The 144,179-nt window shown below is 36.9% G+C and overlaps 7 protein-coding genes across 7 annotated transcripts; 3 read left to right on the plus strand and 4 right to left on the minus strand.

Annotated features, from left to right (window-relative positions):
- Positions 1 to 2,444: 2,444 nt before the first annotated feature.
- On the minus strand, positions 2,445 to 11,071 carry LOC131151996 (uncharacterized). Its single transcript, XM_058103539.1, has 3 exons — positions 10,877 to 11,071; positions 10,410 to 10,680; positions 2,445 to 3,152 (listed from the first exon to the last, which is right to left on the minus strand). The coding sequence occupies exons 1-3, from the start codon at positions 10,976 to 10,978 to the stop codon at positions 2,755 to 2,757; spliced, it is 771 nt and encodes a 256-aa protein (XP_057959522.1). The 5' UTR covers positions 10,979 to 11,071; the 3' UTR covers positions 2,445 to 2,754.
- An 11,358-nt stretch (positions 11,072 to 22,429) lies between these two features.
- Positions 22,430 to 23,950, plus strand: LOC131151997 (leucine-rich repeat receptor-like serine/threonine-protein kinase BAM2). The gene has a single exon (XM_058103540.1). The coding sequence runs from the start codon at positions 22,602 to 22,604 to the stop codon at positions 23,832 to 23,834; it is 1,233 nt and encodes a 410-aa protein (XP_057959523.1). The 5' UTR covers positions 22,430 to 22,601; the 3' UTR covers positions 23,835 to 23,950.
- A 9,965-nt stretch (positions 23,951 to 33,915) lies between these two features.
- Positions 33,916 to 35,033, minus strand: LOC131150675 (glycosyltransferase family protein 64 C3). The gene has a single exon (XM_058101541.1). The coding sequence runs from the start codon at positions 35,031 to 35,033 to the stop codon at positions 34,005 to 34,007; it is 1,029 nt and encodes a 342-aa protein (XP_057957524.1). The 3' UTR covers positions 33,916 to 34,004.
- Positions 34,347 to 43,286, plus strand: LOC131150677 (uncharacterized). Its single transcript, XM_058101542.1, has 3 exons — positions 34,347 to 35,474; positions 40,386 to 40,517; positions 42,774 to 43,286. The coding sequence occupies exons 1-3, from the start codon at positions 35,352 to 35,354 to the stop codon at positions 42,858 to 42,860; spliced, it is 342 nt and encodes a 113-aa protein (XP_057957525.1). The 5' UTR covers positions 34,347 to 35,351; the 3' UTR covers positions 42,861 to 43,286.
- Positions 43,287 to 43,727: 441 nt separating this feature from the next.
- LOC131150678 (uncharacterized) lies at positions 43,728 to 77,143 on the minus strand. The gene is made up of 6 exons (XM_058101543.1): positions 76,441 to 77,143; positions 53,289 to 53,387; positions 52,045 to 52,222; positions 51,277 to 51,374; positions 44,344 to 44,405; positions 43,728 to 44,261 (listed from the first exon to the last, which is right to left on the minus strand). Exons 1-6 carry the CDS (start codon positions 76,993 to 76,995, stop codon positions 44,153 to 44,155), a joined length of 1,101 nt encoding a protein of 366 aa, XP_057957526.1. The 5' UTR covers positions 76,996 to 77,143; the 3' UTR covers positions 43,728 to 44,152.
- Positions 77,144 to 83,672: 6,529 nt separating this feature from the next.
- On the plus strand, positions 83,673 to 84,089 carry LOC131151469 (uncharacterized). The gene has a single exon (XM_058102712.1). The coding sequence runs from the start codon at positions 83,673 to 83,675 to the stop codon at positions 84,087 to 84,089; it is 417 nt and encodes a 138-aa protein (XP_057958695.1).
- Positions 84,090 to 86,950: 2,861 nt separating this feature from the next.
- On the minus strand, positions 86,951 to 111,272 carry LOC131150679 (mitochondrial intermembrane space import and assembly protein 40 homolog). The gene is made up of 5 exons (XM_058101544.1): positions 111,004 to 111,272; positions 100,704 to 100,918; positions 88,255 to 88,286; positions 88,030 to 88,155; positions 86,951 to 87,479 (listed from the first exon to the last, which is right to left on the minus strand). The coding sequence occupies exons 2-5, from the start codon at positions 100,810 to 100,812 to the stop codon at positions 87,297 to 87,299; spliced, it is 450 nt and encodes a 149-aa protein (XP_057957527.1). The 5' UTR covers positions 100,813 to 100,918; positions 111,004 to 111,272; the 3' UTR covers positions 86,951 to 87,296.
- Positions 111,273 to 144,179: the final 32,907 nt, after the last annotated feature.

A 144,179-nucleotide genomic window follows, 5' to 3' on the forward strand; every position in this document is an offset into this window, starting at 1 on the left:
GTTTTGACAAACTCCAATGAAGGTTCCTAGAATTTTTAAAATCTTAGGTGAGGTTTCTATTTTTTTACCAAACTTCAAAGGAGGTGAGTCTCTTTTACGTTAAAAAGTAGTACTAAAACTAATAATTGTGCTATCAAACTTAAGAAAATAGTCACAAACAATGATATTAAAATCATAAGTTTGATTCACTTGTGAAAAATAATTTTATTTGAATCTTCACTAATAATTAGTAAAAAATTTATTATTGAAAAGAAACCTAAAAAAAAAACGAGTGAATTTGTTTTTCATTAAAATACTGAGTTAAAATTTATTATTATAATATTTTTTGAAATTTAAACCTAACCTTTAGAAAGTTTTTTTAAAAAAGAAAAAAATTAAGCAGAGCCATGGCAAGTGTATTGCAAAAAAAAAACACCACAAAAAAAAAAACATAAAAAATTCTTTTATTTAATTTACCAATAAATCATAAAAGTCTAAAGTCACGAACATTTTTAACTCGTACATATTCACAAGGGTAAATGATGAAACTTCTCCTTTGTAAAAAAAAATTGTGAATAGCACCATATACTCGACGATCACGAGCCCACCCATGTTGCTAGTAGAGAGGAGACTTTCTATTTCCTCATTATATTTACCACATGGACTGCTAGTCATCACAACTTGTAATGAAAAGTATTACTCAACAATAAAGGGCAAAAGATATTCACCTTCCCTAAGATTTATTAAAAAGACTTTTCTTTTAAGGTTTTTAAAATCTCACAAACCTCTCTTCAAGTTTGAATCAATGACCACTCATATCCCCTCATGTATACTTTTTGTTTGTATTCAAACGGAAGTTTAAAATTTTTTTCTTTCAATTATGATCTTAATCAAGAGCTACTAGCTTTCTAAACATGATGTGTCTAACTTTTTTCCCCTTATTAATATAATACCTTCTAAATTTTTTTTTTTTTTCAATTATGGTCTCAAACAAGACTTGCTAGCTTCCTACACGTGTTAATTCCCCCCCCCCCCTCTTTTGTTCTTATTTACATAATGTTTTTTTAAATAAATTCTCCACATTTTGCCTTTAATTATATATTACCAACGTAGTATAATTTACCTTTAAAAATGTCTTCTCCTTTTTGTCTTTAATTACAAACTACAACATGATCCATTTGCTATTTAATTTTTCCCCCTTCTTTACCCTTATTAAGTTCATTTCACGTTGTGTACCTTTAAAGTAAAAGAGACTCTCTATCAAATGCAAATCAACTTTTAATTTTACATTCCTATTTAATTGAAAAAACAATTGACTTTCATTGCTACAATATTTAGGTACTTGCAAACTCATTTGTTTGAAGGGGTATAAGTGTCCATAGATTTAAATTTGAGGGGAGGTATGTGAGATTTGAAAAACCTCAAAGGAGGTCCTTATGTTTTTGGGAAACCTCCGGGAATCATTCAATATTTTCCATTATAAAAAATTGGGCAAAAGACACTAAGTTTTCCTGAAATTTGATAAAAGGACAATCACCTCTCCTGAAATTTTAAAAATGTCAAGGACCTCCTCCAAGATTTCAATAATCTCAAAGACCTTTCTTGAGGTTTGTTAAAAAGATATGTACGTCCTCATATATTTTACAAAAAGACAAGATTTTCAAGGGAAAGTTTAGACAAACTTCAAAGAAGGTTTATTACATTTTTGAAACTTAAAGAGAAATATGATGAAAAATAATGTTATTGACTCTTCACCGATAAATCACTTTTAAGTCTAAAATTATGAGCATTTTTAACCGTACATATTTTCACTTCAGTTAAACCAAAAGGAGAGGGAATCATATTGCAAAGGTAGAAGAAAAGAACGTGCTCTAGTCTTAACTGCCGATCCTCACAACTTGAAATGAAAATAATTATTAAATAATAAAATAATAATGCCAAACAGTATGGGCTCGTGACAGGAACTACTTGGATGAAACAGTGTTGAGCTCATCCAACCAATGGCCCAATCAAACCTAAGAAAATAGTATCAAACTACCATAGGCCCTGTTCACTTGCACAATTAATTTTATTAAATCTTTAAATAATTACAAAAAATTAAAAAAAAAATATTGCATTATTCTCTAATAATTAAAACTTATATATATATATATATATAAACAAAAGTTAGAAAGCATGTTTTTATTATTTTCCAAGTTCCCTCCATAAAAATAGGGTACAAAAAGAACTCTGCTTCACAACAAGACGGGCCCATAGCGTCTCTCTGCATAATATAACCAGTTCACCAGAGCTCTTGCGGAGCCCTCAAAACGGTCCTAACATTTCTCTCTCTCTTCCAAATTAAGTAACATCCCACTTAAAAAAAAACGAAAAAAAGTCATTCTGCCCAGAGGCAACGACTAGAGAGAGAGAGAGAGAGAGAGAGAGAGACTTAATTGTTAAACAAAAAATAGTAGCTGCAGAATGAATAAATCAGAGCTTGATGTTGAAATAGCAAATGCAGGATCTAAAAGTGCTCAGCTTTAATGCTGAGATTACAAGCCATTTCTAAACAAACAAAAAGGATTCCAACTGAATGAGGGCTGCAAGAAATCAACTTTGAAAACAGAAGAACCATGTCTACCCAAAAAATTTTTTAAAAAAATAAATGAGAGGAGTCACAAAAGATACGGGTAAATCTACAGAAAACACACAAGTTGTCGTCACACAGCTAAGTTGCTAATTGGATCAGGATGACGACAAGTCAGTCCGCTAATACTTCTCCTAAAATTTGGGCTAACAGATGACATTTTTTACCATTAAGAAAGTGAGCTGTACCGAATTGTTACGAGACCATGTGACAGAACTAAATGTACTTCCGAAAAACTGTGGAGTCCTACGCTGCAGCTGTTGCTGACAGTATTGTAAACCTTCGCCGCCGCCACCTCCCACCATTCCATTAAAATCCTCTGACTGCTCATTGCAACCATCCCTACTCATGTCCTCAATTTCCATCATTTCAACTTCTGTTGCTTCTGCTTCCTTCATCTCTGATGGACTGGTCGTAAGTTGCTCTACTCCAGCAGCTTCGGATGCAACCCATGGAATGATAGCCATGCTGTCGTTCATTTCTTCAGTTTTTTTGTCCTTCATTAAATTCATGGAATTCTGACTGCCAAGCCCAAAGATATGATCTATTGAGTGACAGAAGAGAAAGGAAATCCATAAGTTAATTGTCCAATTTCCATATTGAAAGAAGCTCAAATAAGCTAACTGATTTGACTAGACAAAATGAGGTATACAATGTTGAAAAGGTGGAAACATGTCACAGAAAGAATTCACAATGACAAAATTGAAACCAATAATAATAACAATAACAATAGTTTAGAAAACTAAAAGAGTTGAGAATGTGTGTACTTGACAATCAGAGCCATGTTAAACAGTCATATACCCATTCTGGTGAAAAAATTATTAATGTTGGCAGTTTTTGCTGCTTCAGGCTTCCTCACTTGACTAAAACCTCCGCCTCTTCCTTCTTCAATCATTCACTTCCCAATAAGCCAGTATGATTTTATCCTCATATTTTTACCAGCAGTTTATCCCATGTACTGAAAACAAGTAATCATGGATTAGTGACCATTCCATCAAATCCATAATGCTCATAGTTATCAAAATCATGATCTGGATTGGATTGATCCTACAATTGAGATGTACCCACGTGATCCAGAACTACACAGACTCAGGATCAAGTAAAATCAGAGAATTGCAAGTAGATCTTACTTGCAATTCAACTGATTCTGCTTAGTGAGTTGGACTGCCCCTTTCATTGTTCCTGGGCTTTAAATATGAGGCCAACGATGCATTTTTCTTGACCCAATTGATTTATGTTGCAGATGTGTTAGTGCATATGGCCCAAATCCTCTACAATAACGACAAAAGAGCTCCTGAATTTATTCACTTTACTCTGTATACAACCAACAGCAGCAGCTTGCTAAGAACTCTCATCTCTCTCAACAACACGAACAGAAAAAGGCCCAGCTTGCACTCTCGACAGCAGCAGTAGTTTTATTTTTCAGTTGTTGATTGATAAGCATAGTTGTTCTTGCTTATTCAGCTCTGGTCCTCTTGGGTCAACTTCTTGCAGAGTTCTTCATGTTCTATCAGCTTGGAGTCTTGGGTTCTTCTCATCTTTGATCAGTTCTGCTCTTGAGTTCGATCAGCTTGCAAATTTATCGTTCCCTAATGCAATCTTGCAAATGCAGAGAGCTCAAAATCAGACCTTCAACAACCAGAGAGAAGCTTTTGAGTCTGACTTTCTCTGATACTCTCTTGATTTCAACAAACAGCAGTACAGACTGCTCTGCTGATTACTGATTATCCGATTCTCTTCTTGTCTTTCCTGCTTCTTCTTATGGTCAGAGACTTGGAATTTGAGTTCTAGTATTTTGATGAGTGATGACTGATGAGTGATCATTCTAATATTACAGTGGCAGAGCAGAGAAGCTTTTTAGAACATTCCTAAAATGTGTTTTTAACTTCTCATACTTAGGGACCAAATATTTAGTCTTAAGAATCGTCATAAATTCCACATACATAAATTTTTAATATCTATTTTACATAGCAAGTAGAATCTTATGATCCGATCCTGCAGACCCCTCCAACAATCCTATCTCAGATCCTTATCTGACAACCTTGACCCTGCCACATGATTCTTCTCAAAGATCACCACTGACACAATTAAACTTTTGTTCACAAGATGATGATACTAAAAAGGAAAATATCAGTCACATCAATCTCATTTCGACAAACCGAACCTTTCCTGCATGGCAGCATCTCCACTCACAACCCTTTCCTTTCTGTTATCCACATCCTTATTCTCCCAAAATTCCCCCCCCTCTATATGAGAATCAAACACTTCTATCAACCGTCTCAAAGTCAACTCCCTGATCTCCATTCAAACCATCAGTGTCCCACCTCGAAAGATTTTTTTTTTGGGGGGGGGGGGGGGGGGGCGGCGGAGTGGTTGGTTTTTAAATAGCTGATCCAGATCCCAGAAGAGATTTCTGAATGGATCTCAAAAGCCATTTCTGATCTAACCTTAAAATTTACAGTCAAAAGCGAATTAATAACATTAACCTTCTATTGAAAAAACCTCACAAAATTCTTCCATAAAAGGATGCCAGATACCCAACACTTAGAAACAGTGCAACCACACACTAACAGTTAGAATCTATATACCAGCACTCCATAATTTCCTTAGTAAGGTCAAATAACATGATGTGCTCCATGCTAATGCCAATGTGAAGTTCAGTTGGCTCCTAAGGGAACCTTACCACACATCTAAAATAAATTCATACAAGACATCACAATTCGATCAAGGCATGTAAATGAAACCAGGTGGACAGATATGCTGTAATCATCTGTCCCCATGGGGGCAGATTTGGTTGGGATGGATTTTGTGATCCAGGGCAGATTCAGGCAACAAGTGGGGATTGTATTTTCCTGCCCTGGACCCACCCTGGCTCAAATGCTGCCATGCTTAACCTAGAACTCACCCCCAAATCCAGTAGATAAACACACACACACACACACACATATGAGTATGGGTGTAATATGCAACGCGCATGATGTATTCATGTATGCATTTTTATTTCAGATGTTGTACCTTCATGTATTTTTTTTCATTTTTATTTTATATTGTTCAATAAGTAAGGTTTATTTTACCAACACTAGAGGAAAATGAGGCACTTCTCAACCTGCAATTTTCCCACATTGTTCCTTTAGCGCCCTTCCACAACTTTAAAATTAAAATAAAATTATCAATTAATGGGTAATTAGTAAATTTATATTCCTTTAAAAAAAAAACCCACAACTCCCTATTATCCCCATAGCTCCCTAAAAACTCTGAATTTGTGTGCCAGCAGCTGGTACTACAGTAAGATTAATTAAATTATAAAAATATAACTTAGGTATTTTTTTCCCCCAAATATTATGTATTTTTAATACTTCTGGGGTGGTTGGCCCAGCAAGAGGCAAATTCCCTAATGAGCCGGGGATGGAGATAATATCTAAAATGCCCTCAGGTGAATTTGAGTTATGCCCCTCCTGCTCCAAATTAATGTCGTTTACATTCCTAACTCTCCAATCCAATCATGGTAGAATCTAGAAGGCTAGAACAGAAAGAACATTTTTGTACAAGCGGGATGTTGCAGGACAGCATTATGGAATTGCTGTCAAATGCCAGAAGAGAATGAATGTGAGAGACAGATAAAGAGAGAAGAGAGGAAGAAGAAGGAAGAAGGAAGAAGGAAGAAGGAAGAAGGAAGAGTGAGAGAGAGAGAGAGAGAGAGAGAGAGGCATTGGGACCTGCTTTAGATTAAAGGAAGAGAAAAGTAAAGTTGAGAGGGAGATAGGGAGGGTAAAAGGCATTGGGGCCCAATTTTAGCACTAGGCTATTGTATAGAAATGTTGAGTTTTTTTTTTGGTTTATAGAGTGTCCTTTACAATTGGAAATAAGCACATATTTATACCCTCCCCAAGTTAAACTCGGTTACAATAAGTCCCTTGGAAGTAGCCCCTTAACGCATAAATACTTAAGGTGCCTACGGTTTGACACTAAACCTAACATAAATATTCACTCCTTGAGTGTTGGTTTTTTAATGTGGTTGACTCTTGCATCCTTCATTATTTGTGCAATCCTTATTTGGGGATGTTCTTGGTCAATTCTTTGTGCAATCCATCATGAGGCGAAACATTTTTCCACGCACTTGAAATCTATACTAATCGCCTCAAAATCCCATAGCCCTTATCAGTCTAAATTACTGAACAAGGTGTATTTGCTAGTGAAGGAGGATTAGGCAATATATGCTTCTTTCGCACCCCACTATGGCAATTTTCCTCTAGTCGAATGAAGCTTGAACTTAGCCTCCCGAAGCCTAGCTAGGGAAGAAAGGGTATCTCACCGAAGATGCGTGCCTGAGGTCTGGCCTAGAATTCCTTCAAGACCAATACTATCAAGTAGGGATGTTCAAGAACTAGCAAGGTTGGAGTCTGTGGCTAATGCCATTGGTGTAAGGATGAACTCTTCATCCTTGCTTATTGCCCAATAGTACAATGTTGCACAGGAAAATAAGGTCAAACAATTAGAGATCCAAAATCACCTCAAGGCTTTGAGATGCAATAATTTTGAGTCCTCAGCTTAACACTATGATGCTGCACTGGAAAAAATGACGAAGGGATTAGAGATCTAGAATCACCTTGATTTTCAATCAAACATGAGGGAAAAAGCTCTTGGTTGGTTTCATGATAGCTTTTTTTCAAGAGAATCAAGAGATGTTGCAACAAGATGTAATAAAGTTTCTTAAAGAATTCCATAGAAACGCAGTGGTGGTAATAGTGTGAACTCCATTTTCTTAACTCTTATTAAAAAAAAAAAGGAGAGACCATCAAAGGTGAGGGATTTTCACGCCCATTAGCTTGGTCTCCAGCCATTAAAAGATCCTGTCTAAAGACTTATCTAAGAGGCTGAGAGGTTTCGGGAGAGACGGTGACCACAACTTGATCTGCCTTCATTGAAGATTAACAAATCTTGGACCATTGGATACTATTTTGGTGGCCAATAAGGTAGTAAAGGATGTGACAAGAGGCTGAGAGGTTTCGAGAGAGACGGTGACCACAACTTGATCTGCCTTCATTGAAGATTAACAAATCTTGGACCATTGGATACTATTTTGGTGGCCAATAAGGTAGTAAAGGATGTGACAACAAGGGGCAAAGGGGGGCTAATATTTAAGCTGGACTTCAAGAAAGCTTATGATATGGTGAACTAGGTTTTATGGGTAACGTGATTATTAGGAAAGGATTTGGGGTTTGTAGAGGAGATGGATACGAGCGTGTCCTCCGTTGCTGTCAATGGGTAGCCCGGAGAGTGGTTTAGACTTTAGAGCTTCTCAAGGGCTTCAGTAGGGGAGGACATTATCTCCACTTTTGTTCACCCTAGTGGCAGATGCCCTCGAGTAGGATGCTCTCACATGACAGGACTTGGGGGTGATTATGGGCCTACTTGTTGGCAGGGAGAGGTGGACATGTGTCATCTCCAATTTGCCTATGATGTTTTGAAAGGCAATTATCTTGTAAAATATCTTTGAAATGGTTTTGCAATTAAAGGCCAATATGCCCAAGAGTGTGGTGCATGAACGTTGGTAACAAGGAGTACGAAGGGTGGAGGCCATGGAGGGTTGCACTATTGTGGAATGCTAGTGATGCCCCTATCCCATCTATCAATGCCCATTTTGACTAGGCTTACTTAGAACTCTCTCCTCCTATTTTGCAAATTGTGGGTTTCGTTTCTATATTTTGGTGGCCTGAGGGCCTTTTTGTCATTGGGTGGTAAAATTGCAAAATATCCCTAGTCTCCAACAGAGTCACCAAGTTTTCGATTCCAGTTTTCATCCGAATGCGACATGGTGAGGATTAGGATGAAAGAATGAGATTAAGATAAAAGCGTAGTCGCACTTCATCTTTGGGGAAGAGAGAAAACGAAGAAAATCCTAATGTTAATCTACTAGCAAAGAGAGGGGTTCAAGAGTCTACTTATGCATAAGGAAGGTGTCAAGCACCTTATGACATCCAAATCCGTTCTAGGAGCAGTTGCCGTCATTAATTGGATGTTTACCTAAACAAAAAAGAAAATCAAAAGGAGATCAAAGAAAAATGGAAAGAAGGAAGGTTTAACTTGTATGCCCAAACCAAACACTAATAATGGCGTGATTTCAAGTTGGAAGGGACAGCCCTTAGGCTATACTATAAAGCCATAAGGCCTTGAAAAGGAAATAAAATTGAGAGGAGGGAAAGAGGGGGTGTTTCTCTTGAACTCCCAAACTAGACACCAATAATGGTGTGGTTTTGGGATAGAGGAGATTGCTCATAAGGCGTTTATTTTAAAGTCGTAAGACGTTTAAAAGGGAAAAAATTTTTAAAAAAAATGAGGCCTTAGAATCCCTAATTTCAAATTTTGAAATAACAAAGAGTGAAAGTCATCAATTGATTTTTTGGAAAAAGGATGGGTTTGGAAAGAATCGAGTTTGAATATCAACATTCAAAAAGGAAAGTTTTTGAAAATATTGGATTTGCTTACTGATTTGAACAAGGCTATGATTTTGAAAGAACAATGAAGCTTTTGGAAAAGAACAAAAGGCATCATCATCGGTCAAAAAATAAAAGGCAAATTGGAAAAAAACACACACACACACACACACACAATTGCTTAAAAATTAATTTTTTTTTAAAAAAAAACAACTTTGATTTTCCAAGCATGTTTTGGAACTTTTTAATTTCTAGAGATATTGGGGTTTTGGCAAGAGCAAGACGGGAGAAGTGTTCTGGTATAGTGCAGTTTTTGCTACTTTGTGGGCCTTATGGATTGAAAAGAATTCGAAAGCCTTTAATGGTTGCATAAGCTCTGCAGGTATGTTGAGGGATAGAGTAGTGCTTTTGACTCCTCTTTGGGCCCATTCCTTCAGGTTTTTTGGGAGTTTGCCACTGCCCATCTTGTTAGGGAATGACATGCAACACCTTTGTAATTTTTTGGTTCTTTGCATTTTGTTCTTCCGCAGACATGTTGGTCTCCCTTTACTATACTTTGGTTTGTCATTTCTATAATCTTCATTCTTATTAAGAAAGATTTTCAAAGACAGTATTTATGCTAATTTAAGAAAATATTTAATTTTTTTAGCAGCTATGTTTTTCTTCTACTAAACTATCTTGTTTTCAATCATTTTATGAGGTTAAAATGGAAAAATCAAACAAATCTAGAGGTCAATTTCCAAAAGACTGCAAATAATTGAACATTCAAATTCAAAGATAGGTTCAAGTTATCTGTAGTTCACAGCATCTAAAAGTACATTTGAGCTTTCAGAACTTAACACTTAATTTTGTCAACCTACCCACTAAAACAACAACATGAAAGCCCATCCCTCCTTTCCATTTTTTCCCTTAAAAAGTGCGGAAAATGATCAAGGAAATTAAAAGGCAATATTGATGACCATTGAAAGTCCAACGTTAATTTTTAGCAAACACTCTAAATGTGAAAAGAATACCATCAAAACTCAAACTTTTAAATAGAAAACACTAAAGAAAAAAAGATAGAGAACATTCAAATTTGAGAAAGCAATTTGAAATGATTAATTAATATGATATAGCTACTAAAATTGTGGGAAGAAAGTGCACATGATCCTGTGCATTGGCAGAAAAGGATTCAGGTAGTGGACTCCGCCTAATGGGTAAGGCTTGGTTTGATATTGTTATACAGCTACTAAAATTCACATTAAAAATGCAAGGAGGTAAAACAATCATGTGTTAACTGCATCAACGTATCAGAATACTGACGACATAACCAAAACCCCGAATGCAATCAATGCATAAAACCAGATCACGTGTTATTTCAATCTTACCTTTTAAACCTGGAATCAAGTCGGACCTCAGTACAACAGAAAAAGGTGGCGAACTTGGATTTTTAAATAATGGAGTGCTCGCAGGATTATAGAGAACAAGAGCCGTCTCCTCCGTATTATAACATGAAGGCAATGCATCTGCCGCCGATGCATTTGGTTGCACCACACTACTAGAAAGGAGTTCTTCCCGTGGCAACACCGGTCCTTTCTGATATACGAGAGGATCTCCAGCTTCCCGCTCTCCTTGGGTAATTGGAGGGAAGTGACCATCCTTGAATTCAAAAAACCCTATATGTTAAAAAAAAATTCAGAAGAGGTGATAACGAACATCACCTAGTCTGAAAAAAAAAAATTGCATATAGTTGATCAACCGAGAGAGAGAGAGAGAGGTGTGGAATGGTCGATGAACTATAGAGAAATAGATTATAAATAAAAGAGCAGATTGAGACACCGACGAATTCACATACCAGTATCCTGATTTTTGCAGGAGGAGAAGACAAAGAAAAATCTGAGATGTCCTCGTGAATTTGATCAACTGGAATTTCATCTTCCTTGCGCTTCATTCTCATTCAATCACTCTCTTCTCTCTAGGGATTCGGTAGTTCCCTCGCTTTCCTTTCGGCTCCTTTTCACTTAAATTTTTCACCTGATCTTTGAGGGTTGGATTTTTTTTTTAATCAAAAAAGTTATTACAAAGAATTAATTAAATTTAATAAGTTTAAATGCTATATAACATTATCATATTTCAAGATATAGTTAATATATTATAATAAAACTTATAAATAATCATTCTACATTAAAATTTTTAATTAATATTTTATGAACATTTTTTAGAAATTAATTAATACTTGTGTTCATAGCATTTTAATTGAAAATTTTTTATAAATAGAAATTAATTGAGATTTTTAATTGACAATTTAATTAATGATTTTTGATTACCATGTTAAATATTATCTAATTAAGCAACATTTTTTAATTAATATTTACTAATAATATTTGTACTTTAAATTTTCAATTAACATTTAAAATTAAAATTATAAATATTACCTATTTATCAAATTTAAATTATTTGATTAAATTTTTGTGATTGGTATTTGTAATTAACATCTAAGCATCTTATAATTAGCAAATTGGTTAATGATTAAGTTAATTAATATTTTTAATTGACTTTTAAAAATGTTTTCTATTAAAAAAGAATTAATTTGTTAATTTTTTATTAAATTATTAATTAAAATTTCTAATTAATACTTATAATTAATATTTAGTGCTTTATAATTCACAAATTTATTAATTTTATGTGAACTTAACATTTTTGTATTTACATTTTTAATGTTTTACATTAAATAAAACAATACATGATTATTATCTTCTAGTACTATTAATTTATATTTATAATATTGTTAGTTTAATATAATTTTAATTAGTTATTAATTCTTAATTAATAAAATACATGTCATGTCCATAAGTTGTTTAAATTCATAAGTTGATAATTGCATATGAATAATAGTTAAAGTTGTGGGAAGTAATTGTTGATTGCTTCTAAAAAAATTAATTATTTTTTAAAAAAATAAATATGAAAAATTATTTTTTAAATTAGTTATTAGGGTACAAGATAAGCGTTATTAGGATGCAAGTCATGCGTTTTTTTTTTTCTATTATTACATAGGAACTCCAGCCACCAAGGGGTCCTTTGGACCCCTTGGTGCGGCACCAAACCTATGGATCGGCGTCCTTCGCCCTCAAGTCTCACTAATCAAGGCAAAGTCTGGATGCGGACACTACTTACGTGCATCAGTTGGACATTCGGCCAACCCGACCCCCGGAACACATCTCCATTACCATCTACGGTCTCCGCTGGTTCACATTCACAGAGAAGGCAAGTCATGTGTTTTCTTTATATGTTAATTGTTCCAAACAAGAGTAAACCCCCATATGATAGCACTTAAAAAAAAATGATTATAACACTTATCACTTAAAATAAATACTCTTACAAAAGAAAAAAAGTGATAAACATTTATTGCAAATAATGTTTTTCCAAGGAATTTTTTTCAAAACTGTTTAAGTGAATTTTAGAAACAATTTAAGATAACTTTTTCATTACTTATAAGTGACACAATTTATAAATGGGACCAATTTTGTAAATATAAGAAAATTTAGTAACTATTTTATAATTTTAAAAAATACATTATAAGGTAATCATATACTGTGTTATTATGTATTACAATATATAAATTATTAATGAAACATAATTCAATTTTAGAATAAATAAGAAAAATAATCTATTAACTTAAATTAATATTAAAAATTAAAACTATTAAACTAATTAATAATGTTATTTCAACATAAATTAATAAGATAATCATGTTATAAATATAAATTAACAAGATTATTGTTAATCAAAAAAATAATAATTACATTATTTTTACTTAATAAAATATTCAAATATTAATTTCAAATAACAATTAGCATAATTATTAATTATTATTTTTCAATTAAAAGTCAACCATATATTATTTTATTATGAATTATAACCTATTAATTATAGTTTTGATTTTACTTTATACAGCGTAGGGTAATATATGTATAAATTGTATTTTAAGTTATAGGATATAGTGGGTTTTGAGAGAATTTTGATTAGTTATTGTAATCTCCCATAATCGTATGTGTAATCACGATATTCCTCCATCTTAAGTGAGGGTCATTAATAAAAGTACAATGATTTTTTTTTTTTTTTCCTTTTGGAGGTTAGTACATGTATAATCAGCAAATTTTGAAGACGAAATTTTTAAAAGGAGGGGAGAATATAGAGACTCAGAAAAATAATAGCAATAAAATAATAAAGAAAAATGGGAGAATAAAGGAAAAGAAAAGAAAGAAAATGAATTATATTAAGGAGCATCAGCAGGAATTCGTTGACTAACCCAAGTTTCTCATCGACCAACAAATTTTGAGACACGTAAGGTGCGGCGATAAGACTCACTTGAGCAACTATTGGAGAATTAGTCTTATGAGGGAAAAGATGACTTTTATTCAAGGGGAGCAGTTGGAACTCATAAGTGGGGGAGTTTCCGTTCAAGGGGGAGCAGTTAGAATTCACAAGTAAGAGGGAGATTATTGAAAATTCCATTTGTGAGTTTGTTCCTCATTGAAAAAATTGAGGGGATAATGAGTTTTTATATACATGGTTGGGTCCAAGATCCAATAAGCTTAAAATTTTGGATTAAGTTGGTATTTACAAGATGTGTGTCAAAAACACTTATGGTGTTGATGACATTTACATTGTGTAACTGCATGATAAGTAGGGTTGTTCACGATTTGAGCATTTAACCTCTATTTACTAAACGGAACCAATTCATTAGTTCAAAATTTTTTAACCAAAATCAAACTAAATACCTTATTAATGGACAGTATAGTTAATCGGCAGATTAAATTGGATATTAGATCGAAACCGAGTAAGATTTCGCAACTAGATTTTAACATCAATAAAATTGATTTAATAAGATTCTTGTAGATTTTGTAGTAGATCTAGCAAGATTTTTCCAAAACAATTATAAAAACAGAGTTTTAAGAATCCATTAGAGAAGTGAAATAAAAGAATGGATTTGCATTTTATTCAAAGCTGTCAGATTTTTTTGCGAGACAGCAAAGGAGGCCAGGATGGGCAGGGTGGTGACAAATGTGACATCAAGCCTGTTGGGGTTTTACAGATCAAGTAATTGATGGATAAAATAAATAGAGCAAACACATACCAATATTGACACCAGAGTTACGTGGCTCGGCCAAATTCCGGCCTACGTCCACGGGAGCGAGAGATTACTATTTATTGGGAAAGAAACAGAGGAGGAGGAGGATACAATCACTCAAGTCTCACTCAACTCTCTTATGCACGCTGCAACACACCACACTCACTTCTCACTACTCACATATCACATATACAACTCCACACACACACATATATATATACACATAAGCGAGAGCAAAAAACTTCAACGGGCGGTGGCAAATGTCAACATGTCCGGTAGAGTAGGTGGAGCAGCAAAGGTTGACGGAGAAGCAGCCGGCGCCGTAGATGTTGAAGGAGCAGCAACCGTCTGCTTTGACTGGGTATGGATCCATCAATTCTCCCCCTCCATACCCATAGGAGGAGAATAATATGTTAATCTTCAATTGACATCCATCCCAGCTATATCCCTACATAGCTGGAGCTTCTCATAGGTTACCCCTTTTGTTAACATGTCTGCCGGATTCTCTTTAGTATGAATTTTAACTAGCTTCAACAGTTGTTGTTCCATCACTTCGCGTATCCAATGATAGCGAATGTCAATATGTTTTGTTCGGGAATGGTACATTGAATTCTTGCTCAAGTCCAGTGCACTCTGACTATCACAATGTACCTTGTATTCTTCCTGTTTGACTCCTAACTCTTGAAGGAACCATTTTAACCACAACATCTCCTTCCCAGCTTCCGCTGCGGCAATATATTCTGCTTTTGTTGTGGATAGGGCAACACACTTTTGCAATTTTGACTGCCATGATACAGCTCCCCCTACAAAGGTGAACAAAAAACCTGATGTGGACTTTCTTCCATCAAGATCACCAGCCATGTCTGCATCAGTGTAACCCTCCAAGATTGGTTCAGCTTCCCCGAAACATAAGCATAATCCCGATGTACCTTTCAAGTACTTGAGAATCCATTTCACAGCTTCCCAATGGTCTTTCCCTGGATTGGAAAGAAACCTGCTCACAACACCTACAGCGTGGGCAATGTCTGGTCTCGTACATACCATTGCGTATATCAAGCTTCCAACTGCTGATGAGTATGGGACTATTGACATTTCTTCCCTTGATGAGTGAGCCAACTTCTTGCTTAGCTTGAAATGATTGGCCAGTGGAGTACTTACTGGCTTGGCACTTTCCATGTTGAACTTTTTGATTACTCGTTCAATATACTTCTCCTGTGATAACCATAACTTTCTGGCTTTCCTGTCACGACTGATCCTGATGCCTAGGATCTGCTGAGCTGGGCCTAAGTCCTTCATTTCAAAAGACTTAGACAACTCCATCTTTAGCTTGTTGATCTTGCTTGCATCCTGACCAATGATCAACATGTCATCAACATAGAGTAGTAGCATGACAAGACTACCATCCGGAAATATCTGAACATATGCACACTGATCTGCTGCAGTTCTTTTATATCCGTGACTCACCATGAAAGAGTCAAATTTTCTATACCACTGTCTCGGTGCTTGCTTAAGACCGTAGAGACTTTTCTTCAACCTGCAGACTAGATGTTCTTTCCCTGGAACTTCAAATCCTTCTGGTTGCTCCATGTAGATGTCTTCTTCCAAGTCTCCATGTAGGAAGGCTGTCTTTACATCCATTTGTTCAAGCTCTAGATTTAACTTGGCTACTAATCCGAGTATGACTCGAATTGTTGTCATTTTCACTACTGGCGAAAATATCTCGTCAAAGTCAACACCTTTCTTCTGTTCGAAACCTTTAACGACTAATCTGGCTTTGTGCGTCACAATTTGTCCACTGCCATCTTTCTTAAGCTTGAACACCCACTTGTTCCTTAATGCTCTCTTCCCTTTGGGAAGTCTTACCAGCTCATACGTTTGATTCTTATGTAAAGAATTCACCTCTGCTTTCATAGCTTCTATCCATTTGGCTTTGTCGGTATGAGACTGGACCTCTTGGAAACTTTCTGGCTCCCCCTCATCAGTGAGTAAAAGATATTCTGATTCTGGATATCTTCTCGACGAAATCAGAATACGACCTCTTTCAGATCTTCTGGGCTCAGCTTCTTCTGGAGGAGGATATACCTCATCATCTGACTGATGTGATGATTCTGCAATTTCTGGTGAAGGGGGTTGTTGCTCCCTCTGCTCAACACCTTCTACATTTGTTTCCAAAGGATCATCCTGCAATTCTCCATGGTTTGTGGGAGAATATGATGGTGTAGGATCTGTTACAATGACTGGATCATTGGAACTAGGCTGGTTAGACTTTGTTTGTGGTTCAAAGTCCTCAAACACCTGGTTTTCATGGAAAACCACATCTCTCGATCTGATGACCTGCTTCCTCTCTGGATCCCATAATCTGTAGCCGAATTCACCATCTCCATAGCCAATAAAGATACATGGAATGGACTTCGCGTCGAGCTTTTGCCTCTGCTCATTAGATATATATGCAAAAGCTTTGCACCCAAACACTCTTAGATGAGTGTAAGAAACTTTTCTTCTGGTCCATTCTTTCTCTGGAATTCCAAAGTTAAGTGGTGCTGGCGGTGATCTGTTAATAAGGTAACATGCGGCACGAATAGCTTCCCCCCAGAATGGCTTAGGTAATTTAGTCATACTGAGCATGCTTCTAACTCTCTCCATAATGGTCCGATTCATTCTCTCAGCTACACCATTATGTTGTGGGGTACGTGGGACCGTCTTTTCATGCCTAATACCACGTTCAGTACAGTATGCTCTGAACTCGTTGGAAGTATACTCGCCTCCATTGTCTGTCTGGAGGCACTTCAATTTCTTCCCTGTTTGCCTCTCCACCATAGCATGAAATTCCTTGAAATATTTAAAAACCTGGTCTTTTGTTTTCAGAAAATATATCCACACTTTCCTTGAAGCGTCATCAATAAAGGTAACAAAATACCTGTTGCCGCCGATTGATTCTACTTCAATGGGTCCACATACATCAGAATGTACCAAACTCAATGGCTTTGACCTTCTCTTCATAGAGGAACTAAATGAAACTCTATGCTGTTTCCCAAATAAGCAATGATCACATGGGTTTAAGGCAATACCTTTTGTGATTTTGATAAATGCCTTCTTCGCCAGTGTAAGGAGCCCTTTTTCTCCCACGTGTCCGAGTCTCTTATGCCATAGGTTTGGTGATGCTTCATCTTCCACTGCATTGATGGCATCAGTACATATCTTCATCTGCGTTTTGTACAATGTGCAGCAAATGCGTCCTCGTGCTATTGTCAAATTACCTTTTGATAATTTCCAAGCACCTTTCCCAAAGTAGCTTTCGTAGCCCTGTTTATCAAGGGCTGCCCTAGAAATAAGGTTTAGCAGAAGGTCTGGGACATGTCGCACATCCTTTAGTGTTATGGTGCAACCAATATTGGTCACAATCTGCACATCTCCGATTCCCACGATCTGAGAAGAACTAGTGTTCCCCATCTTTACTGTACCAAAATCTCCAGATTTATACATCGTGAAGAATTCTTTGTGGGGAGTGGCATGGTAGGAGGCTGCTGTGTCTACCACCCATTCAGTGTCGTGGTTCCCAATATGACAACATGCATCTTCATCAATTGAGAAAACTGATATATCTTGAGTTAAGGTGACCGAGTTCTCACCTTCCTCCTTCTTTTGTTGCTGGCGGCTTTGACCATGATCCCGTCGAAATTTTCGACAATCTTTCTTCATGTGGCCTTCAATGCCACAATAGTAGCAAGAGATTTTCCCTCTCTGCCAATTTTTACCATCACTGAATCTGCTGCGATCCTGGGATCTTCCTCTAGATTTGCTTCTACCTCTGCCTCTACCTCGACTTCTGGTACTGGTACTTTCTTGAGGTTGGCCTCTGGTTTCAGTAACAAAGGCTTGTGACTGATCTGCACCTGTTTCTTTTCTCCTGGCCTCTTCGTTGAATAAGGCATCTTTTACCATCGCCATGGTAAGTTTGCCGTCAGGAGCTGAATTGCTGAGAGTGATGACCAATGTCTCCCAGCTATCTGGTAAGGAGCTAAGAAGCAACAATGCTTCTGCTTCATCGCCAAGATCCATCTTTACTGATGAAAGCTGATTTACTAGATTTTGGAACTCACTAGTATGTTCAGCTATAGAGGTCCCACTTTTTAACTTCAGATTAACAAGCCGTCTCATTAACATGGCTTTGTTGCGGGCAGTCTTGGCTTGGTACATGTTTTCCAGCTTCTCCCAAAGACTATAAGCATCAGTCTCTTGTGCGACGTGATGATATACCTTGTGGTCAATCCATTGTCTGATTTGACCAATGGTCTTCCTATTCATTCTTCTCCAATCGTCATCTTTGATGGAATCTGGTTTCATACCTTTATAATCCAAAGGATCTGCCAGATCCTTACAATTAAGGAGATCCTCCATCCGAGACCTCCACAGAGTGTAATTGGAGGCTGTGAGCTTGATCATAGTACCCGAGTCTGATTCCTCCATTGATTTTTAAGCACTAACTTGTTGTACAGAAAAATTGAGGCAGAATCTCAAGAAATCGAATATACGGTTGCGTCTGGAAAGGTCAAAAACCCTGGAAATGGCTTAAGTTGTTCGAAAAACGGACCTGAGATGGCCTTGAAAGGCCTGGTCAAACTTCGGTCAAAATTAGTCAACTCGGTCAACTATGCTGACGTGGCAGCGATGACGTGTCAGCTGACGCGGCGCTAACTCAGCTGCTGACGTGGCGCTGACCAGGATGCTGACTGGGCGCCACGTGTCGCTGACTGGCGAGGGTCCCGGATGACGTGGCCGCTGACGCGTCAAGCTGACTGGACGCTGACGCTGCGCGGGTCCCTGCTGACGTGGCGTCGTCTTCAACCTTCCGCCGTCCGGCCGTGCTCTCACCGGCGCGTGGATTGTTCTGCCGAGGCGTTGCCGGCGCGTGGAGGCGCGTGAGACTACCTCCCGAGCTTCAGCCGGCGTGTGGAGGCGCGTGTGGGCGCATGGAAACGTCCCCTGGACGTTGGAGGCGCGTGTAGGCGCGTGCGGCCTACTCTGATGCTCTTTGGAGCTCCGGTTGACGCCGTTTGCTTCGTCTCAACGAGTGGAGTTTGATGGTAGCCTCAAAATTAAATTTTGAGCTACTGGGCAGAGGCTCAAAAACTGGGAATTTTCTCCGATCTGAAATTCTACTCCAACAATACTCTCTGATACCACTTTGTTGGGGTTTTACAGATCAAGTAATTGATGGATAAAATAAATAGAGCAAACACATACCAAAATAAATAGAGCAAACACATACCAATATTGACACCAGAGTTACGTGGATCGGCCAAATTCCGGCCTACGTCCACGGGAGCGAGAGATTACTATTTACTGGGAAAGAAACAGAGGAGGAGGAGGATACAATCACTCAACTCTCACTCAACTCTCTTATGCACGCTGCAACACACCACACTCACTTCTCACTACTCACATATCACATATACAACTCCACACACACACATATATATATACACATAAGCGGGAGCAAAAAACTTCAACGGGCGGTGGCAAATGTCAACATGTCCGGCAGAGTAGGTGGAGCAGCAAAGGTTGACGGAGAAGCAGCCGGCGCCGTAGATGTTGAAGGAGCAGTAGCCGTCTGCTTTGACTGGGTATGGATCCATCAAAGCCGTCAACTCGATAAGCAGATTTGGAAAGGAAATGACCGGTTGTGGCAACTACTCGATGCATGGCTGCGATGCGAGGACACTGGCAGCAAGCTGCGACAGGTGGTGGGAGTGCTTAGGGTGGCGGCTGGTGCGATGGCCTCCGACGATTGGTGAGGACATGACTGGGCAGCAAGCTGTGTGGCCGAAGGACAGCAAGGCTCGTTGGCGGCTGTGGTTGCTGGCTTGTTGGGTGTGGCTATATGGGCGGAGCTTGGAGTGAAGTTCAGAGAATGAGAAGTTGAGAATGGGAATTGTAGCTGCGGTTTCTTTAATTTTTTTTTGTTTGAATGTTGGATTTTGATTTACTGCGGTTAGCCACACATTTTAATTACAAAAATCCCTTATTTTTTAATTAATTGAAGCATTATATACTTATATTAATGTAATTAAATATTCATATAATATTATAAACATATATAGTTTGATTTGGGTAACCGTGTATTAAGGACTAGTACAAATTAAAATTGCACCAACATTCAAAATATAAAAAAAATTAAACCAAAATCAAATTGATCAAATTGATTAACTAAATTTTCGATTTGATTCAATTCAATTTTTCAGATTCAACCTTAGGAATTTGTGTGATTGGATATAAAAGTAAAAAAAATACATAAAATAGAGATATTTAAAGTTTAAGGTTTCCCTCTCAAAATTATTTCCCAAGCACTTTTGATCCAATTTTGATTAAATTTTTAAAAAGACAAAAATAAGATAAAATTTGAAAGTGTATTTTGATCATTGGGTGTGAAAAGTATTAGGGTACAATCAAATAGTGTCACCTAAGCATAATTATATATGGGTCACATTTTTTATGAGACTCAATTTTATTGGGTAGAGGTACACGTACATCTAGGGCCATGTAAGTCCTTTTCAAAAGAAATTATTGTGTAGGCTGAGCCTACCATGCAGGCTATAGACTAAACTAATCAAAATTTTCCAACACATTAAAATTGCCACATAGGCCTATTTTTAATTTTTAATTTTTAATACTTTTAATTTCTGACACCCGATTTCACTTTCTAGTTTCTACCTTCTCCCCCTTTTTCCGATCTCATCCACCGTAGGCGCTGTGCAGTTCCCTCTTTCCTCTCTCGTCCATAGCAGCCGCAGCCACCACCCCGCTGGCAGCCACCATACCCAATGCTCACCAACGCCACCACCCCGTCGGCAGCCACCATATATACCCAGCGCCCACCAACGTCACCACCCCGCCGAAAGCCACCACACTCAGTGCCACCCCACTGTGGGCAGCCAATAGATCGACGCTGGCGCCAGCCCCTCCCTCCCTCCGTGAGGGCATAGCTGAGCCTCACTGTTATGAATTCACCAGTTTATATTTGTGTTTTTGTGGTATAAATATGTTAATTAATTTGCAACTGATCAAACTCTGAATCCATTCATTTATTCATAGGATGATTTAGACTTTACGACTTATATAATTTTATTAAACGAGACCTAAGTATAGTAAGCAATCAATAGGTTGAATTGCTAATCAATATATGGGAATATTGTATTGTAAGCTGAATCAATATATATATTGGCTGGACATGTGCTTCCTAGCTCTGGGGAGGATTGTAGTTTTAAAATTTAAATCTTGGGTTTTAGCAACAAATTAGTTTTTTAATTTTCTAAAAAAATAAAGTAAAACCATGTTATATAGTTTTCAGAAAGCACTTGTGAATGTAATCCTTTTTATTTTTCCCATTTTGATGGATGGAGATGGTAAAGATGTTGAGAAAAAGAAGTGAAAGGTAGAGGGCATAATTAAAGAGAGAAAAACCAAAAATAGAACAAGAAAAACTTACTAGCTAGGAGAATGGCGCGATGGGTAGGAGAGAGGGAGGGGCTGACACCAGCGTCTAGTGGTTGCTGGCAGTGGGGTGGCGCTAGGTATGGTGGCTGCCGGCACGTGGTGGTTGCCAGCGAGGTAGAGGGATAAAGAGAAAATCAAAAAACAAAACAAGAAAAACTTAATTAGAGGAGGATGGCACAATGGAGAGGAGAGATGGAGGGGCTGGCGCTGGTGTTTAGTGGCTGTCGGCCGCGGGGTGGAGTTGGGTATGGTGGCTGCCGACGGGGTGGTGGCGTTGGTGGGCGCTGCTACGGCTGCTGTGGACGAGGGAGGAAAGAGGTAGGGAAGGTAGAAAGTGAAATAGAGTTCCAAAAAATAAAAGTATTAAATAAAAAAAAAGTGTTTATTTTGACTTGTATTTTTGATCAAATTCACAACTGAAAAAATTTATTTAGAATTTATTTTTTCTCTCAAAATAAAGATATTTCTTTGCAATCAGACACACAATGTGCGTGAAAGAAATTTTCATTCATTTATTTTGTTTTATAAAGTTAATATTTTTATTTACAAGTTATTAAAAGAAGTTACTATAAATTAATTAATTATCACACGCCTAATACATGTTATATCACATTTATTTAATTATTTTTAGCCAATTGAAAATTTACGAGGCTGAGTTAAATAAATCACGTGCCCTTTCATACTCCAAGTGTAATAAATATGGACGTGAATGAATTTAATAAATTGATATAAAAATATATATATAAGCCTAAATTATGAGTAGCTTGAAGACAAAACTGACAGAGGTCGACGGAGCAGCGGTAAGCTTTGCTTCATTCACTCTCTGACAAAATACATTTTCCTTCTCCTTTTCCCTTCTTTCACTTTCACGCCACCCAAACAAGCGTAGATCCCATCTATTATATTCCCCTCCACCCATCTGCCCAGAACCAGTACCACTTCTCTCGCGTCACTCATGGCGGCTCTGCCCCACCCCCTCCTTCTCCTCCTCCCACTTCTCCACCTCCTACTCCCTCACTCCGCCTCACTTCAGCAGCAACAACAAATCAGCGCCGTCGATCTCGCCGCCCTGCTCGCCATCAGGAGCAGCCTCACCGACATCCACGGCACCAGTTTCTTCTCCTCCTGGGACTTCGCTTCTCCTGACCCTTGCTCCTCCTTCTCCGGCGTCGTCTGCTCTCTCCGCCGCGTCACCTCTCTCTCCCTCGGCACCGGCCTGTCCGACTCCGCCGGCCTGGCCGGCTCTCTCTCTCCTTCCATCGCGAATCTCACCGAGCTAACCCAGCTCCTCCTCTTCCCTGGCATCGTCACCGGCCCCATCCCTCCCCAAGTCGGCTCCCTCGCGAACCTCCGAGTCATTTCCCTGACTCGGAACCGCTTAAACGGCCCTTTCCCCGCCTCCCTCTCGTCCCTTCCCAACCTGCACACTCTCGATCTCAGCTACAACCAGCTCACCGGCTCAGTCCCTCCGGATCTTCCCCGGTCGCCCATGCTCAAAGTCCTCGTCCTCGCCGGGAACCGGTTCTCTGGCGAGTTCCCCGACGTCGAGACCCAGCTCCTGCACCTGGATTTGAAAACGAACGGGTTCACGGGCAGGCTGCCCGGGCTACCCCCGTCAATCCGTTATCTGTCGGTTTCGAAGAACTACATGTGGGGCCCACTCAACGGCCTCCGATCGCTGTCAGAATTAGTGTACCTCGACTTAAGCGTGAACCGGTTCGGTGGGCCCATCCCTCCCTCGCTCTTCTCTCCTCGCCTCTCATCAATGCTCTTGCAACGGAACAATTTATCCGGCGGACTCCCGAACGTCGACGGCGGGTCGGCCTACGGCGAGGGATCCGTGGTCGACCTGAGCCACAACTTCCTGACGGGCGAATTGACGTCGGTTCTGGCCGGCGTGGAGAGCCTGTTCCTGAACAGCAACCGGCTGACGGGGACGGTGCCGGAGGAGTACGTTAAGAGCGTGTACGGCGGGAGCACCAGAACGCTGTACTTGCAGCACAATTACTTGACCGGGTTTCGGGTCGAATCGGGGCGGGCATTGCCCGACTCGGCGTCGCTGTGCTTGTCGTACAATTGTATGGTGCCGCCGGCGGGAGTGATGACGTGTCCTGCCAGCGCCGGGAGAGAGGTATCGAGACCGGTGGACCAATGCTCGTCCTTCAAGAACGTGAGCTTGGTTGGTTAATTTTAGTTTTATTAATATATAAATCTGAATTTGTTTATGTATATGTTTTTAAAGCTATGCATCTAATATTATATTCAATAGGATCGAATAATATATATATAAAGTAACTTTCAATACTTCGATCCAATCTATTTTTCTCAACTTGTTTATACAATCAAAGGTTTTAAATGCTTGTCTTTTTTATTGAAGAATTAGCGCATTTTGTGAATTTGTGTTGTATAATTTCATTTGGAATTCATTTTTTGGTTTTAAATGATGGACTTAGGATTGGACCCTCTAAATTTAAATTTAAGTCTTTAAAAATTTATTGTCCCAAAAATATTCTTGATATTACATTTGGAAGCACCAAATTGGAATGTGTGTCATTAGATCAAATATAATATAAAATTATTAAACTTCTTTCAATTGCATATAAATTACCCAAAATTTAAGCTCCCAAATACTAAGAAATTGAGAGAATTATGTAAATATTTGTTTTGTGCAAAAAATATATATTTAATTTTTATATTTTTGATAGTATCATATAATTTTTCATTTCATTCCTAATCTATGTCGAGTGTACCAAATATTGGGTAATTTAAAGATATAATTTTAAAAAGACATCCAAAGGACAGTGTGCATTGGGATGATTTTTGCATTGAGATTGACTAATAATTAGCCAGAAAACCTTTCATATTTGTGCATTTTTTCTTTTTACTTTTTTTTGGGAAATGCACCGCCCAAGTTGTCTCGAGTCTAAGCTCGTTAAAAATTAAGATACGTGATCGTAATGTGTGGTTATTGGACTCTTTCATGTCTATTTTACAGAAAATTATAGAGGAAACCTCCTCCACGTGTCTTTTTTTTTTTGGTGTTTTATATGTTAAATATGTGAAAAATTGGTCCTAGATTTATTAACATTAGACATGAAAAAGGGTGATTTATTTTCAATATATATATAATTTAAAAAACAGACACACAATGTGATGACCCAAAAAAAAATATATATATATATATATATATATGTATGTATACAATTAAAATACAATAGCAATAAAATAATAAAAATGGTCATTAAGTTAATATCAATATAAAAGTATTTTTCTGTATGACCCTTGATTCCATTTTTTATGCATAAGAAAGACCTTATCTTAGCAAGTGCTCAGAGACCATTGTGACTTAGTCGCTCCCTGGAGGTCGGTCTGGTCAAAATGAAATTTCATAAGATAAACAGGATAGATAATATTTGTACACATAAATAAGTACATATACATAAAATAGTGTTTTGACAGACATAACTTGTAGAAATATATAATAAGATAATAATAATAATAATAATAATAATATGGGTATCATATGTGGGGCCCACAAGACTATATGGGGCCTACATGAGTTCGAAGTCGTGTGGGATTCACATGAGTTCCGAAGTTATGTAGGACTCATAAAATCGTATAAGAACTATTAAAGTTACGTAGGACCCACTTGGGTCTCGAAGTTATGTGGGGCCCATATGATCATGTCGGTCCCACATGAGTTTTTAAAATTCAAATTTGATTTTTTTTCAAAAATAAATAATAAAAAAATAAATACTAAAAATAGTTTAAAAGTAATATTAAAGATAATAATGATTAAAAAATAATTAAATAATTAATTAACTAATTAATTAAGTAAATAATTAATTAAAAATGTATTTAATGGGAATGGTGGCAAGCACTCCCACATGACATCCATCCTCATCCCATACTCAATTCATACCTTACTCATTCTTTAATTTAAAAAAAAAAATTATAATTTCACCTATCTCCCCACACTTTTATAAATTTCATTTCTTCCCCAAAATATTCTTATAAATAGGAAGATCTCAACCTTCATTTTTCACAACAATTTTTTCAAGGAAGTGAATGATTAGTGACTAAAAGAATTTGATGTGGAGAGAGAATTTTTGTGTAAGTTCTCACTCATCTACTCTTTCTGATCTCATTTCTTAGAGATAGTTATTATGTTCGTAACACAAGGTAAAAGAAGAAGTTAAGTAAATTTGATTATGTTAGTTCCTTTTTTTATTGTAAATTCATACCCGAATTTATTTTGTAAGTAAATTTTAATTATTTTCCTTAGTTTCATAAAATTTTCATAAGTTTATTTTTACGTATATTTAATTATACCAATTCTATCTTTAATATACTTGCATTTATTTTTGGGTTAAAAAATGTTCTAATCCACTCGGGTAAATTTTTAATATTTATTTTTATTAAAAAAAATTATATATATTTTTAATACAAAAATTGTGTGGCATGAGTTTATTTTTACGTTGCATTATTCATGAAAATATGAATAAATATGAGATTTTCACGAGATTATTTTATTATATAAATTATAATAAGATGATTTTAAAATCCCTTATAATAAAGTAAATTCAAAGTTACAGATGTTCAGTACCGCAACTTAAAGTTTAAACGGATCATAGTATACCCACACTGTTTACAGAGTGGTTATTTATGTTAGTGGATTTCTCCTAAGTGCACACTTGGTTCCGGATCAGGACTTAATAAGAAAAATCTCACTTAATGTTTACGTATGTTAATTTAGTTTAGTCGGCCGGCCAGTTAAATCTATTTTTCGAACCGCACGACCCAATCATGGGGATAAACATGACTTACGATAAACAGACCTAAGGGTGGTTTTTATAATATATGTTTATACATTTTTAATTACGTGTACAAAGTTATTGATGATTTGAAGGAAAATTATAAGTTTACATGAAAAGAATCATTTTTGTATTTAAATGACGATCTAAAGAAAACATATAAAAAAAAGTATATGTATGTTTATCATTAAATATTTTTTACAGTTTTAAAGTTAAAAGTTTAATTTAACAGTTACAATATATGATTATAAAATTTTACTGTTGTAATTAATGACAAAAGTTTTATACAGAAATTTTTAAATTTATAGTTATTCTAGAAACAGGTGTGAAGTTATAGTATTAAATATATTGTTTTATAAAATTTTTAAAAAACTCATTTTGATCACACACTAATAATAATCTTATTTATTTACCGAGTGTCGTCTCACTCCAATCATATTTTTATTTCAGATAACTCTGAAGGACATGTTGGAAATCAAACTTTGCAAACATGTAGGTGGGGATAGAAAAATAAAGATTGATTAGAAATATTAGTATGATGTCAAATATTTATACTTGTGTAATTTTTCTTCTTTTAAAATAAATGATTGTAATATGAATAATTAATGCTTTGATTTAATAATAATTGAGTTTATTTGCTTCCACTGTAAATAAATAGTAAAAAGTAAATATCTCAGACTCTTTGGGGTTGGGGTTTTTCATTTAGTATCAGAGTAATAGATTATAAGTTCTGTAAACTTTAAGAAATAATTTTACCAGAGCATAGGTATAAAACATGATCTGGGTAGGATTGAGTAGTTTAGAATATTTATTTTAATTTGTTATATTATTATATGTTAATAATAGATTTATGATTTTAAAATAACATTTGATCATTATTTAAGAATGAATCCTAAAGATAGTAGTATTGAAAGAAATGAGATTAACATGAAGGCTCCAAGGACAGGTAATAATCATAAATTCTCTAAGAAAAATGGTAGTATTATTGAAGACACATTAATTAATTTAAATATGTTATTTATGTTTGTAAAAACACGTACCCATATTGATGATTCATAATTAATTGTCAGATGCATTAATAATTTAAAATTTATATATATAAATATAATAATATAATAATATAATAATATCTGAGATTTATTTATTTTTACTATTATTATTTTCACTAAATATATAAGAAATAACACATTAGACCCTACTAAGTTTAGAAGTGCTACACATACAAATAGATATAAACAAACGATCTATTATGAAATCTGAATTTACCCAAAATTTCTTTGCATGTATAAGTTGAATATGAATATGTATTTTTACATTGCATATTCAGTTATCAACAAAACATTCAAACTTAATTTAGGAATACATATTTTGACAAAATCTTTAAATTTAATTTTGTATTAGTTTATAAGGAATTAAACATAATTTAAATATTACTTATTATATTTAAATTTTAAAAAATAATAATAATAATCCCTTAGCATGTGCAAGTTAAATATGTATATCTATTTTTTTATTTTTTTCCCATTGCATATTCAATTTCTATCAAGTATTCAAGTTTGATTTAAGAGTACAAATTTTGACGAAATCTTTAATTTTATTTAAATTTATAAAAGTTAATACAACTTAAATTTTTCTATATTAAAAAAAAAAAAAAAAAAAAAACTTCATTTAGTAAAAAAATTCATTAATGAAAGAAATATAAAAATTAACTAATTTCCTTCAAATAACTAACCAATGTCAAATCATCAATCGACCAAATATGTCCAACATATATTTAATCTAATAATAATAATAATAATAATAATAATAAAAGAATATATATATATATATAAGGGGTACTCTTGCAGTTAAAAAAAAAAAAAAAAACTCATGGATGGAAATCATCGGCTTTAGCTCACTTACCCCCGAAGTAAGGTCAGGGCATAAGACCACTTGGACATAGTGAGGATTCGAACCCGTGATCACATGGATGCATGACCAGTTCCTTACCACTAGGCCACCCACCCAAGTGGTGACATAATGATGAAATTAATTATAGTTAAAACATTAATAAAGATGTAAAAACATAAAAAGAACCTTGAGTCCACAAATTTTGCAATACGTGTCGCTTGCTCGATTTCCGCGACACATATCACTCTCCCTCAATTTTTGAAAAAAAATGTGTCACTCGAGACACGTGTCGCTCTCTCTCGATTTTTGCAACACACATCGTTCTCCCTCGATTTTTGCAAAACGCGTGCTCGATATCCGTGACACGTGTCGCTCTCTCTCGATTCTCGCGACACACGTCGTTTCTCCCTCAATTTGAGCAAAACGCGTTGCTCAATATTCTTGACACACATCGCTCTCCTTCGATTCTCGCAACATACGTCGCTCTCTCTCGATTTCCACAACACGCGACCATTCCCTTATAAAAAGGGTCTACCCTTCTCAAATTCTAAGCATCACAGTTTTCTATCATCTTGAACAATTACATTTCGATTTGCAATGATTAGCTCTTCCCAACTTGTCTCTTAGTTGTCTTATTACTCGAAAATGTTGCCAAATCACCCAACTCCCCAAGTTGCTAAAAGCAGTACTAGATCGTCAATCCAAAGATGCAAACCCAGTAAGGCACAGTTGAAGATTTTAGAGGAGGCCTTCCACAGTAGTCAAGGAGAACTCCTTTCTGTGGAGCAGACTATCTTGCTTGCGGCACAATTCTGACGGTATGGTCCAATCGAGCCAAGAAACATACGCTTTTGGTTTGAGAACCGTAGGCGTAGGCGGGGATCAGTTGGAGAAGCCACTATCTCAACTACTGCCTCATCAATTTTCCATCTTACCTCCTCCACCACTATCGCCCCGAGCAGTGCCCCTGCCATTCTCCCAACCCTTATCCCTATCGAGAATATTTCGTCTATAAAACTTACAACTAATATCACACCAATGAGTCATACCCCTTACAATGACAATATCGTAGTCACCACACTAAGAGTTTCGGATAATGCTGGCCTACTCCACCATTGCAAGGAGATCCAATGCGCGTTGAGAATCATATACGAGCCACCAATGACTCATTATGATCATCCCCACCAAATGCCATAAAGGGATGAGGGCAACTCTTCCTCCATCGCTGAACAAATGAGTGTTCTCTCCCTTTTTTCGACCCAAGCCGGCGACATTATAAGAGGTCAACTCTGTCAAGAAAGAACCCAGGCGGTTAGCAGTGATACCGCTAGCACTTCAATAGATGTTGACGTTGATCTAAGGCTCTAAAGGCCAGATTTCATTTCATTTTTATACATATATTTTTAATTTATAGGATATGTATAATATAAATATAAATATATATAATTATCCTTTTCCACATTTTCTCAATTTCTTTTCCATTTTAACTACTATTAGACTGACGATTCACACTTCAATTCCCCAAATAAAATACTTCGCCAAATTTACCTCAATCTATTATAAGACTTAGTTAAATCGTTAATCAATTTACTCTTTCAAATAGCGCAACCAATTATATAGTACTCATTTTAAATTAACAAATTTCGAGGACGAAATTTTTATAAGGAGGGGAGAATGTGATGACCAAAAATATATATACGATTAAAGTATAATAATAATAAAATAATAAAAATAGCCATTAAGTTAATATCAATATAAAAGTGTTTTTCTGTATGATCTTTGATTCCATGTTTGATGCTTAAGAAAGACATTGTCTTACCAAGTGCTTAGAGACCATTGTGACTTAGTCGCTCCATAGAAGTCGGTCTGGTCAAAATGAAATTTCATAGGATAAATATGATAAACACTGTTTGTACACGTAAATAAGTACAAATACATAAAATAGTGTTTTGACAGACATAATTTGTAAAAATACATAGTAAGATAATAATAATAATATAGGTATCATATGTCCACAAGACTATGTGGGGCCCACATGATTCCCGAAGTCGTGTGGGATTCGCATAAGTTCCGGAGTTATGTAAGGCTCATAAAACCGTATAAGGACTATTGGAGTTACGTAGGACTCACTTGGGTTTCGAAGTTATGTGGGGCCCATATGAGTTTTTAAAATTTAAATTTAATTCTTTTTTAAAATAAATAATATAATAAATAAATACTAAAAATAGTTTAAAAGTAATAACAATGATAATAATGATTAAAAAAAATAAAATAATTAAATAATTAATTAACTAATTAATTAAGTAATAATTAATTAAAATTTTATTTAATTAGAATGGTGGCAAGCACTCTCACATGGCATCCATCCCCATCCCATACTTAATCCATACCTTGCTCATTCTTTAATTTAAAAAAAAAAAAATTATAATTTCATCTATCTCCCCACACTTTTATAAATTCCATTTCTTCCCCAAAATTTTCCTATAAATGGAAGCTCTCAACCTTCATTTTTCATAACAATTTTTTTAAGGAAGAAAAGAATTAGTGAGTGAAAGAATTTGTGGTGAAAAGGAAAATTTTGAGTAAGTTTTCACTTACCCACTCTTTTTGATCTCATTTCTTAGTAATAATTATTGTGTTCGTAGCATAAGGTAAAAGAAGAAGGTAAGTAAATTTGATTATGTTAGTTTCTTTTTTATTTTAAATTCATACCCGAATTTATTTTGTAAGTAAATTCCAATTATGTTACTTAGTTTCATAAAATTTTCATGAGTTTATTTTTATGTACATTTAATTATACCATTTCTATCTTTAATATACTTGCATTTATTTTTGAGTTAAGAAATGTTCTAATATCCTCGGGTAAATTTTTAGCATTTATTTCTATTTAAAAAAATTATATATATTTTTAATATAAAAATTGTGTGGCATGAGTTTATTTTTATGTTGCATTATTCATGAAAATATGAGTAAAAATGATATTTTCACGAGATTATTTTAAATTATATAAATTATAATAAGATGATTTTAAAACCCCTTATGGCAAAGTAAGTTCAAAGTTACTAATGTTCGGTACCGTAACTTAAAGTTTAAATGGATCAGAGTGCACACACACTGTTTACAGAGTGATTATTTATGTTAGATTGCACACCTGGTTTCGGACCAGAATTTAATAAGGAAAATCTCACTTAATGTTTACGTATGTTGATTTAGTTTGATCGGCCAGCCAGTTAAGTCCAGTCTTCAGACCGCACAACCCAGTCATAGGGGTAAACATGACTTACGACAAACAGGCTTAGGAGTGATTTTTATAATATATTTTTATACATATTTAATTACGTGTACAAAATTATTGATGATTTGAAGGAAAAGTGTAAGTTTACATGAAAAGAATCATTTTTGTGCTTAAATGACAATTTAAAGAAAACGTATAAGGAAAAGTATATGTATGTTTATCATTAAATATTTTTTACAATTTTAAAGTTAAAAGTTTAATTTAATAGTTACAGTATATGATTATAAAATTTTACTATTGTTATTAATGACAAAAGTTTTATGTAGAAAATTTTAAATTTATAGTAATTCTAGAAGTAGTTTTGAAGTTATAGTATTAAATATATTGTTTTATGAAATTTTTAAAAAGCTTATTTTGACCACACACTAATAATAATCTTATTTACTTACTGAGCGTCGTCTTACTCCAATCATATTTTTATTTCAGATAACTCTAAAGGGCATGTCGGAAATCAGACTTAGCAAGCATGCGGGTGAGGATAGAAAAATAAAGATTGATTAGAAATATTAGTATGATGCCAAATATTTATGCTTGTGTAATTTTTCTTCTTTTGAAATAAATGATTGTAATATGGATAATTAGCGTTCTAGTTTAATAATAATTGAGTTTATTTACTTCCGCTGTAAATCAATAGTAAAAAGTAAATATCCTAGACCCTTCGACGTTGGGGTATTACACACCAACATATAGAAGGAGAGGTCTTCTGTGTAATTTCTATTATTTTAGCCTATTGCCTCCTCTTTATGCATGACGGCGTGTTAATAAATTTACGAACTTTAGCATTATTTTTCAAATCAACAAGGAGCATAGTTTTGTTTTTAAAATTTTAATGGTAATAATAGATTTTACCTAAAATATAATTCAATTTATGGCAATGGCTCTTCCTTCACAATATGGTTGTGCTTGGCATAATACTATTGTGTGGCTTTAGAATAAAATCATATATTAAGCACTACAGTTGCCTCTTAAAAAGAACGTTATTTACTGTTAATTTAGTCTTCAGTAATTTTTGTTGGTTATATGTCCATCTTGTCTCAATAAATAAAGACTTTGAAGACAACCTCGTGCCCTTTCTTACATTTATTAAATGACTTTACTGATCATAAATTTGATTTGATTGCACCATGCCTAGTCCACGATCAACTTCCTCTCTCTCTCTCTCTCTCTCTCTCTCACACACACACACACACACACACACATGTATATTTGCTAGTATTGAAATTGAATCTACATAATTTGATTCTATAAAAATTGGAACCCAACATTACTCTATGGAACTTATAGCTACAAATGAGGTAACCTACTCGTGAACTATTCAACATTTGACTCAATAATGGTTTGTTCAAACTCATTTATTAAGTTAAATGAGTCGAGTTCGAGTTAAGTCATACTCAACTTTCTAAACTCATGAGTTGTATTGTTTATAAGCTCGTTGATTCAACTCAATAATGATTTGTTCAAATTCATTTATTAAGTTAAATGAGTCAAGTTCGAGTAAAGTCATACTCAACCTTCTAGACTCATAAACTGTATTGTTTATGAGTTTGTTGAGCCAGCTTGCAAGCTAGCTCATGATCTAACTCAACATTAAGTTTATAAAATATTTGATTTTTAAATTTTGAAATATATTTTTCCTTGATTTATTATTTGTAATGTGTCAATTATCTTCAACTCAATTAATAGCTCGTCTTATATTATAAACTTAAAATGAGTTGTAGTAGGTTTGAACTTGACTTATTTATCAATGTGAAATTAGTTTTAGTCAAGTCAAACTGAAGTTAAACTTAAGTTATAAATGTGGTAAACATGTTGACCTTCAACAGCACTTTAAATTTGATTTGGGCGTCAGTGGAACTCAATCTCTCTTTCAACCAATCGAGTAGAAATTGAGTTGGTCAAAACTCGACTCAATTTGACTCATTTGCAGTCCTAGTGGAACTTATGGACTTATTTTATTTTGAGGTGTTCGTTAAATACCATGGCAACTATATAATATTTTTAGTGAGTACAAGTAGAGATCAATACGAGTTCAAAAAGAAAGGATAAATGGAAAATTAAATTGAGAAGTCCCTTTTACTATTAGAGTGCGAACAAGCAACTTTGTGTTATTGTATTAATTTGACCAAAAGATTAAATAGTTATTTGTCGTGTAATAAATACAATAATAATTTACGTATGTTAGTAGCAATTTTTTTTTTCTATTCGGTCTAATTGTATAGTTTCTTTCACACTCTCTCTCTCTCTCTCTAAAATATAAAAAGAAAACGAAAGGAAAAAAATTCAAAATATAATAATAATTAAAGAAAATTACACACTTTTTTTTTGCTATTTTTGTACTTGTTATTACTAAATTCCCAACCTACTCGTCACAATAGACTAGCTTTCCTTTTTTTTCACATAACCCTTGCTCTCCAACCGAATTAACTACCTTCCCGTAACTATATCTCAACGGCATTCTCCCCAACACCCTATGGAACTCTCTAATACACTCCCCCCTCCTCTTCCTGTGCTCTCCTCTCCTACTGCTCAGCCCCACCTCTATTACCCTGTTCTCCTCTTCTTCTAATCCTGGCCGTCCATCATTCCTCGCATCGCCCCAGTCCCTCGCCTTTCCCGCGCCCACGAACAGGGGCCCCGCCTGGGCCCCATCCGCTATCACAAAATTCATCAAGATATCCTCGCAGTTGCGCATCCGATCGACGGTTCTCCTCATCTCGACCATGGCAGGCCCACCCTCGCAGCTGTATTTGTACAAATACTCACTTTTCATGATCATCAGCTTTGTGAGCATGATCGAGTACTTGTCGTGATGGACGGTGTAGATCCACTCCCGCCTCGACAAATCCAGATCGTGCGATCTCGCAAAGAACCCGATCAGACGGTCACGATTCGAACTCCAGATCCTTAACGCGAACTCGACGGACTTGGTGTCCACCTCGACGTCGTCGTCGGCGATCAGGACGGCGCCCGTCGCGATGGACGGTCTGGGGAGGAATCGGAGGTTGAGGCTGTCCGAGGGTTGCTGGATCACGGAGACTGGTGTGCTGTCGGAGTAGGGGATAGTGAGATTGTGGGCCAGCTGGGCCAGGGTTTGGGCCGAGGTGGTGGGGTTTCCCCATAGGACTAGCACCGCGGCGACCGACGGGGACGCAGAGTACGCGGCGGCGATCGAGCGGAGGAGGGGGATCCGGGACTCGGCATAGCCGTTGATCAGGACTGTCATCTGATCTGATCGTAGAGTTAGCGGGTCCCGTAGCGTTGTAGGGTCGCATGGGTCGGAAGAGAGAGGCCGTAGAGAAAAGACCGCCGAATGGATCCATACGAAGAAGATGAAAAAGAAGAGATAGATAGCGTGCAGTGCCGGCCGCGGCGGTGGCGGCGGTCTCATCGCCGGCGACTAGTGTCAGATCCTGGAGGCGAAAGTTGACTGTGCAGGCCGGTTAGAGGCTAACGTACGCTGGGAAGAGCTTCAGACCTTGCCAAATGGGTGCGGGGGGGTAATTTCGCAATAAAGAGAAGATCGAGGTGCGTATTGTGAGTGGGCCCGTTGGACTGAAGCAAGCGTGCGCCGCGCGAGATCCGAGATTCTAAGAGTGGCAGTTTTGTAGATGAAGGGAGATAGAGGGTGTATTACTGACGCGACATCTCTCAATCGAAATTGGATGGTGGGAGAGGCTGTTATGTATGGGATGGGAGGTTGTCTGCTATGGCGATGGCTATGGCCACTGCAAAATTTAATTTTGTACAGAAATCTCCATTGGCACCTTCAAGGACGAGGCGTTTTTTGAAGCCCGCGAGCTGTGCCCCCCTCCAGCAAGTCCATCAACAGGTTCTCTCTCTCTCACTCTCTCTCTCTCTCTCTCTCTCTCTCTCTCTCTCTCTCTCTCATAATTATTATTTATTTATTTGTAAGGGAGTAAAAATTCTATGGGTTCTTGGAAATATAACTAACCCACTAGAGGGGCTGATGAACAAGCTTATATGGGGTTTAGCTTCAAGCCCATCTAGTCATATGGGTTGCTCGAGTCCAAATCAGGATTCAAATTGATTGCTGTTGCGGTGTGATTGCTTGTTACTTGGATGAATTCTTTTGAACTTCGGATAATGGAAGAAATGAATAGAAGTGGAGAGGGAAAAAGTGAAATAGGACTCACATTTGTCTCCTACTGAATCGGAGACAGATGGAGAGAAATTATTTAATAGAACTATGGCACCTTTTAGGCAACTTTTAGAAGTGACCCTATGGGACGCATTCTTGTAAATGCCTATTAAAAACTTTCTTTTGGCATTCACAAGAATCTACAGATAACACCTATTCGTTGTAACCAAACTTTTCTTTTGGAGAATTTCTAAGGTGAGTATTTTTCCCGAAGCACCCTCCCAGGTAAAAAAAAAGCAACTTTTATAGGGGCTGCTGTTTTCCAAACAAGCTTCCAAGGAAAGTTGGTCACATGCTGCGCTGGTCTGGAAAGGTGATTATAATAAGACAACCGAAAAAATACCCTCTTTGTTTAGGGTCCAAAGGAGCTCATTGGAAGGAGCCCGGCTCTCAACATGACGAAGGTTGCTTTAGAAGTTAGTAAGAGTGTTTATCTCCTAGTCCTAAACATTCCTGGCTAGGGGTATGTTCCAGAAGGTCTCATTATTTAGTAATTTCCCAATAGTTGCAGGCAACTAGGCAAGCTTGTAAAATGAAGGGAAAGGTAGCTGAGCTGGGAATTGCCACACCAAATGCATTGCCAAAAATATATATCCTCCCCATTACCCATGCTAAAGTGGGTGTGAGAGAAGAAATTCTCTCACCCTCTCCAATGAATTTCCAAACACCTGTGCCATAGCCTTCAGTAGTCTCTTTGGAAATCCAGCCGTTATGATGAAGGCCATTTTAGTTGCAATAGCATCCCTCCAAAAATAATTTCTTTCAGACATGAATTTCCACAACCATTTTCCAAAAAAAAAAAAAAAGGCTTGTTGAAAGTGAGGAGAGATCTAAGGCCTAGCCCTCCGTTTTGCATAGGTTGTTTAACAACCTTCCATTTAACAAGATGAAACTTGAACTCCTCTCCCGTGTTGTTGGGTGGTCTTGGGCCTTCTCTACCTTAAAAGCTAACTCATGGAGTGAGGCTTTCCCTCACATTTAATAACTGACCACCAAGCTCCTTCCACAACCGATGTGGGACAAACCTTAACAATCTCCCCCTCACACTTTGGGCTCCAAACTCCTCACGAATTGGGCTTACCAAATTAGTAGCACCACATACCCGGCATCTTAGGGAGAAATCATGGGCTCTGATACCATGAAAACAGAATTTATTTATTTCTTGAATTTTGAATCATGTACATCCTAATCTTACAATATATAATACGATCAAATATTCTAAACAAGGAAACAATCTCCCTATAGAACAATATACAATCTTCTACATTTACCCACTTTCCTAATTTACTCAATATTCCCAAGGATACTCGGGATTTCAATAGTTCTCCCAAAGGAATTTTCTTTGGATCCCTTCCAGTTGTTTTGCAACGACACTAGGGATGGGAAACAAAGATATAAAGTAGACTAGGATATTGTTTAAGGTGCTCTTGATGAGCATGAGCTTGCCACCCTTTGAGAGATAACTCCTTTTCCATGTAGCCAATTTTACTTCAAATTTGCCAATAATGGGATCCCAAACATTCGTCTTTCGTGGGCTCAGGTAAGAAATAGGAAAGGTCCCGAGTTTGCAACCTGAGATGCTAGCAAGACAATTGCGTATGTTAGCTGGCAGCCGGTCTACAACTTTGGTAGAGATTCAGGGGCAAAAAAGTGAATTGATTATGTGGCTGAGCACTTAGTGGCATTCACGCCTTTGATGGTGTTTTTGCTGTTTTATTTTTGACAATGAGGACATGGCTATAAATTTGCTTGCTGCTCTGGGAGCATTGCGACATTGCGTTGATTCCTCCAAGCTGGAGCAGTGTTTTATGGTTTATTGTTATTTGCCTTTATTTTGTGGTGCTGATGTCTTTAAGGCGCAAATGATGGCATCCCTTTTGAGTTTGGAGATGGTATCATCTGTTTGTTGATTCGATAATTGAAGCACTATTCCCTTGTTAGAAAATTTGCTCTCTCTTTATCTCTCACATGTGTGCGGATAGACACACACACACACACTCTCTCTCTTCCTCTCCCCTTGCGGATGCTGTGGATATTTCTTTTCCTCTTCCCTCCATGCTTCTAGGTTTTAAGTTTCTCTTAATATCTTGCCTTCCAATTCCTCCCCGCTTCTCTTCTATTTTTCACTTTTTTCCTATAGGCTCAATCTCACTAGTTTGCTTCTTGTTTTAATACCTGATCAAATGCACTGAGTAGATCTCAATCAGGCAATGGAAAGGAGTCCGGAGGTTGTTCACCAAGTTGTGTGGGTTTGGAAAAGAATCACTGACTGCTGAGCTGTCAACTGATAAATTTATTTTTTGTTATTTTTTTGAAGTATGAACCTGTTTATTCAAGGTCTAGCCTTACTAGATTCAAAGGTCTCTGGGCTGCAATAAATCTCGCCTCCTGCTCTGAATCTCCTAACAATATGCCTTGTTGCTTTGCTCTAAATCCAACCCAATTCAGAGAATTTTAAAAGACAACGGCCTATTTTGAAGGGCATGCTAGCTTTGTTGTAGTTTCTGAGTTGAAAGCTTTGAAGATGAGATGAAATGGTAGAACGAAGAGAGCTTTATGGATGTTTGTATCGGGAAGGAGTCTCCTTGTGTGGAATTTAATAGCTTGGATGAGAACCTCTGAAGAAAGGAGGACAAAAATAATGCTTAAGAAGGAACTTCCTAGTATCATTTTGAGGGAGGAAAACTCCTGAAAACCGAAATCTTGAGCTTGGGTTAGGGAAGTAGATAGAACTAGAAGTACTAGATTTTTTCCATAGGACAACTAATGCTCATAAAAATACAAATACATGAATAAGGTGGAGATTGATAGGGGTATTTTTGAGGTGCAAGGAGATATAAAGGGCTCTATTTGCAACTGTTGTAAAAAGCTCTACTTGAAGAGTTGGAGCTTGTTAATAGAAGGCATTTGGTGGGAGTTATGAACTTTGCTAGCATTAATGGTGAAGCAGCCTCTTGGTGTGAGAGACCTTTGCCCAAATAGGAAGCCTTGCATTGCTGTGATTGGGATTGTGCTTCAGGGTTAAATGGGCTGGCCTCAGCTTTCGTACAAGTTAACTGGGATGTTGTAAAGCTGACTTAGTGAAGGTGTTTTAGGTGTTTCTGAATTTTTATGCTAAAATGAAATTTTTATGCAAAATTTAAGTTCTAATTTTGTTGCTTAGATCCTAAATAAGAGTGGAAAAACTAATATTAAAAATTTCTACATTAGTATTTTGAAAGTGTATCAGCTTATATCCATGATTTTCTCATTAAAGCAAAAACGGTGATTGGGAGAGTTTTGGGGTCATTTTCATGCTTGGTAGAAGAAAAGTAAATATTTGATGGCATTTTAATCACTGGTGAGATTATGGACGCACATTAGAAGAGAGATGTAGGCTAGTGAAGTGATCTGTAAGCTTGACAAGGTGAAGGCCTAAGATTTTGTCAATTTGTAAGCGGAATAGACATTTGCAAATCAAACATGGTGTATTGGAAATTATTATTGAATAGCTTGGTGTGCATTGTAGTGCCAAATTCCTAATAGCTTTCGCTCTTTGGTAGTTTGACACTTTTACCTCATATCAACGTTTAAGTTTAGAGACTTCTTGCATTCATGTGCGCTTGTTTAGTTTTAATTTCTTCACCCTTTTAACGTTTGAGATGGTGTTGCATGTGATAGGTAGTGTTGGATAGTTTAATATGTTAGGCAAAAGGTATTGATGTCTGTTGAGATTTGGCAAAAAGATAAGACCTCCCCTGAGGTTTTAAAAATTTCAAGGACCTCCCTTGAGGTTTCAAGAATTCTAAGGACCTTTCTTGAGATTTGTCAAAAAGACACAAACCTCCCCATGTATTTTGCAAAAAAGACAAGTATTTTGAGGAGAGTTTTGTGTCTTTTTGGGAAATCTCAAGTGAGGTTAGTGGCTTTATGAAACCCTAGGGGAGGTCAATGGGATGTTTGAAACTTCAGGGGAGGTTAGTGTCTTTTGCCCTAATATGTTTCATGGTAGGGCCCAATTCCTAATAGCTTAAGATTTGGGAATAATTGATGATCTATTACATTTTAAAATTTTAAAGTTTGAAGAAGAGGAATATAGTGGAAATGGGATGGACCAGTGGTCATAAGCTCATCCCACCTTGTACTCGAGCAGGGTTCAAAGCTCAACATGGCCCTCCCTAGGTACCTACTTACTTGGTAAGAAAAAAGAGGAATGAAGCATTTTGAACTTCAACTTTGCTTAAAGTTTTACTGCATTTGAATTTGAATTGATTTGTGAAATTAATAGAGCACAAAATCATGGCCTTTTCCTTTTTTAATTTTTTTAAGTTTAAGTTCCTAATTTAAATTTTTTTTTCCTCATCTGTGTATGTTCAGTATGCTACTAGAAGGATGCCTTTTTCTTTTGTTCTTGTTCTAATTTGTTTTGTCATAATTCATGTTAAACTTTGCCGCTGTTTCTTTTTCTTTTTCCTTCTTTTAGAAATTCTAGCATGCTAAGAAATTGAGCTGAATTTCGAATGACCTACAAATTCCTGCTTCTTATGTTGTTGTCTCCATGTTAATCTTGTTCTTACCTATCATAGTTCTTTCATTTTGAAGGTTGATTCAGGAATCATATGTGAACCTTGCAATGACAAGGGATGGTTGCTTTGTGACTTTTGTGAAGGGAAAAAAACCAATGTGAAAGCTGCAAATAATCGGATATACCGTCGTTGTCCTTCTTGCAGAGCTGTAAGTAGTTATTTTAATTCTTAAAAGCTTATGAAATATAGTTTTACGTGAAGTTGGCTATTTGATTCGTAAATTATTTGTATATATTTCAGTAATAGACAAATCATGTAATAGAATGAAATATGTGAGCTCTGAAGTGTGTGCATGCATAAATATGAATATAAGATGCACAAGACATGCTTGCTGTAGGAATAGACGCATACATTCATTGCTTATTAGAGATGGCCTACAATAGTCTTAGAATCTAGTTGTATCAAAATAAATATTTTATTTTTTCAAGTGATTGTTTGATGCTTTTTTTGAATGGCAATTCCAAGAAAATGTAATTTTATGTCAAAAAATGTGCCCATAATCTTTTTTAGCCATTCCACCAATATATCATGTATTTACGATTATTAATAGATTTAACAATCTTAGTAATCTAGTGAACTATCTTCTGGTAGTTCAATGTTCCTTTGCTGAATCATTGTGTGCTGTGCTTTCTTTGTCATTGTATTCTACTGATAGATGATGTCTTTGTAATTATTCATGTGCACATTCAATTCCCTGTATGCAACTTTTCTATTTATAATTTTCAACTCTTTAAGTTTTTCCGCATTAACTTTGCCATCTCCTGAAGTATTGTTGCGAGTTTCACTTTTATGATTACATCTTCATCAAATATTTTACTTTGACATCTGGGATATCTATATTTTCTAACATTAAAATTAACATTGATATGAATATTTCTTTCGTGCCCCTAAGATACATATTTATTCAAATTAGAGTGAATCACCTGTCCCATACACGCTGCATTGCTAAAACAGTTAAATTAACCAAGAATGCCAAAGGAAAAAATGAGTTTTTTGACAGTTTCAGCCGCAGCTGAAATGCAAATCTAAGCTTTTGTAACATGTTGTGCAATTACAAGTACAAACTTCATTTTTGATCATTACGGAGAGTACAGAATCATAGAGAACCATGGTGAACAATGTATGTCTCCTACCTTGCTAGTCTCCTCAATTAGACAATTGCTTATTACTTTGTGGCAGCCTGATACGTGAATTTGTATTATGCTGAGTGTAACAGTCTCAATCCAATTCTAGTGAGATATTTTTTGCTTTGGCCTACTGGCCTAACGGAAAGGTGCTTACATGGTTGGAGCTTGAACCAATCTTACGAGTTCAAGATCTCTCTAGAACACATTCAATGTAGGATAATGGCATGTTCTTACGTCTGATCATTGACATCCTCATCAGAGTGTCTCACACCTTTGTGTAGGATCCACTCACATGATAGTACTCTTAGGGTGATTTTGGTATCAAATGTGACCGGCTTGGTCTAAGTCAAATGAGGTATTGTCGACTTTGATCCACTAGCCTTATGGTTTTATCATATAAAAGGCACCTTGCGCAGTTGGAGCTTGAACCAACCTTTATATACCCAAGTTTTCTCTAGTACACATCTAATGTGGGATCATGACATTGAGCAATCTTTTTAAAGGCAAAGGCATTAAGGCTAAGCTTCCATGAGGAAGTGCCTAAGGATATTTTATATTTTACATGTAAACAAATAAACTAATTGGAAAATTATTAAAAAATTAGGAAAATTGTGAATGAAATTTATAAAAATATTCAAATATGGTTTGTAAGCTAGTTGTTGATCAGTATGATTAAAAGGAAAAAAATAAACTCAAAAAATCAATGAGTAAAGGTGTTAAGATATAATCATGACATTACAAAGTTCAATTTGTGTTCATGATCCAATGTTCAACATTCAATTCTTTTGGAAAGGTTTAAGTTCAAAGTTTTAGAGATTATAATAGAGCAGTGATCTTTTCTTACACTTCTGATTAAATTTTGCTAGCCTACTTCAAAACAAAATGTAAAAGGTCGAAATGCATAAGCCTGGAGGAAAAAGGTGCACTGTTTTGTGGAAATGCATTAGGTTTACTGGCTTTATCATGAGTCTGCCTTAGGAGTTTGGTATTTTAGACTCTGCCTCAAGATATCTTATGGACTCCTCATCTTGAGGCGATCCTTAATCGTGCATTTTTTAATAGTTTTTCAGTTGTTAACTGGAACTGTCTAATTGAGAGACCTACTGTGAATGAATGGTCCTAGCCATCTTAGCACATGAAACATACTTCAGGCCTTGAATTGATGAGTTCCATTTGAAATATCACCGATGTTCTAATGTTACTATGAGTATTGCCCATAATCATGAGACCTCACTGAATCAAGAGCCCTCATTTTGTTCCTAACACATGGATTGCAGATTGGATATGTGCTGTGCTCAAAGTGCAAAGTTTTCAAATGTGTTACATTTCCAAATTACAGCGATGGTGAGGACCTAAGCATTTGAGCATCAAGTTCTTCAAATCACCATGTGGTGGGATGAGGTGGTGGATATACTTAAGTAAGACTACTTTATTTCTCCTGCCAGCCGCCTTTGATTATTTTGACGTGCTTATGTTCATGGTCACCTCTTTCCACTATATATTTCTCTTTCCCCTGAGAAGGCCCTCTCAGAAGTGTTTCTGTAACTTGCATTATTATGAGCATAGGAGGAAAATTAGCCCATATTCTTTCTTGATGTAATGTTAACTCTGGATTGAATTGTAATCAGAAAGCTAAATGATTTGTCTTGTCCTTTTAACAGGCTTCCTAGACGGTAGCTTGTTCATGATTATTGAGTTTATATTTTTTTTGAAAAAAAATCAAAATACTGTTTTTTTTTTTTTTTCCCAGTTATCATTTTCGTGAATCAAATAAAGTATTTTATATTCCATTGTGTATCTAAAACAGGTTAAAAAAGCTAAAAGGTTGTGGTCAAGAAGCATCAGAGGTGTTAATGGTAAAATATATTTACGAACACAATCAAAAGTTGGGCAAACTGCAGCTTTCAAAATAAATAAATAAATTATGAGGAATAAAGCACCTTTTTTTATAAAAAAAAAAAAAATTTATTTTGAAGACAAGGAGAAGGTTGTGAGGTATTTTAATTCCATCAAAATTTTACACCACAAATTTCTACATATTCAGGTTAATAGCTGGGAATGCCTCTTCTTCTTAGTGCTCCTTTCAAAATTCATTGGTGCTCCTCTTACATGAAACTTTTGGTCTTTGGACAATTTTGGTTGGCTTCACATTTGAAATTTCAAAATTGCCTCTCAAGTTTCCCTGTTAATATCCACCCAACAGTAAACATGCTAACTTCACACGCTCAAGATTGTATAATTATTGTTCCAGATATTTCAAAGAAGCATCTAAGGCTCTTTGCAAACCCAACTCCACCTCCACTGCCAACAGATGTTACTTCCAATGACAATCACAGCATTTTACAAAAATGAACATGAAGCCTGACAAAAGAACCTACCCTCAAAATATAAAACATATTGTTTTCCACCTCTGCTCATCAGACCACATCGAACAGCCCATGCATCTCCGCCAATGTCCTATCACAAATCTCTTCCCCCAAACTCAAAAGAAAACAATGAACTGATGACCTCCCAATATCTGTCTCTATGATCCAAAGGAAAATTGCTAAAGCATGGATCATAGAATAGACATGTTCAGCACCATTCATGGTTGGGGAAATTCCCCAGCATTTTTCCAAAAACATTTATTAGCAATAGGAACACTGAGTGGAGTGAATCAGCTCTCATTTGATTCTTCTGTGTCAGAACTGTCAATCATCTTTTGAAGGGCATCCATGTCCCCAGCTTCAGAGAGAGTTGGTATGCGGAGTTTTTCAGCATCCTCACTGGGGAAAAAAAGCAAGGAAAAAAAGTTTATAAGTAACTATTAAAGAGTATTGAGGCTGAAGTTCAAGCAAAGAGGCCTACTCTGCAACCCCAAATATCTCTTTGACGATTAAGGAGCTATCCCTTGAACAAAACTCTGGAAGCTGGTCCAAAAAATAAAACAAATAGTACAATCAATTCATTCAACACATCAAATGCAGAATAGATCACAATAATTGTAACTTGTAAGTAACAAAGTATGGTCCAAATAATAAAACAAAAGGTACATCAGTTTGACATAAAGTATAGAATAAAACACAATACTTGTAACAAAGTATTCTTGGTTTGGCCATTCCTAGGAATGCCAAATCAAATTTTAGCAATTCAATTTTGGGAACAAACTTTAAAAAAAAAAAGCAGCTCTTAATTGCTGGTTTGTATGCCCCTCAATTATATAATGCAGTTCTATTTTTTTTTGGGGGGGAGGGGGGGGGGGGGGCTGGTGTAGGGATTAAGTACAGTACATCAAAGGAAAGAACAATATCCTCAGTGACTTCCTCTCAAGACCAACAAATCATCCCCAAGTTCTCTCCCTCATGGCATCTTCATCTTCTTCTTCCTTTTCAAAACTAATCTAGACTCTTCCAAGTGAAATCCAAGATAACATCCTTAGTCATACCATTGATAAGGGCAATCATAAAATGATCCAAAGTCTCCAGTCTCTCCTCCTCTCAAAATATGGTTTAGTCGATGCACTGATAAAAAACCTGAACTGACACCCTTTTTTTCCATTCATCAATGGTCTTTGGGTCCCCACACTTTCCCATCTGACTTTCCCTAAAGAAGCATTCCTTCTTCTTTAGTACCTTGCAAGGGCTAACCAACTCGGTATGATCCTTCACAAATCTTGGACCTATGCCTTCTTAACAAATCGAAGACAAAGACCACGCTAGTATAGTTATTTTAAAGATTGGCTACTATTCTTCAAAACAGAAACACAATAGGTTGAGCAATTAGACTTTATTACTGGGTCCCCTTATCTTTTGGTTGTTTTCCACCTCAAAGGTGAGATTCAAGTCTAAGACGGGAAAAGATATGTTAATATCTCTCCCATCTATGAAAGGATACGAAACTTCAAAGAGAATCCCTTTGAGGATTCACACTTATCAGTACAAAAATGGATTGACATAAGGAAAAGTCTATGCCACATAAATCAGGTAAACCTAAACAGATTACCACAAGATTTATTCAACCTGGTACATTTTCAAGATGATGGGAGAGCCAAAAGCTCTCATTACTCAGTGTTGTTTCCCCATTTCTACAATACCTACTTGATGAACAGGCTGACACTTTATTATGTGGAACAAACAAAGAGTAATGGGGTAATTGAAGACCTGGAGATAATGACAGTCTACCCAACTGAAGAAGAAGAGGATTACCGGGCAAGAACGAACCACTGAATGGACCACTGAAGGACCATGGAAGCAATTATGTTCAACCTTATCTTTAGTTTTATCTTTATGTGTGTTGTCATTGTCAGTCAGCTTTATGTGTATTGTTTTTGTCAGTCAGCTTTATCTTTATTGAAAGTTGTGTAAAGGAGATAAGGAAAAAGATTACGTCGGAAGCATATTCCAAGATGACATGACATATTTCCTCGCTCCTCATCTATTTAAAGGAGGCTCTGGCCTCTAGCTAGACAGAGCAAGTGAGAGTAAAGAATTCTCGTGTAAGAGTTCCATGTATTTTTCTTGTTCTTGTAAACCTTTCCCTTCCGTTTAATGATATTTTTCTTAGTGTGTTCTTATTACATCTTGTTCCCTTATTCCGCATTGATCCTAACTTAAAACCATTTTTTTCCCATTCTTAAATTTGCCTGGCATAGTGCCTCAAGTATTTTTCGGATTTTGAGGGTAGTGCCTTGAACTTATCTGTCTTTATCTTCTTGTTACAGAAGTTTCTGCTGCCTTAGAACAGTTCTAGGGGTTGATGTAGGGAAAGAGAGAGGGGAAAAGGAAGATAAATGTATGCGAAAGGAGAGACGAGAGAAATCTGGAGTTTAAATGAATGTAACTGGTCAATTGCAGAAATACAGCATTTATAATTGCACCTTAACGAGTACAATAAATTAAAAGTATTCCCCAAAAAAAAAATGAATCTAATATTCAAAATAATCCTAAACTAAAATTCCTAAAATATTCAAATTTCAAAAACTAAAAAATCTTAATGTGCTTCCAGAGAGGTAGCCTATGGACAAGTGCAGGCCGTGGGAGGGCTGGTAATAGCAGCTCTTGGGTTGTATTCTGTGCTGGGTACTTCTTCTCTATCCAGATATGTGGAGGCTAGGGGTGCACATACCATAGTTACCTGGACCTCTGTGTATATATGGGTTTTGGTACAAGTATGGGTATGAAAACAAGGTACGCTACTTAAGATGTATGCAGATCTTGGGGGTAGGCTTAGTCGATACACCATTTTAGATTGTGGTACGCACAAACCACTAATTTGGGTCTATTACGTGGCACACAATCTTGGTTTGCAGTATGTTTTGAATTATTTCTTAGGATGGAATATAGAATATAGAAAAAACATAATTGTGACATAGTCCGTAGTTTTTTACAAAGTTGTTGAATTCTTTAAATAAATAAGTTTGTTAAAAAGAGGTTCCATGGTGTATGTTGTTTGCAGATGATATTGTATTAATTGATGAAACTAGGAACGAAGTAGAGGCTGAGTTAGAATTATAGAGAGAAACTTCAAAATCTAGAGGCTTTAGGAAAAGTAGAAATAAAACAGAATATATGAAATGTAATTTTAGTAGTGATAGGAGGAATAATGGAGGCAAAGTTAAACTTGATGATGATGAAATAAATAGTACTTGAAGATTTCGATACCTTGGATCTATTATGCAAACTGAAGGAGAAATTGAAGATGATGTAATGCGTAGAGTTAAAGCAAGTTGGGTAAAATGATAAGTGCTTCAAGTGTCCTCTGTAATTGTAGAATACCCTTAAAATTAAAAGGAAAGTTTTATAAGACAGCTATAAGACCAACTATGCTATATGGATCGGAATGTTGGCCGACAAACAAACATAATATTCAAAGAGTAAAAGTTGCCTAGATGAGTGGTACATTAAAAGATAAATTAAGGAATGAACATATTTGCAGTAAGTCAGGTGTAGCTCCTATAAAAGATAAGATAAGGGAGGGACGACTATAAATGGTATGGACACTTGCAACGTAGACCGCATAGTGCACTGGTGAGGAAGAGTGAGCTAATTATTGTGGGGGGCAGTAGAAGGGGTAGGGGTAGACCTAAAATAACTTGGGAGGAGATAGTGAGTAAGGATTTAATATCCCTTAATCTATCAAAAGAAATGATCTATGATCACATAAATTGGCAGAAAATGATTCATATAGCCGACCCCATCAAGTGGGACTCAAGGCTTGGTTTTGTTGTTATTGTTGTTAAAACTTGATATATATTGTTGGCCCACAACCTAACAGCTTATGTTTTTAAGTTCAGTGGTAATATAACATGTTATCAAAGCTGGTTACCATGAGGTCCTAGGTTCTAATATTGTTGTCTGCATTAATTTTTTGGTGTCTAAAAAATTATTATATTCCTTGTAATGGGTGTTATTTATCATGTATTTATCACTCCACGTGTTGCTGGGCTGCACATGCAGGGGAGTGTTAAAACTTGATATATTGCTGGCTTTGCAGCAGAAAGAAGCCCTCTTTTCTCTCTTTTGCAGGCTTTGCAGCAGCAGGAAGCTCTTTTCTCTCTCATGGCAGGCTTCGCAGCCACAGGAAGCCCTCTTCTCGTTTCCTATTGCAGGCCAGTGAATATTTTTGTATGATATTTGATTTGAAAATTGTAACAAATCTGGTTCGCTACTTTGGGGAATTGGATCCCAACCTGTATCAATCAGGGATGCTATTGACACAAGAATCGGTCCGTGGGATCCGGATTGCAGATCCAGGGGTGAGGCAGCAACCCAGTTACCTCCTAGTGGTGGGTGGCCCTGCCTTCGGCAGATTCTTGACTTCTTGGTTATTTATTAAAAAATAAATAAAAAAATCTTAATGCCTAATTCTATGGCTAGAATATGTGTCCCAAAATCACATCTTTACTCAACCATGAGTTGAGATGGCACAAGAACAAAGGCAAAATAAAGTAGTGGATTTTATACATCTTCAACCATGGGAAAGTGGCAAGGAGAATCTTGTACTGAAAAACATCATTCAAAAGCTTTATATCGTCCATACAAGTCCAATTGTGACAGAGATGGTGAAATCAGAGAAGTTCAAGCTGAGGAAGTAGAAACGAAGCTAGTAACAACACTAGCAACCAACATAGAAGGCTCCAATACCCTCTACTAAAGCAACAAGTCTTCCAAACAAAGTGCAAATCCAATGGCAAACAAAGTTGACATGCATTTATGATGGGAAGAAGATACATAAGATTTGGTTAAGGAACCTGTGAAGGGAAAAGAAGCAGGTGAAGGGGGAATAGACTAAATGGATGGAGGAAGATGCATCTCAAAGTTATCTTCGACAATTGACTCAATTTCAAAGAGATTTTGGACAAGATCGGAGCGTGCAACTGTGGTACTTGAATAAGTTATTCACAAGCATTGGCCCCAGTAATCAAATCTCATATTTTGACTGACTAAAAGTCCAATTAAATCTTGTGACCAGTCAAAGTCATTAAGAGGTGGGTCTACCTCTGATCAGTCTGTGGGGTTAGGTCAGTGACGATAATTCTAGAGTCTCTCTGTAGCTTGAGAACTGATATTCTTATGGATGTAAAATTGGTGATTTCTCCCAGCTCCCAACACACTAATAGGCCTTAGATGAAGTGGAAGAGTCTTTAGACTTTGCCAACTAATTTTCCTTTTCCACTCTACCTTTCCTGAACATAACTACAATTCCAGTGTTCTAATAATATTTTTATACAAACAAGATGCCACTAAATTTGGAAAATTATTTACACCAGAGAAAAATTTCAAGGTCAGAACTACTAGTTGGTTCCAATAAGAATACGGATGAGGGACAGGTTGCTTTCTTGAAAGGTAGTTTATCTAAGACTTTGTGGTTACAGTTTGATCCCCATAGGCCTGTTAAGAACCCCAATCGTCCAACCTTTTCTCTTTCGATTACTTGCAGAAAGAAACTGAAACTCAAGGGTCCAAGCAGACAAGGTGTGATGATGTTAGAAGATGGCAGAGCTGCTTACTTCCTCTGCCAGCAACAAGAAAATCACAACACAAAGGACCTCCTTGATGTTCCTGATTGATGAAAATTAGATCTGGAAAAATGGAATATTTTTTTTCCCCTCCTCTTGATGAGATCTTAAATGATGATTTGGATGCTATCACACTAGTTTGCGAGAGCAATATTCAAGCGAACAATGCTCACAACTTGTTGACTTGAGTAATGAAAGATGCTCATTATCATGATGGTGGAAATGGCAGATCATAATTTTCCCTGCAACTGGGAACAAATTCTGGTTTGGGATTAAAGATAGTTATGGAGTTTGGAGAGTGGACAGCAGAGTTGGATTGAAGACAGTTCTGAGGCAAGGAGGGTGATGTCTTGTTATGATGGTCAATGGGAGGGAGAACAAGGGATCAGATCAAGTAAGGGAGAAGATCTCTCTCCCTCATTCCCCTTGCTATTTTCTGGGTTGTGCGGAGAGAAAGGAATAAAAGAGCCTTTCAAGGAATTATTAATCCTATTCAGGCTGTCATGGACCATTGGATTGCCATGATCTCTAGCTGGCATTCTGGGCTAGTTGAAAGGACCCCTTTGTAATCCTTCATTTTCTTGATACTTTTCAGTAAGGGATGTTTCTTTCTCATTGTTTCTTTGTGCTTGGGTGGTATCCCCTTGATGCCTCATTTTATATAATTTCTCTTCACTGATAAAAATAATGGGAGGGGGAACACCGGCTTTGAGAAGATAACGATTGTAAGTGCCTATTGGGGCATGTGGAAATTGCAGTTCGCTCTGGTATGTAGGAAGCTAGGAAGAAAGAGAAAGAAGAAAAGAGAGAAGCAGAGAGACGAGAAGAGTGGAGAGGTAGAGACAGGAAATCTGGGATTCAAATACACAACAAACTGCTATTTAACCATTCAATTGCACCATAATTTATAACCCTAAATTAAAGCTTAAGATTAATAATTACAAAATAAAATCAAAATAGTCTTAATACAAAAATTTCAAAAATATCCAAATTTCACAAAATAACATAAGACCCTAATTTCTAAATCTAAAGCTAGAATATGAATGATTAAAATTATACTGTTATCATCTCAAAGCCCTTGTAGATCCAAACACAAGATCTATTAATGTTGTTGTAAACAGATTCATTGATCTTAGAAGTCATAACAACTAGGAAGAAAGAGAGGAGAGAGAGAGGTGGAGAAAGATAGAAGACAGAAGAGGGCCAGATGAAGATGAAAGGAAGATGATAAGATTGAACTGAACATGAGAGGGAGAAGAATGAAATTTGGAGTTCAAATTCACAATAAATTCCAAAATAATTGTTCAATTACACAATTTCAATAACTTTACATCTAAGAGTGCAAATAACATAAAAATAACTATAATACTAATTTTTTATATTCAAATATAATCCTAATTTATTAAATTCCTAAACTATACAAGCTTTGACACTAATTTCTAAATTATGGCTACAAGCCTACAATATAAGTGCCTCAAATTCTCCACAGGCAGTCATCCTGCATGGGCCCAATTAGACCGTTCAACCACTGTGCCGGTAGTTGATGAGTCACCATGTGTAACCAGAACTGAACACATTTGATATTTGTTCTATCATTTCAAGCAAATAAAACAACTCATTTTGATCCTATAAAACATGATTTATTGAATCTTCTCATGTGCTGAATTTCAACTAATGACCAATGGTAGATTCCTCTCTGTAAAAAAAGAAAACTATGGAGCACCAGTATATTTATTGGAGGCAAAAAAATGCAGCACAAAAATATTAACTATTCGGCCACTAACCTCAGACAGATAAAACACCTTCCCGAAGAGGGTTTGCACAGCTAGTTTCCTCTTGAAACCCTTTTCTGAATATCCAGACATATCCATGACAACTGGGCCTGAAAAACATAAACAACCCAACAGGTATGCATGATGCAAATATTTCTAAATGGCACCAACCAAACCCACTCTTTATAAGTATCATTTGTTTCATTTCCAACTCTCGCACTGCATAGTTTTCTAACCTTATTGGTCAAATTATCTCTTCTCAATACATGCACAGTGCATTCAATTGTTTTATAGATGGTCCATATCTATATAATAAAATTATTTAGCATCCAACTAGTCATTGACTACAACCTGCCGAGGGTAGAATACATATAAAATAGAACTTTCTCAAGGGAAAAAATCCTCTGTCACGCCTTGAAGTAACAGTTGAACAAGTACCAAAATGAAACCCCATCAAATGGACAAAGCAACTAAATTCCTTTTATCTTGTGGTTTGCAAAGTAGAAAGAGCAAAATGGGGAGGTCATTCGAACTGAAAAGCTATAAAACAGTGTGTGACATCAAATGTGGCAATCATATTATTATTACATTTTGTCCACATGACAATATTAATCTAGTCACAGGTCTTAAATGAAGTATTTACCATCAAAGACGAACGGCAGTGGAAGGGTATACTTCATCAACCATTTCGTTTTTATCAGTCTCTCTTAAGTGGAGAAGAAAAAAGGTTGATTTACACAGGACCCAACAAGTAATATGAAAAATGGTGCCTTGGATTACCTTTATCCTGCACAATCCGCCTTGAGATTTCATTTAAAATTTCAGCAACCTGTGAATCATCCAACATAGAAGCTTTCCTGAGCAGGATTAAGTTCGCAACCATCACTGGATTGAAGGGTTTTTCATTCAATGCATACCGAATGTATTTGCGCAAAATCTCTTCCACGCTAAAGTCTGTCTGGAAAAGTGCAAATAGCGTTATTACAAGCCCAATGGTCACACAGTCTTGGATAGGGGTGAGATGAATAACATGTGGTAAGAAGCAACAAGAATGTATCATATAATTTCTGAAGACAGGCTATCCATTCAAGGACAGCGAACAGCTGTGGACTATTGTTCACTCCTCTAGTACAACTCAATACATAGATGGGATTAAAGTTCTTTTTTCTAAAAAAAAAAAAAAAAAGGTTAGAACATAAGTCTCTAATGAATTGTTTCCAATAAGAACGGTTTTAAATTATAGGAGTTTCTTACTTTCTTAGAGCCACCATGATTCCTGTGATCCTATAAAGAAAAATCAGCGCCACTAAGATAAGAGGGCTTTTAAACAACACAGCACAAACAATAAAAAAGGATGGCCAAAAAATGGGCCATAAATATGGCTATTATAATGAACTGCATTATACTAGGCAAATCTCAAAGGTGGGGATATGACTTGATCAATTAATAAGATGAGTGATTAAGTATGCCAAACAATGAGCTACTTGAGCCCACAAGTTAGATGACAATGAGAACCCTGAAATGCTGTCTCACATTGTTCAAATATATGTAATTGGGCAGAGACAATGGTGGGTCCAATTACATATATTTTAACTGAGCTAGCATTTCACAAATCCCATTATTATTAGCTTGGGCACTCAGAAATATATAATCCCCACAATATACATTCTGTTGTTCTCAGGGTAATATTAAAGTTATTTCTTACCATGATTGAAAAGGGATTATTCTAGGGTTCAAAAGTTGATATTAAGCATCATAGAGCTTTCAAAAAAGTAACCTTCATATGCTGATACAAAGAAGAGATAAAATGCACTCATATATTGAAAAAGCAGAACATTAACTAAGTCAGATTCTGGCATTGGAGAATGTGGATTCATGACACACTCCACACAAAATCAAATAACAAGTCTATTTTGCTGGGAAAAAAAGTTTAAACTGCTATGCTTACTACAGGAGAACGTGTTCCCTTGAACAGGCAATCATAAGATTTTAGGTTAATTGTGTATATGTAATATGCACCTCACCTTTTGCATAAGCTGCTTTAGAGCTGAGTGCTGCACTTCATCTCCTCCTTTCTCAAATAATTCATCTATTGATTTGCATAGCAAGGCATTTTTATTTACCTGATAAAATAATTTCAATTTAGGTATCCATCATATTTCCAAAGAAAATTCAGGAGGTTACACTTGTAGTGGACAAGTGACAAAAAGAAAGTTGCATAAGCAAAATTTAGAAAAATTGAATGCTACCAATACCTGAAAAGAGGATTTAATGCACAATGATCATCCATCATTTACCAAGAAAAAAAAAGCTCTTGCATTTCACAGGAAAAATGGTGTAGAAATGCTAGCGGAAAAGTAATAGTTAAACATAAGCACCACACTCTAACATCCTTGTGAAATTTTAAAAACAAGTCTTCATTAAAATAAAATTGTTAAATTGTTGGGCTTACCGTGTTTTATGTTATTTGATGCCATGTGCTAGTGAGGGTACAATAGCCATCTTGGTGTACATGAGATATATTATAAATAGAGTGGGAGACCTAAACATTTTGGTTTAGGTTCATCATTTAATATAATTCTTCAACATGGTATTAAAGCATGGTCCTGAGACCTAAAACCCTACAGAACTGCCACCACCACAAGCCAGAATTACCATCAGAGCTGCCAGAAAAACTCCTGATGGCATTGTCAGTTTAGTCCAACAACACCCATCAGTCCTTTGAAAAACCAATAGCATGATCATTCTCAGACATTGCTAATCTATCCACCCCTGGAAGCTTGTCACCAGAAGCTGTCTCACACACCATCACACACTGACGCATGAAGCTTTGTTGAGGCATGTTTCTTCTTTGATTTCGATCGCCATGGCTTGAATCATACCAAGCCATGAACTAGGTCAGTTAACATGTTATATTGCCTGAAAATTGAGCTTTGTAGTCATTTGCTTACAATTCAGATCTGGTGTAGTCAGTTGCTGGGGTACATGCAGTACCTTTTTCCAATGATTATCTGGTGGTTTCTATGCCTCCTCACTGGTGGTAGTTGGGACATTAGCAGGTTGCTCATCTTGTTATGTCCTCCTCTTTGTGGCCCTTAGGCGGTTGGTGTGTTGTTTGTCTTATGTGTTATTGCTCTTCAATTTTTCCTTCTGGGATGGAATCCAAGAATCCCAAGAGTTTCAGCTCCCTTATTATTTAATACAGAGAAGTTGAACAGAGTGATTACTCACAGTGGTCTAAGGCTATTGAGATGCATTTGACAAGCTTAGGCAAGTCCTTATATTTCTTTTATTCTAGACCTAGTGATGACAAGTAGAAGGATGTATGGGTTTAGAAAGCTGTATTGGTTGTCTTGCTGTTGAAGAATTCGATGGATCCTCAAATTGTGCAGGTTTGTTTGCATCTTGATATTTATAAGGAGATCTGGTACTATGTAAATCTCTTACATTCTAGTAATATAAGTGCAAAGGTGATCACCGATGGGGTTAAGTCTTCAGACTTGTGTTTGTGGATGATATTGTAATCACACGTGATGATAGTCAAGGTATACAAATTTTGAAACAGTTTGACTAAAAATTTGGGACCCTTGAAGTACTTCTTGGGAATTGAGGCATCTCAACCTCGCACAGGACTGTCTTGTCACATAGGAAATGTGTTCTAGACATGTTGGACGAAACTAGGTTGTTGGAATCCAAACCTATTGATTTTTTTTTTTTTTTCAGTAAAAGGACTTCATGAGAAGGGCATATTACAAAGTCATCCCTCATGTAGGATGTCACAAAAATCTAGGTCATTCATTACAATCTACTATGCCAGCTCGAAACTATAGTAATCCATGTTGGGCTTTTGTGGAGCCTAGTTGTGTTTTAATTTGGATGACGACCCGACCTCTATTTAATTAGAGATTTCTATCCTAAGGCTTAGTCCATGGAGCGAAGGCTTGGGCCGTAAGGGATTGCTTTTGGGTGATTAGGGTTGGCGTTGTTGTACCTGCGAGAGAGCGAGAGCGAGAGCATTGTATCGCCGCACTCTCTGTGTTTTCTTCCTGATAATATTGAAATCCCTACAACTCCGTGGACGTAGGCAAAATTGCCGAACCACGTAAATATTGTCTTGTGCGTGAGATTGATTTTTTTTCTTTGGCGTTATTTTTCTCTATTTTGTTTCTCACAGGTTTTCGGGAATTTGTTCTTTATTCTCAACAACTGGTATCAGAGCCTAGGGTTAGGTTCGAGTGGGAGCAATGGCAGAGGAAGCAGGAAAGGCGTCTGGAATAGAAAAGTTTGATGGCATAGACTTTGGATTCTGGAGGATGCAGATCGAGGATTATCTCTATGGGAAGAAGTTACATCTACCGCTTCTAGGAGAAAAACCTGCTACTATGAAGGACGAGGAATGGACTCTCCTTGATAGACAGGTACTGGGAGTTATAAGATTAACTCTGTCCAGGTCCGTTGCACACAATGTCGTGAAGGAGAAAACTACAGCAGATCTGATGAAGGCTTTGTCTGGTATGTACGAAAAACCATCAGCAAATAACAAGGTACATCTGATGAAGAAATTATTTAATTTAAAGATGGCAGAAAACGCATCTGTAGCACAACATCTGAATGAGTTTAATACTATCACAAATCAATTATCATCGGTAGAAATTGATTTTGATGATGAGATTCGCGCACTGATCGTTTTGGCTTCGTTGCCAAACAGTTGGGAGGCAATGAGGATGGTAGTAAGCAACTCTACTGGAAAGGAAAAACTGAAGTATAATGATATACGGGATTTAATTCTGGCTGAGGAGATTCGCAGAAGAGATGCAGGCGAAACCTCAGGATCTGGCTCTGCCCTAAACCTTGAGACCAGAGGCAGAGGTAATGACCGAAATTCAGATCGGGGTAGATCAAAATCTAGAAACTATAATCGAAACAGAAGTAAATCCAGACCTGGCCAAAAGGGGCAATGCTGGAACTGCGGGAAAACGGGTCACTTTAGGAGACAATGCAAAAGTCTTAAGAAGAAGAGTAAGGATGATTCTGCTAATGCTGTAATAGAAGAGGTACAGGATGCACTGCTTCTTGCAGTAGACAGTCTACTTGATGATTGGGCTTTAGACTCAGGAGCTTCATTTCATACTACTTCACACCATGAAATCATACAAAACTATGTAGCAGGAGATTTTGGTAAGGTGTATTTGGCTAATGGTACAGCCTTGGATGTTGTGGGTATGGGAAACGTCCGGATGTCACTGCCAAATGGGTCTGTTTGGTTACTAGAGAAGGTACGACATATTCCTGACCTGAGAAGGAATTTGATTTCTGTCGAACAGCTTGATGATGAAGGGCATGCAATGTTGTTTGCTGGTGGCACTTGGAAGGTTACAAAGGGAGCCAGAGTATTGGCTCGTGGAAAGAAATCAGGTACTCTATACATGACCTCAAGTCCAAGAGATACAATTGCAGTTGCTGAAGCAAGTACTGATACAAGCTTATGGCACTGCAGACTTGACCACATGAGTGAGAAGGGGATGAAGATGCTGCTGTCAAAAGGGAACTACCGGAATTGAAGTCCGTTGATTTTGACTTGTGTGAAAGCTGCATCTTGGGAAAGCAGAAAAGGGTGAGTTTCTTGAAAAGTGGCAGAACACCGAAGGCTGAAAAATTGGAGTTAGTGCACATAGATTTATGGGGTCCTTCTCCTGTTGCATCCTTTGGGGGTTCAAGGTACTACGTTACTTTCATTGATGACTCAACCAGAAAGGTATGGGTTTATTTTCTGAGAAATAAATATGATGTATTTGAAACTTTTAAGAAGTGGAAGGCTATGGTGGAGACAGAGACAAGTTTAAAAGTAAAGTGTTTGAGGTCGGACAACGGAGGAGAGTACATAGATGGAGGGTTCAGAGAGTATTGTGTTGCAAATGGAATCAAAATGGAAAAAACCATTCCTGGGACACCATAGCAGAATGGTGTGGCTAAGCGCATGAACAGAACTCCCAACGAGCGTGCTAGAAGTATGAGGCTACATGCTAGACTACCAAAAACTTTCTGGGCTGACGCTGTCAGTACTGCAGCTTATCTGATAAACCGAGGACCTTCAGTTCCCATGGAGTTTAGACTTCTTGAAAAGGTTTGGAGCGATAAAGAGGTAAATTTTTCTTACGTAAAAGTTTTTGGTTGTGTTTCTTATGTTTATGTTGATTCTGATGCTCGTAGTAAACTTGATGCAAAGTCCAAAATATGCTATTTCATTGGCTATGGTGATGAGAAATTTGGCTATCGGTTTTGGGATGAACAAAACAAGAAAATCATCAGAAGTAGAAATGTGATATTTAACGAACAGGTTATGTACAAGACAGGTCAACTGTAGTGTCAGATGTCACAGCGATAGATCATAAAAATTATGAGTTTATTAACTTAGATGAGTTGATTGAAAATACTGTCCAGGAAAGGGGTGAAGATGATAGGGAGAATGTAGAATCACAGGAAATTCAAATTACACCTGTAGCTGCGGTTCGTAGATCTTCCAGGGCCATTAGACCTCCACAGCGTTATTCACCTACTTTAAATTATCTTCTATTGACTGATGGTGGTGAGCCAGAGTGCTATGATGAAGCCTTGCAGGACAAAAATTCAAGCAAGTGGGAGTTAGCCATGAAGGATGAGATGGACTCCTTGTTGGGGAATCAGACATGGGAACTAACTGAATTACCAGTAGGGAAGAAGGCTCTGCACAACAAGTGGGTATACAGAATAAAGAACGAACATGATGGTAACAAGCGCTATGTCACGGTTCGCCTTTTTCACACCGTTGTGAAGGGCCGTGCGGCGCTAGCTAAAGCACTCTTGCTTAACTAGCCAGCCTTTTGTTTACCAACATTCATCCACGAAGTACTTTCATTAACATTCAATCAGATAGCAGCGGAAATAATAATCAATTCATGAAAGCCGTGGCAACCAAGCAGTAAATATTGACACAAACGTAATTCATTAACAAATCCTCCATTGACATGTTGTACTTAGCGTGGGAGGCAAGTAGGCTAAGCACGTTGACAATTGCTAGTGAGTTTTACAATGATTGATGAACACTCACCCTCCCCTAAAGAGCTTTCTAGGCCATTCTCACTCTGGCACTAGGAAACATCAAAGTGACCGAGGAGTCATATTGCCTTATTTGGCTTACAATGAAATAAATACTAGAAAATAACCCTACACTAGTATTTACATGATGGAAACCCATCCCAAACACACGAGATAAGCGGTCATAGGCAAGCATAATGCCCTGAACAAGCTTAGCCCATGACATTCTCCCCCACTTATGCGGTCGACGTCCTCGTAGACTTTTGGCGATAGGTACACTTCAACTTTGTCCACGAATGGCTTCAAATCTTCCGCAGAAATCCAACTGATTTCTTTATCATCAAGGCACTTCCACTTCACTAGGAACTTCTGCCGCTTCTTCCTTGAGGATAGGAACTTTCTGTCTGCAAGGATCTCTTCAACATCATGTCTGTCAGGTTGCACTGTCTTCAACTCTGCGCTATTTGACTGACTTCTGCTCAGGTCGTTGGTGTTGGCGTTGAATGGCTTAAGGCAATTGACATGAAATTGCGGTCTTCTCCCCTTATCTGCCCACTTCTTCATCTGCTTAGAAGCTTTCTCCAGATAGGCTTGGGCAAACTTTGCATTTAGTCTCCATTCTTTGGTGAAGCTGTACGCCCTGGGACTCTTTCGTCTGTATGGCTCGCCCACTGTGTGAGGTAACAGTGGCAGCTGGCCTGTAACAAGCACAAAAGGGCTCTTGTTGGTTGTTGAGCGCCTTTGGGTGTTGTCACAGAATGGAGCCACATCAAGTAGTTGCACGCCATTCTTCTGGTTGTCGTGGACAAAATGGCACAAGTACTCATCTAGCAGCTCTCTGAATCTCTTCATCTGTCCGTCTGTCTGTCGATGATAACTCGAAGAGATGTCAAGATGTGACCTGAATATCCTGAAAAACTCTATTAAGAAGTTGTCAGTGAACATTAAATCTTGGTCACAAATAATAACTTGGGGAACACCCCAATGTTTCACAACAGTCACAAGGAACAATTGTGTCGTCCCCTTTGCCGAACAGTACTTTGGTGCGGCCATGAAAGTACCATACTTCTTCCGCTCCCCCTTGTCTTGTTGGCAAGCGAGACAAGTTTTGTTATAATCAACCACATCATCCCGTGTGTGCGGCCAATAATACCTCCCCAGTAGTCCTGTCATTGGAGTCATTCCCTGCGAATACCCCTTAACGAACTTCCTGCAGTATCTAGTAAGGCCAAGAAAGGAACGCAACTCCTTCACTGTTGTGGGGATCTTCCGTTCTTGAATCATCCTTACCTTCTCCATACCCCTCCGGATACGACCTTGTTCAACGACTTGACCAAGGAATTTGTTGCTCCGCCGAGCGAAAGAGAAATTCTCCTTCTTCACATTCAGGTTGTTTCCCTTCAGCCTGTCGAACACCTTCCGTAGATGCTCTTCATGTTTCCTCTGAAACGACACCGATGCTCCCAACGGTGTTTTGGAACGGCGAACACATCCCGCTTCCACTTCATCAAGCTGTTTCCTCAACTCTACTATCTCTCTAGGCGCAATCCAACATGGCCCTTTAGCAGGTGGTTTCACTCCTTATAACAACTTGATCTCTTGCTCCACAGTCCGTTGTGAAGGCAAATTTTGAGGCAGCTTATCCGGCAACACCTCCTTATACTCATCCAACACCGCTTGGATGGTCGTAGGCTCCAGCTCTTGGCCTACTTCTTTGTCTACCACCACCGTGGCTAGACGTGTCTGCTCACCCTGACCCAATCCTTCATTAAGTTGTATGGCTAAAAGGGACTTCCCTTCGTCTCCTTTCGTTGCAACGACTTGCACCATGCACGAGTGATCTCCCATCAGACACAGGGAACCAGCCAAAGGCATCAGCACTGCCCTCGTCCCCATTAGGAACTCCATTCCTAGAATGACTGGATAGTCATCCAATGGCACCGCTGTGAAATTCGCATGACCTTCCCACTGTCCAAGCTTTATAGCCACTTGCTTGGCTACTCCCAGAGTAGGCTGGGCTACAGAGTTAACTGCTTTCACGTGTCCTGTATCCTTCTCTAAGGATAAGTTGAGTCTCCCTGCTTCCAACTGCGAAACAAAATTATGAGTAGCTCCCGTATCCACCATAGCACGAGTACTCTTCCCATTTATCCTCAAGTCCACAAACATTAACCCTTTTGCTTGTGTAACTTTCAGTGTTTTTGCTTTCTTTTCCAATGCGTTCACCAACCGCACTGAACCCACCCTTGGGGCATCATCCTCTTCCCCATCCTCTTCCTATTGCCTGCTCTGCAATAGAAGCCTGTAAGGCATTAAGTGATGCTTTGTGAGGGCACTCAAAAACTCTATGAGGACCTCGACACAAGAAACACTCAATTTTACTCTTCCCCTTTCCATTGGGTGTATTGAACCCTTGAGACGACGAAGCTTCCTGTGAGGTTGATGATTTAGAGTCGGCTCCCCCACTCTTGGGTTTGCCATTCTTGAAAAACTTTCCACTGTTTCCCTCTCCGCCAAACCGTTTGGACGAAGCGGTCTCATCCCCAGCGTAGTCTGTCAAGCGCTCTGCAGCCGCTTGTGCAGTTGACAAGTCTTGAACCCTTTGCCTATGAAGTTCAGTTCTTGCCCACAATTTCATCCCCTCAAGAAAATAGAACAACTTGTCCTTCTCTGACATATCCTGAATATCCAACATTAAAGCAGAAAATTGTTTCACATATTCACTGATTGACCCCGTATGCTTGAGATCTCTCAGTTTACTCCTTGCATTATACTTAACGTTCTCAGGAAAGAATTGGGCCTTGAGCTCTCTCCTCAAGTCTGCCCAACTATCAATCACACAGTTTCCATTTTCAATTTCTCGGTACTTGGTACGCCACCACAGTTTGGCATCACATGGTCGTAGTATCCACCTTTGCCTGTTCTGAGGCCATCCTCACAACACGAAAGTACTACTCCACATCAAACAAGAAGTTCTCTAACTCCTTGGCATCTCGGGCACCCCCATACATCCTGGGTTCTAGTACCTTGGTCTTACTAACTCCCGGAGTGTTGGAGTTCCCCATAGCAAGAACCATCACATTTACCTTTGCATCCAGATCTGCCATCCGGGCTTGCAAAGTTTCCACAGTGTGGCGAAAGTCCTCTGACATGTCGCCTATCAAACCTGCTTGATGTTTTTGTGATCCCCTCACTTCATCAACAAGTTCTCTCATCTGGGCCACCTCCGCGGCCATAGTGTTGGTTGACTCTTCAACCTGTGCTTCCAGCATGATGATCCTCTCAGCATTGTTTGGTGCCATGGTCACTTACCAAAGCTTCCCAAATCCAACAACGAAGGCAATTGAATTCACGTAGCAACTCAACCTTGGACTCTCACCAAGTGTCACCGACTTGGGCTCTGATACCAAATGTCACGGTTCGCCTTTTTCACACCGTTGTGAAGGGCCGTGCGGCGCTAGCTAAAGCACTCTTGCTTAACTAGCCAGCCTTTTGTTTACCAACATTCATCCACGAAGTACTTTCATTAACATTCAATCAGATAGCAGCGGAAATAATAATCAATTCATGAAAGCCGTGGCAACCAAGCAGTAAATATTGAAGCAAACGTAATTCATTAACAAATCCTCCGTTGACATGTTGTACTTAGCGAGGGAGGCAAGTAGGCTAAGCACGTTGACAATTGCTAGTGAGTTTTACAATGATTGATGAACACTCACCCTCCCCTAAAGAGCTTTCTAGGCCATTCTCACTCTGGCACTAGGAAACATCAAAGTGACCGAGGAGTCATACTGCCTTATTTGGCTTACAATGAAATAAATACTAGAAAATAACCCTACACTAGTATTTACATGATGGAAACCCATCCCAAACACACGAGATAAGCGGTCATAGGCAAGCATAATGCCCTGAACAAGCTTAGCCCGTGACACACTACAAAGCCAGATTAGTTGTCAAAGGGTTTCAGCAAAAGGAAGGCATTGACTTTACAGAAATATTTTCTCCAGTTGTGAAGATGTCAACAATTAGACTGGTACTGGGAATGGTGGCTGCAGAAAATCTACATCTTGAGCAGTTAGATGTGAAAACGGCATTCCTTCACGATGACTTGGAGGAAGACATCTACATGATTCAGCCAGAAGGGTTCATTGTCCAGGGATAAGGGAATTTAGTCTGCAAACTGAGAAAGAGCTTGTATGGTCTAAAACAAGCTCCAAGACAGTGGTATAAGAAGTTTGATAGTTTTACGCATAAAATTGAGTTCAAGAGATGTGAAGCTAATCACTGTTGTTATGTTAAGTTCTTTGACAATTCTTATATCATTTTACTGCTATATGTAGATGATATGCTCATTACAGGGTCTAGCATTGAGGAGATTAATAATCTGAAGAAGCAATTGTCAGAACAGTTTGCAATGAAGGATTTGGGAGCTGCAAAGCAAATCCTTGGAATGAGAATTATTAGAGACAAGGCTAATGGTACATTGAAGCTTTCACAGTCAGAGTATGTGAAGAAAATTCTCAGCAGATTCAACATGAATGAATCTAAACCAGTGAGCACACTCTTGGGTAGTCATTTCAAACTAAGCAAGGAACAGTCACCGAAGACAGAAGAAGAAAGGGACCATATGAGCAAGGTGCCCTATGCTTCAGCTATTGGCAGCTTGATGTATGCTATGGTGTGTACAAGGCCAGACATTGCACATGCAGTGGGAGTTGTGAGCAGATTCATGAGTAGGCCAGGAAAGCAGCATTGGGAGGCAGTAAAGTGGATTCTGAGATATCTGAGGGGTTCATCAGATACATGTCTTTGCTTCACTGGTGCAAGTTTGAAACTGCAGGGTTATGTAGACGCTGATTTTGCTGGTGATAATGATAGTAGAAAGAGTACAACTGGATTTGTATTTACTCTGGGTGGTACAGCTATATCTTGGGCTTCAAATTTGCAAAAGATTGTTACTTTGTCTACTACAGAAGCTGAGTATGTTGCAGCAATTGAAGCTGGAAAGGAGATGATTTGGCTACATGGTTTCTTAGAAGAATTGGGTAAGAAGCAGAAGATGGACATTCTACACAGTGACAGTTAGAGTGCAATCTTTCTTGCCAAAAATTCGGCTTTTCATTCAAAGTCGAAACACATTCAAACAAAATACCACTTTATCCGTTACCTCGTTGAAGATAAGCTGGTAATACTTGAAAAGATATGTGGATCTAAGAACCTAGCAGACATGTTGACTAAGGGTGTTACTATTGAGAAACTGAAGCTGTGTGCAGCTTCAGTTGGTCTTCTAGCTTGAGGAGAGGAGGTTGAGTTGCAAGGATGAGGGATTGTTTTTTAGGAGGATTGCAGTTGATATTGGTGATTGAACTAGTCTCCAAGTGGGAGATTTGTTGGGCTTTTGTAGAGCCTAATTGTGTTTTAATTTGGATGACGACCCGACCTCTATTTAATTAGAGATTTCTATCCTAAGGCTTAGTCCATTCGGAACGGAACCCTAGGCGCAACATATAAAAGGATTGCTTTCGGGTGATTAGGGTTCTGGTGGTTGTACCTGCGAGAGAGCGAGAGGGAGAGCATTGTATCGCCGCACTCTTTGTGTTTTCTTCCTGATAATATTGAAATCCCAGCAACTCCGTGGACGTAGGCAAAATTGCCGAACCACGTAAATATTGTCTTGTGCGTGAGATTGATTTTTTTTCTTTGGCGTTATTTTTCTCTATTTTGTTTCTCACAGGTTTTCGGGAATTTGTTCTTTATTCCCAACAACCCACTGCATATGGAAGAGGTCTCTAGTATGAAGGTTAGAGCCATACTCATGTTTAGGATACACAGAGCAGACTGGACTTGCTCACCCTTTGATAGTGTACAGTGCATTTGTTGGTATTTAACTTGGTGCCTTGAAAGAGTAAGAAGCAGAGTTATGGATTGTGGTTGCATAGTCAAGTGCAGAGTCTGAGCACAGAGCCATGACCTAAACTACCTCGTTTTTTTTCCCCTCTCTTAGTAACAAAAGAAGACATATTAGATGAAAAGACAAGAAGGTACAACGTGCAGGGACAAGAAGTGTACCAAAAAGAGAAAAAATAAAATAAAATAAAAAACTAAACAATATTAACCAAGGAATCCCTTTTCAAACCCTTTCCGTCATAGTTGACTGAGCTCTTCAAAATTCGATAATTCCCTTAGTCCCTTTATCTTTCAACTTTTACCACCATCCATACGTACTTCATTTCCTGCAATGTCACTCAACTTTAAATCATATTATCCTTTTAAAGCTTGATATACATTGTTGGCTTACAACTTAACAACTTAAGCTTTTAGACTAAACTGGTAATCTAACAAGGTATCAGAATTGGTTACCAAGGGGCCTTGGGTTCTAGTCTTGTTGCCCCGCATTTATTGTGTGTTTATCCCTCTGCGTGCTGTTGGGCTGCACGTGCGGGAGAGTGCTAAAACTTGATATACATTGTTGACCCAAAACCTAATAGCTTAAGCTTCTAGTCAAAGTGGTAATCTAACATATTCTGAGCTTCTAAGTCCTTCTTAGTAATCTCCACCACGGGTGTAGGCAAAATTCCATTCCAACTCTGTAACTTGTTCACCAACCCATCATTATAAAAACTAGAAACTCCCTCTAAGCTTTCCAATCGGCATGGATGGACATACAATAAATCCCTTATTTCATCGCAAGAATCAGAAATGTACCCATATTGTTCTTGAATCTCATCCAACAACTCCCAACCACAATCAAACTCACTAATATCATCACTCTATAAATCCAAAAAATTCCCCCATTTATTTCCCATCTTTCCATTATTAACCTCGTTACATTCATGAACCCCCTCACCTTTTCTTTTTGACCTAAACTACTGAGTTTGGTTGAAGAATATGTTGGCAGGGCTTGGTTTTCTGCGTTCACAACTTATGGAGCTGGTGTGATAATCAAGTTGTTGCTCACATTGCTTCCAATCCAGATTTTCAATAGATGGAAGAACACATTGCAGTTAATCGGCATTCTTTCAAGGAAAACTTGTGTAGAAGCTCATTGCACCCACTCTTGAAATCCAAGTATCATTGGCTTGGCTCATTGGTTGGTTCAATAAGTCCGTTAAGGGGTAACCAGGTTATAATGTAATATTCATTTGTAACAAAACTTGGAAAACAGGATTTAGTTGCTCCTGCTTTAGGGGGAGTGTTACAGGCTACAGTGTGTTATGTTACTTGTTAGTTGTTACCAAGTGCTATTGAGTATACAATACTCATTTTGGTGGACATGAGATATAATATAAATAGAGTTGGAGACTTTTAGATTCTCCTGTTAATACAATTCTTTAATACAAATAACTAATTAGTTATAGAGAAAAGGGTTAAAACACTTGTGTGATTTGCTGATGCACTTTAGTCCTGTCCTGGAGACCCCACTTGTGTAGTTTGCTCATGTCCTACGAAATTGCCAGTGTGATGTACCTCATCGTCTAAACCCTATAGTATGCATATTAGGAATTCTAACATAAAAGGAAAGTTGGTCTAAAATGAAACAGATTTTTGACTAGATGTGTATGTTTAGAAGCCAGAGGATTGAGTCAAGCACCACTTTATGGTTGGCATTCTTCCTATTATCTTTTTTTACAAGTGAGAGCTTTGGGGCAGTTTGCTCTCTGTTTGCTCTCAACTGCCTCCCCACCCCCTGTGCTCATGCCTACACATTCCCCTTTTCTCTCCTGTATCCTATAATAAAACATCACTTATCAATTGAAAAAGAAAACTAAAAATCACCAATCGTAATTTGAGATATAATCCAAGGCAATGTTTTAAAAGGTGAAGGCGTAAGGCAAGGAACTAACCCTTGAGAGACGAGGCGTAAGCCTTTTGAGAATTTTATTTTTGGACAAAAATATGTAAATAAATTATAGGTATTTTTGAAATAAATAGAAAATTAAGAAAATCGCAAATATAATGTAAAAAAAAATTAGATATATTTTGCAAACTCTACTTGTTGGCCATTCAAAAATTGCTAACTAGAATTCATGACATAACGAGATAGCTATAGTATTACAAAGGTCAAATTATTTTCATGATCTAAGATACAACTCTTAGTCATTTTGGAAAGGTTGAGGTTCAAGAATTTTAGAAATCAAATCATATTATGACATTCCTTTTATATAAACATGTATTTAAATTTTTCTAGCCAAATCTAACTTGAGAATCACATGCCCATTATGCGTAACCTCAATTAAAAAGGCGCAAAAGGCGTGCCTTTTGTACAAATGTGTAAGCCTCTAGCATGTAATGCTCTAGCTTTTTGGAATTTGGTATTTAAGATTGAGCCTCAAGGCAGTTTAGGCATGCCTTGCCCTCAAGGTGAACCTTAATTGAGCCTTCTAAAACATTGATCAAAGGAGATCATAATCAAAAGTATTTACCAAGCATAAAGAATATGCTTTCTTATTTGAGCACTCAACAATTGATGATATAAATTTAACTTATAAAATGAATACAAAATGAATGAAAGAATTATATAACAACAACAACAAAACCAAGCCTTAGTCCCACTAAGTGGGGTCGGCTATATGAATCCTTTTCCGCCAATTTATGCGATCATGTACTATTTCTTTTGATAGATTCAAGGATATTAAATCCTTACTCACTATCTCTTCCTCAGTTATTTTAGGTCTACCCCTATCCCTTCTACTGCCCCCCACAGTAAATAAGTCACTCTTCCTCACAGGTGCACTATGTGACCTACATTGCAAGTATCCATACTATCTGAGTTGTCTCTCCCTTATCTTATCTTCTATAGGAGCTATACCTAACTTACCATGAATATGTTCATTCATTAATTTATCTTTCAATGTTACGTAAAAGATAAATTCTAGATAACAAAGAAAAGAAAGTGAAAAAAAATGTGGAAATAATGCTACACAAAAGATAAAAGTCTGGATATAAAGAGGAGGGTAAATGAAATGTAAAAACTGCCACTTTAATGCACTTATTCTTGTGAATAAAAAATAAATAAAACCAATTCAAAGAAAGTTACTGAACTCTCCTTCAATAAGCTAGAAAAAAGAAGATAGTTGTGCACAAATTCTTCTAAAGAAGAACATTAAAATCAAAGCAAATTATACGCATACAGATTAGATATGCATATAAATACAAAGTCAATATGACATCTAATATATTAATCCAGTATCTGCAATATGATATCTACATTTCTTAAAATATAAAAATTGTTGGATATTGGTCATCGATGACAAACACTGGACACTCAGGATTGACAAGGCTGACCCAAGTAACCAACTCAAAGTTAGAACTGAGAGGGCAGTGTTATTTCTTTTTTTTTTTTTTCTTTTTTTTCTTTTTTTTTTTTTGGGGTGGGGGGGGGGGGGTGGTGGGAGGAGAGGGGGCGGGTTAGGATAAAGTAATTTATTAAAATCCAAAAAGCAGAGTACATACCTTGGAGGACAAGGAGTCCTCACCAAAGGTCCAAAGAGCTGGGAAAAAAAAGAGAGAGAAAAGTACATGTATTTAATTACAGAAGTGCTGCCTTCTAATCCCTTCTGAGATCGAAAAGTGATAAAAACCTTTCCCCTCCCCCACAAAAAATAAAATAACGCAAGATTGCACCCAAAAGGAAGTGAGGAAGATCACTCTATCCCATAATAACTGTGAACAGGTTGTGCGATACTTCGAATTTCTAGCATTTCTCTCAATCCACAAGGTCCAAAGAATGGCAAAAACTCCCTCATTCTAAAGAGCTCTACCATTTCTATTTTTTCCAAAGCCCTTGTAATTAACCAATAAAAGCTCCCTCACCTTCCATGGTGCCACCTAGTCTTCCTTTGCATAAGAAAAGAGTGTTCCAAAGATATGTTGCCACCCTGCAATGCACAAAGAGATGAGCATTCGTTTCACTACATTCATGACACATGGTGCACAGGTCAGGAGTAAGAGCCTTGTAGGGCCTTCTTCTCTCGAGTTGATCATGTGTGTTAATCCTTTCTAAGATCAAGACAAAGATCCAAATCTTCCCAGGAACCTTAGTCCTCCAAAGGATGTGGTTCCAAGGGAAGAGGTTAAAGAATGGGGCTTTCTGAGGGTGTGAGAAAAAGATTTTGAACATACCAAGAATCACCCTCCCACGCCATCTTGCCCTCTGTACAGGAAGGAAAGTACAGAGCTCATTGACCTCTCTTGAGATTCTTGAAAAAGTGAGTCCCATGAATAGGAACCCTCTCAGAAAAAAAATGAATGAGCTGACGGGAGCATTATGTAATGAAAAAAATTTAAATAGCAGGGGAACCTTTAGCTAGTCTCACCAGGCCACATATCCTCCCAGAAATGAACCTTGTTACCCACGTCGAACCCAATGAAAGGAAAAAAATGACTAGCCACCTAGTGTCTCAGGGACATGCATGCGAGATGACTATTACACCCTCACTAGCGCTTCATGAAGGTCATCTCCTAAACTGCCACTATTCATTTGCAATTTCATCAAAGGTGGATCACTAGGCATAAATGTTGACGGTGGCATGCACAGTGCCTCCCCTAACGGTTTTGTTTTCGGTCATTTTGGGATGACTAAATGGATCATTATAAACTTCCACTCCTTGATGCTGTTCATTGTGAATGAGAGGAAATGGAGCCTTTGCCATTTCCCAACAACCCTTGAATCTGGATATTATTCATGCTTGGAAACCTTTGCATTGACATGGATAGTGGTGGAGAGTGGAACAAGTCATTCATATTGGATGTTGAGGGATTTTCATCAGTTGCAGCAGATTCTTGCAAATTTTATGCAACAATATCTAATGTTTGTTCAATCCATGATGTTGGTGAGGAATGAAAAACTTCGGATTGACACAACCAGCAGATTTAACAGATGGTACAGGAGGTGACTGGAATAGGTTTTCTGGAGTTCCACTTCCACTACCTTGGTTGAAAGGGTCAGCATACCTGCCAAAAGCCAAATAAAAGTAGTTTCATTAAGTCCAAAGCCTGGTCCCCAAAAAGTTCAAACCCAAACTCTTGTTTCCCACCCATTCTGTTGGATCCTATATTTGCTTTTGAGCACCTTATGCCATAGGGAGTTAACTTCCAAAGGGAACCTCCAAAGCCGGCCAATTACCTACTAGAGAGATGTTTTTGGATACCACATTACTGATGCCCGGCCCCCCCTCAAACTTAGGTCTACTAACAACCTCCCAGCTAACTAGATGCTCTCTCCTACAGTCCTACCCTCCCTTGAACCCAACCAAAAGATATCATGCATCAAGCTCACTAAGGATCTGGCTACTCTCAAAGGTATTTTAAATAGGGAAAGATACAGATTGTAATGTTGTAGAGAGAGGCATTGATCAGTGTGGAGCGAGCCCCAAGAGAAAAGTATGCCCTCTTTCAATCTGCCAGTCTCCTACACGCCTTTTGTAACACAGGGTTCCAGAAGGCTTCAGAATTTGGATTACAGCCACTCAAGGGAAGCACAAACCACTCAAGGGGCTACTGCTTCTCTTAAGATGTAAAAAAATTGCAGGAGAGATGGAGCATAGACAATTTTTTTTTTGGCAGATGAAAAGCTGGTGTAAAGCCTTCTATTGTTAGTTTGAGAGGTCATGGCACCATCCAGAGCAAACATTCATGTATGACCTTGGAGGCTAGTAAACAGGGTTCCAGTGTGCTGGAAGTGTGTGATTAAGTTATGATCTCTTGAGGTGGAGGCACGATAGATAGATTCATTTCTTTTTATTTTTTGGATATGGAAAAAGTATTAACATCTATTTAAAAGGGTACGGTAGATTCATCTCTGTTAATGAACATAATACTGGAAACATAGTGGTGAAAGGTAGTAACCACCTTAGTTTTACTATGGAGTACCATTCTGCGCTTCTACTTGGAGTGAGAACTTGTACAAAACCAATGATTCATGCAGCCACTAAGCAGATATTCTAAAAAAACACAAACCAGCATCAAAATTCAAACAACTCGACATCTAATATCTACACTAAAGAATATGGCTACCAAAAATTGAACACCTCTGGAAAATTCTAATTTAGATAGGACGAATCCAGGGGCTATGTCAGGTGAAACATTAAATTGACACAAACTAAAATGAAAATGGATCAGGATTCAGGAAGAAATGAAACAAACAATGCACGCAAATAATGGATGAACATTGTTGCTGTTGAAAATTCCACTTGTGAGTTTGTCCCACATTGGAAAAATTGAGTGGATGATGGGCCGGCGGGTGGTGGTGGCATCCTTAGAGACCATACAGGTTCTTTTGTGATTGATTTTTCAAAATATTTTGGTTCTTGTTCAAATAATGAAACTGAATTGAGAGCTGTATTGGAGGGAATAAAGATTTGCAAATATTTGGGACATACCAGTATCGATATTGAATGTGATTCGAATATTGTAGTTAAATGGATAAGAGCCAGGAAGTGCTCCTTGTGGTATTTATGGGATTTTTGGGAGCAGCTTATTGGTTTATTGGAAGGAGTAGATTTTTCGATAAATCATTGGTATAGAAAAGGGAACAAAGTGGCAGATGCCTTGGCTCGACAAGGTGCTATGGGGAAGAATAGTTTGTTTACAAATAGTAGTCAACTCCCTAGAGTTAACAATGGTTTGTATAAATTGGAGAAGAGGGGTACGACTTATATGAGGTATGTTTAGCTGATTTTCTTTTGGTTTTAGCTTATGCTTTATGTTGTTTTTCTTTTGTTTTGTTTTGTTGCATGAGGTTTGTTTTGTAGGTCCTGTTTTGTTTTGTTTTGTTTGGACTTGTAACCCGGTTTTTGGCTGGATGTTGGTGTTGTTCTTTGGGAGATTTTTAACGTGTTATCTTTTGTTATCTCCCATTGATTGTCTTGTAACCACGGTATTCTTTCGTCAAAAGTGAGGGGTTATCAATAAATAAATGGAGGTGCCGCCCTTCTTAAAATATATATATATATATATATATATACATGGTTGGGCCTAAGACGCAATAGGCTTAAACTTTTGGGTCAAGTGGATGCTCACCCATGTGTATTAAGCCCACCCATGGACTACTCCGGTGCTAACAAGTGGTATTAAAGCTTGGTTCATATAAAATATGGAAGACAACGTAGGTACTATGTGCAAGCTCACAGCTTCAAATTATTCAATTTGGAAACAAAAGATGGAAGATATTATTTATTGTAAGGATTTATTTGATCTGATTGAGTTGGGTAACAATGAGCCACAAAAACAAACTGAAGCTAACTGGAACAAAATGCAAAGTAAGGCAATTGGCAAAATTAGATAGTGGGTGGATAATAGTGTTTTTCATCATATGACTCAAGAGAAAGATGCCCAAATACTTTGGAAGAAGTTGGAGAGTCTTTATGAGAGAAAGATTGCTCACAAAAAAGCATTTACAATTAGAAAGCTTGTAAATTTGAAGCTTAGAAAGGGAAAATCTGTTACTGAGCATTTGAGCGATTTCTAGAATTTGGTAAACCAGTTAACCAATATAAAGATAATTTTAGATGATGAACTACTGCTGCTATTAAGTTTTTTGCCAAATAGTTAGGAGATTCTTATAGTATCTTTTAGCAACTTAGCCCCAAACGGTGTTTTGACCTTGTCGTTTGTTAAAGATGACTTGTTTAATGAAGAGACCAGAAGGAAAAAAATGGGTACAAATTATACCCAAGTACTTGTTACAGAAGATAGGGGGGAAGCCGATACAAAAATGAAAAAGGTAGAAGTAAAAGTAGAAGCAAATCAAGGTCAAGATTTAAAAATCTTAGAGTGTCATTATTGTGGTTTAATGGTCATATCAAGAAGTACTGTTACAAGTGGAAGAGAGAATAAAAGTAACAGTGACAGGCAAGAAAAGAAGGATCAGGATAATAACGATCGTGTTGTCACTACTGTTGGAGATGATTTGGTTCTTGCTTACGATGATAATGTAATTAGTGTTACCTATAATTAGTTGCGTGGTTGACAGCGGTGCCTCTTTTCACGTGACATCAAGGAAGGATTTCTTCAATTCATATACTTCCGGGGACTTTGGAGTTTTGAAGATGGGAAACGATGTTGTGGTACCGATAGTTGGCACTAGAACTATTTTCTTAAAAACCAACAATGGAACAGAATTGGTACTCAATAATGTTAGGCATGCTCCTAGTGTTCATCTACATTTGATCTTTGCTAGAAGACTTGATGATGATGGATATTGCAACTTCTTTGGTAATGGACAATGGAGACTTACCAGAGGAAATTTATTGTGGCCCAAGGTAACAAATTTTCTAATTTGTATTTTATGAATGCTTCTATTTGCTTGAATTCTATGACTGCAGTTGATAGCAATATCACATCAGAGTTATGGTACAAGCGACTCAGTTACATAAAAGTTGTGGTCCATTTGATGTGTACTGTAGACAACAAGGCATCCAACATCAGAAGACACCTCCTAAGACTCCTCAGTTGAATGGTTTGGCAGAAAGGATGAATAAAAAACTGATATAGAGATTCAGATGTTTGCTTTCAGAAGCAAAACTATCTGGATCATTTTGGGGTGAGGCATTATATACTATTGTTCATGCAATTAACTTCTCTCCTTCTACTGCACTACAAACTAATGTCCCTGACAGGATCAGGTATGGGAAGGATGTTTGCTATGACCATCTACGTGTGTTTGGCTGCAAAGTATTTGTTCATGTGCCTAAAGATGAAAGGTCAAAGTTAGGTGTCAAGGCAAGACAGTGCATTTTTATTGGGTATGGTCAGGATGAGTTTGGCTGCAAGTTTTATGATCCAGTGGAAAAGAAACTTGTGAGAAGTCGTGATGTAGTCTTCATGGAGGATCAAACCATTGAAGACATTGGCAAGACAAAAAATTCTCAGTTTCAGGATAGTGATGGCTCAGTTGTCTTGGACCCGATTCCTTCTGAAAATTATCCTGATACAGTTGAGATTGGCAATCAATATGATACAGAGGCAGATGTTCAAAATGATCATGTGGTGGAAGATCACGAAACTGTTGATGAGGAAGATACTTCAACTATTGAACCACCTACAGCTGCACTCAAGAGGTCTACCAAAGACCGACAGTCCTCCATGAGATATCCTATAGATGAGTATGTTCTTCTAACTGATGAGAGAGAACCAGAATGTTATGAAGAAGCCATTGAAAATGAGCAGAAGCAACAATGATTTATTGTAATGGAAGATTAAATGAAATCTCTACATGACAACCACACTTTTGAGCTAGTAAAATTACCTAAAAGTAAGAGAGTGTTGAAAAATCAGTGGGTCTATAGATTAAAATAGGAAGAGATTTCTTCACTCCCACAGTACAAAGCTAGATTAGTCGTCAAAGGTTTCAGTCAAAAAAAGGGGATTGATTTTGGGGAGATTTTCTCACCAGTAGTGAAAATGTCGTCAATAAGTGTTGTTTTGGGCTTGGCTGCTAGTCTTGATTTGGAGGTTGAGTAGATGGTTATGAAAACTGCTTTCCTCCATGGCGATCTCGAGGAAGAAATTTATATGAACCAGCAGGAGGGTTTTGTGGTGAAAGGTAAGGAGAATTATGTTTGCAGATTGAAGAAAAGCTTGTATGGCCTGAAACAAGCTCTTAGACAGTGGCATAAGAAGTACGAGTCTGTCATGGTTTAACAAGGCTACAAGAAGACGACTTCAGACCATTGTGTATTTGTTCAAAAATTCTATAATGATGATTTCATTATTTTGTTGCTTTATGTTGATGACATGCTCATTATCTGTCACAATGTCTCTAGAATTGACAAGTTAAAGCACGTGTTAAGCAAGTCTTTTGCCATGAAAGACTTGGGACCAGCGAAACAAATTCTTGGCATGAGAATCTCATGTGACAGAAGTGCTAAGAAGTTATGGTTATCTCAGGAAAAGTATATAGAGAAGGTACTTCAACGATTTCGCATGGAGAAGCCAAAGTGATGAGTACTCCTCTTGCTACACATTTCAAGTTAAGTAGTAAACAGTCTCCTTCTAATGATGAAGGAAAGAGAGACATGGAAAGTGTTCCATATGCATCTGCAGTTGGTAGCTTAATGTATGTCATGGTTTGCACAAGGTCAGATTTAGCTCATGCAATTGGTGTAGTTAGAGAGCATTGGAATGCTGTGAATTGGATATTGAGGTATCTCTGTGGTACAGCTAATTTGAAACTCTATTTTGGTTCTAAAAAACCTGTTCTGATTAGCTATACAGATTCAGACATGGCTGGAGATTCGGACTCGAGGAAATCTATTTTATGTTATTTGATTTCCTTTGTAGGGGGAGTTGTGTCTTAACAATACAAGTTGCAGAAATGTAGTGCTTTGTCTACTACAAAAGTTGAGTTCATTGCAGCTATTGAGGTATGTAAAGAGTTATTGAGAATAAAGAAATTGGTTCGTGAACTTGGATTCACTCAAAAGAGGTATGTGTTATTTGGTGATAACCAAATTGCTATTCATCTGGGTAAGAATTCAACATTTTATGGTAAATCAAAGCATATGGATGTGAGATATCATTAGATTTGAGATGTTTTGGATTCTAAGTTGCTTGAACTTGAGAAGATCCATACTGATAAGAATGCTGTTGATATGATGACAAAGGTGGTGTCCCATGCGAAGCTTGAGTTGTGTGCTGAGGCAGCCGGTATCAAAATTGTTTGATAATCTTAATGAATGTCTCCTTCCTCTAATGGGCTGGAGGGGGAGATTTGTTGGGTCCAATCCGCATAAGTTTAAAAAAAAAAAAAAAAAAAGAAAGAAAAAGATGCCCATGTGCTTGAAGCTCATTAGGGCAAATTAAAGGAGGCAGTAATGTGAGTGCCGCTACAGGGGAGAAAAATTGGAGCACCGCAACAGTGTGTGAGGCAGCAGTAGTGTGTTGTGTAGTCTTCATCAACTCGATGATTGGAAGGTTTTTTGTAATCCAATTTGCTAAAATTTGGAGAGCAAGTTCGGGATTTGTCAACCTTCAATCTAGACGGTGGAGATTTGTTTCAGAACTTTGGAGGACCTGATTTTGTAATACTGACAGTAACTGCGTTTGGCTCACTTCTTTCCGCTCATTCTTATTTTATTGCGATTCTTTTGGGAATCATTTTTACTCTAAGTTTGTAAACATTTTTTTGGTGATTATACGGTTGTAATTTTTACCTCTATTATAGTAGAAATTTTATTGGGTCTCATAGACCCCGTGGTTTTTACCCTTCATATTGGAGGGATTTTCCACGTTAAAAATCGTGGTGTTTCTATTGTGGTGTGTGATTTATTATTATTGTTAGTTGGTTATTTTTGCTCGTCACAGATTTAATTTTTGAGAAAGATTTATCCGCTATGCTAGTTGTCTTGATACTTTCTCAATAAGTGGTATCAGAGAACTCTATTTATGAGTTTGTCTCATATTGAAAAAATTGAGTAGATAATGGGTGCTTATATACATGGTTGGACTCAAAACCCAATAGACTTAAGTTTTTGGGTCAAATTGGGTGTTCACTCATGTGTATCAAGTCCACCCATGGACTCCTCCGGCGCTAACAAGTTGTATCAGAGCCGACAGTTTGTAACTCTGGGTGAGCGACATCGTAAAAGTCGAGACGTGAAACTAATTCTCCTGACGTGCTAACAATTGGAAGACCAAGTGTGTAACCAAGGCTAATAAAGATCATCTAGAGCTAAGATGGATCCGAATAAGTTTAAGACGTTGGAGGTATGATTGGTTCAGAGGCACGTGGAATGCAATCCGAAGCATGTAAGGCGCCAGTGGTAAGGCCCACTTGAGCAACTGTTGGGGAATTGAGGTTACTCCCATAAGGGAGATAGTTTCCGTTCAAGAGGGAGCAGTTGGAACTCACAGGAAAGATTGTTGAGAATTCAACTTGTGAGTTGTCACATATTGAAAAAATTGAGTAGATGATGGGTGCTTGTATATATGGTTGGGCCCAAGATTCAATAGGCTTCAATCTTTGGGTCAAATTGGTGTTCACTCATGTATATTAAGCCCAACCATAGACTCCTTCGGTTGTAACAACTGCTTCATTTATCAGAATCAAATATAAACCCATTTAATAGAATAGATAGAGGTAAGAAAGAAAAGAGAACAGACCAGTTTTCTCCGCTTCTCTCGGGGGGAATTGAACTTCCTGACAGTCTTGACAAAAGCAATGACAAAGGTGATTCCAGCATAAGCCAAGGGAATGGCGAGAATCCAAGGCAAGGAGCTGCGACCGACTCTGGGACCAGGGATGGCCTGCGTGACGGAGCCCGTGAACTCGACCACGTCGAGAGCTTTCTCCTGAATCCACGGCATTTCCTCCTCTACTTCTTCCATCTCCTCTTCTTCTTCCGCTCTTTTATCTTTTACAGACGGAGAAGAAGCTGTGTCTTCTTTGCTAGGGTTTGCGGTCGCCTTCTTACTCTGATTCTGAGCTGGGTTTCCACTAGAGACACCGCTCCTTGCCATGGCCATGACTGGGGTTGAAATCGTGCGAAAGGAACAGAAGGGTCGGCGCGCGGGCAAAGCGAAAAAAGAAGAAGAAGAAGAAGAAGAAGTGGGAAAAGGGGGGAAGGCGATAGAAGCAGCCTTGGGAGGTGAAGGTCGAAGAAGCCAATGGAGAGCATAGGCATTGGAAGAAGTAGACGCAGCAGCTGCTGCTGCCATGGTTGGGGAAGGTGGAATTGGGTAGACTACTACAAGTGAGTTTTACCAGAGGGCAGCAGGCGGAGCTGATACATACGCTTACGCACCTGTCACGGTTCAATGTCCAACCTACCCGACGACTCCGCTGTCCCCAAAAACAGAAAAATCATTTAATGGTGATGCTAATTCAACAAATTTACTCGCACAAAAATTGAATATTATAATTTTAATTTATATAAATTTGAACAAATTTGTATTAGTTTTGTTTTAATTATACATAAATTTGAATTCAAACACTAACAGTTCAAATTCAAATTTTTAAAAATAATTTCTTTGTATAATAATAAAGTATCCTTGTGAAGCAAGTAGCTTTGTAACACCGGTAAAATTCAGGTTCAGATTCAAATTGAATCAATTAATAATAAAACTAATTAATAATAAAGTAAAGGGAGATTGGAAATGTAAATGTTGACCTGATTAGAGCAACATTATCATATAAGATAAATAAAATACTATGCCCCCACGGGCATGGCACGATGGAAAGACATCAGCACGTAAGAAGGAGCATCGGGGGTTCAATTCCAGGTAGATACACTCACGAAACTAACGGTACTTGTGGATTGTGAGAATTTACTCTGTGAGCTAGCGAGAACCGTGGATAGTGAGAATTTGCTCTGTGAGTTAGCGGGAACCGTGGATGGCGAGAGTTTTCTATGAGCTAGTAGGGACCGTAGACCGTGGATGGTAAGAGTTTTCTGTGAGCCAGTAGGGACCGTGGATGGTAATGAAGATATGTCTCGAGGGTCAGGTTGGTCGAACATCCAACTGATGCACGAAAGTCGTGTCCGCATTCCGAACTTTACCTAATCAGTGAGACCTAAGGGGAAGACGTTGATCCGTAAGTTTGGTGCCGCACTAGGGGGTCCAAAGTGCTTATTGGTAGTTGGAGTTCCTATGTAATCAAAAATAAAAAATAAAAAATAAAAAAATAAAATACTATGATTAAAATAAAAATATAGTTAGGAGTATGTCCTCAAATAGAGTGCTCAATACATTTAAACTATTATTTTAGGATTTTGATATTTGGTATGATAGAAGAGAATAGGATGAAAATTTTATAAGGTTTTGATCAAGTTTACTTTATTTCATTCATTTCTATCTTGCATATTAAAGTTTCGCTCGAGTTCAAACTTCCAAAGAGGAATGGAAAGGAATATGTGACGAGATTGGGTTATTTTCCATAATATAACTTGTATCTATAAACTCCCACCTTATGATTGAAGAAGTCTAAAATTTAGCTTTATAGTGGATTTTGGTAAGATATAAAATAAAACTGTATTGAGATTTGTACAAGTCTATCCAAATACAAACCCAAAGTTCAAATCTATGCATTTAAACACAGAGTTATAAAATTGTATATTGAAGTAATGTCATCATTCTTTCAACATTTCTTTTTGGGATTGTTACTTAGGTCACTTTAGTTGTAAAAGAACAACTATTATTATGTCATATGATAATTTAAATTTTTAGTAATGTGTAGAAATTTGAAAAAAAAAAATCTATAGTTTTCTATAAAAATGTTTGAAAAATTAAAATTAAAAATAAACTAGCACTTATTTAAAAAACTAAAATAAATTTTTTGAAAATTCCATAAATAAACATGCTTTAAGTTCATTGATCAAGTAATTAATTTTTCTAAAATTAAGAAAAGGTTATAAAGAATTTAAAGTTTGATAAAATACCATTAAAATCAAGGAAATATTGGCACATATTGTTAATGGGCACATATTTTAAAGTTTGACAAATTTAGAAATTAAATAATTTATGGGCATGACGATCATTTATTAATTAAGAATTAATGATAAATAAAATATTATTAATTATAATCATATCAACAAAAATTAATAACTATATTATAGTGAATAAAAAATAATAATGTAACGGCCCAACCTAGGTTTGTCAGAAAGCACTATGTCTCTCCTCTTCCACCTGGGCTAGACAACAAGGGGGCGGGCCTTATTGGACTAATGACTAGCCCTATATACCAACACATGTTCTTTTTAGTGTGTTTTGTTCTCACTCACACACATTCCGAAAAACTTTCCAAAAGGTTACCCATCCCAAGATTACTCCAAGTCAAGCATGCTTAACCGTGGAGCTCTTATGAGAAGACTCTCAAAAAGAAAGATGCACCTTATTGATATGAGTTGTAACATCTAATCTTTTTAAACCTTTCTTTAATGGCATTCTCTCTCACTTACAGAATGCAACGTTCTCGTTACGAACTCACATTTCCAAACTCGAGCGATGTGAATCTCATCACACTTCTGGTTGGATAATTACTCTGATATCATTTTGTAACACCCCAACCTGGGTCTACCATGGAGCACTGCGTCTCTCCTCCTCCACTTGGATCAGACAATAGGGGGCAGACCTTATTGGACTAATGACTGACCCTACAGATCAATACGTGTCTTTTTCAGTATGTTTTGTCCTCACTCACACACTTCTTGAGAAAACTTCTCAGAAGGTCACCCATTCCAAGATTACTCCAAGTCAAACACGCTTAACCGTGGAGTTCTTATAGAAAGAACTCCCGAAAAGAAAGGTACACCTTATTGATATAGGTAGTAACATCTAATTCTTTTAAACCTTTCTTCCACGAGGTATCACAAATCACATATTGTTTCATTTAAAATAAAATATTAAAATTCCAATTAAAACTTTAAATTTTCATAGACATAAATTATTTTTTTAATTAGAAAATATTAAATATTATAATTAAAAATATTAACTATAGAATTTAAATTTAATTTTTAATTATGAAATACAAAATTCAATTTAAATGCCAATTAACATAAGTATTAATTAATTTTTAATAAATTTAATTAGAAAATTAAATTAATTTTTAAAAATAAATATTTAAATTTTAATTAATTTTTAATTAGATAATTTTAAAAATGTCAATTAAAATGATAAATGAAATAATTATGAATTTTACTAATTATAAAAAATTTAAAAATATTAATTAGAAATATTTTATTAGAAAACATCAATTGGAAATATTAAAAAATATTCTAATAATTAGATAATGTTTCATAACCAATATTTGTAATGACCCGCTTAACTTAATATAAAAATGAAACATAATAAATAAAATGGTCAACCCGAACCTGTGGGTAACGGGGACACTTGTCGTTCACAGCGGAAACCTATGTAGCAGTAAATATAAATCACATTCTCAAAACCGTAACATACACAATACCAGAGTTTACTACATCACTAAAATACTGTATTTATATACAACCTCCAAAACATCAAATAACCCTACGATCATACAACAAAAATCCCTTGATCTTAGATCAACGCTTACCCTTCTAGTAGGGAAGCTCAACTCACTCAGCGGCGGCCCTGACTCGCCAGTCTCTCTGGGTTTCCTGAAAATCATTTAATGTTCGGGGGTGAGACACTTCTTAGTAAGAGAAAATAAACAAAATACAGTTGTGTGGTAACATGAACATTTAATGCAATTATACATATATAGTACATTTCATATACCTGTAAACATTCATTATAACATACTAAATCATCATATACTTTCGTATTTTCTTGTAAATCATATCATATATAAAATGTCTGTTATATCTGAAAATACTGAAAACATACTCAGGATGAATAGTTAGCTGGTGTCATGTATTACCCTCCATGACGGGTTGTGCAGCCCGAAGGTGGGACCCGACAATGGCTGGCTGACCACTGCCGAGTCAAAAATGTCTGTAAGTACGATGGGTCAGCCACATCCTGGTCCGAACTGTCAGGTGGACGTCTACAACTCTACACTGAAAGTCACATCGACTATCAATCTCCCACCCCCTTGTGGGGTGGTTAACACAAGTCTGAAAATAGATATCTGATCTATATAACTACGATACGGAGCTCCTAAAACTAGGTTAAACTAACATCCGGGTTCTGATAACATATAGTATATGATATTATAGCATTTTTCATAATTTCATAAATACGACCTCGCGCCGAAATCATTTCATAAATACGGCCTCGCGCCGAACATTTCATAAATATACGGTCTCGAGCCAAAATCATACGTAAAACACGGCTTTGCACTGGCTATCAATCACGGCCTTACACCGAATATCTCATACATATCATTCTGAATAAATAAATCAATTATCATGTATTTCAAAACCATAATGTACTGTATTTTCATAATCCCTGAAAACTTGCTTATTTCATAAAATTTGTCACATCATAATATTTTTCATGAAAAATAACATTCATGCCACACAAAACTGAGTAATTTCGTACATGTCATTCTAAAATCACATTTTCTGTAAAAACAACAGAATTTTCCTAATAACATACATTTTCTCAATAATATTCAAATATAATACATATTCCCTAAAAATTACTTTGTTGATAATAATACTAATACGTGTGAAAAAAATAATTGCTTTAATTTATTCCTTTACCTAACAACTAAAAAGCCCCTATGTATTCCTGGACTTACACCTGTAGGATTTCTTAATCAATACCCTGAAAATGAAAACTCCTAGTACTAAACTTCAGTATTTTCACTATATATCATTTCCTATAACTACTGTAAGACCAAATTCGGCATAAAAAGTCTTACCTCAACTCAGGGATGAATTCCAACTTGCTTTCATCAACAATTCGTTTCAGCAGATTTGGAGAGAACTTTCCCGGGAGCGTCGTGGTGACTTCAGATCATCGAACCGGCAAAAATCTGGCCCTAAATCGAAGAGATAAGAGAGAGAAACCGAAGGGAGAGAGTGAGAGATTTCTTAATTTTTACGTTTAAATCTGGATTTTGGGTTATTTATAGGGCTGGATTCGTCGACGAGACACGTCACCTCATCGATGAGTCTTGTAGAAAGTTTGTTGACGAACCTGCACCTTCGTCGACGAGTTTCAAACTTCCCAAAATCCTCTCTCGGTATCTTCTCGTCGACGAAATTCGTCTTCGTCAACGAGACCCTCTTGTACCCTCGTCAATGAATCTCCTGTGTTCGTCGGCAAGGACCTGATGAATTCCCTCGGTAAATACTCCCAAAGTGCAATGTCGTCGACGAACGCTTCTATTTCCATTTCCCTTCCTTTCTATTTATATACCATTTTTATTATTCGGGTCATTACAATATTGGTTAGGAATGTCAACTGATTTGTTAATTAGATAATATTGAAGATGCTAATTAAAAATATTAATTAACATAAATATTGATTAAAATTTTATTCTAGGAATATTAAAAATTTTAATTAAACATATTAATAATTTTTTTCACATACTTTACTGATTTATATTATTTGCTATATATTAAATATATTACATATCAAAATATAATAATATTATATATATTGACAAAGTGATTCAACAGCTCTTAGAAAGTAGTCATAGTAAATACTTTTTTAAGATACAATAAAAAGTAATAATGATTTATCATATTTTTTTAATCTATTATTTTTTTAAGATATATATATATGTATGTATGTATAATGGTTCTGAGCCATCTCGAGGAAATCCTCTTGTTATGGGGATGTTATGATGTGAATTAAGAGATGAGAATTGAAAAAAGAACATTATCTTATTGCAAAACTTTTGTTAAGGAAATAACAAGATTTCCATATGAAGATCATACACACAAGGCAACCCAAGATTCACCGTATGGCAATAAAGACCGAAATTCTCTCTTAGATTGGTCAAACCACTAGACACGAATACTTAATTGGTGTAATCAACATGATTTACTTTAATTGTCTACTAAAGAAATTGTATAAATAGGAGCACTGTACAATGAAAATACATACCGAAAAATATAGAAAATCTTTCTCTCAATTCTATTCTTCCTCTCCAAATTCTAGACTCTGAATTTCTTCATGGTATTAGAGCCAAGTTAGGATTTCGACATTACTCACCGATCGCCGATTGTTGATTGTAAAGCTGCCTGCGCCTCTCTCTCTCTCTCTCTCTCTCTCTCTCTCTCTCGTCCCTCTCTCCACCATCATCGGTTCTTTTTTGCTTGCCACCATTGCTTTCGTCCCACGCTTCATTGCCGATCTCTTTGGCACCGACTTCTTCAGGCTCCAACCAACGACTCTCTACCTCCTTCAATGCAATGCAGATTGGATCATCGTTGTTGGACTACGTGCAGATCTTCTTTGCAATTTTTCAGTCTCTTGACGGCTACTACCACCCTTGGCTCTCCGTCGTCATCCGTTCTCACCACCACCAACAATATCCCTACTAATAAATCTCAGATCTACACCTTACCTTTCTCAAATCTCCTTACATATTGCCCCCATATTCTTAATTTTTAATTGTACAAACACTAAGGTCACTCATGCGTGCACCAATTTCCACGCAGCATTGAAGCCCAGATAGCCATATACCTATATTCATCTTCATAAAAAAAAAAAACTTTTCTATTCGTCTCCATGACTACTAATACTGCAAGCACAGACAATTTTGATGATCCAAGTCATGTTTTTTATCTCAGTAATTTTGATAGTCGTGTCATCGTCTTTGTTTCCAATCTCTCGACTGAAACCAACTACAACACATGGAGCCAATCCATGGTCATTGCCCTCAGTACCAAGAACAAGGTCGTCTTCATTGATGGTACCATATCCCAACCCTCCAAGACCTCTTCTGCCGAGTATCGACAATGGTAAAAGCATGGCTTCTCAACTCTTTTTCAAAAGAAATTTTTGCTAGTGTTCTCATTTGTGATGTTGCTCGAGATATCTTGATAGATTTGAAGGAGCGTTTTTCTCAAGTTAATGGTCCTAGGATGTTTCATCTTGAACAAGAAATCCATAATCTTGTTCAAGATAACACGTCTGTGGCCACCTATTTTACAAGGCTGAAATTGCTATGGGATGAGCTGTCGTCTCTTCAGTCTAATCTATTTAAGGGAGATGTTGCTCCATACCAACAGTATCAATGCACCATTAAGTTCCTTATGGAACTTAATGACTCCTATGGTGCGATTCGTGGCCAGATTCTCTTGATGGATCCTTTGCCCACGATTAACCGCATCTATAATTTAGCTTTTCAAGAAGATTGTCAACAGGACATCTAAACTCCCTCACCTGTTGATGGGGTTGCATTAGCTGCAAACGGTATTCTCCCCACCCCAAAAGATGGCAAGCCATTTCGCAAGCTCGGACCAAAGTGTACTCACTATCACAAAGAAGGTCATATTGTGGATTGCTGCTACTTCATCCATGGGTTCCCATTTGAACCCGTAGAACTAACTCGGGTTCCAAACCAAATGCATGCTAGGTCTCTTTCGCTGACAACAATCCATCCACTAGCAGTCTTCCTTTTACTCCGGATCAACGCCAATAGTTTTTAGCTTTGCTTCACTCCTAGTCACCGCCTATGCAAACCATATAGATCCTCGCTCTTGCTACTATCCACAATTGGCACCTTTTTCAATTTGATGTTAATAATGCTTTTCTACATGGTGATCTCGATGAAGACGTCTACATGCATCCTCCTCCTGGTTTCGGACAAAAGGGGGAGACTAGGATCTGCAAGCTTAACAAGTCTCTATACGACCTCAAACAAGCATCTAGGTAGTGGTATGCTAAATTATCTTTCATACTTATCAATGTCGGTTATAAGCAATCTAAAGCAGATTACTCTATGTTCGTCCGATCCCACGAAACAAGTTTCACCATCAACTTGGTCTATGTAGACGATATTATTTTGGCAGGAAACAACTTGGAACAGATCAATGGGCTTAAGAAATACTTGGGAGAATGCTTTAAACTGAAGGATCTTGGTTTCTTGAAATACTTTCTAGGGATAGAGGTGGCTCGCTCCAAAATTGGAATTTTCCTGTTATGGAGGAAATATGCCTTGGAGATACTTGAGGAGACTAGTTTCCTTGGGGCAAAACTGTGTAATCTACCAATGGAACCAAACCTGACACTTAGTGAGACGAATGGAGAACTTATTTCGAATCCATCTTCATATCGAAGACTGGTTGGGAAACTGATATATTTGACTATCACTAGACCATATTTGGCATATGCGGTGCACACATTGAGCCAATTCATGGATAAGCCTCGAACTTCCCACTTGGATGCAGCACATTGGGTTTTGCGCTATCTCAAACAGTCATCTGGGCAAGGAATTCTTTTGTCAACTTCTAGTGGTATTCAATTACATGCATTTTGTTATGCCGACTAGGCTTGATGCAAAGACACTCGGGTTTTGTTACTGGGTACTATATTTTACTTGGAAAATCACCAATCTCTTGGAAAACCAAGAAGCAAACAATAATTTCACGATCCTCAGTTGAAGCAGAATACTGCTCTATGACATTAACCTGTTGTGAAATTACTTGGTTAAAACAACTTTTGGCAGATCTCCAGATAGCTCACCCACAACCAATCAAGTTGTATTGTGATAATAAAGCAGCTATTCACATTGCATCTATTCCAGTTTTCCACAAGTGAACAAAGCATATAGAGATCGATTGCCATCTTGTACGGGAGAAGATCCAAAATCAAGTTATTTAAACTATTCACATACCCACTAGTCAGCAGCCTGCAGATTTATTCACAAAAGCACTCGGACCCACACAATTCAACCATTTATTGAGCAAGTTGAGTATGATCAATATCTACTCTAACTTGAGGGGGAGTGTTAAGGAAATAACAAGATTTCCATATGAAGATCATACACACAAGGCAACCCAAGATTCATCGTGTAGCAATGAAGACCGAAATTCTCTTTTGAGATTGGTCAAACCACCAGACACAGATACTTAATTGGTGTAATCAACTTGATTTACCTTAATTGTCTACTAAAGAAATTGTATAAATAGGAGCATTGTACAATATAAATACATAGCGAAAAACATAGAAAATCTTTCTCTCAATTCTATTCTTCCTCTTCAAATTCTAGACTTTGAATTTCTTCAGCTTTAGGAGTTAACGTGGGCAATTATGTAGTTTACGAGCTCCCATTGTTTACTAATGCTCACATTAAATATTTACACTCTTCATAAAAGAGTCCTAGTCTCTCAAGCTGCAAATATTACATTGTCCAACAAGTATATGAAATACTAAGGAGTTTGTTTCAATAGAATATTTTGTTTGGGAAACAAATGATAAAGAAAATAGGGAAATTTTATTTTTATTATATTTTTTTATATTAAATATTATTAAAAATGAAATATATTATATTGTAATTATTTAAAAAAAATCAAATGCCAATTATGTGTAAAAATAAAATTTTACCCATCATTAGCACGAACTGGTAAGCTTTACATTTGCTTTTGAGTAATATTAAACAGCCATTTAAGAGATTCTATATTTTAACCTTACGAAATGTAGAGATGTGAAATGAGAAATTAGCTATCCCCACCGTGCAGTACAGCCATGACGGCCTTCGATGAACTGAAAAGACAAAGTTTGCTAAATCAATTTTAATTTTATGATAAACCTGTACTTGAAAAGGCCTCGGGTTTGAATTTTTATTGAATTTAGATAAATTATAATATAAATTTTATTAAAAATGGTTCAAATTCACCTAAATTCAAAGCTAAGATCCAAAATTCAAGCTCCCAAATGCAATGTAAAAGAAGAAATTGAATTAAATAAACTCGATTTTGCCTACAAATCCGAGCTTGTTGAATCCAATTTTTTTAAAAAAAACAATTCTATTTTTGAGTACGGATATTAGATCAATGGTAAAGTTACTCTACTGTGACCTATTGATTATAGTCTTTTGAGTATAAAAAAATAACCTCTGCATTTAATGAAACGAACGGGTAAGACTGCAAATACTGTAATGACCCTTCCCTTACCCTCGCGAAGTAGCGAGCCTTTGGCCTGGTACACCCTTGAGTCTATTTTTCAAAACAGTTTTTTTTCCTGCGCTAGAAACAAACACATGGGCAAAAGCATGAAGTAATTAGGCAGGCTCTACCAAAAAAATTTCTCATCTCATCTGGTGTTTCTGTACGTGCAACTCACAAATCGTAGTTGTAGGCAAAATACAATATGCACCAAAAGCACCGCACAAGGTACTGGGAGGCTTCTTACAGAACCACTCCTGCAGTCCTGCCTTATTTTTTTCCCCATTTCTTTCACACTGCATGCCAATCGCAATGTTAGATCGAGGAAAATGTTAGTGCACCCTGTTCTGTATCTTCCTTTATCTTCCAACAATTAAATTCTAGTCTTTTTCTTTTCAACCAAATAAGCTCCAACTTTTATAGTTCCTACCAAGACTTTTATCTTCCACATTGGAATGTAGGAAAAGTTTCAACCTAAAGCTTGGACTTGGGACTCTGCGACTCTGTGGACCATATGGGAGGGATGATTTTGTATTCCTGCTTTGGCTCTTCCTCTTTCTCGACTTCCTCATTGTCTAAAACATCCTTAGAAAATGCACCAGGGTGGGCTTTTATGCAGCTCTGCAATGCCACAAATGGATGCACGCAATCTGAACCCTAAGGAAGAAGAAAAAGAAGCAAATATTAGCAGCCCATTCGAAAATTTTAAACCAATGGTTGTCAGGGTGTGCACATGTAGCCACCAGACCAACAAAGCCTGCTCTGATGGTGGCAACAGAAAGTGCTGCTTTGTGGGTGCCTTAACCATTTGATCTACAATTTTTATACCTTTTCTGCTTTTCAGCAAGTGCTGACCAACAAGAAGATTTAACAACCAAGTTTAGATTTAATGCTAACTTTAAAAACTTCTGAAAGAGGAATAACTTGTTGGCCAATGAATAGCATATGATGGGAAAAATTATTGAAAAGAAAACTGCAGTGTCCCAGGCTTTCTTTGTTGCTGTTAAAAAATTCAGTGTCATTGCAAACTTTAAGCCCCAAGCAAGCATACAGATAAGAAATTCTTTTAGATGATCAAAGAAATTATTGAGAAGGAAAGAGACTGCAAGATCATATATATCAGAATTAAAGCCTCAATAAAAAAGGAATGGGCTTACTTGTGATAACAACATTCTACATAAAACCACTTGTTTTTAACCAAGGATACCTTTTCTTCAGCAGTGCTCTTAAGAAAACAAACGAAAGCATCTGAAAACTGGTTCCCACATGGCCCATTCCGCAAGTCAGATATGCAGGGGCATTGTAATGCCTTCTCAGCCATAACATCAAGAGACTGAAAAAAGGTATAATTCAATTTATAGTCACAGAAGAAGATTATTTTCTTTTGGTAACATGAATGTACCAAAAAAAAAAAAAAAAAAAGGACACCGACCTCATTCCCTTCATTGCCATATGCTACAGCTTCTGTAAAAGTGAAAGAATAAAAGTTTGTCAATTACAGCAGGTCTTGATCCATCTAAGAAAAGAGAAAGAAACAAGCGAAAACAAAGTCATAAAAAAGATTTCTTACAGAACCAGAATCTGCCATGAATTATAAAAAGATTTAGGCTCAATTGGATCAGACAACCAAAATGCTAAGCTTAAAGTTTATTACCATATTTAGAAATCAGATGGTTAAAGTTTAGAAGGATTGACTTAATGGCTAAGAATGAAGGACCACTATCTTGAACAAGTAAGACAAAGATTAGAACCTGTTGAGTAATTGGGTAAAATGGAATACCTAAGCTCAATGATAGGTCTCTCTCTTTATTTATAATATATGCAAGTACAACAGGAATGACCATAATACCCTTACTAACTCATGCTTATAACTAACAAAACTCTTAACACATAATAATAGTAATGCTAAAAGGCTAAATAACCATTAACACTCCCCTCAAGCTGGAACATATATATCATATGCTCCTAGCTTGTAAAAAATGAATTTCACACGAGAACCTCCCAAGCCTGTAGTGAACAAATCAGCAAGCTGAAACTCAGACTTCACATGAGTGGTTGTAAAGAGCTTCTGTACAAGTTTCTCTCAAATAAAGTGACAATCAACTTCAATGTGTTTTGTCCACTCATTGAAGACAAGATTGGAGGCAAGGAAATATGAATAACAACTTGATTATCACACATAAACTCCATAGGCTGAGAATGTGGAAAACCTAGTTCTTTCAACATGTTCTTTAGCCAAACAAGTTCACATGTAGTGTGCGCCATAGCCTTATACTCTAACTCAGCAGTCAACAAGGCAACCACAGTTTGTGTCTTACTTTTCCAAGACACCAAATTACCACCGACAAAAATACAACACTTGGTTGTGCAATCTACATTTTTATATCCTTGAATATGAGTGAGACCCTGTTCCTGATATAAGAAACCTCTCCTTGGTGCACCTTTGAGATATCTCAAAATGCGAATTACTGCATCCCAGTGACTTGTTATCGGGGAATCGAGAAACTGACTCACAGCACTTGTTGCAAAAGATATATCTAGTTGAGTGACTGTGAGAATATTCAACTTTCCAACGAGTCCCTGATACCGACTTGGTTTAGGCAAAAAAACACCCATATCTGACATTAACTTACTATTGAGATCCATAGGTGCATCAAGGATTATAACATCGACATCCCTTTTGAGTATAGGAATAGCCCAGAAAAATACATTTGATAGCACGACAATCCAACTTATCCATTCCAAGCGACAATTGATAGACAAAGGACACACTACCAAATAAACGAGGAGGACGGGAGAACAAAGGAGCCTCAGGAAAGATAACTGAATGTGGGATTTTACCACCAAGGACAGAGGATGGCATTTTATTGATAAGGAGCAAGCTGTGAGCACAACATCACTCCAAAAGACTTTGGGGACATTCATTTGATACAATAGAGTATGAGTGACTTCAAGAATATGTCTATTTTTTCACTCTGCAACTCCATTTTGTTGCACAAGAGGACTGATGGATCATACTAGAGTTAGTTATATAAGTATTGAATTGGGTACTGAAGTACTCCTTAGCATTATCACTTTGAAGTATCCTGACTGGCGTATCAAATTGAGTCTTTATTTGGAAATAGAAAGCACAAAAGACATCAAACAACTCGGAACGATCTTTCATTAAATATAACCAAGTCATCCTGGAGTAGTCATCAAAAAATGTAACAAACTATTGAAACCCCAACTTTGGCGTCACACAACTAGGACCCCAAATATCAGAATGGACAAGCATGAAAGAACTAACCACCTGTTTGTCGATCCAAGGAGCAAAGGGAACACGATGATGCTTGCCCAATGCCCAATTGACCGGACTCACACTCAAGATTCGACATAGAACTCAATATAGGAACTAGATGTTTCAACTTGTCCAAGGACAGATGACCAAGGCAAAATGGATTTGAAGTGGTGTAGCTGTCACTGTGCAGGCAATGGGTGGAGAAGGCAACTCAAAGTAGTAAAGTCCACGAGCCTCACGTCCTATGCCAATTGCCTTTCTTGTTTTTAGATCCTAAATAGCCACAGAATGAAGAAGGAATGTGATAGAACGATTTAGAGACTCTGTAAGCTTACTAAATGACGTAAGATTGAAAGGAAATTTAGGAATGTATCAAGCAGAAAAAAAAAAAGATACAAGGATAAGGATTTACCATTCCTATTCCCTTAACAGCAATAGAGGACTCGTCAGTAAGGGTAACTTTAGGGAGATTGTTAGGGTATTGAAGAACAGAAAAGAAGTTGGTTGCATCCGTTATATGGTCAGTGGCAGCAGAATTGATAACACAAGGGCTAGTAGGAAGGATATTAGATGACATGCAAACTGTAGGACTACCTTTCTGGGCAAAAGAAGCAAGGTGATAAGATGCTCGTTGAGACAATTGATACTGTAGAAACCTTGAGCACTCCTTGGATATAGTCACAAGACACAGTTCACTCAAACAAGTGACTAACGAAGTAATCATACTTTTGGGATTTGCAAACGCCATCCCAACATTCACAAACTCAGACCAATGATCATAAGATTAATTGCTGTAACAATCCAAACAACCACGAACAAGGTGACCCACCATGAACAAGCCACAGATAAATCAGTACAAGGCTGCCATGACACCAAGAAACTCACACGCGGCCCCAAGAAAGCAACGCTCTGCACTGGAACAATTAGAGAGGTAAACCACCAAAACTACCCTGAACAAATCACCAACAACCTCAGATGCAGCCCCAAAAAAGCAACACTGCCACAGCCTCACACACACACACACACACAAAAATAAAAATAAAAAATAAAAAATAAAAAAAATAAAAAGCTTATGAGCACTGCCACTACCCCAAGAAGGTGACCAATGACTGTTACTAACACCGAACAACAACTAACGAATTACCACAAGTGCATTGTCACAACAAAGATTGGATCTTGGAGCAAAAACACATGCCCAACAGCTTGATATTTTGGTATATGGAAGGAATTAGAATAGTGAATAAAAAAACACAGCAAATCCCACTGTTTCAGACCCAATGAACTCAATAAACATTGATAAACAGCTTCATGAAGCATCAAACAACCATTCCTTGGGTGCCGCACAGCCACGGATGAGGTGAACAACTTACTGAGGATATAGCACTGCCACAGCCTCACAACTGAACATATAAAATGTTGCCACGGCTCCAAAAAACTCACAAAGAAGCCTCCACAAGCCTTGAACAGACATTAACAGAATGCCGCGAGTGCATAGTTGGAAAAGGTTGAATTTTTTAGCCAAAAAAACTGACTGAAAATTCACTCACGTGCTGGCGCATGGGGTTTGCCTTTCCGGCATTTGGTCAGCACATGGGGGGTCCTCCGGCGATGGGATTTTGTGGTGTGAGTCATCGGGGGGAGGGGGTCTGTTTATGGGTGTATGGTTGGTTTTGTAAAATAATATGGGATGGAGGTGAATCTAGGAAGGACAGCAGGAATGGTGTTTTCCGGCAACAGCTGAGGAGAGTAGGGTTTAGTTTGGATCACGCTCTGATACCATGTTGAGTAAATGGGTAAATGGAAGGCCTAAACTCAATGACAAGTCTCTCTCTCTATTTATAATATATGTAAGTACAATAGGAATGATCATAGTACCCTTACTAACTCACACTTATTACTAACAAAACTCTAACACATAATAATAATAATGCTAAAAGACTAAATGACCATTGATAGAACCATTTGTTGTAGATAATACACCTCATGAATTCTTTTGAATCTACAAGAAAAATTGAATGAACATTCAATAAAAAAACATTCAGCCTATCATTTCATATTATGAGGCTTTAAAAAAGGGTTCTTTCTCAATTTTTTTAAAAATATTTGGAGGCTTTGCTTAGGGGCTGTTTGGTAATGTTGCCAGTTTCTATTTCTGTTTTTATTCTCAAAAAAATAAAATTAACAAAAAAAATGTATCATTAGATGTTTTCATTTACCAAAAAAGAAAAATGTTGCAAAACACTGGCAACATTTTCAAAAAATTGAGCAGGAAAATGAAAATGTCCCAATGACTTCGTTAATTTCAAAAACATGAGAAGATGCACAGAGTTGCTACTCCCTGTCTTATCCATGGTCTTAAATTTCCACGAAACTATCGAAATTTCTGTCGAAGTTTCCGATTTCCGTCACCTTCGAAATCGAAATGGCAATCGATTTCTGTCTTGCATAATTTCCGTCAAAATCTCAACGAATCATCCGAAATTTATCGAAACCTCGAAATTTTAGCCAAATTTGTCAAAATTTATCGAAACCTCGAGAGTGAAGTGAAATTTATTTTTTAATTTATTTTATTGAAACAAAAGGTTATCACAAGTGCTTTTGAAATTATATGAAAAAATAAAATTATAGTAATATTTTATTTAACCATTCATGTCTAAATTATCAATATTTGTATAATAAATAATATTTAAATGATTTATGAATTTCATTTGCATTAAATGAATATGTTTAATGTACATTATCTTACAAACATGTTTGATACACATACTATTTTACAACTTTTCCACCTCATACAAAACATAGATGTATTTAATTTGTAATATATTAGTCTTAAAACTTATATTTTTATGTTTGTTAACCATTTCTAAAGTTTCACAAAGAATTCCATGCTTTACTACTAGTTTCTGTTATTTTTTCAAATCGAAATCGAAATCGAAATTTCCGTCGATATTTCCATACTTTTGGAGCTTCGAAATTTGAGTCGAAATCGAAATTTAAGACCTTGGTCTTATCCTACTCCAAACCCAATTTTGAAACCTGGGTCCTTCATTTTAGCCTTTCTTACTTTTATTTTTTTTATTTTTTTAAGAAAAGAAGAGAATTTTGTAAGAAAAGAGAGAATATGCAAAGGAGAATAAGAGATCCTCAAATGAAATAAATCATTTCCTTCTTTTATTTATTTTTCTTCTCCCTTTTTTGCATTCCTCCCTCCCCCTTGAGCAGTGTTCTAATTGAAATGTGAACACAGGACAACAGGTACACCCTTCTCCTAGGTGCAGCAATAGTCCTTTTTATTATTATCATTCGCCCTCTCTTGCTCTCAACCATCTCCATGGGGATGAAACAGTGAAATTGTCACCCATGTTTCATTTTGAGGACCAAACATATTTCTTTTAGTTTCTGTTTTCAGAAAAATTCTAAAAAGGTGACATCACCAAACATATATCTGCTTCCACAACTGCAAAAATAAAACAAATGAAATTAAAAGTTGTTCAATTGTTGAAATCTTTATTAAATGAATGACCTCACTTGAAGATAGGTCTCTCCCTCTATTTATAATACAAATCAAATACATACTAATGACAATAACACCCTTACTAACTCTCACTAATTAACATACCAACACACTTAATAATAATAATAATACTAGAAGACATAAATAACCTCCAACACTCCCCCTCAAGCTAGAGCATAAATGTCATATGCTCCTAGCTTGTTACAAGGTTAACAAATCATCAAGCTGCATATCAGACTTCACATAAGCCGTAGTAATAAGCTTCTGCACAAGTTTTTCCCGAACAAAGTGGCAATGAACTTCAACGTGCTTCATCCGCTCATGAAAGATCGGGTTGGAGGCAATATGAAGAGCAGCTTGATTATCACACATCAACTTTATAGGCAAATAATTTGAAAAACCCAATTCTTCCAACATGTTCTTCAACCACACAAGTTCATGAGTACAAATATAGCTTTATATTCTGATTCAGCACTTGACCTGGCCACCACAATTTGTCTCTTACTCTTCCAAGAAACCAAATTACCACCAACCAAAACATAGTACCCTATTGGGGATCTCCAGTTAGAAGGTGACCCAACCCAATCTGCATTTGTATATCCATGGATATAAGTGTGACCCTAATCACAATATAAAAGACCTCTCCCAAGTGTACCTTTTGAGATATCTCAAGATGTGAATTACTGCATCCCAATGACTTGTTCTTAGAGAATCTAGAAATTGACTCACAACAGTTGTTGTAAAAGATCTATTCGGCCTAAGTGACTATGAGATAAGTCAACTTTCCAACAAGTCTCCGATATTTGTCCAGGATTAGGTAGCAAATCACCCATATCCAATACTAACTTGCTGTTAGGATTCGTGGGTGTATCAACCAGTTTAGATCCTGACAATATAGTTTCATCCAACAGATCAAGAACATACTTCCTCTGTGACAAAACAGTCTCCATACAAGATCCAGATACTTTTATACCCAAAAAGTATTTCAATAGTCCCAAATCTTTGGTTTGAAAGGTAGTCTGCATAATAAGTTTGAGACTCTAAATACCTTTATCATCATCACCTGTAATATCAAAATCATCCGCATAAACAATAAGAAGGACCCTACCAATGAAGTACGACGACAAAACACAGAATGATCCATTGCACACCGTCGAAGACCAAACTCAAGTACTATAGCACTGAAACCGCCAAACCATGCTCTGGGAGACTGTTTTAAACCATATAGTGCCTTTTTTAGCCGAAACACTAAGCTTAACTCCCCTTGAGCAACAAACTGAGGTGATTGCTCCATATAGATCTCTTCCTCAAGGTCACCATGCAAGAAGACATTCTTCACATCTAACTAATGCAGAGGCTAGTGACAAGTAGTAGCCAAGGAGATGAACATGCATACTAATGTAAGTTTGGAAACTGAAGAAAAGGAGTCAGAATAATCCAAACCATACACCTGAATATATCCCTTAGACAAGAGGCATTTAGACGAACCACGAAACCATCAAGGTTAACTTTCGCAATGCATACCTACCAACAACCAACCATAGACTTGTCAAAAGGAAGAGATACCAAGTCCCACGTGCCATTGTCCTGTAAAGCATTCATCTCTTCAACCATAGCATTCCTGCACCTAAAGTGGGCTAAGGCTTTTGAAACAAATTTAAGAAGGGTAGTAGATGATATAGCAATAACAAAACAATAATAAAAGGGTGATAAGAAGTTATAACAAACATAGTTGGAAAAGGAATGTTGAGTACATGTGCGTTTAACCTTTCGAATAGCAATGGGAGGATCGACATCATGGGAAATATGATCATCATACGAGCAAATTAAATGTGTGGTAGTAGAAGCTAGAGGGGACTCTCTTCCTTGGAGTCTTTGTCATGAATACACCTACAAATTAAGATGATCAAGACAATGAGAAGGACTCGAACCACATGAAGACTCGGATGGTTGATTGGGCAAGGACAGCAAAGTAGAATCTAGAAAATTAGGCAAAGGAAGAGAATCATTGAGCTCAGAAGCACTCGGGGAGCAAGTGTAGTAAGGTGTAGACTCAAAGAAGGTGACATTGGCAAAAACAAAGAAGCAACGTAGAAGAGGATTATAACAACGATATACCTTTTGAGTATATGAGTAGCCCAAAAAGACACTTATAGCACGAGGATCCAACATATCCACCCTAGGAGTTTGTTGATGAACGACGGACATACACCCGAATATATGAGGAGGGAGAGAGAATAAAGGTGAATTAGGAAAGAGAATGGAGTAGGGAATTTTAATACTAAAAATAGAGGATGACATCCTGTTGATCAAATAGCAAGTAGAAAGTACAACATCACTCCAAAAAAAAAACACTATAGGTACATGCATTTGATAAATTAAGGTGCAAGTCATTTCAAGGATGTCTATTTTTCCTCTCTGAGACCCCATTTTGTTGAGGAGTGTAGGCACATGATGATTGATGGACAATACCAAACTAAGTCATATAAGTAATGAATTATGAACTAAAATACTCTTCAGCATTATCACTTCAAAGTAATTGAACTGGCAAACCAAATTGAATCTTTATTTCAAAACCAAAGGCACAGAAATATATGAAAAAACTCAAAACGATCTTTTATTAAATATAGCCAAGTCAGTCTTGAATAATCATCCACAAAGGTTACAAAATACTAGAAACCCAACTTGAACACAACTCTACTAAGACCCCAAACATCAGAATCAAAACTAGACATAGAACACAAATTAGGAACAAGACATTTTAAACTTTTCTAGTGAAGGATGACCAAGACGATAATAAATTTGGAGAGGTGTGGCAGTAGAAGTGTCAGAGGTAGAACGAGATAGTGACTCAAAGTTATAAAGTCCACCAACTTCACACCCTCCGCCAATCGTCTTCCCCTTCTCCAAATCCTAAATAACCACAGAATCAGGGAAGAATGTTATTGAACAATTCATGGATTTAGTAATCTTGCTAATGAACATAAGATTAAAAGGAAATTTGGGAATATACCAAACTGAAGGAGAAATAAAAGAAGTGGGATTTACAGTCCCAGCTCCCTTGACTGCATTGATGGATCCATCAACAAGAGTAGCACAAGGTAAATTGGTAGGATATTGCAGAGTGAAGAAGAAATTAGGTATACCTGTGATATGATTAGCAACAAAATAGCCTATGACCCAAGGACTAGGACGAGAAGTACTAGATGACAAACTTACTATGGGATTACCTATTTGGGCAAGAGATACAATAGGAAAAAAAGCTTGTTGTGACTCTTGATACTGCTGGAACTTGGAATACCCTTCCTCTTACATGGATATAGTATGTTGCCCCCACTTGGCCCCAAAGGTGTGGAGTTGATGGTGGCTACATTGGCCATCCCAAATTGTGTGAAGTCGGTGGTGGCTGCATTGGCAACACATGAAAGTCTACCGTGGAGATCCCAACATTGCTCAACAGTATGATTACTTCTTCCACAATGAATGCACACACGAGAAGTGCCTTTACCTTGTCCATCTCTACCACCATGACCACTCGAACCACCTCGATAACTTTTGTTGTTGTTTGGTAGAGAATTAGAATCACTCTGTGTAGCAAAGGTTGTCCTCTAAGAGTCAAATGCAAGAGCAAGAGAATGTGTGCTAAAGGAAGCACAAAGGAGATGAGAAAAAACATCGGCAAATGATAGAAACTCTACACTACTAAGTAGTCGGGTCTCAAGCCTGCTAGAACCCAAAGAACTATCATCTGCTCCCTCTGCTTCTGCATCTCACGAATGTCGGTGATTATAGGTTGCATGACATTAAGCTCCTCATGAATATGCTTCATCTCTCCCAAATAATCTGCAATGCTCCTATCTCCATGTTGTAACTAAAAGTACTCCTAGGATAAATCATACAAACGTGTAATGTTACTAGAGTATAGAATCTTAGCATAATCCTAAATATCCTTGCACGTATCTAGATGCATACACATCCGTGCAATTTGTGGCTCCATCAAAATCCACAAGAGGGAAACAATCAAGGCATCTTCTTGAATCCACATTTCTTTCTTTTCTCATCAAAAGGATCAGATTGGAGCAAGTGGTTAGATTTTCCTAATCCTGCTAAATAAAACCGAACAACTTCAGACCATTGAACACAATTCTTTCCATCCAACTTTTAAGTCGTCATTTGTGGCAGCGATGAAAGAAACATATTTTTGGGATTCAAAGACTCCATACCAACACTCACAAACATGCAGCCACACCAATGTCAAACAAGAAGAATAATCAAAACTAATTGGAAGAATCACAAAATATGTGAAGCACCGACACAACCATGGGTGAGGTGAACGACTTACCAACAGAGATAGCACTGCCACAGCCTCACAATCTTAACTTGCGAACACTGCCACTGCTCCATGAAACTCACAAAGAAGCCTTTACAAGCACCGAACAAAAACTAATAGATTACCATGAGTGCATGATCGAAAAAGGTTGGATCTTTTGACAAAAAACATGTCCAACAACTAGATAGTATTGTCTAGAGAGGGAATTAGAACATGTTAGAGGAAAAAAATAAAGCAAAAGAAAAAAAGTGGCCGAAAACTCTCTCACACACCGGTGCATGGGGTCAGCACTGTCGGCAATTGGTTGGTGCGTGGGGGCAAGTGAGGCTGTTTCTGGCGATGGGGTTCTGTGGGGGTAGGTTTCGGTGGGTTCTGTTTTTGTCTATATGGTTGGTTTTGTGAAATAATAAAGGGTGGAGGTGGATCTGAGAAGGGCAGCAACAAGAATGTGTTTTTTCGGCGACAACTGAGTATGATATGGTTTACGTTGGATCATGCTCTGATACCATGTTGAGATTTTGATTAAATGAATGACCTCACTTGAAGATAGGTCCCTCCCTTTATTTATAATACAAATCAAATACATTCTAATGACAATAATACCCTAACTAACTCTCACTAATTAACATACTAACACACTTAATAATAACAATAATACTAAAAGACATAAATAACCTCTAATAGAAGTATGTGGAAACAAAAAGATGAAATAAGAAATGTAACCAAACAGATCCTTAGGGCCCATTTGGTTAAGGTTTCGGGTACTATTTTCTGCTTCTAGAAACGCGGGATACAAAGAATAGAAAATTTTCAAATTTTCGAAAATTGTTTCATGAAAATTATCCAAAAATACACCTAAAAATTACAGATTTTCAGGAACAATTTTAAGGTGTTTCCTGCGCTTCCAAACATAGTTATTTTGATACAATGAAAACACGAGGTAGGGGGTATAAGTATAACCCACTTTTCTATAATAATAATAACAATAGTAATAATAATTATAATAATAATTACTATTAGTAATTATTATTATTATTATTTCATTAACAAATCGTCACTTGGATCATCCTTAAACAAAAGCAATTCATTCAATTTTTTTCATTTCTGGAAACAATTTCGTAAACAACTAACCGAATGCATTTTTGAACATTAAAAGTATATAATACAATCCATTGTTTTCATTTAAAAAGACAAGAAAATGAAAACTCACCCTAAACTCGTCTCCCCCCGCCCCATGAATCTACGCTTGCACAATTTTTCAATGAAATATCTAAGTATGAACAGAAAAATGTTAAGGGATTCACTAAAAAATGGTTCTTCATTGGACGCCATTGCTCAAATGGGAGCAATCTCACTAAGAATAGAGCTAGTTGTGAGTAGGGAGGGATGACCCACCTTACAAATCCCCATTTTTTGAAATCCGCGAAAAAAATGTTGAGAAAAATGGCCAAGATAGTAATATAGTAATTGCTAAAAGCATATATCAAGAGTGAGACCGAGCAGGTGTGTGGGTGGGTGTAAGTGAGTCAAGCTTACTTGCAAGCTACTTAGACTTGGCTCACTTTACTTGCGAGCTACTCAAACTCAACCCACTTTCTAACTCGACTCTTGAGTATCTTAATGAGTTGAGTTTAAGCTACATATACTACTCATGAGCCTAATCAAGCCTCTTAATTTTAATATTTTAATATTATATAAGTCATATGACATATATTTTATACATATATTAAATATTATATATACAATATATATTTTATACATGTATTTAATAATAATTTATAATCAAATTGAGCTTCATCAAGTTGAACACATGTTTTGAGAACTTGCAGCCAAATCGAATTTGAGTTTAACAAATTTTGAGATCAACAGAGCTCAAGTCGAGTTTCGAGCTGAACATTTTCGAGTCGAGTCGATTCGAGTTCGAGTATCCCATTATGTCGACTTGACTTGACTCAAATACACCCCTAAGTGAGACAAGATGAGAAAAATACTGCTCCAAGTAAGCTGATATATAATAGTCATGCATCTTAGATTGCATAGAGTCAAATGTGAGATTTAAAACATCCCTCATTCAAATAAAAAATTGTAACTCATTTAACATTGCCTTCTCATTGATCAACAAACTCTCAAAATGCAAAATCATTCACGCTTTTAACATGATGTAGGGTATGTCTACTCCCAATTGTAATGGCCTTAAGAATATACCAATAAATGAAAATACCAATTTGTCATTTTAACCTAACTGGGGAACTAACTATTCACTTAGCTTCTAACCTAATGAAGTGCATGTCTAATCCCAATTGATGGACTATAAAATAATTAAAAATCATCAATTTGGTCTTTTTACCTAACTGGGGAACTGACTAAAGTATGCTCCAACCTCAAATTCCCCACTAGCTGAAAGTGCACTCTCAAACATCCAATCCAATTCTTTTGTTTCTTTTCAATGAACAGTAAAGAAAGCTCAAAAAGATAAACTAGTATTAAGATACCTTCTCATGCCCCAGAAATAATTTATTTACATTTATATTTCTCAAATCCACTGTTGGCTTTTGAGGAAACTAAGAAGAAAATAACATTCCTAATCTCATCCTTTAAGCCATTTTTAGTTTCTGTTCCATCAGTTCCAAATCAGTTCACGAGCTGAGAACTCAAATCCTTTTCTTTCTAATTTTTTCTTAGCAACCAAAGCATAGGAAAGAAAGTGCCAAAATTGTATTTATTTCAATGAAAGCTCTATGGGTGTGAAAGAGAGACCTGCAATAAGAGATTCCATGGTAGATGGTTGAGAATTGTGACTCAGAGATGATGAGGATTCCTGCTGGGCTTGATTTGCAGCAGCAACATCACTTTGAACTTGACCCATCTTGAAATCAGCTCACCAGGGCTCGTGTTCTAGCTTCTTTCCAGATAAGAGACAGGTAAATGAATGAGTGAGGAAGCAGCAGCTATGATTTCTAATTTGCCAGGACCTGAGACACAATCACACCATTGCTACTGCATTTAGTAGGAGGGAAATATTAGGAGAGGCAAACACGTATTTAACATGGTGGAAGAGGAAGGGGGAAAAGTCCATATGCAGTGGTGCAGTCTTTAAAGGCTCTCGTTTCGTATTTTAGAATTTCCGTAAACCTTTGATCACTTAAATAACAACAATTGAACACACATTCAGCAAATACAAATAAACATAGAATGCTTATTGGCAGTTCACAGATTCACATCAGACGCAGCATGTCAGCATTTCTGCAGAGAATGCAAAGCATGCCATGAAAAAGAAAATTAACCAACTTATAGAGCCAAAAGTGATGAGGATGACTTTTTTATTAAAAAAAAAAATTTAAATATCTTTTAGACTTTATAAAACACTAAAATTTTCAAGTTTCATCTAAAAATTAGAGTCACATTTTTATTTTCCCAAAGATGAAGAGAGAGTTGCAATTTTGTTTCCCAAATTGAAAAGTGGTTTTTGACTTTGAAAGTTGATATTTGATTTGTATTTAAACAATCAAAAATTGGGCATGACCCTAATTGAATTTAAATCCTTAACAGCCAATCATTTATTTTGGCTTGAGGAAACATAAATATAATATCTTTAAACAACAAGTAGATAAAGAATCTAAAAAGAAACACCAGATCTGAGGTAAGAGAGATGTTGCCCTACTTCACAGAAGTCAAACAAACAAGGCAAAGTGCCCTTACTCCCAGTACATGCATTAGAAAATTGGAAATGATCCTAATTAAATATAAATCCATAAAGCCAATCAAAAGTTAAGAAAATAAAATATAATCTCTTTGAACAACAATTACATAAAAAATGGAAATGGAAACACCATATCTTAGTTGAGAGAGTTGTGGCCCTGCTTCACAAAAGTCTAAAACACGAGGCGAAGTACTTGTACTCCATGCATAAGAATGCCATTTGAATCTTGAGTGAAAATTCTAATGACTAAAAATGCATAACAATTAAAAGAACCACGTTCTTCATACAACCACACTAAAACAAACCCATACAACAACAATAAAACAACAAACCATGCCTTAAAAGGAAAAATTGCACACAATCTCAAAATAAAATTTCCACTTATCATTCTCAAAAGAAGATGAACATCATTTATACACACAAAAAAGGGGAAAATTAAATTGGAAAACATAAGTCATTCCAATACCACAATAGCTCCCAACTCTGTGACCTTCACAACCTCCTCTTTGTGACCCATTGTTCGCCCAAGGGTGACTCAAGTGGTGAACTCAAGACTCTCCTAGTTAAAATGTCAAGGTTCGAGTCTAAGGAGCTACAACTTTCCATTTAAGATGATATTAACCTTCGTATTTAAGTGGAGAAGGGTAAAGGGGCAGACTCATTATCCCGATGGATTAGTTGAGTGTCCAAAGGGCCTCGAACATTATCATTTAAAAAAAAAAGAAATACAACCAGTGCTCTCTCTACCAAGTTCTTAGCTTCCTTGACTCCCAAATTAGTAAATGTCTTAAAAGCCCCGACTTCGTCAATAACCTTGACCTTTTTCTGTCATATCAACCTTCTCAAGCTTCATATCAAAGGCAGTCTTCTCAACTGCTTTGAGTATGTGGCTCTAGGTCCAGGTGAAGACGATGCAAAACAGATGGGCCAAGCCTCCATATCATTGGGCCATAGATCAAGTTTAAGAGAGAAGAGAATGAAGCGATCATATCATATCTCTTGTTCTTGATGAAGTTGAGAAGCTTGTTGGCAATCCTCTCATTCTTTTGGGATCAAGTCTTAGGGGCGGCAGTGAATGAGCAGAGATTGAGAGAGGAGGCTCTTAAAATGAAGGAAATGAAGGATTTGGAGAGGATTTTGTTAGTGGATGACATTTTTTTTCTGAGATTAAACAATGTTAGTACACTGCTTTTGCAGAATGTGAGATACAAGTGAGTGTCCCTAGGGTTCTAGTCTATAAAGCAATGATCCATGCCTGTGGCTTCAAGAAATGTCGCAGGCCTGCTGGTCCCTCACACCTTCATCTGCTTTCTCTCTCTTCAGCCTGGAGACTACAAAAAAGAGTAATAAAAAGAAAAAATGTTACTTGGCAATCAGCTATTTGGTTCAAGCATAGCATCCCTAGGCATTCATTTATTTGCTGGCAGGCAGTTTGGATAGACTCATAACACTTGACGTGATTCATTCCCAAAGTGGGACTTGTTCTTACATTTGTCCTCTCTGCAAAGAAGCCCCTGAATGCAGAAATCAACTCCTCTTTGAATGCTTGGTCTTGAGGGAAGTTTATATTAAAGCAGCTAGTCTTTTAGGCTTCCCGAGATCTCCTCCTATGTGGACGGAGGAAATTCACTGGATCTCTACTCTGGGGAAACATACTGCAGTAACTATCCATAAACTGATTTGGTGTTTTCCATCTACCATAGGCGATGTCGTAATGCTTCGATGTTTGAGGATTCTACTTTTGTTGTTGATTCTATTGTTCATGGGTTATTTTTTATACCAAGGCTGGGCGCTCTTTATTTTCAGCCTTCAACATATATTTCTTTTCTTGACTTCCTCTACGCCATTGCCTTTCCTTGTACTTTCTCTCTTTTGATTAACATATTGACTTACTGATGTAGAACATGAAGCAACACCTTGGGAGGATCCATGTTGGAGACTACGTAAGAAGAATTGGATTGATAATTGTTGGGTTTAATTAGTAGTTTACTATTTGTTAAGTTTAATAAGATAATATTATGTGTATTTTGGGGCTTGTTTGTTGTAATTGTGTATTTTAGGGGTATGTTTGTAATGCAATTTAGTTTTAGGGGTATGTGTGTAATTTCATGTGTTTAGAGGCTTTCTTATAAATAGTGTGTGAAAGCCATGATGTAGGCAGTTGTTGATGAATTTGAATTGAAGTGAACGTGAGTCCCCCCTGGAATCTCTCCTCTGCTCCCTTTCCCTTCGTCTCTTCTAATTTCTCCATGACTGTAGAACCTTGATGCTACCCCTGCATCATTTGGTATTAGAGCCCAACCACAATCTCTTTCTTCCATTTCAATTCCCCCATCTTTTCCTTTCAATCTACTTCTCCCCCCTATTCTCCTCTTCATCCTCTCCCCACTGTTCTGTAATTTTTATCTCCCTCTGCTGCTGCTTCTTCTTCTTTCTTCTCTTCTTGTTCTCTAGCTTTCTGTCTTCTCACTCTCTATTCTGTATTAATCCTCCCCTTTTCTCTGTTCTGTCTTTCCCCCTTCTTCTTCTTATTCTTCCTATTCTCTCCATTAATCCTTCCCTCTTGGTTAGTTTCTCATCCCATCATTTCTGTATGAATATATATATATATACCGAAAGGCAATTTCTGGACTTCTTGTGAAATTCCAATGTCCCCATTTCTTCAAACACCACTCTCCCGCCACCATCCTGCAACACCACCCACACAATCAAAGGCAGAACACCCTGACGCCCCTTCCCCTATAATTTCATCGCCTTCCGATCACTGGATCAGGCTTATGCGCCAGCCAAAAGGATTCCAGTCATCGGCCCCCTTGAATACCTTACTTTTGGTGATTCTCTTAAGACACTGCCACCACCAATAAACTACTCATCCCCTGATCTCCCCTCGACCAAAGTTTCATCGCCAGAGGTGCCTCATTGGCAGTGCACACGCCCCACGTGCCGGCGACCTGTGACTGGAAAACTTCCACGGTTTTCTTTCTACAATTTCCAATCTCACTAAAAATTGCTTCAGCCATGAGATTTGGGATTTTCTCCACGATATTTTGATTGTATATTGCAAGTGCGATAATTTGGGAAAAAACCCTAGGAAGTGTCACTACATCATTAAAAATCAAGTTTCGCTGTTTTAGTTTGTGAGTTACCTAGGGAGGATCCATGTTGGAGACTACTTAAGAAGAATTTAGATTGATAATTGTTGGGTTTAAGTAGCAATTTACTAGGTGTTTAGTTTAGTTAAGATAATATTATGTGCATTTGACGCTTGTTTTTAGAGGCTTTCTTATAAATAGTGTGTGAAAGCCATGATGTAGGCAGTTGTTGATGAATTTGAATTGAAGTGAACATGAGTTCCCCCCTGGTATCTCTTCTCTCCTGCATTCCCCTTCCTTCCTCTGTTCTAATTTCTCCATGGCTGCAGAACCTTGATGCTGCCCCTGCATCACTTAATTTCTTCAAAAAGAAAAAAATTCAATTCACAAGTAAAAGTGTCATACAATTTTATGAATACAGATTTCATAAAAGTTATATAATCATATGCAAGAGTAACTCAATTGGGCAAATTCAATGACCAATATGGCCTATGTAGTCATGAGTCAAGCTTGTTCAGGGCATTATGCTTGCCTATGACTGCTTGTTTTCTGTGCATGGGATGGGCTACCATCATGTAAATACTAGTATAGATTTTATTCCTTTAAAGGTATTTATGTCCTAGTGTAAAAATGGGAGTATGACTCCTCGAATTGTTTGATGTTTCCTAGTACCAAAGCTAAAATAGCATATAAAGCTCTTTAAAGGGAGGGTGAGTGTTCATCGGTCTTGTAAAACTCACTAGCTTTTGTATATGTGTTTAGCCTACTTGCTTCCCTTGCTAGACACACGTTGCTTATAGAGGTGTTTGTTAATGAAACACATTACTTCAATGTTTCCCACTTGCTCGCCATCCGCTCACATTTCATTCAACTGCTAAGTGTATTATGTTGGTAAAATACAGTAATCTTCGGTTGATTAGTTAAACAAGAGTGCTTTAACTAGTGCCGCACGACCCTTCACAAGATGTGAAATACTCGGCTTGTGAGACCTATGTAAGAGTCTCAAAATTCCATAGGGCGGAGCCTTTACAAAAGAGAGTTCACAAAATGTTTACTAAAATTTTTTTAATCAACAAAGAAATATTATCAGAAAGGAAAAAAAAAGAAAAGAAGAAGAAGCAGGCATCAAGAAGCTGCCATTCAAGTACAGCAAAACAAAAAATAACAAAACAATACAATGGTCACTGAAGAACATCCAGGAAATCAAGAATAACAAAGAAGTCCCTTGCCGGAATCCCACTATGCCAACTAGAAATCATAGAAATCTAGTTGTACTGTCCCATCAAAAGCCATTCCATTCCTTTCTTTCCAAACAGCCCGAAATATTATTAAATAAAAGAGCAAAGGGATGATAGCAAGAGCTCTCCTTTTGAACTTGTTGGAGTGGATTCCTTTCCAAGACCAAACCTCACCTCAATCAAAGCTGCAATGACCCATTTTGATTGATCATGGAAATGGCCAGAATCCACAGATTCCTGGTCCAAAAGCAGTGAAGAAGGATGTGGTCCACCAATTCCACTTCCTTGAAGAACAAAAAACAACCATTTGCGATAGAGAAGCCCCTTTTTTGAAGGTTTTCAAGGGTGAGGATCTTCCCCGAAGCAGCCTCCTAGGTGAAAAAAGCAACCTTTGAAAGGGCTGCTGTTTTCCAAATGTGCTTCCAAAGAAAATAGCTCATGCACTCCACCAAGCAGCTAAGATGATTATAGTAAGACTCGACTGTGAAGGTTCCCGCCTTGTTCAATGACCACTTTGGCTTATTGGAGACGGCCTGGCTCTGAACATTGTAAAGGCTGCTGTATAAATTTATAAGAGTATGTTAGCTGTCCTATATCTGCTGCCAGAGGAGATGTCTTTGCTCCCACTCCAGCAGCAATAAACAACTGAAGATGGAACCCTAGCTCTCGCGACCCATCCTCCCAGCCCCTAGTCTCTGAACATTCAGCCTTCGACCTCTCTCTCTGTCTCGATTCGCCAGACGTCTTATCCTTTGACATCCCTTCCAGCCTCCAGTTGCCACTCACTAAAAATTGCAGCCATACATCAGACCCTTAGCGAGATTAGCGATCCTTGTTGAAGGCTTGCAGCCTCTTCTCTCCTGAAGGTTCAAAGCCCTAGCTCCCTCGCTCTCTCTCTCTCAAGCTTGCTGCTTCCCATCCTTCATACATCTTCAAGCTTGGCGGCTGTTGAAATCTCCTCTCAAAGGCCAATAATGACAGGAAAGGAGGAACTCTCAAAGGCTCTCCATGCTTCTTAGCCGCAACTCTAGCAGTGTTAAATCTAAGGACACGTGATGGTTCTCTTTCTCTCACGAAGGGCCTTGACTCACTCTCCTCACCCTCTTGATCAAGATGCTGTTAGTTATTGATGATGGGGATTTATTCAGTCCAAATCGAAGGGACATCCTTCGATTTGAGATTGGATAAAGTAGGGAAGGTTGGAGCTTTGTTCATTCTAAGAAGAATAGGCAGCGCAATCAGTGGGTTCGATTTTCTTCAACTGCAGCAAAATGGTTCTCACAAGGATTCCTATCTCTTGCTGGAAATTTAAGCAAGGGGTGTTTGTAGATCTTGGGTGGGTCTTGTTGATTATAAGACGGTGATTCATGCAATGAGGGCAGGGAAATTCCTGGAATTAGGGCACAGATGGAAAGACAATAGATATTCTTTGTCTCTGAAGGATCCAAAGGCAATGGGTGGTTTCAATTTGGGAAAGTGTTCAACGTCTTGTTAAGCTCTTTTTGTCAGGCATTGATGGAATTGATAGCAAAATGAGGAATAAGAATCAATCCTTGAGTAAAATAGTATCGGGAAAAACTGGTGTTGATGGAGTTCCTTCAATTCCAATGAGGCATAAGAATCAATCCTTGAGTCCAATAGTATCAGGAAAAACTGATGTTGATGGAGTTCCTTCAATTCCTAAGATTAGTACTTGCTCATTTCCTAATGATGGAGCTTGCTCAATCCCTAAGGATGTGCTGGAGGTGGTGTGTGTTTGGTGTGGTGGGAAGATGCTAAGGGAGACACTGCAGACAGTTCAGCACAATCAATCAACGTTGCTAAGGGAGAACATTAAAGCAGAGGAGGATAGTCCAGAGGTGGCTAGGGTGTTCTGCATGAACAATGGGATGATGAAGTTCAGGTGGGCTGGGCCTATGTCTTTGATGATTAATTTAGACATGGGTCAGCTGTTTGAAAGCAATAATTTTAAAATTTCTGATTGGCCTGTTGGTTAAGGAGTCTCGAGCAGAATTTTGATTCTATAATGTGCCAGATTAAAAGAGGAGCAAATGCAGCAGGGTAGATCGAGTTGAGCCAATCGGAAGGGCAGGCCCAAAATTCAGGTTTCCAGTAAAAAAGAATGCCCTCTTATGAAAACTTGTGAGGCTGTGGGAATTAATATCTCCTCAGAACAGAAAGAAGACGTGTGCAATCCAGCACTTAAATCATCTTCAAACAAGATATATGGTGGTCAAGAGGAGAGAAGCAGTTGCTCTGAAAATAAAAAAGAAAGGGAGGCCGAATCAGATAGGTGGCTTGCTAAAAAATCCACAAATTTTCTAGAGGGTGGTGCATCTCCTATTGTAAAGAAGAATGAGTGAGTCAATGATAGTAGGCAGGCTTCTAGGATTGAGTTTGGGGGATCTTCTTTGAAGAATTTTAATTCTTGTGGAGTCGAAAATCAAGATGAAATTGTTGGTTCAGAAGGAAATTCAGATGATAAGGGAGTCAATTTAGATAATCTGAGTCGAAAGGTTTACGCTTGCCGTAAGGAAGTACAATTGAGTTTTGGAAAGAGGAAGTATTTTGAAGATAATCAGGATTCATCTAGTGGCAAAGAAAAAACCAAAAAAAAAAAATCAAAAAATCTTAGAAGAGATTCTAAAGGTGTTTTAAGTATAGTGGAGGAGCCATATGTTGAGAGGGTTAATACAAGGATAGTAAGAGATGGGGGGGATGTTTCAGAGGACAATAGTGTATGTAGCAATGAGTTTGAATGTGACAAGGGTTTACTTTTGGATCAAATTCAGGAGCAACAAGGATTTTTTTTTTTCTGACTATTCTAATGACTGTCTTGGGTATTTATCTTATGTGTCGCCCTTGGCTCTCATGTTGTCTGATCATGAAGGAAATGAAGTTAGGCTTGATGGTGGTAAATCTAAGGTGAAGAAGGGTTATAGGGAATTAGCGAATTTGAAGTGTTTGGTGAACTATGATGGGAAGGGATTAAAGAGGGGCCTTCTTGGATAAGTTCAGCTTTTCAATTTTTTTTTATAATTTTTTTTACTATTTTCATTCTTTTCTATTTGCTCTTTGCTTTTGTTTCCCTTTTCTTTTAGAGGAGTTAGTATCCTCACTCTGATTGTACATTCTCTTTCTTAATATATCTTCTTTTATTATCCAAAAAAAAATTATAAGAGTAGCAATCTCCCAATCAAAGACATTCCTCGTCAAGGGAACATTCCAAGCAGTCCCATGAGTTAAGCACTCCCACTATTGGCAAATGACAACATCTTTATCACAAGCAAGCCTATAAATAGATGGGATTGAAGCTCTAAGCTAGGAGCCACCAGATCAAATGTCATGCCCAAAAAACACATCCTTCCCATTTCCCACGCTCAAATGAATGTGAGAAAAGAAGTTCCCCCATCCTCTTCCTGATGAACTTCCAGACACTTGTAACATAGCCTTCGGTTGCTCTTTGAAGGCCCAACAGTTGTGATGAAGGCCCTATTTAGTAGCAACAAGTTCCCGCTAGAAGTAAACTTTCTTAGACATGAACCTCAAAAGCCACTTCTCCAAGAGAGCCTTGTTAAAAGTAAGAAGGGAACTAAGGCAAGCCCCTTACAAGTTTATTAAAACTTGTAAATGCATGAAATTATTGATTTGCCCTAGATTGTGAATTTGACAAGAATCAAACTTCTATACGCACAATTATAAATTAATTATTATTAATATTATATTTGCACTTTTGCAAGAGGTAAAAATTGGCAATGTGAGTATCCATTAGCCACAGAAGCACATGGTGGGCTCTCTACCAATCCTAGCTCTAGGATGTTCTAGAGAATCTTGGCTTGGTGGGTCATAATCATGGTATGTTAAGGCGAGTCTTGACCTTAGCCTTTTCCTAGGCTGCTTTGCACCCACTATGTTTCATTTGTGACACGTGTTTTCGTTTTCTCTCGTCCTAACCATCTATCATGACCTACCCAATAATTTATCACTTTCTCATCGGTTAAGATGCGAGGGACGTTCCCTTTTTGGAGGATAATATCACACACCCTTTTACTTTTTTCTTAGAAATATTCTCAATTATTCCTTAGTAGGATCTTTTTTACATTGAAGCAATCGGACTCTCTCTCTCCCCCCAACCCCCTGACTGTGCATTCAAACTAGTGCAACACCTTTTCCTGCCACTATCCATGCTTAAATTTCTTAGGAATTGTTTGGTTCTCCTCTATAGGCCCCTCCCAAACATCTATTACTTGTGTGCAACAAAAGCTCTCCTCCCCTTTCAAGAATCCTCTCCACAGACCAAAATAGGAGAAAGCTACATCACTATTATGCACTTTGAAGCTGCTTTCCTGCTGAAAATGTCCTGTAGGGGTATGTCATTCATGAGAGAGATTGAGAGAAATGCAACATATATTTTCTAGTTTTTTTTTTTTTTTTCGCAATGAACAGATATTGTCAGAAACTAAGTTTTTTTAATGTTTTGGAAATAATTAAAAATAACCAGTAGAGGTATGTCATTCATGAGAAATATTGAGAGAAATGCAAAATATATTTTAAAGGTTTTTTGCAATGAAGAGATATCGTCAGAAACTAAGTTTTTTAATGTTTTGGAAATACTCAAAAATAATGGGAGCCCGGAATATTCATTTCATATTCTGATGGGGAAAACATTGATGTTCTGAAGTTTGTAAATGAACTCAGGTTTGAGGGCTTATGAGGATGGGATATTTAGCTGCTGCATAATATGTTTGAAGATCATATGGTAAAATGCCACTGTTAATTGGATTCTACTTATCAACATTCATACCACATTCGAGCAAATTCCACAATAAAAGGAAACAATAGCGCTGAAATGAAGAAAAAAAAGAAAAAAGGATGGAACAAAAGCAACATCCATGCCGAGATGCATAATAATCCTGGGGCAACATCCAAAAATAATCCCACAGCATCAATATAGCGAAGCAGAAACCGAAACAAGACGTCTAGCAAAAATGCTAGGGCATCATTTAGGGGATAAGAGAGCAGAGCACCTTGTTAGAGAAGAAAACAGAGCAACTCATCGGCAGAGAAGGGCGGTGCGCAGCAGAGATATGTTGAAGGTGGTTGTCAAGGGTTGTCGGATAAGAGAGCTGAGGTCCACGTCGGCGGCGGACGGCGCTGTGCAGAAGGACTGGAGGACAGGCCTGGGTACTGGCCAACTGGGTTCCCCGGCCGCCTGGTAGGTATTTCGTACTTTCTGACCTTCTCCAACAGTTTGGAAGGAAAAAGAAAAAGAAAATAATTAAAGAGAATAACTTACGTGGAAATATATATATATATATATATATATATATATATATATATATATATATATGTCTGTATAGGTGTGAGAAAGTATTTTCCTCGTGAAAAGGTTAATTTTATTGGACTTGATATTAAAATATTATTATGATGTAATAATTAGGGATTGTTTGGAAGGCCGTAGAAGAATTTTCAGTGGTAATGTACTTAATTGAAAAAGTGATAAAAATTATAAATGGTGTTTGGTTACCTGTAAAATAAGCGATATTTACTTTAAAATCACTTTTAAAAATATATTTTAATTATAAATTAAAATTATAATAACTAATAATATTATTATATTATTTTAGCTAATATAAAATATTTAAATTTTAATTAAAAAATTAATATAAGTATCATTTAAAATTTTAATTATAAAAATATTAACTAAAATATTATAATATTATTTATTAATTAACAATAATCTTATTATTAATGTATACGTATAACATATGGTTGTCTCATTAATTTATGATACAAATAGTATTGATAACTATTAAAATTTTTAGTTTCCTTATTGTTAATTTAAATTTATAGGTGATTTTTTATTCATTCTAGAAGTTGATTATATTTTATTAATAATTAATACTTATAATGCACAATAAAATAATATATGATTAATTTTTAATTAATAATTTAACTAATAATCATGTTAATTATTATTTTTAATTAATATTTAAATATTTTTAAGTAAAAATAATATATTATTATTTTTATTAGCAATAATCTTGTTCTTCATTTGTACTTATAATATATGATTATTAAACTAATTTATGTTAAAATATTGTTATTAATCAAATTAGATATTTTAATTTTTAATGTTAATTTAAATTAATAGATGATTCTTCTTCTTCATTTCATAATTAAATTATGTTTCATTAATAATTAATATATTATATTGCATACTAAAATAATATATGATTACCTTCTAATATATTTTTTTAATTATAAAATAACGTCTAAATTTTCTTATATTTCCAAAATTGACCTCACCTATGAATAGTGTTGCCTATAAGTGACGAAAAAGTTATTTTGGATTGTTTTTCAAAATTCATTAAAATAGTTATAAAAAAAATTGATTCTAAAAAAGCACTTTTTGTAAAATATGTTTATTGTAATATAAGTCAAACTTCACTATTTTGCAGAAGTACTTATTTTAAGTGATAAGTGTCGTAGGTACTTTTTTTATATGCTCCCAAATGGGGGCTTAGTGTGCTATCATTTTTTTAGCTCTCATTTTATGTGTGAGTTTACGTAAATATTTATTTGCCTTTTTGAGGCATATGGTTAGTTAAAGTTGGAGAGGGAAGGTCATGGCTAATGTGAAGAAATATGTTGTATAGTTTGTGACTAGTTCGACATCAAATAGAATAAAAAATGCAACTAACATGAGCATCTAATCAACCTGAAAATACACTAGTTGCAAGAAAGTAGGATGCACGTGTTTTGCAACTTTGAGTGATGATTATAACAAATAATTTTTCAAAAAATAATAAATAAATATATTTTAAAAAATATTAATTTAGGAAAGTTATACGTGATTAGAGGTATTTTTTTGAAATATTTATGGGTAGTTATATTGTTTTAGGAAAATTATAACTGATTAGGGATATTTTCTAAAATATTTATAGATAGTTATGGGAATATTTTTAAAATATACTAGCTCCTCTCTTGAATGAGATATTGAAGGAGAGATTTATATCATTCACATAGGGCTAACCCATTATAACAAATTTCCCCCTCCAATCATATATGAATAGTAATTTTCTTTTCTTCATCTTCTCCATCTTATGCCCCAAGGGATATATTTCATGAACTACAAATTCCTCAAGTTCAAACAATGCTTAAACTTAACCAATGTTAAAGACTTTGTCAACATATCTACAAGATTATTAATAGTATAAACTTTTTTTGATAATAATTTTTCCTTGTGATCATATCACAAACAAAATGGTACCAAACATCTATATGTTTTATTCTGTCATGAAGCATTTAATCCGTAGTTAAATAAATAACATTCTGATTGTAACAATGAACTATAGTCTTGGTCCAACAAAATATAAGCTCATCAATCAAACCCCTTAACTAAATAAATTCTTTTACTACCTTTCTTATTGTCATGCATTTTGTCTCAATAGTGGACAATGTAACGCCCCGACCCGCCGCATGGGACCCGAGGTACTTCTTTAGCAAAATCTGTATTCCTAATACCATAATCATCATATAAAAGCAGTGAAAATAATTTAAACATCCGCAAAACATTACCATAGTTCTAAAATACTATCATACATTGAGGTCTCCAAATACCCATACAAACGAGCAAAATGAAAATAAACTTTATTCAATCCATACAAACCACTTACTACAACTAAAACAACTAAACCCCACCTCTTGGCTGGCTAAGCTCGGTCCCTGGTATTTCTTGAAAAGTAAAATGATCATTGGGATGAAACACCTCTTAGTAGCGGATTAAGTTAATATCAGTGTGTGACCAATATGAGTTTCAGTGGGATTAGAAAACATCCATTTCTTCACTTAATCAAAAGTAGCATGTGTATATTGTACTTATACCTGTACTATTGAAAATACACATTTGTTCCCATAGTATAAACCAACTTAATAAATAGAAAACACCATTTATATAAATTCACATATATGCGTAGAAGACATCCCTTGAGACAAATGACATGTTTACCCCCCATGACGAGTTGTGTGGCCCGTAGGCTAGACTTAGCCTGGGTGATCAACCCAAAGAAAGTCAAAGTAGCCATCTGCAGGCATCTGCAAGCTCTACTGTAGGCCCGATTACCTTACCACTTCCTAGTCCGGACTCCAAGGAGGGTATTACAACACTTCGTAGGCCAACTGGCAGAGACCCCCTACACTTCCACTATAGTGTGGTTGCACCTGGCCCAACAAATCACTAGCAACAGTACTATGCTCACAATACAACCGGTTCTTAGGGTTCTTAAACCATATCATGCAATTTAAGTAATAAAAACTGTAATATATTCTCACTTTGTATAAAACCTGTCATTTCACAATCCCGGCATCAGTTGTCATATCAAAACCCGACATATAACCACCATAACACAACCCGACAAACAACCATTATATCACAATTCCAGTATTTTTCACAAACAATTCTAGTATTTCTATCCAACAATATAAACCATATTTCTAGAGTACGATACTAGAAAATCACTTATATTTGATTATGAAACAAAACCAATTGAATAATCGCATGCCACACAATTTGAGTATTAAATCATAGTCTAATAAACACCCAGGAAAACCTACCACTTCCCAAGCCACTCCAAATATACTTATACATATAGGTGCATACATATAGTTTTTCGTAGGAAAATGTAGAAAATCATCCCATACCCTCTGATTCTTTCCAACATACGTGTATAACATCAAAAGTAAGCTTCCAACCGTTCGAATCATTCAAAAACCATCGTTGGGTATTCCCATATTTATAAACTTAGTTTTTGAACGGTTGGATTTCGAATAACCATTTAAAACCATGAAAACACACACACACACACACACACACATACAACGGTTTAATCGATTCAAATTCAATAAAAACCTGACCTAATTTAATCCCTTTACCTATTTCCTGGAAAAATCTGCCTAAAACCCTTGAAAAAATCGAAACCCTAGCTTCCGAACCGGCCGCCGAAAGTGAGCCGGCAAGCTGAGAGAGAAGAAAGAGATGATCAGAGAGCGAGGACAGGCTCCAGGTGAGCCTACAGAAGAGAGAGAGAGAGAGAGAGAGAGAGAGAGAGAGAGAGAGAGAGAGAGAGAGAGAGAGAGGGAGGGAGTCATAAGAGAGTGAGAGTAGACAGAGAGAGAGAGAGATAGAGAGAGAGAGAGAGAGAGAGAGAGAGGAATTTGTAAGTTATAAAAAAAATATACCTTACTTACTACTTAAGTAAGCTTGCTTAGAGGAAACTCATCGATGGTTTTCTTAGAGTTTCTGAAATCGTCGACGGTTTGACAGTTCCAAGCCTTCGGTTGTTTGTAGCCATTGACGGTTTTTCCTGAGCTCAGTGAAACCGTCGACGATTTGGGGTCCTGCCAAATCAATTTCCTCTTTTTCTTTCCTTTTTCCCTACTTCTCTTTTCTTTATTTATTTTTCTTTTCTTTTTCGGGTTCGAGTTCGAGTTCCTACAGCAACAATATGTTGTAGGTTTGCCTTCCAACTTACACCACATCCTCTGAGAGTAAACATAGAACCAGTAATGGATCTTCTCTTGTTGAGATCTCCAACAAAATATGAATCAACATAAATAATAGCATTGAACCTATGTCTCCCAAATTCTAAACAAACACCAAAAGTACCTTCTAGATATCAAAGTATCAACTTTACCGTTAACTAATGTTCTTTACCTAAATTAGTTATGTGCTTGCTCATAATACTAATCGCATGTAAGATGCCCAAACAAATACAAATCATAGCACACATAAAACTTTCATTGCTCTTGAATTTTTTATTTCAAATTTATTGACAAGTGGAGCTTTTATCATGTTGATATCAAATTTATCTTTAGAAACAATAAATGTATCATCAACATACAACAACAAGGATATAAAAGAATCATCTTTACGTTTCTTGAAATATATACAACTATCATGCTTGTTCATTAACCGTGGTTGAACATAAATGAGTCAAACCTTTTATACCACTTACGAAGAGATTGCTTCAACCTATATAATAATTTTTTTAAATAAACAAGCATAGTTTTTTCCCCATCAATAATAAAATCTTTAAGTTGAAACATGAAATTTTTTTCCTCAAGTCTATTATGCAAAAAATTTTGTTAGTCTTACAAGGCTTAAAATCTTGTTTTGATGATAACAAATCAGAGAAACTTAGTATATTTGGTTAAGTGATAATATTTCAAGACTCAAGTATGTGAATACAAGGTCAAGTACTCACAAGGATCATTGAAAGCTAAAAGAAAGATGATCAAATGAAGCTTAAAGAATATTAAGACATTGATTCAAAGATGATATAATAAAAATTGAAGATCATGAGAGCATGAATATTAAAAAAAATTGCTAAAAGCTTAAAGTATATTGAAATTTGAAGACAAGATTGAGTAAAAGAAAGACAAACATAAAAACTTAAGTGCTTAGAATGTCAAATTCTTAAGAAGTCTTGAGGTAAGTACTTCATATTGAAATATCTCATGGAAATGTGTTAAAGCTTTATAGGGGTTAATTATGGACTTAGAGACCTTATTTAAAACCTTGGAAAAAGTTTTATAAGTAATCAAAGCAAGAGAGCAAAAAGGTTTTTGAAAACTAAACTAAAAAAAAAACCAAAATTTGGTTTGCCCAGATGACTGAAGTTTCACTTCAAAAGACTGAAGAGTAAGTTCAGTTTACTGAAGAATTTCCTGTTGAAAAACAGAAGAGGCAGTGCACCCTCAGACGACTGAAGTGGGCAACCCAGTCGACTGACCCTGTTTCTAGTTCAAATTTTCTTTAAAGTACTTCAAAAGACTAAACCCGATACTTCAGTCTACTGATGTGACGACCTGCTTAATTTCCATATTTAAAAAAAATCCATATCATAAATCCCAGCTTAGCAGATCATAATCTACCTGAACTAGTGGGTACTAGGGATACATCAGAACACAACACGGAAGCCTAAGCAGCAGGAAACATATAATCACAATATAATAAATGCAAAACATCCATCTCATTATTATGAATACCAGAGTCACTACATCCACTGTATTTCAGTATATACATCCCAAAATAACAAAAATCTAAGGACACTGCCCACAAAAATCTAGTTGTCCCTACTAAAACTTACCCTTAAAAAAGGGTAGACAACAGCTCTAGCTCCACGGGGCTTTTCCCGCTTTCCTATCTGGGCTCCTGAAAAGTTTATAAAATTTAGGGGTGAGACACCTCTCAGCAAGGGAAATAAACTAATACCAGTGTGTGGCAACATGAGCATTTCGTGTTTTACATATACCATACTTAAAATATTTTGTAACTGTTTATCAAATCTGGGAAAATATATATATATATATATATATCAAATCATGGCAGAACATACTGCATTTTCATTATCATATCTCATCTCATATCATAATAAAAATAATAGCACAAAACGTCTCTGGTCGGTTAGCTGGTTGTTGTCATGTATTACCCCCACATGACTGGGTTGTGTGGTCCGAAGGCAGGACCTAACAATGGTTGGCCGACCACTGCCAAGTTAAACATACAGTCTGTAAGCCCGATGGGTCTGCCTGACCTGATCCGTACACCAGGGGCGATCACACACACTTCTTAATAACCACATCGACCATCCAATCTCACATTACTCTGTACAGCGGCGTTAACACAAATATCATGATCACGAGGACCATGGACACATAACAACGGTACCGTGCAAGTGCTAGCCTAGACCAAGCCAACCAAGTTCTGATATCATATAACATATACTAAAACTGTGATACATAGATATCTCACATCATTTATTTTCACATCATTCATATCATTTTGCGTATAAAAGTGTATTATGAAAATCATCGGCCCGTGCGCCGGTATTACACATTTTATCATAGCTCGGCCCATACACCGGCAAACATAACATAGCTCATACGCTAGCAAATCACATCCATAGCACGGCTCGTACGTTGGCAAATCATATCATAGCCCAGCTTGTGTGCTGGCAAATCATACACATAGCACGGCCCATACGCCGGCAAAACGTATATATGTAAAATCTCTGCCCATATGTTAGTTTCCATCATAAAATCCGTATCCTAATCACGTTTCTAGAAAAACAGTATTTCATAGCCATTTCTACTCATGCCACACTAAACAAGTTTTCCATATTCAACATACGATCATATTCAACAATATTTCCCAAATATGAATCATATATCATATGTAAATATATTTATTTTCCAGGAATCAAATGTTATATATATATACATACATTTTCTCAAAAAAAGAACTAACTTAGTTTATCCCCTTACCTAGCTACTGAGAAAGCCCCCAAAACAATCTAGTCTAACTCCCGTAGGATTTCCTGACCAATACTCTGAAATTGAAAATTCTCAATAATAAACTTTAGTATTTCCATGCGTACATCATTTTTTATAACTATCGCAAGACCAAATATGACTTAAAAAGCCTTACCTTAACCCAGGGATGATTTCCAACTTACTTTCACCAACGATCCGTTTTGGTAGATTTGAAGAGAACTTCCCCAGGAGCGTCGTGGTGACTTCAGTTTGTCGATCTGGCGTAAAACTGGCCTGGAAACGAAGAGAGAAGGAGAGAGAGTTGTAGGAGAGAGAGAGAGAGAGGAGAGAGTGAGGGGCACTGAAAATGACAAAATATCCCGATTTTCCATTATTTATACTGCCAGATTCGTCGACGAAACACGTCACTTCGTCGATGAATCCTTCAGTAAATTCGTCGATGACTCCCTGTATTCGTCGACGAAATTCAGGCTGCTCCAGAACCTCTCTCGGTATTTTCTCATCGACGAATCCTATCTTCGTCGATGAATTTCCTTAAGCCCTCGTCGACAAATTCCCTGTATTCGTCGATGAAGCCCTGCTACTGATCCCCTCAGTTATTTCTTTCAAAGTGCAATGTCGTCGATAAACGCGAAGTCGACTTCCTCCTTCTGTTACTGTTCTCTTTCCCCTTTCTCTTAATTATTCAAATTCCATTTTTATTCGGGTTGTCACAACTGAACACTGTTAACGACTAAATTTTTTAAATGTTTTAAAATTCAAATTAAGGTTTCTTGTGCCCCAAATTTTATGTAAACTTGAGAAATACTCCAAGTAATCTTGGGCAACACGAAAATACTTTTGAGAGCCTATAAATACATGGTTTTAGTAAATCAAACAAACCAAGAAAATTGAAAATCTGTTTCAAAGTTGAAAGCCATCTTGCTCTCTCAAAAACTCTTTTGCTCAACTCTTGCTCAACTCTATTGCTGATTCTCACCTAGAGAAGAAACTTGGTGAAATCATTCTCGAGCTTCAATTTATTTCAATTTGATATTTAAATATTGAAATATATAGTGTTTTAAATTGTACTAATCAGCTCTATTGTGAGAGTGTATTTGTACACCATATTGTTTCTTGTTCCTTGTCGTGAATTGACGGTCCAGGTTGTTGGATCGTTGTACCGAGCATAGGGTATCACTTGGAGAGGCGTTGCTCTAGACTATTGAAGGAGTGACAGAGCGTGAGGTATTGCTTGGAGAGGCGTTGCTTTAGCCTATTGAAGGAGTGACTGAGCATGGGGTATCACTTGTAACGGTTTTCTTCGCCCTGGAAAGGAGTGTTCTAGTGGAATCCTTAGGTGGTATTAGCCTAAGGCAAGGACGTAGGCTGAGGATAAGCCAAACCTCATTAAAATCTTGGTGTCTCTCTTTCCCTTATCTTTATTTTCAGCATTTATATACATTGTGTTGTGTGTATGCAAAGTGTAGGTAGCTGAAATCAAAAATTGAGATTAAAAAAGACTCTTAATATAAGAAAGTACGTTTTGATTAAACTTTTGCGAAAACCCAAAAGGGAGTACGTTGTTTAATTGTTTGCGGAAATCTTAGTTAAGAGAGTGCAAACAAATTTCATTAACTACAGGGTTTATATTCACAGGGCTACAAACAAGCAAATACCTTGAGTTCTTGGAAAAGCTGAGAATTGCCAAAAAGCTATCTTGATTAGGTATTTTGTGGTTGTTTACTTTATTTGATTGATTGAGTTTTGTTTACTTGTGTGTTGGTTTGTGGATTGAATAAATAACTAAGCTTTTGCTATGTGTTTGATAAATCAACAAGAGATTAAGAATTCACAAAAAGAATTAAACTAAAATTTTAATAAACCAATTCACCCCCCTCTTAGGACAACTCATTAACTTTCAATTGGTATTAGAGCGGGGTTGTAGCAAATCCTAACTAAAAGTTACATAAAGATCTATATGGCACACTTAGGAGTAGCTCCCTTTGGAGAGGGTCAATCCTCAACTAAGCCTCCCATCTTTTGTGGTATAAACTATGCTTTTTAGAAATAAAGAATAAGGATATATATTCAAACCATGAATTGGATAACATGGAAGGTTGTCACACATGGTGACTACATTCCTACAAAACCCGTAGATGGCAAAGAAGTTCCTAAAGAAGAAAAAGACTTGACTGACAATGATTACAAAATGATGCAAGTAAACTCTAGTGCCATGAATGCACTATACTGTGCCTTAGATATTAATGAGTTTAATAGGGTCATGGCATGTAAGTCATCCAAAGAAATTTGGGACAAGCTAGAAGTAACCTATGAAGGAACTATAGATGTTAGAGATAGTAGAATCGACATGCTTGCAAGCGAGTATGAGGCTTTCAAGATGAACCCGGATGAAACCATAACAAATATGTTTACTAGGTTTACACATATCATAAATTCCTTAAACGCTTTAGGAAAAACATACTCCATTTATGAGATGATCCATAAAATCCTTAGAGGTCTTCTACCCGTTTGGGAACCAAAAGCCACAACTATAACGGAAGGAAGAAATCTTAAAAACACCTCACTAGATGAACTCATAGGATCCTTTCTCACGTATGAGATGACTATGAATGAAAGAAGTGGAAAATCTAAAGCTCAGGAATCCATTGCTTTTAAAGCATCAAACGAAAACTCTAGTGATGAAGATGAAGAAGAGATGGATGAAAATGAAATAACCTTCATATCCAAGAAACTTGCAAATATTCTTAGAAGGAAGAATAAATTTACAAGAAAAATCTGAAACTTAAAATCAAATGAAGAAGAAGAAAAGAAAATCAGTAAAAAGAAAACAAAGGCTGAACCTCCAACATACTATAATTGTAAGAAAGTTGGACATATAAAATTGGATTGTCCACAACTTAAGAAAGATTCCAAAAAGAAAAGGAAAAAGGCAATGAAAGCAACTACTTGAGATAATATGAGTACAAGTAGTTTAGACAATGAATCAAGTGACCAAGAGGTCGCTTGCTTCATGACATAGGATGATGAGGAAAGCTCCTCATCCAAATCAATTAATGATTCTTGCAATGATTCATTTGACGAATCCAATGATGAAAGTATACCATCTTATGAAAAACTTCAAAATGAACCATTCAAGGTGCATAAGATCTTAGTTAATGTGACTAAAAGATATACATCATTGAAAAATAAGAATGAATGTGTAATGAAAGAGTTGGAATCTCTAAGACTTGCTAAAAGAGAAAAAAAATTAAAAATGAATAGACTAGAAAGCAAGAATGAGAAGGTGATTAAAGAACTAGAAGATTTGAAGTCCAAAACTTCTATGGATAAAGAAAAAGACTCATATATTTCTGAACTAGAAAATAAAATTACCAAAATGTCTCAAAACTAAGAAAAACTGCAAGAAAAGAGTAAAAATGCTCTAAACTCAAGAATCAGTGATCTTAAAAGGAAAAATGAGGATCAAGCTAAAATAATTTACAATTTCACTAGAGGAAAAGAAAACTTTGATAGAATGATTGATGCACAAAGAATGTTTTTGAATAAAGAAGGCATAGGGTTTAATGCAGTTGAAAATATAAGGATATTAGGATTACGTTCGAATGTCCATTAAAGAGGAAAGATGTGAAAATTATACAAGTTCGGAGAATTAAAGAATCAACTTCTTCCAAACCATTCGGACCCAAGAAAGTATGGGCACGTAGATAAAAAGCCTAGTTCCCAAACTAAGGACTCCAAAGATATTAGGATTAGTTGTTCCTTTAAAAAAATTAAGAAAGCTACTTAATCCAATTCAATACAAGGATAATGAACTAGTTGAAATAAAGAAGAACTTATGTACAAAATGTCATTGGTGGCCTCAAATCAAGAGAACTTTAATTGAACATGGCTTATCTTCAAAGAACAAGGAAGCTATATGTCTCAAAAGGCAATGCTAAAAAGATGCTTGAAGCCTAATAATTTGATAAAGCATAGTAGAGAAGTAAATTAGGAAGGTTTTAGGATAAGAATAGAAATATTTTCAAAAATTTACAGACTTCAGATGATTGAGCTTGTAAGCTTAGACACTGAACACTGTAGCATTGAAGGCTCAGATGATTGAGCTTGGACCTTAGACGACTAAGGTGCTACTGCTTGTTCAGTTTCCTGATTCTAAAAATCTTCAAAAGACTGAACTAAATCTTCAGTCTTTTGAGGTCGCGGGAACTATATATTTAATACTTTAAGATCTTATTAACGACTATAACATTGAAACAAATAAAAACAAAAATGACATTGTTGGCCAAAATCATAGGATGATTCGTATAAGGCTTAACTTAGAAAGTATTAAGATTTAGAAAGTAATATGAATTTTGGGAATTCATAAGAAATCAAAAGAAAGAAAATTTGAAGCAAATTGAGCTTATTGCATAAGTATTTTGATTAAGAAAAGATATTTGAGCAAAATGAGAGGTATTTAAGCAAAATGAGAGATATTTGAGAATGAAAGATACTTGAGCAACATGAGAACAATTTGAGCAAAATTTTAACACAATGCACAAATGTTAATAATATGCTTCATGCTTATATGATATTCTAATATGCATATGTAGTGAGATACTAATGATATAATAATATGAACTAAATACTGAGCTATGGCTATGCTAAAATGCTGACATGTATGATATCTTGATATTGCCAAAGACATGATAATAACTTGACTTATATTGATGATTTATGGCTCACTATACATTACAAATTTGAGCATGATTATGAAGCATGAATCTTGATATGATATTGATACATGAGTATGAAATTAATTTTTAACTATATCAGTTTACATGCTAATGATGGATCACGTTATATATCTCTTGCATGATTGACTAATGGATAAACATGTTATGATAAATGTTGACTCATGGACCTTGTTATTGCAATCTAAATGTGAAATTTGTTTTGGTCCTTAGTATCTTTATTCCGGTTTATCTTCTTGTTGATATAAAGAGGGAAAGAAATTTGAGTTGAAAACTTAATATCCATGAGCAATGCATAATATGATACAGGTATTATCCTTGATATTGGTATCCATGAGCACTTACATGAAATTAATTGATATTTGAACATGGCACGATAAATTTAAAAGCACAATTGGTATCTTCATGAATACATAGTTTACAATTCACAAATGAAAGTCTGAATTTATTAAATATAAGATGCATTTCATTCAGGGGGAGTTAGACTTGTTAAATAATGATATCATGATTTATGGAAATTATTGAAAATTATGATATACAATCTTTTGTATTATTTTTTTTTCGTGCTACTTTGAGACTTTTTGATTAATCTTATTATGCATGATAAATGCAAAGTTTTTGTTTTGAGCCTTCACTAGATCTATACTTTTGCTTATGGTTGCTCATTGCCTTAGTATTTATACGTTTTTCTTGATATCTTACTCTTTTTGATTGATGTCAAAAGGGGGAGAAATTTTAGGCAAAATTGATGCATACCTAAGCATGTATATTGGCTCAACTATGAAAGTATTTGTTCTTGAATGATGTGATCTTGATCTTGAATGATGTGATTTTGATATATGAACATGATATTGAAATTAATATTGAAATTGATTTTGATATTGCAAATATTGTTAAGTTGATGCTTATTGTAAGGGGGAGTCTTTTTAAGGCTTACTTAATTTTTTGCTCCTTATTTCTCATCATCAAAAAGGGGGAGATTGTTGGCCTTATAAGCCTTAAAAACTTGTTTTGATGATAACAAATCAGAGGAACTTAACATATTTAGTTAAGTGATGATATTTTCGAACTCAAGTATGTGAATACAAGGTCAAGTGCTCATAAGGATTATTGAAAGCTAATACTCCAAAGAAAGATGATCAAATGAAACTTAAAAAATATTAAGGCATGGATTCAAAGATGATCTAATAAAGTTTGAAGATCATGAGAGCATGAATATTAAAGAGAACTTGCTAAAAGCTTAAAGTATATTGAAACTTGAAGACAAGATGGAGTCAAAGAAAGACAAGCATGAAGACTTAAGTGCTTAGAATGTCAAAGTCTTAAGAAGTATTGATGTAAGTACTTTATATTGAAATATCTCATGGAAATGTATTGAAGCTCTTTAGGGGTTAATTATGGACTTAGAGACCTTATTTAAAACTCTGGAAAAAGTTTTATAAGTAATCAAAGCAAGAGAGCAAAAAGGTTTTTGAAAACTAAATTAAAAAAAAACCAGAATTTGGTTTGCCTGGACGACTGAAGTTTCACTTTAGAAGACTGAGGAATTTTCTCAAAAGACTGAAGATTAAGTTCAGTATGTTGAAGAATTTCTTGTTGAAAAATAGAAGAGACAGTATAGCCTCAGAAGACTGAAGTGGTCAGCCTAGTCGACTGATCTTGTTTCTAGTTCAATTTTTCTGTGTTTTAAAGTATTTCATAAGACTGAACCTGATACTTCAGTCTACTGAACACTGTTAACGACTAAATTTTTTAAATGTTTTAAAATTCAGATTAAGGTTTATTATTCCCCAAATTTTATAAAAACTTGGGAAATACTCCAAGTAATCTTGGGCAATACGAAAATACTTATGAGAGCCTATAAATACATGGTTTTAGTAAATCAAACATACCAAGAAAATTGAAAATCTGTTTCGAAGCTAAAAGCCATCTTGCTCTCTCAAAAACTCTCTTGCTCAACTCTTGCTAAACTAAATTGCTAGGAGAAAACTAAAGTGCTGAAACATCCTACATTGAGTTCTATTGCTGATTCTCATCTAGAGAAGAAACTTGGTGAAATCATTCTTGAGCTTCAGTCTATTTCAATTTGATATTTGAATATTGAAGTATATAGTGTTTTAAATTGTACTAATCAACTCTGTTGTGAGAGTGTATTTGTACACCATATAGTTTCTTGTTCCTTGTAGTGAATTGAGGGTCTAGGTTTTTGGATCGTTGTACCGAACATGGGGTATCGCTTGGAGAGGCGTTGTTCTAGCCTATTGAAAGAGTGATCGAGCGTGGGGTATTGTTTGAGAGGCGTTGCTCTAGCCTATTGAAGGAGTGACTGATCATGGGGTATCACTTGTAACGGTTTGCTCCACCCGGAAATGAGTGTTCTAGTGGAATCCTTAGGTGGTATTGGCCTAAGGTGAGGACGTAGGCTGGGGATAAGCGAAACCTTGTAAAAATCTCGGTGTCTCTTTTTTCCTTATCTTTATTTTTAGCATCAATATACATTGTGTTGTGTATGCAAAGTGTAGGTAGCTGAAATAAAAAATTGGGATTAAAAGAAGACTCTTAATATAAGAAAGTACATTTTTATTAAACTTTTGCGGAAACCCAAAAGGGAATGCGTTATTTAATTGTTTGTGGAAATCTTAGTTAAGAGAGTGCGAACAAATTTCATTAACTACAGGGCTTACATATATTCACAGGGCTACAAACAAGCAAATACCTTGAGTTCTTGGAAAAGCTGAGAATCGCCAAAAAGCTATCTTAATTGGGCATTTTGTTGTTGTTTACTTTATTTGATTGATTGAGTTTTGTTTACTTGTGTGTTGGTTTGTGGATTGAATAAATAACTAAGATTTTACTGTGTATTTGATAAATCAACAAGAGATTAAGAATTCATAAAAAGAAATAAACTAAAATTTTTAATAACCCAATTAACCCCCACTCTTGGAACAACTCCTTAACTTTCAAAGTTGTTTTAACATTTAGTTATTCTAATTCCAAATTATGCATAGCAACAAGAGAAAATAACATCAAAGAACACAACATTAAAATCCACTCCTGCAATTTGACTATACTTTTTAGCAATAACCATACCTTATACATTGCATCCTCAACTCCTGGAATAAATTTTTTAAGGCTCATTTGCAACTTACAATCTTTTTTTTCATTAGGAGGCTTTACTAATTCCCAAGTGCAATTTTTGTGCAAAGACTCAATATCCTCTTGCAAAGCCACTAACCACTTAGCGGAATTAATGCAAGAAATTGTTTCTGAATGTATAATAGATTCTCCAATTTCATTGGTTTCTTATGCAATTGCCAAAGTGTAGTCAGTAGGATTAGATTGACAAAATTGTACAATATTAATATACCTCGATGGTAGTTTGATCTCTTTTCTAGACCTGTGCTTGGTAATGCTGTATAATTTTTGATGTGGCATTTCTTGTACTTCACTAGTGTTCTCAACCAAGCTAGTCTAATGAGGAGTAGTCTCCTACAAAGAGGTAGTGTCATCTTCTATCTCCACTTTCTTGACGTTACTCTTAACTTGGTTAATTTCTACAATTGTATCTTCCCCCTTCTTTGGGTTAAGTATTATCAATTCATCAAAAATAACATCTTTGCTGATAATAAACTTGCGTGACTCAGAATCAAGATATTAAAGCTTGTAACCCTTTGTAGACACCTTATTTTGTCTGGTGCTAATACAACAAAAATTAGGCAAATTTTTTATTCCATAAAATGAGAAAATACAAAAAATAAAATAAAATTGAATGCTACATTTTCATTCATTGAAAATAAAAAAATGAAAAAATGAAATAAAAGAAGTGGGTCATTATCTTCAACTTCAAATTCAAACCTGCAAAAGAAAATCCAGCAATTAGACATGCGAGAAATGTGAAAAAGTTGAAATAAACTTGATTGATTAAATTTAGTGCTAATTGATTGAATGGATCCCCAAGCATATAAATGGAGGATTTCTAAGGAGAGATGGATACGAACAAACGCTGAAATTCAAACATACAATGAGACATATAGAAAGAGTTTGAGTGCTTGAAGTTGATAAGGTGAAGGAAGATAAAAGATCAAGAAGTTTGAATTGTAGAAGCAGCAGAGAAATTGGTAGTGGAGATTCAAAGCAGCATACTTAAAAATTGGAGGAGTTAGAAGAAAAAGGTTGGTTTTCTTTAATTTTGTTTAAGTTGTTTGCTTCTTAAATAATTAAAATTGCAAAAATTTAAAATTTAAAATTTTAAGATTTGAATGTAATTAGGAATTTGTAGTCCATATTTTATCTACATTTAGGTTCAATGACCCTCGGATTTGATACCCGACCTAGGAAATGGGTCAACTTAACTAGGATACCTAGACCCAAATACCCATAGTCATGCCAATAACCAGGACCTGAGTCAACTTGACCCAGATCCAACTTGGACCTGGATCCATTGATCATTGACCATTGACCTCTAACCTAATCCCAAGCCCAGCTGAACAAATAGCCATAAATTTGTATTCCAATTGGGCTCGACCCAATTGGTTGAACCCTATTTAATTAAATTCAAGCCCATTTAATTAAATTCAAACCCAAAGCCCAATTGTCTTGTTACCCAACCTACTATGCCCATCAACCCATGCTCATGGCCCAATTCTACCATAGCCCAAATCCAAACCAGCCTAACCTTGGCTCAGCCTACCTTGATTAAGTAACCAGGCCTTAAATTTAACCTAACCTAGCTAGCCACCTAACTTGGGTTAGAACCTAGGTCAAACAAATTTCAACCCGTTTGGCTTACGGGAAATTACTAAGGAAATTAAAGAAACCAACCAAAATTAAAAATTAAAAAATACAAAAGAAAAGGAACCAATAAGAGGACTTATTTTCGAAATCTTTGATCCAAGCTTGGATTTGATGGTAAAGAGTCCAAAGCTCTTTGCTTATATTTCCTTTTCGATCCAGACTTGAAAAATAAAGAATAAAAAGGGTCAGATCTGAGAAGAAATGAAAATGTAAACAGAAAGAAGAGAAAGAAAGAAACAAAAAGAAGAGAGAATGAAAACATAAAGGAAGAGAGAGAAAAGAGGTTTGTGAAAGAGTGTAAGACAGAAAGAGAAAGAAAGAAATAGAGAAAATAAGAAGAAATCTGTGAGAGAGAGAGAGAGAGAGAGAGAGAGAGAGAGAAGAAGAAGAAGAAGAAGAAGAAGAAGAAGAAAGAAAAGGAAAGAAGTTCTTTCTACGTGAAGAAGAGAGAGAGAAGAGAAAGAGAAGAAAAGAACAGAGAGAGAGATAGAGAGCAATCTATGTGAGAGAGAGAGAGAGAGAGAGAGAGAGAGAGAGAGAGAGAGAGAGAGGGAGAGAGAAGAAAGAAACAGAGAGAATGAGATAGAAAACAACTTATGAGAGAGAGAGAGAGAGAGAGAGAGAGAGAGAGAGAGAAGCAAAGAAAAAAAAAGAGAGAAAAAAGGGTTTATATATATATATAGTAGTGGGACACGTATCACCGTCCATAGGATGACATGTGGCACAACTAAGGTCGCGTATCAAGGAGGCGATGTGGCACAATCTTTATTGTTCAATTTGTGTTTAACATGTCAGTGATCCATGTCAAATTCCCAGAGCTAACTGGGAATTCAAAATAAATTTTTTTTTTAAAAAAAAACAATGCCACTTTTCTCCATTTCTAGATGACACATGGCCAACCATTTTGTCCAATCGGATCGATTGAACCAGCCTACACAAGTTTGAATTGTCGATTCATTGATTTAATTTTAAAATTGATTTTTAATTAATTTTTTTGAAATTGGAAAAAATAGAAAAAAAATAAAAAAAATTTAAATTTTTTTAAAAAAATTGTTTGACTTATTTTGACTCGAATAACAAAAATATAGGAAAAAGTCTTTAAAAATCCCAAAAAATTGTTTAAAAATGTTCAAAATTTTTTTAAAAAATGTAAAAAAAATTTGGGAATGTTTTAAAGACTCTTTTTTATCAAATTTGCTAAATTTTTTTTTATTATTATACGTCTATATACTATATTTGTGTATTTGCGTCACAATGAATAAACGAAGGGTAAAAAGGTATTTTAGACCTCACTTATATTAGTTCTGAGAAGGATTTATCTAATAAGATCCCTTGCTTTGGAGGTCTTATTAGATCTCCTAAATCACACCTTATTTCACATTTTATTTTTAAATTTTAAATATTAACTTATTTTTTTAAGTAATTAAGTAAAAACCATTAGATTCAGTTTAGGGATAATTCATAATTAATTAAGTAACGTTTGTAGAACGGGTGTGTAAGGGGTATTAGCACCTTTCATCACAAGACTAAACTTCCAATCCTAACTCTAGTAAAAGTAAACCGAGACTACTTTTGGCGCCCCGTATTTTCATACCATTTTTTTTCAATATAAATAAAGCTTATTAATCGCATATCGGCCATGTCAACACCTTTGATACCATATATACATAACCCAACCCGAAGTGGTTACCGGGTACATGGCCATTTCCATATACACAAATCTAACAGCAAAAGTCATTATATATATTCATACCACAGCGAATACACATACCAAAGTACTAATTCATTCATAAATACATGTCTAATATAATCCCAAAATGAAACACAAAATGCTCAAGGGGAATCCTCCATCCCTAGCTTAGAACACTCACCCTATCTATGAAAGGTATCAGCTCCCCTCTATCTCGGAGCTCCATCACTTGGTCTATCTCGATTTCCTGAAATATTTAAATGATTGGGTGAGACACATCTCTGTAAGATGAAATAAATTATCTATAGTGTGTGGCAGTACAAGTTTCATTATATCATATCATATAATCATTTCAGTGATAATATCTTCTAAGAAAAATATACCAATTCTACATTTATAATCATATAGAGATATAACACAAGCTTTTAAAAGCTTTAATTCCATTATCACATTCATTTGCATGCAACCCATGTATACCAGCGAAGTTCCCGAGAATAAGGAAGATTACCTGCCCATACAAGTAGCTTCCCTTTGCCCTAATACCGTCTGTATTCTTACTCGATTAACTCGGGTTTGTCTACAACTGATACATATCAAGACACTTACCTTACTCAGTAAGCCCTCAGGTGAAGAGTTTACTTCGCTTTAATTAATTATGTTATTAACTCACACTCTTTCATTTCTCAACTACATCTCACTATCCAACCCATAAGTATCCTCGGCAATCAGTACATCCACGTATGTAACTCATGGTTGCCCTGAGGATATTTCACCAAACCATGCTTCACCCCATGGTCAAGGTCACTCTCCATACTCAACGCCATGCTTCCCCCCATGGTCGAGGTTGTGTGGCCCGAAGGCTGGACCTAACCGCGATTGGACTACCCTGTTAGATCAAAATAAACATACCATATACTCGTATGTGGTATGAATGACCTGCCATATACTTTGATCCGGACTCAAGGGGCAAAACAACCCTTCACATTGGCTTATTCAAACTGTCATGCCACACGCTCCACGAGTTCGTGTGGTCGCACTACTCACACTAACAATGGTATCGTGCTCAATTTAATAACACATCCGTTCATTAGGGTTTCATTTCTGCATTTCAATTATTCACAATTGCAGTATTCACAATGAAATTTTTCACATTTCTAGTATTCTCATTTCACATTCATATTGTAGTATTCATATTGCAGTATTCACATTTCTCATATTCACATTTCAATATCCATATTATAGTATTTTCATTTCCTGCATTCACAACTCATTTCTTCATTTCAATGATAATTCATCAATTCAATATTCATTTCATCTCATAATAACATATTCATATCCCATTTCACGTTACTCAATATTTCTTAATAAAACATTTCCACATTTCATATTTCATCATTTCTCAAAAGATACTTTTCAGTACATATCACTTTTCATCATTTTCCACATTTCAGTATTTCATATTTCAATACGCATTTCATAATATCATAATTCTCAATGTAAATCATTTAACCTAGTTTCAAATATATTTCAATATAAATTATATACCACACAATTTTCATATGATATTCATGTCCCAATAATTTCAGATAAAATATCATATTTCCATTTCTCATATTTCTCAACCAATAATTTTCAGAAAAGACTACTATAATTTATTCTCCTTACCTGACTTATTGAGTGGTCCACTAACACCCTAAATTATACACTCCTCAGCGTTCGTAACTTAAAATCCTGAAATTAATATTTCCCTAAATTATTTAATGCAACCTCCACAATATTAATATTTAGTATTCCCTAAGCTCTATATACTCCAAATTAACTTTAAAACTCTAAAATACCCCACTTACCTTGATTTTGGGATGGTGCCCCGGAACCCCAAATTGAAAATTGGCTCCTCCTAAGTTGTAGAAAATCTTCCCAAGAACCTTGTTGTGGTTCCTGATTGTCAATTCGGGCTTTAACAGAGCCGGAATCGAAAAGAGAAGGAAGAAGGGCTCATATTGCTTCTGGGAGAGAGAGGAAGGAAGATTTTGATTTTAGAAAAATGACTTGCGGGTTCCCTTAAAATTTCCACTGCATAGAAAACCGTCGATAATTTTCTGCACTGTTCACAAAATCGTCGACGATTTGAGCTTTAACCCGTCCCCTTTTACTCTTTTACTAGTTACCAACCCGCGGTAAAAGGAAAACCGTCGATGGTTTGGGCTTCCCAAACTGAGTTTTCCTCCTTTTTCTTATTTTTCTTATCATTATATTTTCCAGGTCTCTACATTCTCCCCTCCTTATAAAATTTTGTCCTCGAAATTTTCCATTCATCACATTTCCAATCTTAAAGAGAAACATCACCATTTATTAATTACCCTCACTTATGGCGAATGAATACCGTGGTTACAAAGGGGTTCTAGGAGACTACAACCATTCAAAGAAAATTCTCCCCCAAACCATTCTTAATTAAAACCCAAAACACTACCCATCCTATGCTATACAAATCAAAATACATACCTTAACCTTGGTTCCCACTAAACAGGTGTGGGTATCTCTAGCGCATCTACTCCTCTAATTCCCAAGAAACTTCCTCTACTACATGGTTACGCCAAAAAACTTTTACCAGTGGTATGCTTTTCGTATGCAACTTCTGCTCAATCTGATCCAAAATCTGCAATAGCACTTCTTCATAAGACAAGGCATCACTAAGCTCCAGTGCCTCATATATGATCACATAGGAGGGATCTGGGACGTATTTTCTCAACATGAAAACGTGAAATACGTCATGAATTCTAGATAAAGCTGGCGGTAATGCCAACCTATAGGCAACTGGACCCACTCTTTCAAGAATCTGGAATGGTCCAATATACCTAGGGTTCAGTTTATCCTTCCTCCCAAATCTCATAACTACTTTCAACGGTGCCTCCCTCAGAAACATGTGATCCCCAGTGTCAAACTATAACTCTCGTTGGTGAGTATGTGCTTAACTCTATTGCCGACTCTGTGTTGTTTTGATCCTGTCTCTGTTGAGTTTGACTTTATCTTGAGTCTATTGTAACAGCTCTGACCCCAATATCTGTCTTTTCCCAATGTCATCCCAATATAATAGGGATCAGCATCTCCTACCATATAATTCCTCAAATGGTGTCATCCCAATGCTAGTCTGATAACTGTTATTATATGCAAACTTGACTAGTGGCATGAACCGTATCCAATTGCCTCCAAAATCTAGCACACAAGCACATAGCATATCCTACAATATTTGTATCATCCTCTCCGTCTGCCCATTTGTATGAGGATGAAATGTTGTGTTGAGCGACAACTGAGAACTCATGGCTCCTTGCAAACTCCTCCAGAAACGGGATGTGAATCGTGGGTCTCGGTCTGAAACTATGAACACTGGCACACCATGCATTCTAACTATCTCCTGTATATACAACTTTGTCAATCTATTTAAAGAGTAATTAACTCTGATAGACAGGAAATGAGTAGTTTTTGTCAACCGATCTACGACTACCCAAATGACATCCTATCAGTGTAGTTCCGGTGACAATCCTGTGACAAAATCCATCGCTATATGTTCCCACTTCTACTTAGGAATGTACAGCGGCTGCAATGACCCCGTCGATCTCTGATACTCATCTTTCACCTGTTGGCATGTCAAACACTGCGCTACAAACTCGGTGATCTCTCTTTTCATACTGCTCCACCAAAAAAAGTCCCAAAGATCCTTATACATTTTAGCACTACCAAGATGTACCGTATACAAGGATCGATGAACTTATTCCAGAATCACTTTCTTAATCTCAGGGTCGACAGGTACACATAGCCTGGTACAGAACCTCAAAGCACCATCATCTAAGATACTAAAATCTGCCTCCCGACGATCTTGTACTTTCTCTATAAGCTCTACCAACTTTGCATCACTCCTTTGAGCCGCTTTAATTCTTTCTTATAGAGTCTGCTACAACACCAGATTGACAATAAATGCTTGATGCTCACCCTCTACGAGTTCTATCCCAAGTCTTTCCAAATCCATTTGAACAGGATGTTGTATCGCTATTGTAGATACTAATGCACCCACTGATTTTCGGCTCAAGGCATCAGCCATACATTAGCCGTTCCTGGGTGGTAACTGATGGTGCAGTCGTAATCTTTTATTAGATCCAATCATCTCCTCTACCTCATATTCAATTCTTTTTGAGTGAAAAAAATATTTTAAACTCTTATGATTAGTGAAAATTTCACACCTAACCCCATAGAGATAATGTCTCCAAATTTTCAGTGCGTAGACCACCACTGCTAACTACATAGAGATAATGTCTCCAAATTTTCAGTGCGTAGACCACCACTGCTAACATCAGATCATACGTAGGGTAATTCTTCTTATATTCTTTCAACTGTCGAATGGCATATGCTATCACTCTCCCCTGCTGCATCAGAACACAGCTGAGCCCTTTATGCAATGCATCATTGTAAATCATGAAACCCTCTTCACTTGAAGGAATCATCAACACCGGTGCAGTAATGAGCTACTGCTTCAACTCTTGGAAGCTCTACTCACACTCATAAGACCACTCAAACTTCACCCATTTCCTGGTCAACCTTGTCAATGGACTCGGTAATTTAGAAAAACTATCAACAAATTTGTGGTAGTACTCAGCCAATCCTAGGAAACTTCTAATTTCTTGCACATTCTTTGGTTGTAACCGGTCTACTACCTCCTCGATCTTGCTTGGATCTATTGAGATGCCACCCTTGGATATCACGTGTCCAAGGAAGGTAACTTGCTCTAGCTAGAACTCGCACTTCTTGAAGTTCGCATACAATCTTCTTTCTCTTAGCGCCTATAATACTACCCTCAGATGTTCCTCGTGCTCCTCTGAGCTCTTTGAATATACCAGTATGTCATCAATGAATACCACCACAAATTGATCCAAATACTGGTGAAAGACCCCATTCATCAAATCCATAAATACTGTAGGAGCAGTGGTCAGTCCAAACGACATAACCAAGAATTCGTAGTGACCATACCGAGTCTTGAATGTCCTCTTTGAAACGTCATCTACTTTGACCTTTACCTGATGATACCCAAATCATAGATCTATCTTCGAGAAAACCTGTGTCCCTTGTAACTGGTTAAATAAATCATCAATGCGGGGAATAGGGTATTTATTTTTTATAGTCGCTTTATTAATTTCTCGGTAGTCAATGCACATTCTCATCGACCCATCTTTCTTTTTCACAAATAATACCAACGCTCCCCAGGGCAACACGTTGGGCTAAATAAATCCCTTATCTAATAGTTCCTGCAACTAATCCTTCCATTCTTTTAATTTCGCTGATGCCATTTTGTATGGCAGTTTTGAAATCGACGTTGTCCCCAGAACTAGATCAATAAAAAAACTCTACCTCATGATGAGGAGGTAATCCCGGCAAATTCTTAGGGAAAATATCAAGAAAATCCCTTACTATCGGGATATTCTCTAACCTTAACTCCCTTTTTGATATCTCCTTCACACAAGCCACATATCACTAACAGCCCTCTAGTAACAATCGCTTGACCCCACAAATCTATACTTTTATCCTCCTAGAGATCTGAACACTTCCTCTCTCTGATTGCAGTCAATACTGGCATAGTGGGCAGTTAGCCAATCCATCCCCAGTATCACCTCAAACCTATGCATATCCAAGACTACCAGATTAGTTGGTAAAAACCTCCCCTGAATGCATACTGGATAGTTCTTAAGTACCTTCTCACATATCCCCAAGGCCCCTGTCGGCGTAGTCACTCACAAACGGACACCCAACTACTGTGTTTCTAACCCACAAAGTTTAACAAACTCTTGGGCGATAAAAGAATGAGTCGCCCTTGAATCAAACAATGTAGTAGCTGTAAATGATAGTATTGAAACTCTACCTATCACAACATCTCCTGCCACCTCAGCATCCCTCGGTGTCAATGCATAGACTCATGCTGGGGTGATATTCCTCTACTATCCGCCTTGGGGTGCCTAATGACCTCCTTGGTATGGTCTATAAGCATGCACAACAGCTAGTGGTGCTTGACAGTCTCTCACCATATGCCCAGGTTGATAGCACTAATAACATATCACCTCCTTGACCTGACACTCTCCTGAATGTCTCCTATAGCATATGGGACAAGAAAGAGGCATCTGCCTGCCTGGTACTGCCCGATCTCCCACTCCCTATCTCTGTCCACCTCTACTCTCCTACCTCCTCCAAGGCCCTCGGCTAGACCTTGCCTGAAAATCAGAAGGCACAAACCTCTTTCCCTAGTTCTGTGCTACGGTGCCTCTTTGAAGACCACTCTCAATCACTGCAGCTCTATCCATAATGTAACGACCTGCCTATTCTAGCTATTCTTTTTTCCCCCTTCATATATATTATAACATACATAATAATCCTGATATCCCACTAAACTGCAATAGTCATGATCAACTCAGACCTATGGGTGCCGAGGATAAACCTGTCATATATCTCTAATACCTAAGCAGCGGAAAACATAAATTACATAAATACCATATACAACACCAGAAACCATACTAGAGTTCTACTGAATTTTTCATATGTAACGACCCCCCCTTTCGGGCGTTGTCACTTTCCTGGGGTGAAGATTTTAGGAAAACCATAGTAAACTATTGACGGTTTATGTTCCTAGAATGTAGGAATGGGGTTAGAAATAAGCTGAGAGTGTTGAAATAAGAGGCTAGGTTAAGTGGGTAAATTATAAGGATAGGATTACTGAGTTGCATTTTTTATTTTTCAAGATGAATTCAGGAGGAGGTAGTGCCCATGCGAGTGGCAGTAATGTAGCAGGACCATCAGGTGCAAGTGGGACTGACTTTGACACGGTATTACGTAGCGTGGCTCAACAGGTTATGGCTAAAATCGCTAGGAGCTCGAGGGAGCAGGGTGGTTCGTCGATTGGCCATGGGTGCACTATCAAGAAGTTTACAAAGATGAATCCTCCGGGCTTTTCGGGAGGAGTCGATCTTGCAGCCGCTGAGAACTGGATGCAAGAGATAGAGAAAGTCTTGGTCGTGTTGCACTGTACTGAGGAATAGAGGGTCCTCTTTGCCACCTATAGACTGACAAGAGAGGCTGAGAGGTAGTGGGCTACTATGAGGCTTTTGGAGCAGTAGAGGACTACGCCAATAGCCATGACTTGGGATCAGTTTAAGGAATTGTTTTTTGATAGATATTTTCCATCTACTGTCAAGGAGGCTAAAGTGGAAGAGTTCCTGAGTCTGAAGTAGGGACAGTTATCAGTCCAACAGTATGCGACGCATTTTATCGAGCTCTCTCGCTTCGCTCCGTATATTGTTCCTAATGAGGCGAAAAAGGCAAGGCAGTTTGAGAGAGATTTGAGGTGAGGTATCTTCAAGTAGGTGGTGGTGTTGCGGATGCAGGATTTTCCTAAGTTAGTCGACAGAGCAACCTTGGCAGAGGTTGGTGAGCGTTTGGATGCAAAGGAGCAGGGACAGAAGAAGAGATCTGCATCTTTGGGCTATTAACAGGGTTCTAGATAGAATCAATGGAGGAAAGGAAATCATGGTAGAGGACGGAGGCAGGAGACTTGAGGTCGTGAGGTTCAGGCAGTGCAGGGTCCTCCAGTCTGCCAAACTTGTGGGAGGAGACACTGGGAAGAGTGTTCAGCAGGTGGTGTAACGACCTGCTTAATTTTTATAAATATTTTTTTCCATAATATAATAAAAACCATAACAACAAATTTAGCAGACCATAATCCACCTGAACCCATGGGTACCAGGGATATATCAAAAACACAATGTAGAAGCCTAAGCAGCCGAAAACATAATATCATAAACACAAAACCATCCATTTTCAATACCAGAGTTACTACATCCATTGTTTTTAGGTTTATACAGCCCAAAAGAGAATCCTAGGGTCATTTCCCACGAAAACCATTTGACCCTATCACAAAATACATACCCTTCAGAAAGGACAGATCAATCGTAACTATCTTAGCGGAGCTTTATCCGCTTTCCTATCAGGGGCTCCTGAAAAATATCATGTAATTCGGGGTGAGACACCTCTCAGTAAGGGAAATAAACTAACACTAGTGTGTGGCAACATGAGCATTTCTGTGATATACATAATAATCATAAACATAACCAGTATAACTGTATATATCATTTCTAGGAAAAGCAGGTATAATCATAACATGACAGAACATACTGAATTCTCATAGCATAAATCATCTCATATAATAATAATACAAAAACAATTCTGATAGGTTAGCTGACTGTTGTTATGTATTACCCCCACATGACTGAGTTGTGTGGCTCGAAGGCGGGACCTGACAATGGTTGGCCGACCAATGCCAAATCAAAAGTACAGTCTGTAAGTCTGATGGGTTTGCCAGACCTGGTCCGTACACCAGGGGCGCTCACACTTCATAAAACCACATCAATTATCTAACCTCACGCCACTCCATACAGTAGCGTTAACACAATATCATGATGATCATGAACACATAGCAGCGATACCGTGCAAGTGTTACCTTAAACCAAGCCAACTAGGTTCTGATAACATATAACATATAATCAAACTATGATACATGGATATTTCATACTATAATTTCTAAATCAATATCATCACATCATTTTCATATTTATATGTATATCATGAAAATCATCGGCCTGTATGCTGGCATTTCATATTCATAGCTCGGCCCGTACGTCGGCGAATCATATCCATAGCACAGCCTGTACGTCAATAAATCACATACATAGCATGACCCGTATGCCAGCAAATCACATACATTGCATGACCCATACGCCGACAAATCATATCCATATTTATATCATATTCCCAGAAAATAGTATTTCATTATAAATTCTACTCATGCCACACTAAATAGGTTTTATACATATTTAAACATATCATCTTTTACAGCAGTATTTTCCAAACATAAAGCATATATAAATATATTTATTTCCCTGAAATTAGATATTGTAATAACATACATACATTTTCATAAAATAACTACCTTAGTTTATTCCCTTACTTTATTCCTGAAAAAAACCCCTAAAAAAATAGTCCTACACCCGCAGGGTTCCCCATTCAACACCCTAAAAATGACATTTCCCATAACTAAATTTCAATATTTTTACGCATGCTACGCTTTCAACAACTGTCAAGAAGTCAAATATTGAGTAGAAAACCTTACCCTGAATTTGGGATGGATTCCGAACTAGCCCCACCAACGATCCATTCCAGTAGATATGCAGAGAACTTCCCCAGGAGTGTCGTGATGGTTTCGAATCGTCAATCCAGTGAAGAATGGACCCAGAAAGCTAGAGAGAAGGTTGGGAAACCGAAATGGGAGAGATAGGAAGATTTTACACCTGAAATTCTATTGAAAATGGAGTTTAACACTATTTATACACTGACCCTCGTTGACGAGCCATGTCACCTCGTTGACAAGGTCATGAAGACAACTCGTTGATGAACTTTCTTCTCGTTGATGAAATTCAGAATCACCCAAAACCCCTCTCGGTATTTTCTCATCGACGAATCACACCCTCGTCTAGGAGTCCAATATACCGTGTCATCGACGAAGGCTACTACTGCCTTCTTATCATAATTCCATTTCCTCTCTCTTTAATATTTAAATAACATTATTCTTTGAGTCATTACAGGTGGAGTTGTCTACTACCGTTGCTGTAGGCAGGGTCATATGGTACAAGATTGCCCTACACCACCAGATGCAGCTCCAGCTCCCAAACCATACCAGGGAGGTTATTAGGCGCCACGAGGGCAACAGAGGAATATGGCTCTAGCCAGAGTATTCACTCTGACGCTGGGTGATGCTAAGACAGTCGATGACGTGGTGACAGGTTTGATTAGTATGCTTTCTTTTAAAGTTATTGCATTGTTTAATTCAGGAGCCACACACTCGTTTGTATCTTCAGAGTGCACTAGACTTTGTAGGGCAGAAACACAGTTCTTGAATACTAAACTATTGGTATCTACACCGACTAGGTTAGCAGTGAGGTGTAGTAGGGTGCTCCAGGGTTGTTCAGTTGATATTCAAGGGAAAATTCTGTCTGCTGATCTGATAGTGCTAGATATGCATGGATTCAATGTAATATTTGGTATAGATTGGTTAGCAGCTAATTTTTCCAGCATAGATTGCCATGCACAAGAAGTGATATTCAGACCTCTAGAAAGAGTGGAATTCAGGTTCGTAGGGTAGCGAGTACAATCCCCGCCTCAGTTAGTTTCAGTTATTCAGGTGAGTAGACTACTAATGAGTGGTTGCCAAGGGTTTGTGGTGGTTGTAAAGGAGGTGCCAGAGAATGAATTGAAACTTGCTAGCACGCCTATAGTAAAGGAGTTTATAGATGTCTTCCTAGATAAGTTGCTAGGTTTGCCACCTGATCGGGAGGTAGATTTTTCTATCGATCTACTTCTGGGTACAGCGCTGATTCCTAAAGTACCTTACCGAATGGCACCAGCGGAATTGGCAAAATTGAAGAATCAACTGCAAGATTTTCTAGATAAGGGTTTTATAGGACCTAGTGTATCTCTGTAGGGAGCTCCAGTTCTATCTGTAAAGAAGAAAGACGGGTCGATGAGGATGTGTATAGATTATAAGGAGATTAATAAAGTGACAATCAAGAATAAATATCCTCTATCCTATATAGATGATTTGTTTGACCAGCTCCAGGATACACAGGTGTATTCAAAGATTGATCTTAGATCCGGCTATCATCAAGTGAAAGTGAAAGAAAAAGACGTCTCAAAGACGGCCTTCAGGACTAGGTACAGGCATTACGAGTTTCTCGTTATGCCATTTGGTTTGACGAATGCTCCTGTGGTATTTGTGGACTTGATTAACAGAGTCTTCCACCAATACCTAGACCAATTCGTTGTTGTTTTTATTGATGATGTACTGGTCTATTCGAGGAGCTATGAAAAGCATGAGCACTTGAGGCAGGTTCTGCAGACGCTACGAGAAAAGAAGCTGTATGCTAAGTAGAATAAATGTAAATTCTGGCTTGAGAAAGTTGTGTTTTTGGGGCATGTTATCTCAAGAGATGGAATTTATGTGGATCCTAGTAAGGTTGAGGTGGTAGTGGATTGGGTTAGATCAAGGAATGTCCAAGAGATCAGGAGTTTCTTGGGATTAGCTAAGTATTACCGTCGTTTCGTAGAGGGATTCTTAGCACTATCAGGGCCTCTGACACGATTGACTAGGAAGAATATCAAATTTGAGTGGGACGAAAGCTATGAGCAGAGTTTCTAGGAATTGAAGCAGAGATTAGTCACAACACACAACACCAGAATTGGTCATCCCGTCAGGAGGTGAGGGTTATGTCATTTACAGTGATGCGTCCTTAAAAAACTTGGCTATGTATTGATATAGCATGGAAGGGTGGTGGCATATGCTTCTAGATAGTTGAAAGAGTATGAAAAGAACTACCCTACGCATGATCTTAAATTGGCTGTAGTAGTACACGCATTGAAGATTTGGAGGCATGATCTGTATGGCGAGCGGTGTGAGATCTTCTCCGACCACAAAAGTTTAAAATACTTTTTCATTTAGAGGGAATTGAATATGAGACAGAGAAAATGGTTGGAGCTAACTAAGGATTTTGATTGTACTATCAATTATCACCCAGGGAAAGCAAACGTGGTAGCTGATGCGTTAAGCAGGAAGTCTAGGGGATCGGTGTTGATGGCTATGGAGATCCAGTATCCAATTATGATAGATCTGGAGAAACTCAGCATCGAATTAGTTGAAAATGATCCTCAGGTATGTATCGCCAATTTATTAGTGTAACCTACTCTACAAGAAAGAATTAAAGCTGCTCAGAAGGAAGACCCAGAATTAGTAGAGGTGATAGACAAAGTGCAAAGTGGTAAGGGGGAGGAATTCAGTATTGCAGATGATAGAGTTTTGCGGTTCCATCCCAGATTATGAGTTCCTACCGATACTAACATCAGGAAGACTAGTTTAGAGAATTGGAGTTTGATGTTGGTCATCATGTATTTCTAAAGATAGCTCCATTAAAAGGGGTTACGCAATTTGGGAAGAAGTGTAAACTTAACCCTAGGTTTATCAGTCCATTTGAGATTCTAGATAAAGTGGGGCCGGTTACCTACAGGCTATCTTTGCTACCTATGTTATCTAGGATGCATGATGTATTTCATGTTTCTATGTTGAGGAAATACGTCCTAGACCCTTCTCATATTATTAGTTATGGTGAACTAGAGCTCAATGATTCATTAGTGTATGAGGTGGTGCTAGTACAATTTTCTGGACAAGAAAGTGCAAGAGTTGCATAATAAGAAAATTCCTATGGTAAAAATTTTGTGGAGGAATCACACAGTGGAAGAGGCTTCTTGGGAGGCCGAGGAGCAGATGAAGCAGAAGTATTCACAACTATTTCAAGAAGCTTAAGTAGTTAGGTAATATTTCTTTTGCAGGTACATGTAAAGGTTTAATTAGTGTAGCAATTTAGTTTTAGGGGAAATTTCCTTTTATGTATGTAATCTCCTAGGACACGGAATGTAACCATGGTATTCCTCCGCCAAAAGTGAGGGTAAGTAATAAAATAAGTAGACTCTATTTCCTTTTAAGGGACGATGAGTTACGTGAACAGTAAATTTCGAGGATGAAATTTTATAAGGAGGGGAGAATGTAATGACCCGAAGAATAATGGTAATTAAATAATAATAAAAAAAGAAAAAAGGAAATAAAAAGGGGGCACAGCAAAGCGTTCGTCGACGATGCAACATATTGGGCTTGTCGACGAGGGTTCTCTTCGTCGATGAGAAAATATCGAGAGTGGGTTTTTGGTGATTCTGAATTTCGTCGACGAGGAGAGAGTTCGTAGACGAGTTGTCTTCATGTCCTTGTCGACAAGGGTCAGTGTATAAATAGGCCAAATCTTCATTTTTGGCCGCAAACTCACGCGCAGAATTTTTCTTCTCTCTCCTTTTCGGCTCCCACCCCTTCTCTCTTAATTTTTGGTTCCATTCTTCACCGGATTGATGATTCGAAGTCACCACAACACTCCTAGGGAAGTTCTCTGCACATCTGTTGGAGTGGATCGTTGGTGGGGCTAGTTCAGAATCCATCCCAAATCCAAGCTAGGACTTTCTACTCAATATGTGTGACTTCTTGATAGTTGTAGAAAGTGTAGTACGCGTAGAAATACTAAAGTTTAGTTCTAGGGAATATCATTTTTAGGGTGTTGAACGGGGAACCCTGCAGGTGCGGGACTGCTTATTTTAGGTGTTTTCTGAAAATATGATAAAGATATGGATTTTTATAATAAAAAATTGGCGTACAGGCTGAGAATTTGATATGTTTTGTTGGCGTACGGAACGAACTATGGATATGTTTTGTTGGCGTACGGGCCGAGCTATGTATATGATTTGCTAGCCTATGGGTCAAGCTATGGATATGATTTGTCAGCGTACGGACCGAGTTATGGATATGATTTGTCGGCATATGGGTCGATGATTTTCATGATGTATAAATACACAAAATGATGTGATGATAAACTTGACAATTGTTAGTATGAAATATCTATGTATCACAGTTTGATTATATGTTATATGTTATCAGAACCTAGTTGGCTTGGTCTAAGCTAGCACTTGTACGGTATCGTTACTATGTGTTCATGTTCATCATGATATTGTGTTAATGCTTCTATACGGAGTAGCGTGAGGACGGATGATCGATGTGATTTTAAGAAGTGTGAGCGCCCCTGGTGTACGGACTAGGTCTGACAGACCTATCGGACTAACAGACTGTACTTTTGACTTGGCAGTGGTCGGCCAACCATTGTCAGGTCCTACCTTCAGGCCACACAACCTAGTCATGTGGGGGTAATACATGACAACAACCAACTAACCTACCAGGGTTGTTTTTGTATTATATTTATATAAGATGAATTATGCTATGATAATTCTGTATGTTTTGCTATGTTATGATTATACATGTTTTTTCCAGAAATGATACATACAGTCGTACTGGTTATGCTTATGTATATGATTATATGTATATCACAGAAATGCTTATGTTGCCACACACTGGTATTAGTTTATTTCCCTTACTGAGAGGTGTCTCACCCCAAAATTTCATAAATATTTTAGGAGCCTCGGATAGAAGAGCGGATAAAGCTCCGCTAAGATAGTTACGACAGATCTGCCCTCTCTAAAGGGTATGTATTTTGAGATAGGGCCAGATGGATTTTTGTGGGAAATGACCCTAGGACTCTTTGGGTGGTTTATATATAAAGACAGTCGACATAGTAACTCTAGTATTGTAATGGATGGTATTGTATATGGTATTATGAGTTAATTATAATTTTATGTTTCCTGCTACTTAGGCTTTCGCATTGTGTTACTGTTATATCCCTGGTACCCATGGGTTCAGGTTGATTATGATCTGCTGAATTGGTTATTGTGGTTTATATATTATATTATGGAAAAAAAAAATTTATAGAAAATAAGAAGATCGTTAAAGTAGCCCTGTGAAATAGTCTTGGATTGACTTAGACCCGGTTAGGAAAGTTAGGTGTACTATCCTGTTAAGGTGTAGGTTGAGGTCAACCCCTCTAATTGGTCTGGTTGTCAAGGTTAAGGTTAGCCCTATGCT

Source organism: Malania oleifera, chromosome 3 (assembly GCF_029873635.1).
Source record: "Malania oleifera isolate guangnan ecotype guangnan chromosome 3, ASM2987363v1, whole genome shotgun sequence".
NCBI classification, from domain to species: Eukaryota; Viridiplantae; Streptophyta; class Magnoliopsida; order Santalales; family Ximeniaceae; genus Malania; species Malania oleifera.

What these genes read in the sequence shown, in the direction of transcription:
- LOC131151996 (XM_058103539.1), bottom strand. Translation starts at nt 10,978, where the DNA reads ATGAGAATGAAGCGCAAGGAAGATGAAATTCCAGTTGATCAAATTCAC. An exon ending in CTGCAAAAATCAGGATACTG is followed by an intron (nt 10,681 to 10,876) that starts GTATGTGAATTC and finishes TTTGAATTCAAG; the next exon opens with GATGGTCACTTCCCTCCAAT. An exon ending in CTTGATTCCAGGTTTAAAAG is followed by an intron (nt 3,153 to 10,409) that starts GTAAGATTGAAA and finishes GTCACTCAATAG; the next exon opens with ATCATATCTTTGGGCTTGGC.
- LOC131151997 (XM_058103540.1), top strand. Translation starts at nt 22,602, where the DNA reads ATGGCGGCTCTGCCCCACCCCCTCCTTCTCCTCCTCCCACTTCTCCAC.
- LOC131150675 (XM_058101541.1), bottom strand. Translation starts at nt 35,033, where the DNA reads ATGAGACCGCCGCCACCGCCGCGGCCGGCACTGCACGCTATCTATCTC.
- LOC131150677 (XM_058101542.1), top strand. Translation starts at nt 35,352, where the DNA reads ATGGCGATGGCTATGGCCACTGCAAAATTTAATTTTGTACAGAAATCT. An exon ending in TCCAGCAAGTCCATCAACAG is followed by an intron (nt 35,475 to 40,385) that starts GTTCTCTCTCTC and finishes TTCATTTTGAAG; the next exon opens with GTTGATTCAGGAATCATATG. An exon ending in GTTGTCCTTCTTGCAGAGCT is followed by an intron (nt 40,518 to 42,773) that starts GTAAGTAGTTAT and finishes CATGGATTGCAG; the next exon opens with ATTGGATATGTGCTGTGCTC.
- LOC131150678 (XM_058101543.1), bottom strand. Translation starts at nt 76,995, where the DNA reads ATGGCAGCAGCAGCTGCTGCGTCTACTTCTTCCAATGCCTATGCTCTC. An exon ending in GCGGATTGTGCAGGATAAAG is followed by an intron (nt 51,375 to 52,044) that starts GTAATCCAAGGC and finishes TATGTTTTTCAG; the next exon opens with GCCCAGTTGTCATGGATATG. An exon ending in GAGATATTTGGGGTTGCAGA is followed by an intron (nt 44,262 to 44,343) that starts GTAGGCCTCTTT and finishes TTTTTTCCCCAG; the next exon opens with TGAGGATGCTGAAAAACTCC.
- LOC131151469 (XM_058102712.1), top strand. Translation starts at nt 83,673, where the DNA reads ATGGTAAAAGCATGGCTTCTCAACTCTTTTTCAAAAGAAATTTTTGCT.
- LOC131150679 (XM_058101544.1), bottom strand. Translation starts at nt 100,812, where the DNA reads ATGGGTCAAGTTCAAAGTGATGTTGCTGCTGCAAATCAAGCCCAGCAG. An exon ending in ATGGCAATGAAGGGAATGAG is followed by an intron (nt 88,156 to 88,254) that starts GTCGGTGTCCTT and finishes ACCTTTTTTCAG; the next exon opens with TCTCTTGATGTTATGGCTGA. An exon ending in AGAGCACTGCTGAAGAAAAG is followed by an intron (nt 87,480 to 88,029) that starts GTATCCTTGGTT and finishes CTTCTTCCTTAG; the next exon opens with GGTTCAGATTGCGTGCATCC.